The 140,853-nt window shown below is 49.0% G+C and overlaps 4 protein-coding genes across 17 annotated transcripts; 1 reads left to right on the forward strand and 3 right to left on the reverse strand.

The window, feature by feature from the left end:
* Positions 1 to 1,081: 1,081 nt before the first annotated feature.
* On the forward strand, positions 1,082 to 21,699 carry TMBIM6 (transmembrane BAX inhibitor motif containing 6). Of its 2 annotated transcripts, none has more exons than XM_059080371.2 (10): positions 1,082 to 1,189; positions 13,113 to 13,200; positions 13,602 to 13,710; positions 17,140 to 17,260; positions 18,488 to 18,536; positions 18,628 to 18,725; positions 18,929 to 19,008; positions 19,489 to 19,589; positions 20,285 to 20,360; positions 21,501 to 21,699. In XM_059080371.2, exons 2-10 carry the CDS (start codon positions 13,145 to 13,147, stop codon positions 21,522 to 21,524), a joined length of 714 nt encoding a protein of 237 aa, XP_058936354.1. In that variant the 5' UTR covers positions 1,082 to 1,189; positions 13,113 to 13,144; the 3' UTR covers positions 21,525 to 21,699. The 2 variants fall into 2 exon arrangements, with proteins under 2 accessions (XP_058936354.1, XP_058936355.1); XM_059080372.2 differs by lacking the exon at positions 1,082 to 1,189 and adding an exon at positions 10,671 to 10,726.
* A 16,240-nt stretch (positions 21,700 to 37,939) lies between these two features.
* Positions 37,940 to 68,678, reverse strand: NCKAP5L (NCK associated protein 5 like). Of its 12 annotated transcripts, none has more exons than XM_067009254.1 (13): positions 68,577 to 68,678; positions 51,292 to 51,353; positions 50,058 to 50,186; positions 49,265 to 49,333; positions 49,123 to 49,161; positions 48,286 to 48,405; positions 45,240 to 45,353; positions 41,497 to 44,126; positions 40,375 to 40,537; positions 40,033 to 40,114; positions 39,374 to 39,682; positions 39,156 to 39,298; positions 37,940 to 38,851 (listed from the first exon to the last, which is right to left on the reverse strand). In XM_067009254.1, the coding sequence occupies exons 2-13, from the start codon at positions 51,325 to 51,327 to the stop codon at positions 38,633 to 38,635; spliced, it is 4,053 nt and encodes a 1,350-aa protein (XP_066865355.1). In that variant the 5' UTR covers positions 51,328 to 51,353; positions 68,577 to 68,678; the 3' UTR covers positions 37,940 to 38,632. The 12 variants fall into 12 exon arrangements, 11 of the variants coding, with proteins under 11 accessions (XP_066865355.1, XP_066865350.1, XP_066865352.1 ...); XM_067009249.1 differs by having other exon boundaries at positions 50,058 to 50,216; positions 68,577 to 68,664; XM_067009251.1 differs by having other exon boundaries at positions 39,602 to 39,682; positions 50,058 to 50,216; positions 68,577 to 68,660.
* A 12,362-nt stretch (positions 68,679 to 81,040) lies between these two features.
* On the reverse strand, positions 81,041 to 86,380 carry BCDIN3D (BCDIN3 domain containing RNA methyltransferase). The gene is made up of 2 exons (XM_059081157.2): positions 85,964 to 86,380; positions 81,041 to 82,656 (listed from the first exon to the last, which is right to left on the reverse strand). The coding sequence occupies exons 1-2, from the start codon at positions 86,378 to 86,380 to the stop codon at positions 82,012 to 82,014; spliced, it is 1,062 nt and encodes a 353-aa protein (XP_058937140.1). The 3' UTR covers positions 81,041 to 82,011.
* A 6,441-nt stretch (positions 86,381 to 92,821) lies between these two features.
* FAIM2 (Fas apoptotic inhibitory molecule 2) lies at positions 92,822 to 133,232 on the reverse strand. 2 transcript variants are annotated; one of them, XM_067009257.1, is made up of 12 exons: positions 132,700 to 133,034; positions 128,714 to 128,909; positions 126,154 to 126,257; positions 125,677 to 125,741; positions 125,167 to 125,220; positions 119,295 to 119,345; positions 118,921 to 118,960; positions 118,370 to 118,407; positions 117,746 to 117,833; positions 117,358 to 117,453; positions 115,614 to 115,667; positions 92,822 to 92,872 (listed from the first exon to the last, which is right to left on the reverse strand). In XM_067009257.1, the coding sequence occupies exons 1-12, from the start codon at positions 132,712 to 132,714 to the stop codon at positions 92,837 to 92,839; spliced, it is 837 nt and encodes a 278-aa protein (XP_066865358.1). In that variant the 5' UTR covers positions 132,715 to 133,034; the 3' UTR covers positions 92,822 to 92,836. The 2 variants fall into 2 exon arrangements, with proteins under 2 accessions (XP_066865358.1, XP_058937142.1); XM_059081159.2 differs by lacking the exon at positions 92,822 to 92,872 and adding an exon at positions 99,398 to 103,004 and having other exon boundaries at positions 132,700 to 133,232.
* Between the last annotated feature and the right edge of the window lie 7,621 nt (positions 133,233 to 140,853).

Here is a 140,853-nt window from a genome sequence, read left to right on the forward strand (position 1 = left end):
AAAAAGAATACAAAATTATGTAATAAAGTCAATATTTATTTAGAATAAGAAATCATTACAGATTTTAAAATGCTGACAAAACCACAAACATAACACAATTCAAAAAACCCACATTATTATTATTATTAACTTGCTTGTCAACCACTATAAGCTTTTTTATCTTTTTCTACTTTTTTTGGCTGCATACTCTTTGCCCCTTCGTATGACTATGTTGTATTATTTTTATAAGATATTAAGCTATACTAGAATGATAAATTAGCAAAAAAAAGTTTTTGAAAAAAATTGATAGTGCAGAAACTTTTTTTAAAAATCAGTCTCAGAACTCCTTACTATAAGTTCTCGCTCAAGTATTGCTTCTTGTCCTCGGGGAGCTCCAGTCCTTTGATTTTCCTTGGCTTAGTTTCTTCAGGGCTGCCAGAGCTGCTCAGCCAGATAGCCACACTCGTTCCCCTCCCACCAACTGCACTAATACCCACCTCCCCAAGCAAGGTGGATGGGGAGGTGGTCCTTGCAACCCGCTGGCCCCGCCCAAGACCCCAGGACCACCACTTAGGCTTAGAGGGTGATCTCCAGGGTGGGGTCCGTGCGTCCGATGCAGGAGTGGGGCTGCTAATTCCTCCTCAAGTTCCTGGAGAATTCGCTGAGCCTTCTAAGCTTCATTAGATTCACGGTAATTTGTCCCTTGTGAGAGCCCTTTTCTATGTGTTTTCTGAATCTCTTTCCCCCTTTAACATTCCATGACCGGCCTAAAACCAGAATCCCGGGACTTTGCGGTGCTATCCCACCGCGCGTATTGAAGGCTGAATTACTTTTCCTGTGTCTTGGGTGGGGCCTGCCCCTCTTCTTTTTGTCCACTAGAGGTGGCTTTGCACCGCGACCCTTTCTAACTATGAGGGAAGAAGGCGGATATCTTTCGCTACGACGCTGGTTGGCGGCTAGAGTCTTGATCGACACGGGCGTTAAGCAAATGGCTCTGAAGTAAGCAGCCGTTGTTTATCCACGTACAGCCAATGGCAAGGCAGAAGTGCAACCAACGGCCAATGAGGACTTGCCTTAAGAGGAACGAAGGGGGCGGGGCTTCCCTCGAGGGGCGGACGCGCGGTAAAGAGTCCGGAGCGGACCCTGGGAGAGTCAGAAGTACATCCGGTGGTAGGAGAGCAGGCTGGGCTCTTGAGCGGCGGGTCGGAAGGTACGTCTGAAGCTAGGACTGCGCAAGCCGGGAGTGAGAAATGGAGAGAGGATTAGCAGTTATTGCTTGAGCAAGAGTGGGAGTAGTCTCCGTTTTCGTACTGACTGCGTCCTGGGGAAAGTGGGCCCTGGTCGCCAACTGGACTCCGGAAAGCTAGGCGGGGAAGGGAGGAAAACGAGAACTACTACCGCGCATGCGCAACCCTACCGGAGCGGGGGAGGGGCGGGGACGAGTCCAAGGGGTCTCTGGGGGGCGTCGAGGCGCGGATTCTGCACGCTGGCGCTAGCGAAGGTTCCTTCTTGGCCGCCTTTCCTCCCCCATTGCGCTTCCCTCCTCCTCCTCCGCCCAGTGTAGAAGGCCCAGGCTCAGCCTAGATCCCTTGAATTCAGGGCCCGTCCCCCGCACCTTCCTTCCGAGGAGAATGAAAGCGAAACCTTACGGGTTTGTGGTCATCGCCGCCTCACCCGACAGATCCCTGTCCTGCTGGGGGTCCTCTGGCCGGGCTCCATTTGGGTGAGCGGCGGGCGCTGGGACTCAGGAGGGCCTGGTCCGGCAGGTTGCCCTGTCACGGCGGGGCGGGTGATGTCACACTCTGTGACCCGCGAGGCTCCTTAGTTACTTGGAAGCCAACAGCAGAGGCGGGAGGTAAGGAGAGACCCGGGCCAGGCCTGGCCTGCCAGCCCCCCAGGGCAGCCCCGCTCTGGTCTGATTGGTTACCTTTGGACAGGTGAGGTGGCTTTGGCTTTGCTTGGTTCTGGGCCTTGTGGGCGTCTTTCTCAAAGTCCGCTCAGGAAAGACGTCGTTGGGCGGTTGTTTTCCTTTTTTTCTTGGACGTACTTGCTGGAGCTGTGGTATTTTTGTGTGTTTATTAAGTTAGGAATTGCAGCCCGGTGCCAGCCCAGGTTGCATTGCCTGCCGCACGAGCCTTTCATTGACCAAACAACAACAAAAACCTTTCTGAACTCGAGTCTCTGTTCCAGCAATAGTTAACTGGTGAATGTGTAATCACGTAGAAGAGCTGACTGTGCCTGAAACATAGACAAAAATTTCAAGGTTAAAGGTTAATGGCGAATGGGCTTTTCTAGTTACTTATTTATTTCAAGTTTATCTTTTGGTTGTATGTGTAGTTTAAGAATTAAGTTAAAGAAAGATAAAAGTTTCATAACTACATTTCTTACGGCTTCTGCAAACACATTTCTGTAATTATTTGATTTACTCCCTTTGGTGTTTTATTATTCCTCCTTGTCTGATTTTTTTTTGGTCTGGCTTCAAGAGTATGTTGACATTTAGATTCTCTGCCATTTTCCTCCAGTGGGGTCAGAATGGTTGAATCCTTGAGAAATGCAATCTGTAATTGGGATTCAGAGTTTCCTTCTTCCATTATTCATTTTGTTGTGGAAACCTGGCTTAGTACCCTTTCTTCCCTTCTCTCCCTTCCCCACTATTGATTCAGTGAAGTCTCACTCTCCTAAAGAATAGGAAAGGTAAAATTAATCCAGATATTTGGTCAGCATTTCCACATCTTTTCTTGATTTATGCATATGGTTCGTACTTACTGTAGAAATGCTGAAAAATACAGAAGAGTATAATAGGAATCAACATATGTTTGTTGTTGTTGTTTTACAATTTCTCTTGACCTATAGCTGAAACTGCTTTAAGGAAAACTTGCTTTTCTACTGTAGGGTGTAATAGTAGAAAGAGTACCAGGCTTGAGAGGTCAGAAGACCCCAACCTGATTCTGGCTCTACTATTTAAAAAAATAATATTTATTTATTTACTTATTTTGGGCTGCATTAGGGGTGTTCGTTGCTGCGCGCGGGCTTTCTCTAGTCGCGGCGAGCGGGGGCAATTCTTCGTTGAGGTGCGCGGGCTTCTCCTTGCCGTGGCTTCTCGTTGCGGAGCACGGGCTCTAGGCGCGCGGGCTTCAGTAGTTGCTCCGCGGCATGTTGGATCTTCCCGGACCAGGGCTCGAATCCGTGTCCCCTGCATTGGCAGGCGGATTCCTAATTACTGCGCCACCAGGGAAGTCCGTGGCTCTATTTATTTCAACTTTCTGATGTTGGTCAGTACTAATGTCCATTTAATGTCCATTGTAAAGTGTTTAGCACTTTACAATAATTTCACACAGATTTTCTTATTGGCATTCAATGAGCTTAGTAGAGCAGGTGTTAGCTAATCATCCTTCCGGATGAGGAAGCCTAGATGACCTTAGGTAAAATGGTTTCCGCAAAGTTATGTGGTAGAATATGGCAGGACTTGTGACTCCAAATCGAGTGCTTGTGCCACTATTCTGCTGCCTTTTTGAACTTACTTTTTAATCTTTAAAGTGGGACTAATCATTCGTGCCCTTTTTCTTCATGTGTGTGATGATCAAAGGGAATAGTGTATATAATAAAACTCCTTGAGATTTGTTTAATTTCATATAAATGCAGTCAGTGGTATTGTTATAAAAGGTACTATTGCTAACTTGAAGAGTTTCACTTTATTTCATAAACTGCCCAAGGGTATTAGTCTCCTCTGGGAAAACACTGAATATTCTCTTGATGCACTGTCCTGCTAAATTTTCCTTTGCTACTTTGACTTGGCTGTAGAATCTGCTAGAAGTGTCTTTTACTCCACCTTGCTTTCCTCTAGAGTTTCTAACCAAATTTCATGAAGTAGCTTTTATATTATATATACTCATTTTTGTTTTCAAAAACAGTATTCAAACCAAGGAGAGAAAAACTGTAGAGACTGGCTTTTAGGGCCGCTTCAGTGACCCTCTATTAAGGTAGGCTCCTCTCTGAGCCAGCTGGGAAATGTTGATTTGTGGTTGCAACACTTGATTAAATGATGGGGGTCTAGATTTACTCTAGAGACTTAAGTGTGGGGGGTGCTTACAGTGAAAAGTGTGAGGAGAGTTCCTGAACAGTTAACTGGAATCCAAAACACTTGGGAAAAAAAGAGCTTCAAGGATGAGAGCTGAGTGGGTGTGCTGTTTGTCCTAATCTATGTCTGCTCTCATTTGGGCTAAATATGGTTTTATTGGGCAGGGATTGCTGGGTTATACTGGAGGATGATTATGTATTTAGGACATTGGGACTGTTCTGCGATTCAGTGTCTGTCAAAAGGTTGTGCTTATAGAGAGGGAGATTCAGCAGTGTCAGTTTGATGCAAAAAATAATAATAATTTATTGAAGGAAGTAGGCATTCCGTCTCCAGTTACTGGTTTGGTTCTGAGGCAGCCTCCTAGAGATTCAGGGTTACCTAATCCACGGATTTTGGTTCAAGTTAAGGGATGGGCTGGGACATCTAGAGTCCAAATCTAGGACAATCAAAGCCCAGCCCTAGTCAAGACAGAATTTCTTGGATTTCCTGAAATCAAACTGACCTACCTCCTAGGGGTGGCAAGGAAAGCATCAAGCTAATAAACATTTACTTCATCAAATTCTCTACCACATCAGATTATCACTTAGTGGTCATTAGGCTGTCTCAAAACACCTTTGTGGTCCTGGGGGACAGGAGGTACAGTGTAAATGTGCCAGGGGAGAGGCATGCCATTTAAACAAAAGTCATTTTAATCAGTAGTAAGATTTACCAAGTTCCTTCAAATTCCAGTTTATAATTTTCTTAGACTCCCCCTTCCCCCCCATTTAATTTTACTCTCTCATTTGGGTAAATATTATGCCTTCAGGATGTAGCTAGCTGTGAGTTAGTGATTCAATTATATATGTATATATATTAACATCTTTATTGGAGTATAATTGTTTTACAATGGTGTGTTAGTTTCTGTTTTATAACAAAATGAATCAGCTATATACATACATATATATCCCCATATCTCCTCCCTTTTGCATCTCCCACCCGCCCTACCACCCCTCTAGGTGGTCACAAAGCACTGAGCTGATCTCCCTCTGCTATGTGGCTGCTTCGCAGTAGCTATCTGTTTTACATTTGGTAGTGTATATATGTCCATGCCACTCTCTCAATTTGTTCCAGCTTACCCTTCCCCCTCCCTGTGTCCTCAAAGTCCCTTTTCTACGTCTGCGTCTTTATTCCTGTCTTGCCCCTAGGTTCTTCAGAACTAATTTTTAAAAATTCTGTATACATGTGTTAGCATACAGTATTTGTTTTTCTCTTTCTGACTTACTTCACTCTGTATGACAGACTCTAGGCCCATCCAGCTCACTACAAATAACTCAGTTTCATTTCTTTTTATGGCTGAGTAATATTCCATTGTATAAATGTGCCACAACTTCTTTATCCATTCATCCATCTATGGACACTTAGGTTGCTTCCATGTCCTGGCTATTGTAAATAGTGCTGCAGTGAACATTGTGGTACATGACTCTTTTTTAATTATGGTTTTCTCTGGGTATATGCCCAGTAGTGGGATTGCTGGGTCGTACGGTAGTTCTATTTTTAGTTTTTTAAGGAACCTCCATACTATTTTCCATAGTGGCTGTATCAGTTTACATTTCTACCAACAGTGCAAGAAGGTTCCCTTTTCTCCACACCCTCTCCAGCATTTATTGTCTGTAGATTTTTTGATGGCCATTCTGGCTGGTGTGAGGTGATACCTCATAGTTTTGATTTGCATTACTCTAATGATTAGTGATGTTGCGCATCCTTTCATGTGTTTGTTGGCATTTTGTATATCTTCTTTGGAGAAATGTCTATTTAGGTCTTCTGCCCATTTTTGTATTGGGTTGTTTGTTTTTTTGATATTGAGCTGCATGAGCTGCTTGTAATTTTTGGAGATTAATCCTTTGTCAGTTGCTTCATTTGTAAATATTTTCTCCCATTCTGAGGGTTGTCTTTTCATCTTGTTTATGGTTTCCTTTGCTGTGCAGAAGCTTTTAAGTTTCATTAGGTCCCATTTGTTTTTGTTTTTTTTTTCCATTTCTCTAGGAGGTGGGTCAAAAAGGATCTTGCTGTGATTTATGTCATAGAGCATTCTACCTATGTTTTCCTCTAAGCGTTTTATAATGTCTGGCCTTACATTTAGGTCTTTAATCCATTTTGAGTTTATTTTTGTGTATGGTGTTAGGGAGTGTTCTAATTTCATTCATACATGTGGCTGTCCAGTTTTCCCAGCACCACTTATTGAAGAGGCTGTCTTTTCTCCATTGTATATTCTTGCCTCCTTTATCAAAAATAAGGTGACCATATGTGCTTATCTCTGGGCTTTCTATCCTGTTCCATTGATCTATATTTCTGTTTTTGTGCCAGTGCCATACTGTCTTTTTTTTTTTTTCATACTGTCTTGATTACTGTAGCTTTGTAGTATAGTCTGAAGTCCAGGAGCCTGATTCCTCCAGTTCTGTTTTTCTTTCTCGAGATTGCTTTGGCTATTTGGGGTCTTTTATGTTTCCATACAAATGGTGAAATTTTTTGTTCTACTTCTGTGAAAAATGCCATTGGTAGTTTGATAGGGATTGCATTGAATCTGTAGATTGTTTTGGGTAGTATAGTCATTTTCAGTGTTGATTCTTTCAATCCAAGAACATGGTATGTCTCTCCATCTGTTTGAATCATCTTTAATTTCTTTCATCAGTGTCTTGTAGTTTTCTGCATACAGGTCTTTTGTCTCCTTAGGTAGGTTTATTCCAAGGTATTTTATTCTTTTTGTTGCAGTGGTAAATGGGAGTGTATCCTTAATTTCTCTTTCAGATTTGTCATCATTATTGTACAGGAATGCAAGGGATCTCTGTGCATTAATTTTGTATCCTGCTACTTTGCCCAATTCATTGATTAGCTCTGGTAGTTTTCTGGTAGCATCTTTAGGATTCTCTATGTATAGTATCATGTCATCTGCAAACAGTGACACCGTTACTCCTTCTTTTCTGATTTGGATTCCTTTTATTTCATTTTCTACTCTGATTGCTGTGGCTAAAACTTCCAAAACTATGTTGAATAATAGTGGTGAGAGTTGACAACCTTGTCTCGTTCCTGATCTTAGAGGAAATGGTTTCAGTTTCTCACCATTGAGAACGATGTTGGCTGTGGGTTTGTCATATATAGCCTTTATTATGTTGAGGTAAGTTCCCTCTATGCCTACTTTCTGGAGGGTTTTTATCATAAATGGGTGTTGAATTTTGTTGAAAGCTTTTTCTGCATCTATTGAGATGATCATATGGTTTTTCTCCTTCAATTTCTTAATGTGGTGTATCACATTGATTGATTTGTGTATCCTGAAGAATACTTGCATTCCTGGGATAAACCCCAATTGCTCATGGTGTATGATCCTTTTAATGTGCTGTTGGATTCTGTTTGCTAGTATTTTGTTGAGGATTTTTGCATCTGTGTTCATCAGTGATATTGGCCTGTAGTTTCCTTTCTTTGTGACATCTTTCTCTGGTTTTGGTATCAGGGTGATGGTGGCCTCATAGAATGAGTTTGGGAGTGTTCCTCACTGCTGTATTTTGGAAGAGTTTGAGAAGGATAGGTGTTAGCTCTTTTGTAAATGTTTGTTAGAATTTGCTTGTGAAGCCATCTGGTCCTGGGCTTTTGTTTGTTGGAAGATTTTTAATCAATTTCAGTTTCAGTGCTTGTGATTGGTCTGTTTATATTTTCTGTTTCTTCCTGGTTCAGTCTCAGAGGTTGTGCTTTTCTAAGAATTTGTCCATTTCTTCCAGGTTGTCCATTTTATTGGCATATAGTTGCTTGTAGTAGTCTCTCATGATTCTTTGTATTACTGCAGTGTCAGTTGTTACTTCTCCTTTTTCATTTCTAATTCTTGAATAATACATTTTTAAAATTAAAATACAGAGCGTATGTAAATTAGGCCTATGATAAATGTCTTCTAAAACTAGATTTTTTTTTTTTAACATGGACCATTTTTAAAGTCTTCATTGAATTTGTTATAGTATTGCTTCTGTTTTATGTTTTGGTTTTTTGGCCACTAGGCATGTGGGATCTTAGCTCCTGGACCAGGGATTGAACTCTCACCCCCTGCATTGGAAGGCAAAGTCTTAACCACTGGACTGCCAGGGAAGTCCCTAAAACTAGACTTCTAAAAGGGGAAATCATCACCTGTAGCCTGTGAAGGGTGTGTTTGGAACATTCATTAAATGATTATAAGCAACAACAAAAATTTAAGAAAAGGGGGAAAATTGCCCGCTGAGGACATCAGAGTAATGAATTACACAAGTAAAAACAATGGTTAATATATTGAGCTGGTCTTATGTACAAAGCACTATTCTTAGCACGAAGCACTATTCTCAGCACGTTGTATTATCTCAGTCCTCATCCGTATGAGGTAGGGAATATTAAGTGTTATTATTTTACAAATGAGGAAACTGAAGCACAGTGAGGTTAAGTGCCAGAAACTTGCTCCATCACACAGCTAAGGAAGTAGCCAAGATTCAAACGCAGCAGTCTGTGCTCTTAACCACTATGCTAGGGACATGGTTGTAGAGTCTACAAACTATTCAGGAGAAAGAACTACTAAAAAAATTACAATTCCCCCCCCCCCCCGCACGTGTTTTTTTTTTTTTAAACCACATGTGATTTTTCTTCTCTCAAGTATCAATTTGGTCCCTTTTGGGTGTGTGGGAACAGGATTCAAGATGGTTGAATTACTACAACAGGAATAAAGAACCATATAATTCATGCACTGAATGTTTAATTAAATGTGTGAACAACGTTTCTTTGGTTGGTTTAATGTTGTTAAATTGTATACACTGAGGCAGCTTCTGGGCTGGCTCCAGGAGTCAGCACGCTTTTCTTTGTCAAAGGCAAGGATGTTTTTAAAATGAATACTAAATGCATGATTGTTTTGCATAGCTTTTGGCCACTTGGCCATGTTTCATATGCATTGTACTTAATAGGTGTTGGAATAAGATTGAGGAGAATTTTTTTTTTTTTAATTTAAGGCTTGGCTGTTGATAATAATATTTTGTTTTAGGACATGGGTAAGGAAGATTCTTAGAAAACAACAAGAGCTTTAACAATATGTAAGAAGACAAAGATGTTAATTGATATGAATATTTGTCTCCTCCTATTTGCCCCTGCTACCCTTCCCTCCTCAAACAAAAGCAGACCCCAGGAATACCTAACTCAAAACAATGTGTTTACTTGAGTTTTTCTATCTTGATAAACCTATGCAGTGAGGGTTTGTTTGTTCGTGTTTTTTTTTTTTTGTGGCACGAGGGCCTCTCACTGTTGTGGCCTCTCCCATTGCAGAGCCGGACACGCAGGCTCAGCGGCCATGGCTCTCTGGGCCCAGCCGCTCAGTGGCATGTGGCATCTTCCCGGACTGGGGCACGAACCCATGTCCCCTGCGTCGGCAGGCGGACTCTCAACCACTGTGCCACCAGGGAAGCCCAATGTAGTGAGGGTTTTTTTGTTTTTGTTTTTTTTGGCAGCATTGGGTCTTCGTTGCTTCACACGGGCTTTCTCTAGTTGTGGCTAGCTGGGGCTACTCTTTGTTGCGGTGTGTTTGCTTCTTGTGGTGGCTTCTCTTTGTTGCGGAGCACGGGCTCTAGGTGCATGGGCTCCAGTAGTTGTGGCGCATGGGTTCTAGAGCACAGGCTCAATAGTTGTGGTGCATGGGCTTAGTTGCTCCATGGCATGTGGGATCTTCCCAGACCAGGGCTTGAATCCGTGTCCTCTGCATTGACGGGGATTCTTATCCACTTTGCCACCAGGGAAGTCCTATTGTTCAATAAGTTTTTTGTTTTGTTTTTGGGTGGCTCTGGCAGAGAGGCTGGCCTGGGGAACCACAGATGGTGACACTTCCAACAAAGCTTGAGCAATGTATGCATGACATATGTTGACAAGTTTTGGTATCCTGCCTTTCAAAGGCTGAAGGCATAAAATGAGTCTCTAAACGAAATTAAAGGAATTTGGTTATGTAACACCTGACCATTTACTTCTCATTTACAAATGCAGTGCAGGCAAATTTCCCACGAGTCTCTGAGGCCCTGTCCACCTCCCTATTTTAGATTTGAGTATAGAACTCTGTGTGAGTTGGGGTCCAGGGTGAGACAGACCAATGCTGGTATACGTTCCGTAATGGGCTTCAGTATATGTTAGGGGGAGTCCTATAAGGAATAATTTTTGAGTAACTTGTAGTATACGTTTTCTCTTTATTTTGGTAAAATATGTATAACATAAAATTTATCATTTTAATGTGCTTTTACATTTATTTTTATTTTGTTTATTTTTTTGGCCACGCTGCACAGCTTGCAGGATCCTAGTTCCTTGACCAGGGACTGAGCCTGGGCTCTCGGCAGTGAACATGCAGAGTCCCAACCACTGGACTGCCAGGGAATTCCCTGTACTTTTTTTTAAAACCGAGATTTTCGCTTAACTATGGGGGCCTCTCTGGAATGTTAGCCGAGTTACTTGGTTAATGGTTTTGAATACTTCAAGCCCTGTTGAGAGCTGTCTGTCCCTGGGACTAAAAATACTTTTGGTATGGGAGCTGCTATTTTTGAGTTATGAATGCAATTTAATCTTGTTCAGCTGAGTTTGCATATGAACCACTGAAACGTAGATATCTTTTCTCTACAGCTTCTGAGCACAAGTAGTTGAGGCTAAGATAGAAAACTGGTAAGTTTAGTCTATCTGGCAGAAGTTATAAGAACAGTTTTAACTCATTACTTATCTGTATGTTAGTTCTTGTCTGTCTGGAACAGACCGAGAGCAAACTGTCATATATTTCCTTGATTCTAAGACCTAACTTTTTTCCCCTCTAATTTTAACAGTTCTGAAATTATGTCATATATACATCATGTCATATTTATTAAATGTATACTTTATTGCATTTTTCCCCATGAAGCTGCTGCTACTAAAATTGCTGTGTACCTTTGCATCTAGAAAATTTGGTGATTACATATTTCACTTAAATTTTAGAGTTGGTAATAATGTTGGAAAACTGGTTTTAATTACTTTTTTAATGATTTTAAGTTGCAAGGCACGAAATCATGGAGAAATTCATATTTGATACCTCTGTCCCTACCTTCACAACCTTTGATGGTTTTGGTTTTTCCATCAGCAGTGTAAGAGAGACAGTCAGTGCCCCCTGGGAAATGCCAGAGAGCAAACTGCCATTCTCCCCTCCCACAGTTTCCATTCAGTGGGGTCTGGTTAGAGTGTTGCCCCTTTCTAATAATCCCCAGGGTATTTGAGGATTTAACCCCCCCCACACACCCCCCCCACACTTGAACTCTTGAAATTGTAAGCAAGAGGCACTCTAGCTTTGTTGTGAATACTGAGAAACTTGGCTCTGAAGGTTGCTTCAGTGCTGTTTCAAGTTCTGTCTAGGGATGTCATTAAGGCTGTTAGTGGAAGCTTTAAACAAAGACACTTTCCAGGTGCTGGATTCTGCCATCGTGTAAGTGTTTTCTCTAGAGGATGGATTCATTGTGGTTATGGAAGGCTTTGGTTGGCAGTGCAATAGCCTGCAACCATTGCACCATCTAGATCAAGAGGGCCCAGAGCCCCATGACTTAGCGGTGAGAGGAACAGCTTTAGTAGGTTCTGCAGCTTCTCACTGTATCTATCCTTAAGAACAAAACTAACAATACAGTTGAGGTGAGTAGGGATGATGGTGAGAAAGGAAAGAGGAAATCAGAGAAAGCAAGGCAGCCATTGTAATTGTTCCATATATGAGAGAACCTCAGGAAACAAGTGGTAGTGATGCTTGTGAACTCTAAGGATGGCATCTTTCCACTGGCCCAGGATTCCTCCGGAAGTCAGTTTGGGGATTGTAATTTTTATTGCCTGGATTAATTTTGCTGAGTATTGGGCTAGGTGCTGATAGAATGGGTGTGAGTAGGAGGCCTGTCTTTCAAACAACTTAGCTTTAATCCCCTCCTCTCCCCTGTTTTTGGCTGATTTGAAATGAATGGGTATTATGGGTCTAATAAGAATCTGGAGGATTGATATTTAGGAAGGATGAAAGCTCTTGATTAGATTTTTGGTTCTGTAGGTTAAATGTGTTTATTTAGGATTGCATGTGAGATAGGGGAGGGAGCAAAACTTAAGATCCTGACTTTATGGTATTGATGTAATGTAACCTGGCTGTAGTTCCGTTTTAAAATGCCCTTTCTGACAATTGGAGTAGTTGACAAGATCTGAATAAGGTCTGTAGATTAGATAATGGTATTGTATTATTGTTAATTTACTGATTTTGATCATTGTTTTCAGGATATATATACTGAAGTGTTTTAGGTATAAAGAGGCATTGTGTCTTGCATAGTTAGGAAAGGGTCTCCATATATTGCTATATGGGGTGGGATAAAGCAAATATGGTGACATACTAACATTTAGGAAATCTGGGTGAAGTGTGCAGAAATTCCTTGTACTATTCCAACTCTTCTGTAAGAAAGGTTCTGAAATTGTGTTTTAAAAAATTCTCTCTGCACAAATTTCTTTTTCATGGAGGAACTTTCCTTTTTTTTAAATTGTGGCTCCCTTACAGTTAAGTTCTAAATTGCATTGGGTGGAAAGTTTCTAAATGTATATTTAAAAAATGCAAGCCCTAGTGTCCGACCCAGCTTTTCTTTTTTATCTTTAAACTTCTTTGCCTTTGCTGAGGGAATTCTCTGGCATCTTGAAAAAATGACAAGTTGCTTTATGTTCCAGTAAGACTGGGTCCCTTTAACTAGCTTGCTAATAGAGAATTTCTCAGAGAAACAAACTTTTAAAGGGGCAGGTTATCTTCTGAAAGAAGAGAAATCAAATGCTAGTAATGAAACAGTTTGGGGAGAAGAAGATGAGTTCCTCTGTCCCCTTTAAAATGGTTGTGTATGATTGCAAATGTATTCTAGAAGAAAATATATAAAAATGCAAACGGTGGTGTTAGGGCAGGGGGATTTTAGATATAACTTTCATTTTTCCAAACTTGTATGTTGCTGTTTTTCATAAGAAAGTTGTTTGTTATTTTGTGTATCCTTGTGTCTTTAAAATAACTTTTATTTCCTTGATTCCACAGAGTGGAGGCTGTGTCCCACAGACTCTAGCATCATGAACATATTTGATCGGAAGATCAACTTTGATGCACTCCTTAAATTTTCCCACATGTAAGTGCTTTGACCTTGACTGTACTTCCTTATTACATTTCCCTTTATATCTTGTTTCTTTTCCTTTTCCTGGTGTATTAACTTTTGTACGTATAGACTAACATATTAACTTTGCTAGAATCCAGAGGATCTGATAAAAGCACCCAAAGTCTAAGGGCTGCTGTGTGGTCGCTGGAAAGCCATTTAGTTATTACAGTTTGGGTAATGATTGTTCATAGTTTGGGCATTGGGGCTTTCCTCAGCATTTAAGATTTTCTGTTTGTTAACCTAGTTTTCAAAGCATTCTTTTTTTATTGTACCAAAACTTTCACATATTCCCTGGGAAGAAGAAGGAAAATTATTCTTATCTTAGAGATGAGATTGGTCCTGGAGTAATGGCCATTATTAACATTCTTTCCTAGAACCTCCTCGACACAGCAGCACCTGAAGAAGGTCTATGCCAGTTTTGCCCTCTCTATGTTTGTGGCGGCTGCCGGGGCCTATGTCCATGTGGTCACCCATTTCATTCAGGTAAGAGCAGTTTTCTCCTCTAGTTGCTGTGGCCCAAATCTCATTAGGAAGAAACTAGCTTAGCAGGGTGGTACAAGCCTATGTCCTTCCTTAATACTTCTCAGTAGTTCGGGATCTAAACTCAGCCAGAGCCACTTGTAAATCAGGACATGCAGAACCATTTAATTTTTCTGGCAACTCTGCCCTCTCTAGATACTGAAGACAGGATGTTTTGACCCTGACACTGAACGGTGTGCTGCTGACACACAAGACCGCCACCCACTGGGGAGAGGTCTGCATGCTGGGGTGTTTTGTGGTTTTGTTTTGTTTTGTTTTGTTTTTGTTTTTGTTTTTCTCATCAATAGGTTATTGCTTTTTTTTTTTTTTAACATCTTTATTGGAGTATAACTGTTTTACAATAGTGTGTTAGTTTCTCCTTTACAACAAAGTGAATCAGTTATACATATACATATGTTCCCATATCTCTTCCCTCTTGCTCACCCTCTCTCCCACCCCTCTAGGTGGTCACAAAGCACAGAGGTGATCTCCCTGTGATATGCGGCAGCTTCCCACTAGCTATCTAATTTACATTTGGTAGTATATATATGTCCATGCCACTCTCTCACATCGTCACAGCTTACCCTTCCCCATCCCCATATCCTCAAGTCCATGCTCTAGTAGGTCTGTGTTTTATTCCCGTCCTACCACTAATCTCTTCATGACATTTTTTTTTTTCTTAGAGTCCATATATATGTGTTAGCGTATGGTATTTATTTTTCTCCTTCTGACTTACTTTACTCTGTATGACACACTCCAGGTCTGTCCACCTCATTACAAATAACTCAGGTTCATTTCTTTTTATGGCTGAGTAATATTCCATTGTATATATGTGCCACACCTTCTTTATCCATTCGTCTGTTGATGGACACTTAGGTTGCTTTCATGTCCTGGCTATCGTAAATAGAGCTGCAATGAACATTTTGGTACATGACTCCTTTTGAATTATGGTTTTCTCAGGGTATATGCCCAGTAGTGGGATTGCTGGGTCGAATGGTAGTTCTATTTTTAGTTTTTTAAGGAACCCCCATACTGTTCTCCATAGTGGCTGTTTTTGTTTTTGGGTTTTTTTTTTGTGGTATGCGGGCCTCTCACTGTTGTGGCCCCTCCCACTGCAGAGCACAGGCTCCGGAAGCACAGGCTCAGCGGCCATGGCTCACGGGCCCAGCCGCTCCATGGCATGTGGGATCCTCCCGGACTAGGGCATGAACCCATGTCCCCCGCATCGGCAGGTGGACTCGCAACCACTGCGCCACCAGGGAAGCCCACTGGGGTTGTTTTGCACAGTAACCTTTTTATCTTTTCTTCCTCTTTTTTTGCCTGAATGACTGTGTAGTACTTGGATACAAAACACTGATTGTATGATTATCAGGAGAGACAGGGTTGAGACCTTTAAGGATTTGGCCCATTTTATTCTTTGAGAAACTCATTTTCCTTTGTTAAGTGAGAGTTTGAGTTTGGCTAGAAGCAATAAAAGAGATGGTTGAGGAATACTTGAAAAGTTTGAAGCTCACTAACCAAGACTTGTCCCTTTTGGAGTGACCTTTTTAGTGTAAGTACAGGGGTGTACCTGTGTTGACATTTGCCGCTGCTGAGGGGTGGCATGATCGGGTATCCCCACGCTCAGGCACCTCCTGGCAGAGGTTGTGTGAAAAATTACTCTAGACACTCAAAGATAGGGCTTTGATCAAACCTCAAGTTCAGACTAAAACATACTCTACCTTTTAAGCAAAAGTGGCCCTTTTGGTTTCTGGTTTTGTTTTGTTTGTTTTTTAAAGTAATATAGTGAAATATAGTCATCCTCATTATTCATGGATTCTGTATTTGTGATTTACCTGCTCAGCAAAATTCATTTGTAACCCTAAAATCAGTTCTCCTGGTGCTTTTGTGGACCTTTGCAGCCATACACAGAGTGGCAAAAAATTCGAGTTGTCCATTGCACCATGTTCTAGCTGAGGTTGAACAAGGCAACACTGCCTTCTTTCAAGTTCTCATACTGTAAACAAGTGTCTTTTTCATAGTCTATTTAAATAGTGCCACATTTTCTGCGTTTTTATAATTTTACTTGGTGATTTTGATGTTTAAAATGGCCTCAGGCATAGTGCTAAAAAGTGCTGAGTGGTATTGCTAAGTGCAAGACTGTGATGTGCCTTATAGAGAAAATACGTGTGTTAGATAACCTTTGTTCAGGCATGAATTACAGTGCAGCTGGGCACGAGTTCTGTGTTGATGAGTCAACGATATATATCCAAGTGTCTTTAAACAGAAAAGACATATATATACAACAAGGTTTTGTATTGACCAGTTGATAAAAATGTGACAAGAGGCTCGAAAGAGCTTAAACCTTTATTTCCTCCAGGAGCATTTGTTCAGTATCACTGATTCATTGCTTACAGTGGCTGTATAGAGCAGAACTACTGTGAAAACTGAGGATTGACTCTACCTTTAAAAGAAGGAAGGAACTTTGGTGTCTACATACATCCTTGATGATTTTCCTCTCTTTCTAATGCTTGTAACTTTTCCCACTTGCATTAAAACAAAATTTTTTTTTCTTATAAAACTAATGCATGTTCATTGTAGAGAATTTAGAAAACAGACTAGTGATAAGAAGGAAATATAAAACTCCATAATCCCATCATCCTAAATTAACATTTTGGTTCTTACTCTCTGTCTCAGTTCATTCAGGCTGCTATAACAGATACCATAAACTGGGTGGCTGAAACAGCAAATGTTTCTCAGAGTTTAGGAGTCTGGGAAGTCCAAGATCATGATAGGTGCTGGCAGATTTGTTCTGTGGTGAGGACCAGCTTCCTATGTAAACAGCCATCTTCTGTGACGTCACATGGTAGAAGGGGCAAAGGAGCTCTCTGGGATATCTTTTATAAGGTCACTAATCTCCCTTTGTGAAGGCTCCACCCTTATGATCTAATCACATTCCAAAGACCCGACCTCCAAATACCATTAAATTGGGGGTTAGGATTTAAACATGAATTTGAGGGGGGGGCACAATCATTCAGTTTTTTCTGTGTGTGTATATACATTTGTGTGTGTGTGTGTGTTTTAAAGTGATCAAAAAGAGGTCATTTCTACTTGTTCTGCAGATTCGAATATGCTTCAAGCACTTGTCACTTTGATTCATCTTTTCTGTTTCTTGGGTCAGACTCATAATTTGACCTGGGCAGTTACAGTTGATGGACTGCCTCTAGCATCCACCATGGTCCTGACATTGTCCTTCAAGCTTCTGGTTTTTCTCCTCAGCCCTCACTGCCTTTTCTGCTGCCTCCAGGTTAGAAGCAAATATTAGGAAGTCCAGTGAATATTTGAACCCAATAAGGTCTCTTGCAAAATAAATTTGATACTTTCAAGTGTTTAATTATTGACTGGATTTAACAGGCTGGCCTGCTCTCTGCCTTGGGCTCCCTGGGGTTGATGATTTGGCTGATGGCAACACCTCATAGCCATGAAACTGAGCGAAAAAGACTGGGACTTCTTGCTGGATTTGCTTTCCTTACAGGTATGTTAAGGGATTGGTTTAATTTTGAGGGAGGGACACTATTTTTAATATCTCTTTAGATTAAGGCCCAAGATACATATTTATTCTGATGCACCCCAGCTGGCACGCTGTACCATCCAGTCGTGTATTTGAGTGTGTGCCTTGTATTGCTTTCTTATTTCATACAGGTGCATCTTGCTTCCCCATCTAGAGGGCTTTTTGTGACTAGTGTCTGTGACTTCTACTTTTGTATCCAAAAATAAGCATTTGTATGCTTGAATGAATGAGGTTTAAGAGCTTAGGTAACATAACTTGTTAATGGTGGACATGGGACTAAACTAGGCCAAGAATCTGACTTAGTTGAACTCACACTGGCAACTATCATAGGAGCATCTGTTCTGAATCTTGTGGACAGTTAATTAAAGTCATACATTGAGATCCATCCTACAGGGCACTTTGCTGATTCTCAAGAAAATTAAAAGTGCAGATCTTCTAGAATTGTCATTTAAGAAAAACAGGTCTCAAGGTACACAGTAAAAATACTTGCAAAGCAACATTTGAGTTAGTACAGCTCGTTCTGAGTGCGTCTAATCTATACAGTGTTGAAGAAATTGTAGAATGGAAGGGATTTAGAGATTAAGATTTTTAGGTTAGGGAAAACTAGTTTTTGAAGGTATTAAAGGGGTGGGATTATCAGAAGGAGAGAAAAGCCAGAGTAGAGGAGCTGTTGGGGCTGGAACAGGTTGCCACTGCACCCTCCTGTTGGCAAGTGTCCACCTGCAGAACCCGTCTGGCCTTTTCTGCTACGGAGGGAGTCAGCCTGCATGACTACAGGTTGTTGGCCACAAGGCACTGCTTTGCTCTTTATCCTTTTCATCTAATTCCTGATCTGGCCCACATTACAGTCTCACATCACTGCTCTTCAGAGTTTTGCAGCCTTATAATTTAGCTGGAAAATGTTTGACATGCCTGCTTCATTTTTCCTAATGTCTGTTCCTCCTGGGTCATCTATGATTTTCAGCCAAGGGGACAGTTGTGCAGGTCTGTCCATAAATAACTCAGTCAAGTATTTGTTCTCTGGAAAACAGTTGGGGATGGAAGAGAGAAAGATTTAATTACGTTAGTCCACTTGTTTTGTTGTTTTCTAGGACTGTGGGCATGCTCGTGCTATTGCTGATCAGCTTTTGGATGAGAATCCTCTTCAGAAATTGGTGTTAATGCTGTGTTCTGGGGCTTTTTGTTTTCTAGGAGTTGGCCTGGGCCCTGCTCTGGACTTGTGCATTGCCATCAACCCCAGGTAACTATGTTCTTAGTGTCTTGTGAATATACCTTCTAAATATAGGTTATATACCTGTAGCCCTTGATACAATGGTCTTTTCCCTTAACAGCATCCTTCCCACCGCCTTCCTGGGCACAGCAATGATCTTTACCTGCTTCACCCTGAGTGCACTCTATGCCAGGCGCCGTAGCTACCTCTTTCTGGGAGGTATGTGTGGACTGGAAAATAGGGAGAGGGTCTCCACTTTAGCCAGAATTCTCACTAGGACCTTTCCCCTCACCTCCAACTTGTGACTGTTGGGTTGAAATTGAAAGCCTTCATTTTGGGGGGAAAGTAAAGAATGGCCTTAATGGAATTGCTTTGCTTTTTCTTTGGCTTTTCTCAAGATGGCTTTTTGTCTTCTCTTACAGGTGTCTTGATGTCAGCCATGAGCCTGATGCTCTTGTCTTCCCTGGGGAATCTTTTCTTCGGATCCATTTGGCTTTTCCAGGTGAGATTTGCATATAACTTTGCAGCAGCCATTTACCTTGCATTTCTTTTTCTTGCTTAACCCCCTATAGCCAAGATAGACTAAGAATTCTCATCTTTGTGGGGCAGTGCTCTTGAAGCCTCGCCACTCACCCTCCCAGGACAGAGCCTTCTGCTACAGGTGAACGTACAAGCTGAACAGGGGTTGGACATTGCAGTGGAGAAGATGATTTGCTCAGAGATCATTTTTGTAAAGCCAGTCCAGCAGTGGCTCCTTGTTAAAAGGATTGAAGCTCTTCCAGTGACCTGAAAAAATAAGTGCAGAATTGTGCCTAGGGAAGTAATATCATCTTCACTGTGGGCTTCAGTTCCCACGAATGTTAACGTCAGTAGGGTTAGCGTTCGATGTACTTTCAAGTGGCCAAGGGCCGGAAAGAGGTATGGCTGTTTTTTCTCTACAATGTCTACCACACGGTAACCCATCTCATTCTTCTTTTGTTAGGCAAACCTATATGTGGGGCTGGTGGTCATGTGTGGCTTTGTCCTTTTTGATACTCAGCTCATTATTGAAAAGGCTGAAAATGGAGATAAAGATTATATCTGGTGAGTGTGAAACCTGGTCTTTAATGAGTATGAAGCGGGGAGGCATACCTTTCCATTCGACAACTGTTTTCTGATTCTCTGGGATGATCTTTTGCTCGACTCCCCTTGCTTTCCACATCAGTAGGAATAAGAGTGGACCAGATGGCACTGGCTGACTTATGTGGCCAGCTTTCAGGGGCATACATGATGGGATATCCATGGTTTTGGAGCTGTGCACCAAAAGCATCGTTTCCCTCAATTCCTGAAAGACATCAGATTTTTAAACGTTGGACTAATAATATGTATTTAATTATCTATACTTTGAATAGTGGTTACCTCTAGGCAGAGGAGCGGGAAAGGGATCTTTCACCTTTTACCCTTAATACTATTGTATTCTTTAAACCTTTAACAATGAGAAGAAGATATGCATATAATTTTTTTAATGTAGGAATCCTCTCAAAGTTTCAGCTAGTTAATGGTAGTTCCAGGGTTTAGACTTAGGCCTCTGCAGAGTCTGAATTTTCTTTTCTCTATGCTCCATGGGTTCGCTGAGTTGAAGAGGATCTCAGGCACTAGAGTTTTACTTAGTTGGTGGTGGAGTGCTGGTGAAGTTGACTCTTGGGGTTGGGGCTGGGTTTCTATGTTCTGCACCTTTGTGGGCTTGTGGATAAAGGAAAGTGGGAAGTGCAGTTTGTGACCTGGTTCTTCTCTTCCAGGCACTGCGTTGACCTCTTCTTAGATTTCGTTACTCTCTTCAGAAAACTCATGATGATCCTGGCTATGAATGAGAAGGTTAGCACCACCCAAAGATGAAAGACTGGCTCCTGAGCTCAGCATCTGTGTGCACTTAAAGCTTGAGAACTTGCTCACACTGTGTGGGTCCGGGGTAACTGTAAGGCAGGCCACTGAGAAAGAGTTCAATTAGAAGTCTTCAGCTGTTGGAGAAAAAGGAACAAGTAAAAATCATCCTTTTTTTTTTCTTCTTTTTAAAATGAATCCCTGAGATTAGTATCAGAAGGAAAAGAGCTTTAGTGGCAACAAGAAACAATCTACTATATGAAGAATTTAAAGGCTGTAAAGATAGTTGTGACTCAAAAAGATATCCTAGAGGATTTATATAATACCACCAGCTTTTGTATATATATTTTAGAAATAAGCCAATTTTACCCATTTGTTAGTCTTAATTTTTTTCAAGAGAGGCATTCTCTATAGGGTTAGTGAGTGGCAAACATCCTCCACTCCAGTAGTAGGGGAACAAATGAAAGCACAGGCCTTTCTTTACAGAACTTAAGGTGGAATGTGAGTCGGTGCAGTGGTGATGGAAGCAGTTGACCAGATGGGATTGGTGGTCCTCTGTCTGGTCTGTACCGTGATTGGACTGAGGACCAAGCAGGTTCTCCAGTTTCAGTCAAAACAACATCCCTTTCATCCATGTAATGATACCCTGGGCTTCCCCCCAGTACAATGAAGAGTTCAGCTGGACTATATTATTTCGAATGTTGATTTATGCCGAGGATTTATGCTTTCTTCTCAGGCCTAATGGAAAGTTGATCTTGGCTTGGTCTTGGCCTCTCTTTTAGTTATTTTAGGGTAGACCTGCTGGTCTGCAGCCTTCAGTGGTTGGGATCTGAGCTGTCGTGGTTGTGAGTAGCCAGGAGTGGTTAGGCAGCCCACCTAGCTACTCATGGGGCAGCAACAGGAACAACTGCTTAACCTTTATTGTTTTCAAGTCTGTAGCAACTTGGGAGACCACCAACAGAAGACGGTTAGATTTAGTTCCTCCTATACTGAAGGGGAGCATCTCTCCTCCCTTTTTACTGTCCAAATCCCTTCCAGTCACTAACCAAAGGCAGTGAGGTATCGGCTGACTCAAGCGTTTTAGCTTAAATGTCAATGCCAGAAGTTAATGGGGTAATTTTCCTCCATTTCTAGGATAAGAAGAAGGAGAAGAAGTGAAATGACCACGCGGCCTTCCCCAATTTGACTTCCTCTCCCTCCGCCCCTCATTTCCTCTTTGCACACATTACAGGTTGCGTGTTCTGTGATAATGAAAAGCATCAGAAAAGCTTTTGTACTTTGTGGTTTTCTCTATTTTGAATTTTTTGATCAAAAAACTGATTAGCAAAATATAGTTTGGAGTTTGGCTTCATATTTTTGGGTTCTTCCCCGCTCCCTTTTCTGTCACCCCCCATCCCTAGCCTCTTCCTCTGCTCAGGCAGCCAGTCCGCCGTGACGAGGAGTGGGATCTGGAGAGGAAGCAAACTCGAGGAGTCCGCTTTGCGACTGAGCTTCACCGAGTGGACCTGAACTGTTTGATAGAGACGCCTTGCTCGGCCCTTCTTCCCTCAGCGTTGTTTGCTTTATGCGCATTTCCTATGGGACTAGGCAGTGTGTTTTCCATTGGAAAGACGTTTGCTGGTCCCATTGTTACTCGGGCTTATTATGTCTGAGCTGCCAACCCCTACAGAGTACATGAAAAGCCTCTTCTGGTGGATGCTTTGCTTCCCCTGAGCTGCCCGAGTCACTGCTGGTCTGGCAGACATGCCTTTCTGCCTTGCTGTCACGAAAGGAGTGTGAATTTGTGTGGGTTCCCTTTCCAATCCCTTGTCTGGCCCTCGGAATCTGCCTGCTTTCCATCCGTGGGGTGGGAGGGTTTCAGCACAAAGGGAAATTCTTGTCAGGCATCTATGAAATAGCTGATTATGTATGGCAAAATATAATGTAGAGTTCCCAGACTTCCCCTTTTTTTTGTTAAATTGATCGCTGCCTTAGTTACTGAGTGGCCTCTACCAGGTGGCTGTGATTAAGGGTATCGGGAGAGGAAGGATAGAGAAGGGGCATGGCTGAGCCTCTGAGGCAATTGTGACTAATCCTGCCAGACAGACCCAGATGAGGACCTGTTTGGGGCAGCGGAGAGTAGTATCTCCACCATTAACTGAGTGGGTCTTTGTTCACACCAGTGGCATGGGCCGTGATGGCTTGGGAGGTAGCATTCATAACAGTCCTTAGGTGCGTTTTTGTCTTATCTTGGGCACTAATAGGTAGTGTCAGGCAGAGAATTTGGGGCAATAGATAAATGTCCATTTTACGGATGGCACTTCAGGTTTTGGTCTGTTCACCTGTTTCTAGAAATCTGCAGCCTTCTTTAGGCAGGGGCTGGGCGACCAAACCTGCAAGACTTCTGCTTTCCTACAGCTCTGTGTTTGCAAGTGTAGGGGGCGAAGTACTAATGGGGTCACCAGCTCCTTCCCTGTGAGCTGCCACAGCCAGCTGGCACAGAAGGTCAGGCAGCCTTGGGGGCATTTGTGGCTCTGGCTACTCACAGGGCTTCAACGTAAGGGGAACTGAGCCATCGAAAACTCATTGCTAGTAGGACACCATTTTTGGCTTTCCCTGTTCACAACCAGTACACAGTTTGACCCAGTGGCTACTGGTTCACAGCGCACCGCATCACTGTGCCATCCCATGAAACAGTTTTGTTCCCAGGCTGTGTGATTCCTGGAGGGGCGTGCCGCTCGGAATGGCTCGCTTCTGCAGAGGATGCTGCCCTCTGATTTAGCTGCTGTCTCCAGCCTGTGGCTTGAGAATTTACTAAAAGGGATTTCCTTCCCATTCAGCCCCCAGTAGCAACTCTCCATACATTTGTTGATTCTCTGCTAGGCCTGAGAATCTGAGTTACATCTCCTGAAGCCAAACTCCACCTCTTGTGCTTTTTTTGCTTGGGATGAAGGAGTTTTTCTTTAGAAACAGTGCCAAGAATGACAAGATATAAAAAATCTACTTCTAAAGAATATGCCTAACAGGTTTTTAACACAGTAATCACTGTAATTATCACTTTCTTTTCTAGTTCCTTGGTTTTCAGCTCAGGCTGCATTCTCTAACTCATACTGTGAAGACAAAGGTGTTTTTGATTCAGAAATATATGGAATCTACATAGTCTTAATTTGTAAAAAATAAAATTCCTTAACCTTTCCTTGTGTAAATGTGTGTGAAATTCAAGGCCACAGCTGAACAGGAGGTTTGGGGTGCTGTCTGACTTCTTGTTCTTGGGGCTGGGAGTAGGACAGGATTAAGTTTGCTCTAGGTATGAATAGAAATAAAGAGACCCCCCCCCCAGAACCCCCACTTGGGCCTCTCAGTCTGTAGCCCCAGCTTGCCACAGATGTTGGGGATATTCTCTGTTCCATACACAGCCCAGGCCTTTTTCTGGTCCTCCTCCTACCCATCCTTTATCATAGGGGGTTCATGGTAGCGGCACGTGTAGTTGGTTCCAATATATAGCCAAGCTTTGACATTTGCGGATGCATAATGGAAAAAGCATGACAATTCACTCATTTTGCAAGTATCGTGGTCTGCAATATCTGTGGTCACCTACTGGGCCCAGCTCTATTCTCGACGGTAGAAATCAGTGAAAATATAAAAATCCTTGTCCTCATAGAGTTTATATATGTGATTATAAACCAAAATTTGCATTACAGTCAGGTTACTCCATTTTGTCACGCTTTCCCTCTGGTTGTCACCCTCATTGTAAACAGCTTCCTGTCACTCTGACTCCTGGCTGAGGCCCCAGCTGAGGTGGAGCAGGAAATGTGAGGTGATTCAGGTACTCTCTTCGTTCGCACCCTCAATCTTTGTAACCAGAGCAGGGCAGTGAGCTCCCTTTTAGTCTTCTCCCAGCCAGCCCACCAGTCACAAGTTAAATAGAAGAGGTGAACACACAGCTCGTGTCACGCCTAGCTGGCCTGCAGGCTGAGCTAGAGGGGGCGAGGCATCGGTGGGCAGCAGCAGTGGAAGGATGTCTGTGCTGAGAGAATAGATGGTCTGTTCTGTGGAGCAGGGATCAGATCGGGGCGTCCACTTGGTGCCAGGTAATGTGCTCCATGCTGGGGCTAGAGGTGGATATAGTTACTGCTTTTCAGTCGTCTTGGCGGAGCAGTGCAGGAGAGCCACGTGCAGACATTAAGTTCTTACAGGTAAACACAGGGCCATGGACAACAGAGACAGCCCTGCTCCTGGTTCAGGGAAAAGTGTGTTGGAGATGATAACCTGAACTAAGGTGAAATCTCCAAGATTGAGTCAAGTGAGACAAGGGATGAGGTTAGAAAGGCAATGGTAGGAGTGGGTGTTTTCAGGTCAAGGGATTAGTATGAGAAAAGGCACAGGAGCGTGATTCAGCATGGGCAGTGCTGGGAATACAATTTGCTGGGTTGTAAATTTTACGGAGAGGACCAGTAGGAAATGAGGAGGAGGGGGTAAACAATAACTGAGGGTCTGCCGTTTGGTGCTAAGGATCTGGCCTTGTCTTGACGGCAGCAGAGAGCATTGAAGGGCTTCTTGAGCAAGGGAATGGTCAGATTTATGTCCTCACATCTCAGGTGACTAGAGAGTAGACTGGGGGAAGGGGGCTAGTTGAAATGCAATTAGACACTAATGCCCAGATGTGGTCTCTCTCCTGTCTCACTAAAAGGAAGCAGAGCTCCTTGGAGAAATGGCCCAGGAAATGTACAAGATGAACCTGGAACATGATGTTATGCCAGAAAGCAAAGGAGCTGTCAAAGATGACTACTGTAGTATCATTCAAAAGGACTCAGGGCCTAATCTAAAGAGGCTCCTCCTGGCCTCTGGGATAATTTGAGCATCAATAAACTCAAAAGTTCATGATATTTTAAAAATATTGGTCAGCTTTGGTGGATGCTAGAAACCAGTCACTTCCTCAATAAACAGCAGCATTTATCCTTTTCTGTATGAACTGTACTTCAGGGTAATCAAAAAGTAAGTAAAAGTTTCTCTCTAGAGAAGTACTCCAGCTATTACATGAAGGAATTATAGGATTAGTATCACTATTTTAAAACCTCTGACGAAATAATGAAGCTAGGAGATGATGATCAATAGCCACCAACATCATATTAAGACAACCTGACATGTGCCTCCTGATGGAAGTAAGCAACACTTCCAAAAAAAAAGTTGAATCTCAGGCATATTACATTCTAGATCAAGTACCAGTTTACAGGGAAGATGGGTCAGAGGACTATGTTAAATGACATAATGGGGATGCAAGCAGCAAAATCTAGTAAAACAGGACAAACAACCTAGATTCTTTTTTAAGAAAAAGAAAAGGCGAAGAAGGAAGAACGAAAAAAAAAACCAAAAACACAATGGAAAGGAACCTAGAGGTTAAGACTTACGAGCCATATCAAGAAAATGCAATGTGTAAACCGGAATTGGATCCTGATTCAAATAAACCAACTGTGAATGAGAGAGAGGGAGAACTGGGGCAATTTGAACCTGTGGTAACCATTCTCCAGGATGCCCACCCACCCCTCAAAAATCCTGGCCTCCTGGTATTCATACCCTCTACGTGGAAGCAGGCTGGTACATACAATGGGACGGATACTGCAGAACTGTGTGTGTGATTTATGAAGCTTGGTCATAAGGGGCATTGCAGCTTCCTCCTTGGCTTTCTGGTGCACTTGCTCTGAGGGAAACCAGGCATGGGTTCTGAGGCCATTCAAGCTGCCCGGTTGAGAGTGCTTGCAGAGAGGACCCAAGCCACAGCCAGCACTGGATTGCCAGCCAGTGTGATTGAGCCACCTGGAAAGCAGATCCTCCAGGAACTGTCAAGCTTTCAAGGGACTGCAGGAGACACTGAGCTGGAACTAGCTAAGCTGCTCCTGAATTCCTGACCCACAGAAACTGAGTGACAATAAATGTTTATTGTTATTTTAAACCACTAAGTTACACAGCAATAGATAACTAATACCAACACGGACTAGATAGTTGAGGATTTAAAGTATTGCTAAGTATATAATATAATTAATACTGCTTATCATGTAATCGTGATGATGTTCTTTAAAAGTTATCTTTTAGAGGTGCATGCTGAAATATCTATAGATGTATTAATATGCTGTCTGAGATTCGCTTCAAAATAACGCAGTTAGGGACTTCCCTGGTGGCACAGTGGTTAAGAATCCGCCTGCCAATGCAGGGGACACGGGTTCGAGCCCTGGTCCCGGAAGATCCCACATGCTGTGGAGCAACTAAGCCCATGCGCCACAACTACTGAGGCCTCGTGCCGCAACTGCTGAAGCCCGCGCACCTAGAGCCTGGTCTCCGCAAAAAGAGAAGACACTGCAATGAGAAGCCCGTGCACCGCAACAAAGAGTAGCGCCTGCTCGCCTGCGTGCAGCAATGAAGACCCAACACAGCCATAAATAAATAAATAAATAATGAGGTAGGGTGGCAGCAGGGAGTGGAGGGTATAGGTGAAGTGAATGGTCATGAATTTATATTGGTCGTAGCTGGGCAATGGACATATTCGCTGTACTATTTTACTTTTTTGTTCAGTTGAAATTTTCTATAATAGAAAGTTAAAAGGAAAAGGTACTTAGCAATGGTCCAGGCAAGAGAAAAGATGGTCTGAAATAGAGCAGTAGTTATAAGGATAGGAAGGTGGACAATGAAATGAAATATTCAGGAGGTGAAATGTCCAGGCTTTAGTGAATGAGTAGTTGCAGAGAGGAGAGAGAGAAGAATCTAGGGTAACTCTCAGGAGTCTGGATGGTCCTACCAGCCACTTGCCAGCTCTGCAAACTTGGGAGAGTCAGTCAGCCTTTCTGTGTCCCATTTTCCCATGTGTAAAGTGGAGGTAAAAACAGACTTACCTCATAGGATGATTGTGAGGATTAAGTTAATTAAAACATGTAAAGAAAGCACTTAGTACGGTGTTTGGCACATAGTAAATCCTCCAAGCGTTAGCTCTTCCATTGGGGAAGCCCAGGACTGGGGATGAGACGGCACTTCTGGTTTTGAACATGCTGAGAAGGCCACCATCAGGGATTTCCACAAAGGTGCCAGGAGGCCTTTGCATATAAATCTGAAGCTCAGGGGAGAAGTCAGGGATAGACATGTGGATGATTTGACACATTTTAAACCCATACAAACGAGTCAGCTCCTTGAACAGACACTTCACCAAAAAAGATACACAAATAGCAAATAAGCACATGAAAAGCTCTTAAACCTCATTAGGTATTAGGCAAATGCAAATGAAGTCAACCATGAAATACCACTATACACTGATGAGAATGGCTAAAATTTTTTTTGTTAATTGTGATAAAACCAAGTACTGATGAGAATGTGGAGCAACTGGATCCCTCACACTGCTAAGTGGTGAGGTAAAATGGTACATCCTCTGGAAAACAATTGACAGTTTCTTATAAAATTAAACATGTATTAACCATACAACGTAGCAATTGCACTACTGGGTATTTATCCTAGAGAAATAAAAATTTGTATCCACGCAAAAATCTGGACAGAATGTTCAGAAAAGCTTTATTTGTGATAGCCAAAAACTGGAAACGATCCAAACATCCTTCAACAGGGGAATGTACAAACTAACAGTAATACATGCATGTAAATACATGCAGAGTAGGGATGGAATGCTACTCTGCAATAAAAAGGAAAAGCTATAGATACATACAACTCAGGTGCATCTCAAAGGCATTATTTTATGAAGATTGAGTGAGCTTCGTGGAACTCCAGGAACCTCACCATTTAAGGAGCATACGGAAATCTTTTAAATCTGTGCACTACCCTCAAACCCAACTCCTGCTGCCTAGGTGCAGGCCCTACTGAATCTTGCCTGGAATATTGCTCCAGCCTCCTCACCGGCCTCCCATTCCCCAGCCTTGGGTCTCTCCCGTGCCCTCTGCACACTATTTCTAGACGAATCTTTCTGACGGCGAGCACTGAACTTTTCAATGACTCATTTTTGCTGTCAGGATAAAGTCCAAACTTCCCATCATACATTCAAGTCTCCTGCTTACCTCTGTCCTCTTATCTTTTAGTCCTCCAGCCATAATAAACTCATATTTGTGCTAGAATGTTCCATGTGATCCCTCACCGCTAGGCCTTGGTATTTTTATTTTTCTGCCTAGAACTCTCACCCACACCCACTTGGCCTGACTCATCATACCCACCCTGCAGTTCTTAGTTTTGATACCACCTCATCTAGGAAGCCTTCTCTGAGCCCCCAAGACTGGGTTTTAGCCCCTTCTGGGGCCTCCACAGCATCCGGGCACCCTCCATCAGAGCACTACCCACGCTCTCCTACGATCCATCACCCAGTGACTGGCATCACCCACTACAACTGTGAATTCCAAGGGCTGGGACATGCCACATTTACCCCTGGGTCCCTGGATTAGTCAGCTCAGTGTTCACACCTACTAGGTGCCCAATGAATGTTCCTTGTGTGAACAACAGTGTGGGTGCATGAGGAAATGAAGGAATGAAAGGGGAGGCCCGGCATGGGGCGGAAGGGCCCCTGCAGAGCGTCCTGACTTCAGAAGAGGCAGGAAGAGAGAGGCAAACCAGGCCCAGAGTCCCTTCTGCTCCCTTGCCAACGCTGCCTGCCTTGGGACTGGCTGTGGGAAAAGTGCCCACCCTGAGGTCCAGCTGGGGCTGAACTGGCAAGGGAGGTTCCAGGTGAAACAGACTCTGACAGGGACAGTTTATCTCCGTCCAAGTCCACATATTCACGTTCTCTGTACTTTGTGCAACGCGTGTATTGGGTGTGGGGAGAGAGTAGCCAGGATGCGGTGTGATGGTCACCAGTGGTGAAGGGAGGGCACCCTGCATCTCGTCTTCTCGCCACAGAGTGGCACTTCAGGCCTGCAAACCTCTTAGATGGGCGCTGCCGCTATTGCGCCACCTGGTGGCCATGTATTTTCCGACTGTTCCGTAGGAAATGATTTTTTCTTTCAAGTTGAAGAAGCTCAAACAAAGAACATAGGCGGCATACTTGAATTTGAGGCTTTAAAATAACTCCTTGGATTGCTTCTGCCTTAGAGAAGGCCCCCAGTGCTACCCTGTTAGCTACCCTACAAGTTAACGACGGAAACCCGATTTTCTGGTGGCTTCTGCCACCTTAGGTCCCAGCTGCCCTCCGCTCAGACTCTTCCCTGCCCACTCCCTCTCCCGCAGGAATCATCCGCGGCACTTATCAGAGACCTATGTTCAACTGTGCTCCTGTGGATGGTCCTCCACCACCCACTCCCCGGTTCCTCGATCCTTCATCCCTCCCAGGTCTTTCACTTCTGGCTCATTTCAGCTAGCCAAGTCTACTCTCCCACTATCAGCCCAGAGCCCACATCGTCCCAGCTCTCGCATGCTCTCTCCCTTGCATTCTGGGTGCATTGAAACTCCAGTCCTGCCCCTTAACCCCTCCACTTTATCCTGCTCCTTTCAAGGCCCCTCAGGCATCACCTCTGTCTTTGTTTAATGCAGACTCTGGAGCTGGACTGCCTGGGTTTGAATCACAGGTCTTCCACAGACAAGCTTTGACCTTGGGCAGCTTACGTAAGCTCTCTGAGCCTCACTCTCATATTAAAATGGGGATAGGGCTTCACTGGTGGCGCAGTGGTTGAGAATCTGCCTGCCAATGCAAGGGACAGGGGTTCGAGCCCTGGTCTGGGAAGATCCCACATGCCGCGGAGCGGCTAGGCCCGTGAGCCACAGCTACCGAGCCTGCACATCTGGAGCCTGTGCTCCGCAACAAGAGAGGCCACGACAGTGAGAGGCCCGTGCACCGCGATGAAGAGTGGCCCCCCGCTCGCCGCAACTAGAGAAAGCCCGCGCACAGCAACGAAGACCCAACACAGCCCAAAATAAATAAATAAATTAAATTAAAAAAAGAAAAAAATGGGGATAAAAATAATACCTACCTAAAAAGGTTGTGGTGAGGATGAACTGAATATGTGTGAGCACTTAGAACAGTGCCTGGCACACTGTAAATGCTGTGTATGTGTTTGCTCTTGTATGTTACTATTATTGCTCAAGCTGGAGCCTATGCTGGATGACATCACCAGCCACCTCAACAAAGCCCATCCTTGCACAAAGCCCCCAATCTTCCTTTTCTAGTCCTAGAACCAGGCCTCTGCACCCTGCTAAGAGAAGAAACAGGAACCACAAAAATCCCACTTTCCTGCAGATTGTGCCACTGGACATTTCTGCTTCTCAACCTCCATTGGGATCCAGCCTCCTTTGAAAAATCCTTGACTTGTCCTTACCCTGGTCCCTCTCCTCTGTCTGCAGTGACCATTCCACATCGTTACCACTTTCCCCATGCACATGGTATGAAATTCAAAAGGTATAAAAGGTTACAGTGAAAAAAGAGTCCCTCTGTGGTAACTTGATAAACATGCCACCATGCTTTGTAGTCTATCCTCTTGATGTGGGATGTGACCCTTTGTCTCCCACACTCTGATCCTCACAGACCTGCACATTCCCTGCTCTGTTCCCGTCTCCTGAAACCCTTCCACTGGGCCCTCTCAAGCTCATGGCTCTTCATCAGCAAACTTTTCATGGACACAGCCTGTTCGAATATTCCCTTTGACCTCCTGGCTCTCCCTGAGGATGTCCTCCCTGCAGACCTCTCAAGTGGGCACTGCTTTCTCCCCCTCAGCCCCTGTGCCATGAGGCCAGAGGGTGTGTAGGGACCCCCTGTACTACTTAGCACTTTCAGACTGTTCTTCTTCCCTAAAGTCCCTCAGCTTTGAATCGCATGTCAATGGACTATTCCACCCACCGTGCCCCCTTTTCCACTTGTCTATCAATCTCTGGGTTACTTCCTCTTCTTTCTTGAGGTTTTGGCTCCTGCCTCACTGTCACCCCCTCTGATGCTAATTCTGTCCTAATTCTGAGAGCTCTCAATATCTACAGAGGTAATCCTCCCAATACCTTGGCCTCTGCATTCCATGACCTCTTTTCCAATGACCTTGCCCTCTACCCTATCTGAGCCACTCACTCCCATGGTCATCCCCTGGTCCTTCTCATTACCCATAACTGCAACCCTTCTGTAGTAGTGTCCCAGGGCTTCCGTAACAATGTGTCACAGACTGGGTTGCTCAAAAAACAGAAATTAACTTGCTCACAGTTCTGGAGGCTAGAAATCGGATCAAGATGTTAGCAGGGTTGCTTCCTTCTGAGGGTTGTGGAAGGAGAATCTGTTCCTCTCAGACCTCTCCCCTAGCTTCTGGTGGTTTGCTGGCAATCACTGGCATTCCTTGGCTTGCAGATGCATCACCCTGATCTCTGCCGTCATGTTCATGTGGCATTCTCCCTGTGTCCAATTTTCCACTTTTTATAAGGACATCAGTCATTTTGGATTAGGACCCACCCAAATGACCTCATTTTAACTTGATTACTTCTGTAAGGTTATTTCCCAAGGTACTGGGGTTTAGGACTTCAATACTTTTTTTTTTTTTTTTTTTTTTTTTTTTTTTGCGGTACGCGGGCCTCTCACTGTTGTGGCCTCTCCCTTTGAGGAGCACAAGCTCCGGACGCGCAGGCTCAGCGGCCACGGCTCACGGGCCCAGCCGCTCCGCAGCATGTGGGATCCTCCCAGACCGGGGCACGAACCCGCGTCCCCTGCATTGGCAGGCGGACTCTCAACCACTGCGCCACCAGGGAAGCCCGACTTCAATACTTTTTAAGGAGGGAGGGACAATTCAACCCATAACATCTCCCATTCTCCCATAATCTCAGTTTCATGCATCCCACACCTCTTTTCTTCCCAACATCTTTCCAACTCATTCCCCCCAGTACTTTATCTCCAAAAGTCTTTTGATTCCACCAGGATCTTCAATCTACTGATTCTACCTCCCTTCATGCCTCTCTCCTTTATTGCTCTCTCTTCCCTCTTTAACCAGTGTTAAAGCCCACAACCAGTTAATAGAATCGCTTCCATGCATGTATCTTCGATTCCCTTGCCTCTCTCTCTTTGTTGCTCTTATTTGGCAAATTAGCAGCCCTGGCTAATCCAACTTGCTCCCTATTCTGTACCTAATATGGCAGGAGAAAACCCCCCAACACATTCATATTAGTAAGTCTCACTTTTAATTCCTAATCACCTAAAGTGGACCCTTCATGCTGCCTGGTAATCCTACTACATTCTCTAGCCTATTCACTAACTTTTAAAAAAAAATTAATTTACTTATTTGTTTATTTATTTATTTATTTATTGGCTGGCTGTGTTGTTAGTGAATAGGGAAGCCCCTATTCACTAACTTTTGAGCTCCTAGATGACTATTCATTCTATCTCCTCTCTTCTCAAACCTCCAACAACTCTTTCTCCCATCCTTCCTCTTGGCCAATGACCGTGATTATTGCCTTGAGAAAATAAAAGCAATCAGAAAAGTTCTTCTGGTACTTCCCTGGTGGCGCAGTGGCTAAGAATCCACCTGCCAATGCAGGGGACATGGGTTCGAGCTCTGGTCCTGGAAGATTCCACTTGCTGTGGAGCAACTAAGCCCGTGCGCTGCAACTACTGAGCCCATGCGCCACAGCTACTGAAGCCTGCGTGCCTAAAGCCGGTGCTCCGCAACAAGGGAAGCCACTGCAATGAGAAGCATGCGCACCGCAACGAAGAGTAGCCCCCACTCGCCGCAACTAGAGAAAGCCCGCGCGCAGCAACGAAGACCCAACGCAGCCAAAAAATAATAAATAAATAAAGTTTTTCTAAAAGTCGACACCACCACATACACTCACCTACCTGCCTTCCTGTACCAGTGGATACTGCTTAAGTCCACTTGTGCACTGAAGCCCAACAATTTCCTCTTTTCTCTCCTGCAACATCAAATTTTCTCTATTTTGTCATCCCCATAAGTATAAGAAAATGCTTTAACTTCTATCTTTAAGAAACCCTCTCTTAGAGCCTGGGAACAGCAACTCCCCCATAATAATGAGCACACCCAGCCCCCAGATCTTGGTTTCTAGAGATTGTTCCCCACTCAAAGAAACCAGGGCTCTTTGAAAAAATGGCTGATTTCAGGGCTGGGTTTGGGAAGATGAATCTTGAACATGTTACACCAGAATGTATTCAAAAAGAATGAAGGAGATTTGTCAAAAGACAAAACAAAACAAAAGCTAGTTTTAAAGGGATCCTACTGGCCAAATCCATGGACAATTTGAGCAGCAAAGTAAATAATGGTAGTAATGCATTATAAACCATTGAATAAAATAGGACACCATGAGTCCATACTGATATAAATAAGTGCATAAATAGAAAGTTTGATGAAAGTGAAATATTTACATAGTTTCAAAGTACCTTCCCACTATGTTCTGTGCTGTTTCTGCTTCATTTCCTCTGACCTCTAAAGAGATGGAGTATCCCAGGGCTTAGGACTCAGACCTTTCCTCTTCTGACTCTCTTGGTGATCTCATACAGTCCCCTGGTTTTAAATAACATCCATATGCTGATGACTTACCAATTTATATCTCCAGCCCGGGCTTCTTTTCTGAACTCTAGACTTCTATAACCCACTGCTTACTCCACATTTTCCATTGGATATTGTCCAATAGACATCTCAAACTTAACACATCCAGTACTTAACTCCTGATCTTCCCTCCCTCAAGTCTGCTCTATCCACAGTCTTTTCCATATCAGTTAATGGCAACTTCTTCCTACCAATTGCTCCAAAAACCTTAGAGTTATCCTTTTTTAAAAAAATATATATTTATTTATTCATTTATTTTTGGCTGTTTTGGGTCTTCATTGCTGTGAGCAGGCTTTCTACAGTTGTGGCGAGCCGGGGGCTACTCTTCGTTGCTCTGCAGCATGTGGCATCTTCCCGGACCAGGGCTCAAACCCATGTCTCCTGCATTGGCAGGCAGATTCTTAACCACCGTGCCACCAGGGAAGCCCCCCTCAATGTCGTTTTGATTTGCATTTCTCTAATAATTAGGGATCTTGAGCATCTTTTCACGTGCCTATTGGCCATCTGTATGTCAGAGTTATCCTTGACTCTCCTCTCTTCCCCACATCAATTACATTAGCAAATCTTGTTGTTTATAGTGCCTCTGCCCTGGAACAGGCCACCATCTCTCACTGGAATTGCCCAAGAGGCTTTCTTACTGGTCTGCTTCCATACTTGCTCTCTACGGTTTATTCTCATCACCCTCCAATTGCTCCCCATTTCACTCTGAGTAAAAGCCAAAGTCCCTACACTGGGCTCCAAGACTCCAAGACATGATCACTAAATCCTACCAAATTGGCTAAGAATAAAAAGTTTGATACTACTCAGTGATGTAGAAGATAGTCTCACTTATACATTGTTGACGAAGCGCAATTTGTTAATGCCTATAAAAGTTTAAAAATTAAACAGACTCTATAATGCGGCAATTCCACTTATAGGAATTTATCTTATGGAAATACACAAGAGTGGCCAAAGACACATACGCAACGTTCACTGCAGCATTGTTTGTCATGGGAAAACACATAAACATTGCACACCCATACAATGGAAGACCGTGTAGGATAATGGATATTCATGGGCTTTGGAAAGATCTCCAAGATACATTAATAAGTGCTAAAAGAAGCAGATCAGTAATTATAGAATAATCTCATTGTCTAATAAAAGGTCAACATAAACATGCTCTGTGTGTTTGCGTGAGTGTGCACTTAAAAAGCAATTTGAGGGAGCTGTCCCTTAGGGCTATCTGAGAGACTGTCTCCTGGGCTTGAAGTCCTCAGAATGTCCGCCGAATAAAACATAATTCTCAAAGAAAAAAAAAAGTGATTTGAAAGGAATTCCAATCAACTTGGGTTATGTCTGGGGAGTAAGACTGGGAGTTGGAATATGAGAGACTCTTCCTCTTCCTTATATGAATATTCAATCTCAATTATTTTTTAAACCATGAACATGTACTTTTATAATCTATGTCTTTAATAATTACAAAAGGTTTTTAAAAAAGGTCTTCCTTACCCCAAGATCAAAGAAATGCTCACCTATACTTACTTTAAATTCATATGTCTTAAAAAAAATTACTTATATGTCTTAAAAATAATTACTTATATACTTATAACTCACCCAGGACTATAGAAGGGGATATATACCTAGAATTTGCTGCAGAGAATGATTGTTTCCTTTAAAAACTTTTTGATAAAGGAAGCAAAACACTATTTGTAGAAAATCTAGAAGAGAGTGAAGAAGAAAATAAAAACTACTGGCAACCCACAGAAAACCTCAGTTAACATTTTAGGACATTTCCTGCAAGAGACAGGGTACTCATTAAGGTGGAATCTGGAATGTTTTTATAGTCTTTTATAAAGACTGAGCTTTTTCTCAGGTGGCCCATGTTGCCCTGGGGCCTAAGAGGCCACCTTGCATTTGCAAACACTGCAGGACAGAGCCCAGCAGCAGACTGAGCAGACCCTGGTGACAGAAACATGCACGGATCCTTGGTCTCAGCTTGTAGGAGGTGGAGTCCAGAGTCGAACCCACCATGCCAAGCTCCTTCCCGGAAAGGAAGTAGGATAAATATCCTGTAGGCGAACAATTCTGTTTTAACAAGGAAATGAGGTAATCCATCAGGTTCAAACAGAATAAAGGGCTTAAGAAACCAAGAAATAAAAAGTTAAGGGAAGGATGTAGACTTCTCTGAGCCCGCCTGGCAAGAGGCAGAGATCAGCAGCTTGGTAATAACATCCTTAAGCCCCTAAAAGCAGAAGGGACAGTGGGGTAGCTACCTGGAAGCAGAAGATAGAAGAAAATGCGATCCTGACATTTGAAGAAAATCCAGACGTCTGACTCGACCCTTCTCTAAGCCGTGTTAACTTCCTCAATGATGACATCAACTAAGGGAAACAGGAGGGAGAATGGCCAGGTTGGGAGAGGGGTGGGAAGAGCAGAGAGCTGAGGAGAAAGCTGGTCTGGTCCAATTTCCCAATCGTCCATAGATAAGGAAAACCAAGGCCCAGAGAAGGGATGTAACTTTCCCCAAGGAACCAGACTCAGTGGCTAAGAAAGACTCTTGACTCCCAGTCTATTGCTCTCCAGCCCTGCCCTTCAGAAGTGATCCAAGGCCAAAAAGGGAGGAAGAGATTAAAGTCCTGGCAGAAGACAGCAAAGTTACACACCCAAAAAGAATCACTCCCACCAGGCTCCATCACTTCTCAGCCTTGGAAAACCACTGAATGTTTTTTTTGTTTGTTTTGGCTGCGCCATGTGGCATGCAGGATCTTAGTTCCCCCACCAGGTATCGAACCCATGCCCCTGCACTGGGAGCACAGAGCCTTAACCACTGGACCACCAGGAAATTCCCCCATTGAATGTTTTTGAGCTTCAATGTCTTCATCTATGAAATGAATCAGGAGGCTGGCAATACGGTAGGTAGGTATTTAACGGGGAGTTCTTTCACTGCTCTCTGGACCATTCAGGGCTGGAGAGACACTGCTGGAAGGAGCTAGTATAAAGGCAGGTGTTAACAACCTCCCCGCCCCTGACCTTCTGTGGGCTGGTCAGAGCACAGGACAGCATCCAGTGGTATAACCGAGTTGTGAACAGGCCCAGCACTACTCCCTTTCCAGGCACCCCTGACCCCAGCTTGGCAAGCCTGTGATGTCAACAAAGACCATGTATTCAGTACAGGGCCCCCTACCTCCATGATGAACTGTCCAGAGTCCCAGTCACAAGGCCAGGGGTGTTAAGCATGCATGATGCCCAGGTGGCCTCCAGACGGTATATCATGGGGAGGCGGTGAGTGCAGACAACGGCAGGGGGGTGCTCTGGACGAGTCACCCCACATCTTGCAGCCTGGGCCGGAAGGAGGCCTTCCTAGGCCCAACTTGACTGGCCAACGTGAGATGGGCTGGGGCCACCTGGGTCACCTTCAGGTCATTGTCCAACTCCACGCCTAACAGGAAATCCAAGGGTTGGAGGGCGACAACCACCCACCCCATGGCCTTCTCACGTCACACGGAGAGTCTGGAACAACTCCTAGAAGCCTAGACCCTTCCACACAGCCTCATTCCTGGCCTCCCCATCCTAAAGTGAGAATTTGAGAGCCAGGGGAACTTCTGGCTGAAATCTGAGGTAGAAATAGGGGCAAGAAGCTCTGAAGAAAGCCCAAAGTCTGTGGAGAGACTAGAAGGCGGCAAGTTGGAGGCCCAGTTGCGCCTCATTTCATGACAACGGGAGGCTGTGGACACTTAACTCTGTCTACCCCTGGGCCCCTGAAGCTCAGAGTCTGCACGTCCCACCTGACCTGGTATGTCCAAGGTTTGAGCGCATGCCCATAGCCGCCCTCCCTATCTTCTTCTCTCTGAGGGGCAGCCCAGCCTTCTGCCCTGCCCAAGCCCTGGGCTAGGGGAATTTCCCCACCCCCAGGCACCGTTCCAGGTCTAAACAGACCCCACTTCCCCAACCCTTAGTTACCTTCTAGGGCGACTCCAGCCAGTGGCCCTGGTGGAGGGAGCTGCCTCACAAGGGAGCCGGGAGCAGAGTCCAGGGCCCTGGAGTCCTGCACCCCGGTGCCCACGCAGTCTCCACCTGCCTGTCCATCCCTGAGTCCTCCCATAGAATGAGCTGAGTCAGGGGCAGGGAGGGGCCTCCACGTTTTATTAGGGATACGGCAGAAGCAGAGGCTGGAAGCAGAGCAGCCGCGTTTTTAACAACGGATAAATTAACCGCAGTGCGGGGATGGGGGCGGGGCGCGGGCGGGTGGAGATTGGGCCAGGTGCTTTAATATTAAAAAAAAAAAAAAAAAAAAAAAAAAGACAGACAAATGGGCCCCAAAGACATGAGGCAGGAGAGGGCAGCACCATCCAGACAGCGGGGAGGGCCAGGGCAGACAGAGAGAAGGCAACTTGACCCCTCGCCCCTGAACTCCACCAGCACGGGGCTTCTGAGGCAGGGGAGCTGCCAGGGTGGGTGGAGATGGCACGGCTGGTGGGCAGGAAGCCCAGCACCACAAGATGGCTCAGCCTGAAGTGGGAGCTGGGGGCCGGGACACAGCGGCCTTGAACCCCCAGCCCCGCAGAGGAAGAGCCTTACTCTGGGTGAGAGAAGGGACCAAGGGTGGGGTCTCTCCCTGAGCTGAGAGCGGTCATCTCCTCCACAGCAGCGGCGGGCAGTGGGGTGTGCCGGGGACCCCCTTCACCTTCTTGTCCATCTACCTCCTTGGTCCCTTCAGGGAGGGGGCCCCACGGGCCCAGAGGGGGCGGGGCGTGAGGCAAGCCGGCCCAGTCCGCGGTCTCCGACGCCAGAGCGGGGCGTGCCCGCTGCAACCGCTCAGCCCTGACTCCCGCAGGAGGACAGCGAGTCATAGAGTGAGTCACTGAGAGACTCTGAGGTCTCCAGCCCCGGGGGACCCCCACTGGCCACTCTCCCTTCCTCGCCCACGTCCGATGTGCTGGGGGTGCGGCTACCCCCAAACGCTGGGCCCTGGGGCGCAGGGGCTGGGTGACTGGGCTCCAGGCTCCGCTTTCCGTCCACGTCCACGGGCAGGGCCTGGGGAAGGAGGGAAGGCTCGGGAGGAAGCTCCTCTCACCCCTCCCCGCCTGAGAGGCTCTGCCCACCTGAAGGGGGCGCTGCAGAGGAAGCAGGCTGGAGGCGTGACTGAGCAGTCCTACAGTCCCACCAAGGTTCCGGAAGGGAGAGAAGCCCTTTCCCCAAGAGGGGTGTGAGAAGGCAGTGGGGGGGCAGTGGGGGGGCTGCCCACACAGTCCTCCTCCCGGACAGGGCTGTACCTCACCCCATGTCATTCCCTCCTGCCCTCCAGTGCTGTTCCCTTTTCCCCTTCGGCCATGCTCACCATGGGGGTCCTGGGCAGCCCCTCCAGTTGTCGGGGTGGGCATAGGAAAGGGTCAGAGGAGCCGCTGGCTGCCCTCGCGTTGGGGAAGGTCCAGTTCTTGGCCAGCTGGACAGGAGCAGGAGGGCCTGGGTCTTCACAAGGCTCTATCCGGGGACAAGGGGAAGGTGGGTGGTGGGTGGAGCTCCCAGAGAGGCCCACCCCCCTGCCCAGGCACTCACCGTGGGGACAGGTCTGATGGCCCCGGTGGCCCGGAGCAGCGGTGAGCAGGGCGGGGAAGGCCGGCATGCTGGGGTGCCGCCCGCTCACCAGCAGCTCCTCTATGCCAGGCACCTCACGCTCCAGTGTGTGGGCACGGCGGGGGACTTTGGTAAGGGGTGGGGGCCGAGCTGGGGGCACCCCGGCCGGGGGCTCCAGCCGTGGTGGCTTGGTCTTGGGAAGATTCTTACTGGGGGTCCCACTGCTGCCATGGTCTGGGGGCGGGAAGGTCCCAATGCCACTGTCCAGAGTTCGAGTCAAAGAGCCACAGGCTGGGGAGGGGAGGGGAAGTCAGGGATGTGAAGCTGCAGGCGGCTCAGCCCCTCTGCTTTCTTCTGGCTTTCTGCCCCTGCCCAGGTTCCACCCTTGGTCAGGGCCCCTCCTGGCCCCACCGACTCAGTCATCCCTGCCTGCCCTGCCCCACCTCCCCTGGTCCTGGGGAAGAGGGCAGGGCAGGTCCCCTATGAGGCAGGGAGGGATTTATTCCTGTGCAGCCCCAGTGCCCACTGATGCTTGGCACCAAGATGCTATAGGGCCTGGCACCTGCTGTGGTGACAGGAAGGAGTAAAGCGAGCAGGGGGGTAAGGGGCAGGTCCCAGCCTTGGCCCTTGACCCTGCTGACCTGTGAAATGTGAGGTGGGCACTGGCTCAGCCAGACTGTCCTCTGAGGGCATCTCTTCCCGCCTCCCCGGCTCGCTGCTTGTCTGTACAGGGTACAGGAGACCTCAGAGCCCATTCCTCCTCCACCCTAATCCCCTCCATCAGGATCCTTGGAGTATAGGTCTGAGAGTCCTGGCAACCTGCCAGCCCTCAGGAGGCCCTCTCCCCTCCCCATTCTCCTCAGGGACGAGAAAGGCATCCAGCAGCTTCCAGGCCCCAGGGAAGGGGAGCCCTCCAGGCGGTAAGAGACTTGGCAGGACCATGGAGCCAGGCCCTCCACCCAGCCCCCGCCCCAGGAACTTACCTTCCCAGGAGGTTTCCCGCAGCCCTGAAGAGCGCCCACCAGGCCATTTCGGGGCCCACAGGCTGGCCAGGGGTTCTTGGGGTCAGAGGACACTGGCTGGAAATCGCCATACTCAGGTTTGGGCTCCCGCCAGCTCTTGGGGGGCAGCTCCTTGCCATCCACCCTAGGGGCGGCAGTGCAGATTGCCATGAGGGAGGCCCGGGCCCACTCACACATTCTGGCCTCCCTCCCTCCAATGGCGCTGGGCCTAGTGAGGCACCCACTGCCCCCTGCCCCTGGGGAAGAGGACATATCCCTGGTGGCTTCCCACATCAACCTCAGGACCTCATGACCTGAGACCTCAAGACCCCAGGGAAAACTCCAGAGGATCAGCAGGGGCAGGGAATATGGGAGAACTCCTCCAAAGCTACCCAGGGTCAAGCCTAGAGACCTCTCCGACAATGTCTACCGATAGAGAGCAGGCATGGTCACATCCTGGTCCACATGCGACACACCCTGCCTACCCCAGCTGACACTGAGCGCACCTGCTGTCCAAACCACACCCTACCTGGAGCCCGATTCCTGAGGACATTCTGCCTTACCTGGCCCAGGCACAGCAACCCCAAGATGGGGTAGCCCCTTCTCTAAACCAGAGCTCCCTTTGCTAAGTCTGTGGCAGGTGCCAAAGGGCAAGATGGGAAGGGAGCCCTCCTTTTTCTACAGGATAGAAAACCCGGGAGGGAGAAGACCTGCATCAGCTGTTAGGTACTAGCACTCCCTTAACTACTGCATGCTGCACCTCAGACAGGTTGCCTCATCTGACTCAAGACAATCTAAGAAAATGTGGACTGTTAACTCTTCTCAAATGAGAAACTGGGTCTCAGCAAGTTGAATGTCAGCCAGCCAGAGATGAGGGGAGCTGGGGCACAAACCCCTGGCTCGTTGTTCGAGGCCCCAGTCTCTCCTCTGGGCCAGGCCATTAACCCTCAAGGTGCTCTGGTGCCATTTCATTTGACCTCCTACACCCTTTGACCTCTGGGAAGCCCCAGTTCCCGGGAAAGGCAGTCCCAACCCCAGGGATGCCCGTGTAGGGAAAAGGGCCCCCAGCCACCAAACCCCTGCCAGCTGGTCCCAGGCTCTCACCTGTTGAGCAGCTGCTGCATGAAGGTGTCCGCACCCTGGTACATGCCGGCCAGCTGGCCCTGCACCTGCCCCAGGCCTGCACTGGGCCCCGGCGCTGGCCCCCCGGGCCGTGGCCGGGCCCTGCTGCTCAGGTAGGCCTTCTCCTCCTCCAGTGCCCGGCGCAGGTCTTCTGCCTTGGCCATCAGCTTGGAGATGTTGAGGCTCTCGGCCTCCAGCTTCCGGGCTTCCATCTTGACCTCCTTCCGGAGTGGGGAGCCCCCGCCAGCCCCTTCCTTGCCCTTGGCGGCCTCTGTGCGGCGGTTCAGTGCTGGCAGCTTGCTCTTCTTAAGGCCGAACCAGCTGGCGATGCTGCTAGCGTTGCGGTGCTTGGCCTCGGTGCCAGGCGCCCGCTCCTGGCCCTGGAGCCGCAGCATGTTCTCCTCGATGCCCTTCATCACCTTCTCCTCGATGGCCGAGTGTGGGGCCCGCCCCTCAGGGCCTGGGCCTGGGTCTGCAGGGCCAGGTGCTGGGGGTGTGGGCTGGGCCGTAGTGCCGCCGCAGTCTGCCCAGGGTGGGCCCTTCCCCTTGTCAGGCTTGGGGGGCTCCTTGGTGGCTGGTGGGGCTGCAGGTCGGGTCACCACCTTGGTGGGCGACTTAGAAGGCAGCTTTGTCGGGCTGCCATGGGGACTCTTATTGGGCTTGCTGAGGCTGGGGGCCGAGGTTGGCACTTTGGCAGGGGTGCGGGGTACCTGGGGGCACAGGGCCCCTGCCAGCCGGCTCTTGGCCAGCTCCACTTTGGTGAGGCAGCTCCTTGGTGAGACAGGCTCCAGGTCCACCCGGGCCCCCATGGAGTGGGAAGAGTAGACTCGGGACCCAGGGTCCCCCAGGAGCCCAGATTCCTGTTGCTTCAGGCTGCTTGTGCCTAAGGCCACGGCCCCCCGTAGGGCCCCCTTGGCTTCTGGCTGCTCTGGGGGCCTGGAGGCAGAGGGCGCTGTGTCTCCAGTGCTCTCCCCTGACTTCCCTCCTCCCCGGGCCTTCTCGGTGCCAGGCCTAGCTGGCACCCCATTCTTTTCTGGGCCCTGGGGCCCCTCGGGGCCAGTCTTCAGTTTCCCCAGGGCTGCTAGTCTGTCCCGCAGAGGTGTGTAGCCAGGATCCCCAGGTCGCCGGCCCGGCCCCTGGCCAGGTTTCTTGGACGAGCTGCCGGGGGTCCTGCGGCCAGGGTGGGGAGACTCCGAGCCTGCCTTGTCCAAACTCTTCTCCTGGGCACTCTCATAGGGGCAGGATTCTGGGTGGCAAGGGCTGGAGGGGACTCCAGGGCTTCTGAGGACCTCAGGGGCCCGTGGCACCTCCAGAGTTAGTTGTGGGTAGGTGGGCACCTGCAGCGGGGATGGAGGTGGCTCTGGGGAAGGCCCCCTAAAGGTGCTCCGGGAAAGGTCCAGAATGTTCTCGTAGCAAGGAGACACCACTGGTCCCGGGGAAAGCGTAGTGGACAAGGCTGGCTGGGGAGGTCTGAGCTGTGCAGAATCTGGGGTTGTAGGGCAGGGTGACGGGCTGGTGGGCAGGCCCTGCGCCCCCTCTGGGGACAGCTCTCCTCCGCCCAGACCCCTGCGGGCCGGCAGCGGGGAGGGGCTGCCATCTGAGCCACTGTTCCGACAGGGGATTCGGGAGTTCCGGGGGAGCTGTGGGCTGAGCTGGGGGCCCCCTGGGCTGGGTACCTTCTCTGAGGCTGGAGGCAGCTTTAGAAACTTGAGACCTCTGGCTGGAGAGGGCAGAAGGGGTCCTTGGGCTTCCCCGGGAGAAGGGGGGCCAATTTGGAGCTTGCTTTTCACCTGAGATGAGGAGTGGGGGTGGCCAGACCGTGAGCCCAGGGGGGCGTCCCCCGCACCCATGAACATGCTGAGGAAGGGGAGGGGCCCCTGGCCCTCTGAGGTAGCACCAAAGCCCGGCCTGTGGGCCTCCGGGGTACCCCCTCCCCAAGCTGACTTGGGGAGGCCTTTGGACTTGGACAGCTGTGGGGGCCCCTGGTCTGGGGAGGATGGCTGCCTGGGACCCAGCTGGTCCCCGCCGACTGGGCAAGCAGCCCCGGCCAAGAAGGCCTGTAGGTAAGACTCCGTGTCCTCAAGGAGCTGGCCCAAGTTCAGCTGTTTACAGGCCAGGGCCCCGAGCAGGGTGTCAGGGCTGGATGCCTCGTTGGGGTCACCTGCCTCATCAGAAGAGGAGGAGGAGCTGCTGCCTGGGGCGCAGGGTGGCCCAGAACTGGTGCCCTGGGCCTGTGGGGAGCCCCTACTAGGGCCCCAGGGCCGCCCAGCACTCTCTTCCTCCCCTGGGCCCCCTAAGAGGCGCTCCCAGTGCAGCAGGCCTCCCAGGCTACCAGGACCTAGTAGCAGGTAGGAGGCCCAGGGAGAGGGTTCAGGCTGAGATGGGCCACATAGCTCGCCATTGATGGGCTCTGGGGAGCCGGAACCCTCGCCTGGAGGCGGCCAGGGGGTGGCAGGTGAGCACAGAAGCAAGGGGTCAGTCTCTTCCAGGGCTCTCAGCACCTCCAGGATCTGGGCTTTCTTTCGAAGGAACGGGGATAGGGCCTCCAGCGCTGGGGGTGGGGCAGCCGGGGGTCCTGGGCCTCCTGGCCGCAGCTGCTGCTCCCAACACACCTTGGGGGAGAAATGGCATGAGGAGACCACGTGCAGGCCGGGAACCCGAGCTGGCATAACTGAGTATGCCAGGAACAGAGCTGGCCTGGTTTGTCTGTGTCCCCAAAAGGAACTGATAGCTTCTGGGATATGCTGGAAAGCTTCCTCAAGAGTCTCTGAGTCCGGGTTACCCCATCTGTCCTTCCTGCCACACCTGGGGTTGTGTGGGCACCCACCTCCCTTTCTGGTTATCTCAGCACCACTTGCTACCAGCATTTGAGGGTCAGCAGGGCTGACCACCTACAACCCTGGTATCTATGTTTGCCCCAGGGGAGGGAGGCCTGTCCATTTCTCAGTCTCCAGAAAGAACACAGACTCAAGAAAGGGATGTGATGTGGCCAAGTCCTAAGTCAGTTGCTGCAGGCAAGCCCGGGCCTCCTCAGGTCAGGCAGCTGTCCTGCTGAGCTGATCCCCGTGGAGAAGCAGACTGGGAATGAATCCATTGCAAACCCTTTCCTGCTTCTCCCAGGCCCCTTCTTAGGCCCCGTCTAATCTGGTACAGTGGTTAACTACATGGGCTCTGGAGCCAGAGTGTAGGAGTTCAAGACCCAGGTCCACTGCTTAACTAGTTATATGACTTTCAGCAAGTTATTTAATCTCTAAGCTTCATTGTATCACCTGTAAAATACGATGGTGATTATGTTTAATCTCACAAAATAAGATGAATGAAACCAGATATGCAAAAGAAAGAATGAATAATAGTTCTGGACTGGGATAAATAAATATGTGTATGATTATAAATGTATGCCAAAAATTACCAAAAAAAAAAAAAAAAGATAAATGAGATCCAGATGTCCAGCACAGTGCCTGGCACAGACTAAGAGCTCAGGAAGTATTAACTGTGAGTCTGACTGCTGTACTAGAACGCCTTTGCTCGCGAGACCAGTGGCTGGGGGTGGGGATCTGTTTTTCTTGGTACAAGCTGACAGCTGAGGGTTCACACCCAGCCTGGACAAGAATCTGTGTGCCCGGAAGCAGCCCTTCCCCTGGGACTCATTAGGAAACAGCCGTGGAGCACCGGCTGACAAGCCCGGAGCCAGTGGAGCCACAGACCACAGTGCCCAGCGCTCCTACCTCTCTCTGCCCAGCACAGCGCCCCAGAGGCAGCGAGGTGGCCGGTCCCTCAGCGGAGCTCAGGGTGGGGGAGGCTGGTGGCTCTGAAGGCAGCTGGAGTGGGGCGAGTGGGATCTGTAGGGGAGAGGCGAGGTTAGCACAGGTGCTGTCCGTCCCAGGTCCCTACTCCCACAGGAAGCTATGGCTTCCCATCCAGGGGCAGGGAAACGTTCTTCCAAGTCTGCTCCTTGGGTGATGTCTCCCGGCCCAAGGTGTGGCTCTCACCACTTCGTCAGAGGAGCCTTGGGAGACCACAGCACAGGTAGATTGAAGAAGTGCAAGCCCAGGTGGCCGGGAGGTGGGACAGGGTAGGGAGATCTGGAGAAAGAGGAGTGCCCCTGGGCCAGCAGGCAGTGGCAGGCCTAACCCAGGTGTCCAGCGAGCCTCCAGGACCCTCTGCTTTCCTGAGGGGCCTCCTCCCTGATTACAGAGGGTGAGCCTCGAGGCTCCTTCTTGTTCTGACTACCCGTGACCCAGCATCCACAGGGTTGGCTGAGACTAACGGAAGAGGCATTTGTTACTGGGTCCTGGAAAAGAGATGGTGGGAGTTATCACTTCTGTCTCCCCTGAATGGACTCATGTGAAATCTCTGCTCTGAGGATTACAAAAGTAGTATTGTTTTTGGCTGCACCACATGGCATGTGGGATCTTAGTTCCCCAACCAGGGATCAAACCTACGCCCCCTGCAGTGGAAGAGCGGAGTCCTAACCACTGGACCACCAGGGAATTCCCACAAAAGTAGTACTTAATCATGGATCATTTCTCTCTCATTCCCCTACTGCTAGGCATCTTGACTAGATACAAGTCAGCTTTAATTCTCCCCGTCTCATTCTCCATGGCTGTTAAATCCTGTCTCTGTGGTGTCTCTGCCTCCCCTCCAGTCTGGCCAGCTGCAGCCGCTCCTGCGGCCCACGATCCTTACACCTCTGGCCTGGACGCTGCTCAGCATTTCAGTTTTTCTGACCTGGCTGGGTGGCTTTTCAATCTCCTGTGCACAAGGCAGCCTAAAGCATCTTTTTCTTCTTTGCCTAAAGAATCTCTGTGCTCATAGCCTCCTCTGCCTGCCCACTGCCTCCAGAGACAAGTCTGAACCCCTCTGCCGGCATTCCGGCCGGGCCTGCTGGTTCTTCCGTGACGCCATCCCCAGCTCTCTCTCACTCACTCTTTATACATCCTTTGCTCAAGTCCAGGTAAACAACTCTCGGCTCCCTAGGATTCCCTGCTCTGTTCCTTCCACAGGGAACCCCTTCTCCCAGACCCCTACTGCAGTCTTTTAAAATATCCCATCCATCAGGGTCCAGGTCTGACGTCACCTCCTTCAAGGAACCCTCCCCAGCCCATCTCTGATGGCCTCTGTGCCCCTTGGGCTCTTGGTCAGCAGTGTCACACTCTGTAGCCCTGCCTTAGTGTCCAGCAGCCCCAAGTCTCAGCGGTTACGTTCGCACTGCACGGGCCACAGCTCTGTCCAATTCCATACCTGTTGGCAAAGGCACTGCTCACAGTAAGAGCTTAATTAGCATTTGCTCAATGGAGCTTCCATCCTAGCAAAGCACAACTTGGAAATAACATTAATAATGACAACTAGCCACCAGTCACTGACTATCTACTACGGGCCAAGCACTAGATATTATCTCATTTAATCCTCACAACAACCTGCAATATAGGTATTTTTATCCCCATTTATAAGGGAAAAAACCTGTGGTTTGTGTGGTTAAATAATTTACCCAAGGTCCCACAGCTAAGAATCAGATAAGTTAGGGACCCAACCCAAGTTTTTCTGAGGCCAAGGTTCATGCTCTTTCCATTATGTCATGTTACTTCTGGGGAAGATAAATCTACGGTCCCAAACCCCAAAATTCATTTAAAAATTCCCAATTCAAATCCCAGAATTCATTTAAGTAAAAAACAATTTCAGGATGATCTACACCTCTGTTATCATCAGTCACTGAGAAGGGTATGGACAACAGGGTAAGCTTGGCTGGTGTGGGTCAGGCCTCTGGGGATTCCTGGGTCAACCCTACAGCAGGGACAGACCCAGGGCAGGGGGAGCTGCAGAGTCACTGACGCTGATTCACCCAGGTCTGCACCGGCCTGGTGAGACGGGCTGCAGAAAGGCCATGGTAGTGAGACGCTTCTCTGCCAGGGGTCAGGTTACCCAGAGAGCTGAGGGCATCCTGCTCAGGATATGGGGGCCAAGAGCTGCCTGGTTTGCATCACAGACACACAAATTCAGACATACACACAAGGTGTTTCTCTTCTTGTCAAGGTCGGGGTGGGCTGGCGGTGTGCTGGTTGACCTCAGAACCCACCGTTCACCTCAGGTACCTGGAGCTGTTCCTGATCCACCCAGGTCTCACCCCATCCTTGGGGCTTCCCGACAGAGTGGACCCCAAGTGCCATCTTAACTGAGCCCAGGACTCATTCCCAGTAGCCTCCTGCTTCTCCTGGGTAAGGCAGGTTTCAGGGCTAGAACAGGGACAGCGTCCACAGCCATGCTTGGATCAGTGGGTGAGCACATGCAGCTAGGCATGCACAGAGTCATCCGGGTGAAGTGCCTTTCCTGACCTCTCTGTGACACCAAGCACTGGGTGCCTTACACCCGGCCCCACCCCTGCCCCTGGCCAAGAAGAAGGCAACGCAGAGGCCAAAGGGGCCCCTTGGGAGCTCGAAATAATTGCATTTTCAGCCTCCACCCGTCTGAAGGCAGAGGAAGCAAGGATCTTCTCTGTCAACAAGAAGGGATACCATCCAGCTGGGCAGGGAGCACCTGGGAGGTGGGGGAGAGCCAAGCTTAAGGGAACTCAGGAAGCTTCCCCCTTACCTAAGGCTTAGATCTATCAGGCTAGGTCGGCCTGCCCTGGATGGCCACAGCCCCCAGAATGGAGGGCAACGGCTGAGGGCCTACTTCTGTAGGTGTCTGGGAGAAGAGAGGGTGATGATATTGACAGGGCTCGTGGGAGGCAGGAAGCTGAGATGTGAGGCAGGAAGGAGAATCTCTTGTGCTCACCTGAGGGAGGGAGCCTGCTGTGAGCTGAAGTTTCTGCTGAAACAGGGCACTCAGCATCTGGTTCTGCCGTTCCAGGTCAAATACCCTCTTCTTCAGCTTGATGCACTCCTCCCGCAGGTCCTGCCACCCCCAGGAGGTGGAGGAAGACAAAGAGAAGATGGTGGGGAGGGGGAGAGTGGTATGAGCACAGTTGCCTTCATCAGGGCAGCGGGCACTCCTGCTGGGCTTGCCCTTCTCTTGCAGCCTCCTTCTATGAGGGAGCTGACCCTGCCTGTTTATGGTTATCACATCTTCTGGAGACGGTAAATTTTCTAATGTTTACCACCCCTGGTCAGAGGTAATTCCGTTCCCTTTGGCAACTTTCACAATCCTGTAGCCAATCCCCTGCCTCTTAGAAAGCACACGTCAAAGAAGGGCCCATATAAGGCAGAGGAAGACCTGGGGGTCAGAGTGGCCCATGTGTCAAGAAATTACCCACAGTACTTGAGTAAATATTTAGATGTCACCTTATGCTTACAACATCAACATTGCTATCAGGGCTATCGCAACCTGGAGAAACTAGCTGGGGCCAGGATAACAGAAGGATTCAAGCCCAAATCAAAGTTACCATAGCTCAGAGACTTGGCCTTACCTAGCCAGGTAGAACAGTATGGACTGTCCAAGACAGAGAAAGGGGACTTCACTGGAGGGCCAAGATGCCATTTCCACCCTCCTCTATTCCCTATCTAAGCAGGTACAGGGGTCCACAGGAAGGACCTCCCCTGCTGTACCCAGGGCCTCCTCCCAGGGCGTCTGGGCTCAGGGCAGAGGGTGAGAACGCCTCTTGTGGCCTTTTACCTTTTGGTTCAGTAGCGCCTGCACCACGTGGTTGGCAACCTGGGGACAGAAAGGCAGAGCTGAGGAAGAGCTGTCAGCCAACCCAGCCTCTGCCTGGAATCGACAAGCTATCCACCCTGCGGGGAGCATCAGTTCCACAGACCTCATCCAGACAGCGCTCGTAGGTCTCCCGCTGGTTTTCATTGGCCTGGGCGAGTGCCGAGTTCTCTGCCTGCAGGAAGGAGGAGGAGGGCAAATAGGAGGCTAAGGGATCATTCTTCCCCCAGGGCAAGTTCCTCTTGGGGAAGGGGAGGCAAGGAGTCTACTAGCTCTACATCTGCCCCAGCTCTTGGCTCTGGTCTGATTCTGCCAGGGGGGGAGGCCTGCAGACCCAGAGCATGAAGAAGGCAGAGCTGAGATGGCTGGTTTTTTTGTTACCCCAACTTCAGTCAGTGAGGCTGCAGGGGCTGGGGAGACACAGCAACCAGGAGGACCGAAGGTGGGAGGTGCCAAAAGTAACCCTTATTTCCCTGGGGAGAGGGCAGAGGAGCCTGGAGGGAGGAGGGCAGGGTCTTAGGAATGTGGAAAAAGGCCTAGTTTAAGGATCCATGTCTTTGTCCCTCAACTCCTGAGACCCTTCTTTCTGTGGTCTCTGCGGCCACCCCTTTCCTAGAGCAGGGGCATGAAAGCAGGGGAGAAGAGGGGTAAAGAAGGGAGACATTCTGGGGGTTAGGATGGCCCCACCCTTGCGCACGCCTCTTGTCCTGAGCTGGCGCGCAGGCTGCAGAGTGAAGAGCAAGGAAAGGGGTTCTCAGAGGGGCTCTGCTAAAGAAACGTTCAGCTCTGCTCCAGCCTGGCACAGCGGGCTGAGAGGAAGGTCGCCCGCATCCCAGAACCCACCCAAGCTCCCCAGGGCTCTGGCCAGCACTGCTGCCCCCCGCTGCCCCGTGCCCCACCTCCAGCTCCCGCAGCCGGTGCAGGAGCTCCTGGCAGGTGCCTGGCTCCATGCTGCCCTCACCACCCTCTCCTGGCTTCGGGTTTCCAGGGCTCCCAGCTGGCTGGTCCATGGCCTCCGACATCAGGCCCTGGGGACAAGTGAGAGAAGCCCTGGCAGGCTACTCCAGGGCACGGGAGGTGAGCGGAGGAGGAGGAGGACAGAGACGAAAGTTGTCAGTATTCTCGGAGTTTGGATCAGTGTGACCCCCGTGCCATGGACACTGTAACAACTCAAGGTCAGGCTAAGACTCCTGCTCACGGGACAGATACATAGACACACTCTTCCCATCTCAAGAACAGAGACCATTGTTTTATAAAACCCATAATTGCTCTCGCCCTCTCACAGGTCACACAGACACTGGCCAGGAGCCAAGAAACCTGAATTCTCCGCTGACGCTGCCTCAGACTGGCGCCCTGGCGCCCGTATCCTCTCGGGCAGAGTGGGAGGTGGCCTGCAGGCCTCCAAGACTCCCTGCAGCGAGGCCCCAGGGGACCAGCCTCTGTGCACGCTGGGCCCTCCGCAGGGGTCTCGACACCTACCCCCCTACCGTTTGGCCAGCTCCTTCCTATTCATTCTCCAGGGCCCCCACTCCAAGGCCGGGTCACGTACTGCTCCTGCACGGCTGTGACTGTCCCCCAAGGCTGTCAACTCTGCGAGGGCAGGGACACTGTCTTCACTTCACTGTCCACACTCACACTTCTTGGTGTGATACGTGGCGTATAAGAGACGGACTGACAGCTGTACAGACTAGTGTGTCATTGCCTGAGCACACAGAGCCAGGGTTCTGACCTGTATTGCATTATGTGATCCCCACCCCCAAAGTGTTGCCATAGTGACTGGCTTTACCTGACTAGTCTTCACCTTCCATTTGAGTTTCAATTTCTCAGCTAGAGGAAAGTACTCATTTCTTTCCTCTGCACAAATACTGTAGAAATTTCCAGTAGATGGGAAACCTTTCCTAACGTAAAAGGTTGGAGGCCCCCAGTCTACCACCAACTACTTGCCTCCCTGACCCACTGCAGCTACCACAAAAGGGGCTTAGCACTTTTGGGCCAAGGAAGAGAGGAGCTCTCGGCAGCTATCAGGCATCTGAATGCTCTTCCCTCCCGTGGGGCACAGGGGCTGCCTCTCCCACCCCAGCCCTCCTCCTCCAGTCCCCACCACCAGCACGCACAGGCTCCACAGCCTCTCACCTGTCTCTGCCTTCTCACCCAGGCTGGCACACTCATGCAGGCAGCCAGAATGGTCACCTTGCCTGTGGAGACACAGAGGGAGACGATGTCAGCCATGCATTTACTGGGTTCCTGCTGCCTGGCATCCTGGGCCATAGGGATAAACAAGCCAGAGAAAGCCCTGCCTTTATGAGGCTCCCATTCTATTGGGGGAGGCAGGTAATACCAGATAAGCCAATGAACAGACATCAGGTTCCAAAAAGGCTCTGGAGGTGACAGCAAGGCAGAGACCTGAATGAAGGCTGGATGAAATCCTGGAATGGGAAAAGCATTCCAGGCAGAGGAAAGAGCCAGTGCAAACGTCCCCAGCTCTCAGCCAGAGGGGAATGAACAGCCACACAGCCCTTCCAAAATTCTTCTTTAATCCTCATAACCACAAAGGGAATTAAGTGCTATTATCAACACCTATACGTGAGATGAGGAAACTGAGACACAGGAAGCTACACCACATACCCAGAGTGCATCCTGTGTGCTGGCACTTTCTCATGCATCATCAGTCGCATCTGATTCTCCTATTGACATTGTAAAAGAAGGGCAAGGCAGGGGTGCCAGCCTGGTCTGAAGCAGGCTCCAGAGGCAAAGGATGCTGCCCACATCATATGGCAGGTTCACAAAGCACAATGGACGGGCCTGGGTCCCCGCTTCCTACGCAGCCTCTCTGTACACACACGTTGTACTGTGTGCTCTGTGGAGTTAGTCCCAGTGCTCTCAGAGCTTTGTAGTTAGAGAGATCTGGGTTAGAATCTGACTCTGCAAAATCTGTTCCTCAGCTGTATAATGGGGATAAGAATACTTAGTCCAAAGGGTTGTTGGAGCATGAAGTGAGATAATGTATGTAGAGTGTCTTGCACGGACTCAATAAATGGAGGCTTTTCACGTTTTGGCGCCCACTGCTACTTCAGCGGTTCACCTGCAAGGGGACTCTGAGTCCCAGGCCCGTCACCCAGGGGGTCTGAGCCAGGAGGGTCTCCTGAAGATGTGAGGTGCTGCCCCTCTGCCCTGCCCTCAGGGGCCTCCTCCTCTTCAACCCCGTCCCTGCCAGCCCTCCAGCTGCAGAGTCAGCCCAGTCCTCATTCTTCTCTGCCTGATACCCTAGAAAGAGAAAGGGTAACAGCAGAAAAGGAGAATGCTCCTTTCTGGATGGGATGGGGGAGGGAGAGAGAACAAGCATGTGTGCACAATAATGGGAAGGGGGCTTCTGAAAACCAGAATAAAAGGAAAAACTGTGTAATGCTTTTTTTTTTTTTTTTTTTTTTTTTTCCTGTACGCAGGCCTCTCACTGTTGTGGCCTCTCCCGTTGCGGAGCACAGGCTCCGGATGCGCAGGCTCAGTGGCCATGGCTCACGGGCCCAGCCGCTCCACGGCATGTGGGATCTTCCCAGACCGGGGCACGAACCCGCGTCCCCTGCATCGGCAGGCGGACTCTCAACCACTGTGCCACCAGGGAAGCCCTGTGTAATGCTTATTTTTAACACTCTGCCACAATCTAAAGTCCTTTGTTATTTTAACGTCATAAAAATGTATCAAGTATAACTTCATTTTGCTCACAACATTATCATGCTTGATATATTTAGAAATGGACAGTCCTCGAAAGAAACGAAAAAAATTCAGGAAAAATCCTCCTTCCCACATACGCAAATAGGGGTTAAAACCAAAAAAGTCCTCGGGTTATCTCCACCATTGGACCAGGTCCAGGCCACCCCACATCACCCATCTCTGGGCCAGCATCCTCTTGCCAGGCAGAGGCTCCCACTGCTCTAGGAGAGGCCTGTTCCCACAGATCACCAGCGTCCCCTCAGCCCCCTCACCACTTAGTTCCCCAGTGGACACCTCCAGGAATAGAGGGGCTGGGGTGGGGAGTGTGAAAAAACAACAGGGTGATGAAGGAGGGGAGTAGGATGAACAGGGCAGAGTCTGGAAGCCAGATAAGGGAAAGATAAAACAGTAGAAACCTCGAGTCTTTGTTTTCTTCACGCAACAAAAACCAAACCAAGGGTGAAGATGGTTTAGGAGGGTTATCTTCTCCTAAAAAAAAATAAAAATAAAAATAAAAAAAAGCATCCAGCTTAGGCATGAGGCCTAGACTGCGAGGGCTGGCTGTGCAGTAGGTATATGTGGCTTTGCATGTTGAGGAGGGCAGGGACCCAACACACCCCACAAAGCCAACTACTGCCACCCTCCTGATCTGAGCCCCTGGGTATCCCAGGGCAGGGAGGCCTGAGTGCCACTGTGACCTAGGGGAGACCCTCCAAGGGACAAGCCCCCTAAGCGCAACAGCTCTGTCATGGGGGTCGGTCTCTGTATCCTGAGCAGGGCCTGGGAGAGGCTCTGGAAATGTCGGCTGAAGGCAGGCTGTGACTCAGACCCACCTTGGGGAGAAGTTTTCTGCCCTATGCCAAAGTGGTCCAGCCAACTCAGGGCGACGGGTTTTCTCTGTGTCTGCAGGGCCACAAGCAGAGGGCAGGCAGGAAGCTGTCAGCCTGGGTTGCTGAGTCACTCCGAAGAGGCCTGCATTTAAACTTGGCGCTGGGGAGACACGTACGCTGTGAGCAAGATGAGTTTGAGCTCAAGATTTCTGTGGTGAAAGAAAACTTCCTGCATCTTTACCCTCCTCTAGGGAACATCAAGATAGAGAGAGATAATACCACCTCTAGCTCCCAATCTGAGCCCAGTTAGGAATTTGGTCCTTCAGAGTCTGGGATTTCAACCCAAATCTCATGAGAAAAACAAAAACAAAAAAAACCTCAGGTCGGTTCCCCAATGGCTGTCCCTGCAGGGTCAGTGGGACCCACCTCCCCAGGGCCGAGCACCCTCGTACTCCCTCAGGCCCCACAACTGCTACTCACAGCTTCTGTGCTCAGCCCACCTGGGGCGCAGGAAAAGCCCTGGCCTGGGTTTTTCGGGATGGCCCTGGTTTCAGGCATTCCTCTGGTAGTCCCACACCATATCCCAGATGGTGGATGTGGGTCTGGAACACATGATGCTGGCCAGGATGGGTAGGGATGGAGCTGCAGTGGGTGGGAGCTCGAGCTTGAATGGGAGGCTTCTCCCGCCAGAACTGCCAACTGGCAACCCCGCCCCCGCAAAAGCCTGATTCAGAGGGAGGTGACCTCAGTGCCGAAGGGAGGGAGGGGAGGAAGGGAGGAAAAGCAGAGCCTCTCTGGCCCTCCTTCAGAGACAGGGAAGGGGGAACAGCTTTTCAGGGGGTTTCTGGGTAACCCGGGGATGAGGTGGGTGCAGCCCCATCCCTGAGTGAATCTGGGTGACCACTATCTCTTCAGCCTAGTCACTCATGTAAGACCCCCCAGCCCCAAAAGATGGGACTGTCCTGACCTTTCAGTCAGCCAGATCCAAGGAGTAGAGTCTGCAGCTCCCACCCCCTCCCCAGCCAGGGCACCGGCAAGACCCCCTCCCTAAACTCAGAGTCCAGGCCTGGGAGGAAGGGGCCAGAGAGATGGCAGCAAGCCTGTCCTCCAGACTCCCTTACCCTGGCCCTTAGCCAAGGCCTTTGGGCCCTGATGAGCCCCTCACTCACCAGCTGTTCCCCCCGGGGGTCCTCTAGGGAAAAAAGCAAGGGGCCAGGAGGTGGGGGAGGGGTAGGCAGCTGTGGGAAGGCAGAGATGGAGCTCACTTTAATAACAGAATCATCCGTAACACAACCATTTCCCCTCTGCTCCCCCCATCCCCCAGCTGCTTTCTGAAATCCCAGTCACACCCAAAAGTCTACTTGTAAACAGCAACTTCTTCACCCACAGCAAACACTCCTTTCCAGACAAGATCAGCCCTGCACTGCCCTGGGATGTGGGGAGGAAAATGAGGACTGAGGCCCCAGGGCATTCCTAGCCTGAAAGTGGCTACCTTAATCTGGCCTAAAGCATCTTTTAGCCCTAAGTATTCCAACTGGTCTCCTCCCCCCTCAGGGAAAGAGGCAGACAAGAATTTCCTTTCCTCCTCCTGACAACGGGCCCCAAGACACAATAGCCCTTCTGAGAGGCAAGTGTCCATGGGGAAGAGGCCCACTGCACCCCTCCTCCAACTTCCTCTTCACAGGCACTCCAAGAACCTCCAGACCATGGTATAGGTTCTTTCAAACTGACCATAGGCCAGTCCCCTGCCTTTCCAGGCAGGGCAGGAGGAAGGGCAGTAGTGTTATGAGCTCAAAAGGCTTATAGATTTCAATACCATTTATCTCTCCTCCCCCAGATCCTCAACATCCCCTGTTCACAGCATAAGCCAACAATAAAAGCAACTGCTAAGGGTGGGGAGAGGGAAAGGGCTCGGACAGACACAATGGGTTTATTTATAGGGGCACACACCAGGGGTTCTGCCGCCAAGAAGCCCAGGTCCCACTCCCAAAAGCCCTGCAGGCCCATCCTAGCCCGGCCAAGGGTACTGGAAAAAGCCTCAGACCAGAATGCAGAGGCTTATAGTCCCAACAATGCAATTTATTTGCTGTGTGACTTTAGGCAAATCACTCAGTTTCTCAAGGATAAGTTCTTCATGCCAAGTGGAGGTTGTTCTAGAACAGTGGTTCTCAAAGTGTGGTCCAAGGACCCCGAGGCCCTTTCAAGGAATCTACAGGGTCAAAACTATTTTCACAATATCACTGAGACATTATTTACCTTTTAACTCTCATTCTCTCATGAGTATATAGTGGCATTTTCCAGAGACTACATGATATGTGATTAACACGACAGATTGAATACAGAAGCCGATATGAGAATCCAGCTGCCTTCTATTAAGTCAGACATGACAGATTTGCAAAAATGAAGAACAATGCCATTCTTTTCACTATTTTTTGTTTTGGAAAATATATGATTATTTTTCATAAAATATGTTAACGGGTTTATTGTTACTTTTAAATGAATTAAGTAAATGTTTAAAACTCTCAGTTCTAATTTGTATGACAAGTAAATGTCAATAGGTACAATCTATATGAATCAAAGTTCTTTGGGGTCTTCAATTTTTATATTGTAGAGGGGTCCTTAGACTCAGCAGTTTGAAAAGAATCACTTTTCTTAGAACAGTGTGGTCCAGTAGACCTTTCTGTGATGATGAAAATGTTTATTCCATGCTGTTCAATACGGCAGCCACCAGCCACACATGGCTACTGAGCATTTGAAATGTGGCTAGTCCAACTGAGGAACTGAATTTTAAATTTAAATAGCCATATGCAGCTGGTGGCAACTATACTGGACAGCAAAGTTAGAAGATCCCTGGGATTCCTTGACTTGAGCATTCGAGGTCAATGCTTCTTTCCAGTCTAGAGTAGGGAAGGGAAGGGAAGGACAGGACTTAACACTCCTGTCCCCAGGGCTTTTGCTCACACTATTTCTCACTCTCTCTTCACCAAAGGAAGGCTATCTCAGCCACATGGGCAGTCCTGCTGGCACTCTTACCAAGGCTTAGAGTTATTCTCTCGTTCTCTGCAACGACTCACACCCTCTCCAGTCACCTCAAACTTCTGGTCTACCACCTCCCCTCGCTTCCCCAGCAGATTGAAGCCAGCAGAGGGGAAACCCCTCAAACCTCCCGCCACCATAGTCCCAGCCCCATCGGAATCCTTTGTACTTCCTTCTCTCCTCCTGTTACAGCAGAGGGGCTGCCCTTTTCCCAGGCAAGGCCAGTCCTTCCTACCCCAGACCCTCCCCATTTATGTCGCACGGTCTACTTCCTGAAGGGATCTTTCCCATCTACCTTTACAACTTCTCAGGTACCTTTCATCTTAAAAATAATTTCCCCCTGACATTTCTCCAGATACTGCCCTCTTTTGCCTTTCACAGCCAAACTTCTCAAAAAAAGCCACCCTCACTTCTCACTCCTTCCTCAACCTGGTCCAACTTCAGCAGTAGCTGCCACAATGCTAAATCGTACAATATTTTTCAGTCCCCATTGCCTTCTCAAGCACAAATGCCTCTGGTGGCCACTTCCTGCTGGACTATGTTTTTTAAAGCTTCGAGACATAGTTCAACTCCCACACAACTCACCCATTTAAAGTGTACAATTCAGTGGTTTGTAGTATATTCACCAATATATACCATCATGGCCATTGTCAATTTTAGAACATTTTCATTACTCCTGAGTTACCAGCCCCTCACACCCAAACCAAGGCAACCACTAATCTATTTTCTGTCTCTATAGATTTCCCCATTCTGGACATTTCATATGAATGGAATCATACAATAGGTGGTCTTCTGTGACTGGCTTCTTTCACTCTGCATAATGTTTCCAAGGTTCATCTCTGTTGAAGCATGCATCAGTACTACATTCCTTTTTATGGCCACAGAATATTCCATTGTATGGCTATGTCACAATTTGTTTATCCATTCAGCTATTGATGGACATTTGAACTGTTTCCACTTTTTGGCTATTATGCATAATGCTGCTCTAAGCAGTGTACACACCAGTGTACAAATGGTCTGGATGGATGTTTTCATTTCCTCTTGGGTATACACCTAGCAGTGGGATTGCTGGGTTGTATGGTGACTTTAGGTTTAACCTTTTGAGGAACTGCCAAACTGTTTCCCAAAGTGGATGCACCATTTTGGAGTTCCATCAACAATGTGTGAGGGCTGCAATTTCTCCACATCTTCACCACTTGTTATTGTCTGATTTTCTGATTCTAAGTCACCTTAGTAAATGTGAAGTGATTTTTTTTTTTTTTTTGGCTGTGTTGGGTCTTTGTTGTTGTGCACGGGCCTTCTCTAGTTGTGGCAAGTGGGGGCTACTCTTTGTTACAGCATGCGGGCTTCTCATTGCGGTGGCTTCTCTTGTTGTGGAACACGGACTGTGCCACCAGGGAAGTCCTGAAGGGATTTTTATGGTTTTGATTTATATTTCTCTGATTGATGATGTTGAACATCTTTTCATTGGCTTATTGGCAATTTGTATATCTTCCCTGGAGACAAGTCTATTCAGATCCCTTTGCCCATTGTTTAGTTGGGTTATGTGTCTTTTTACTGTCGAGTTGTAAGAATTCTTTATATATTCTGAACACAGGTCCCTTACCAGATATATGATTTGCAAAAGTTTTCTCCTATTCTGTGGTTGTCTTTTCTCTGTCTTGATAGTGACCACTTCCTCCTGGACAACGTTTCCCTTGTCTACCACTCTCTGCAGCTATCTTCCACCTCTTCTTCTGTGTTATTTATTTGTGAGTGTATGTGTGTATACCTTAAAAAAAAAAAAACAGACATAGCAGCATGTTCTCACTGTTCTACATCATTCATTAGCAAAACAGTTAAAAAAACCCACACGTGGTCCAGTGGGTAAGACTCCAAGCTCCCAATGCAGGGGGCCCGGGTTCAATCCCTGGTCAGGGAACTAGATCCCGCATGCATGCTGCAACTAAGAGTCCACATGCCACAACTAAGAAGTCCACATGCCACAACTAAAAATCCCGCATGCTGCAACTAAGACCTGGTGCAGCCAAAATAAATAAATAAACAAATAAATAAATATTAAAAAAAAAAACCCACAGACTTTATTTGGATCTTAACCAGTTTTTCCACTGATGTCCTTTCCACTGGTATTCTATCCCAAGATCCGATCCAGGATCCCACATTGTACTTAGTCACCATGACTCCTTAGTCTCCTGTGATCCATGACAGTTCCTCGGTCTGTTTGTTTTGGCCGCTCCAAGCGGCTTGCAGGAGCTTAGCTCCCCAACCAGGGATCAAACCCAAGCCTTTTGTGGTTAAAGTGCAGAGTCCTAACCACTGAACCGCCAGGGAATTCCCAGTCTTTGTCTTTTATGACCTCGACACTTTGGAAGGTAACTGGTCAGTACTTTGGAGAATACTTCCTAATATGAGTTTGTTTGATGTTTTCTCCAATGAGATTGAGGTTATGGATTTTGGGAAAGAATATCACAGAGGTGATGTGCCCTTCTCAGTGCATTCTATCAGGGGGGTGTGTATACATGATGCTGAGATATCTTATTACTGGTGATGTTAACCTTGATCACTTGGTTAGGTGGAGTCTACTAGTGGGTTTCTGTACTGTAAAATGAAAACATACTTTTTCTTTTGTAATAATAAATATTTGGGGGGAGGGCAATACTTTGTGACCATGCAAAATCCTGTTTCTGCATAAATTTTCACCCACTCATTTTAGGATTCATCAGTGGATCTTGATTGCAGCAATTACTATGGTGCCCTAACAATAATTTTCGATTTCCCTCATTCCTTGTAATTTATTAATTGGAAGTTTTCTGTAAGAAAAAGCTGTCTCTTCACTCCCATTTACTTAATTCCATATTTGTATGAGTATGGACTCACAGGCATTATTTTATTCTTTGGATTTTAATCCAATATTATCATCACCACTTATTTTACTGCTTAAATTCCAGCTTTGGCCATGCTTTCAGATTGGCTCCTGTGTCCTTTCAACATGCCTCCATTAAAAAAAAAATGTTTATTTATTTAACATTTGCTTACTTTCTGGCACGAGAAGATGTTCCAGGCTGATCTTGTATTTTCCCTGCCACAATCTCTTTTCCAAGGGAGCTCTTGCAGAGCAATCTTCTTTCTAAAACTGTAAATCTGATTGCGTCCTTCCTGCTTCAAATCTTCCCATGACCTCCTACTGCTTTGGGGACAGATGAAAGCCCTCAACATGGCCCTGGAAGCCCTGCCCTGGGCTGGCCGCAGAGCAACATTCTTCTGAAAAGCTGTCCTGGACTGACAGTGGCGGCCCATGTTGATCTCTCTTCTTCAAGTGCCTCCTGCAGGATCAGTATTTCAAACTGTAATGTGTCCTGTTCTCTAGCACTCCCTGAGAGAAGCAACTTCCATGATGTTAGAAGGGGAGCTCCCTGAAGAGGGGCCCTGCTTATATTTCCTTGCCCCCCCTCCACTTCCTGCCAGGGCACTGCTCCTGCCAATGAGGTCCTGAACTTGGTGATCTCCTTTCATTCCAGACAGAAAAAGATCAGAAAGACAGGACAGGTGAGAAGGTACAGTGGACTCATCAGGTTCCCTTAAAGATCCCCAGTGACGGCCCCCAACCCAAGTGGCTCTGAAGGTCCATATGAAAAGCCACACTGAGAAGTGAGCAAGGACATTTTCAGATTTGTCCTGAACATTGATATGAACTTTTCCAAGCTCTCAACCTTCTCCCAGGTCTCAGTGATGCCCTCTGGCAAAGGGACTAATCTATTCATTCTGCAAATATTCTGGACAGATCACTCAGTGGGAGGTACAGTGCTGGGTATTGGGAGGCAATTTAGAGATGGGTCAGTTCTTTTCAGACTTCTTGGAGCTTTCAGACTAGTAGGGGATGTAAGACATGTAGGTAAATAGCTGTACTGTGAAGGAGGTTCCACAAGAGAAGTCTTTGGAGAACTTTAAAAATCAGGAGAGAAATATTAAGCTGGAACAGTTTCTCAGAATTTGAGCATCTAGGGAACTCAGCCTTTATAGACAGATAGGGTTTAGCTACAAGGAAAAGGGAAGGGGGTCATTCCAGGCAGCAGGAGGCAGAAGTCTCTGGGTGTGTATGGAAACAGAATGACTCAGTGCAGCTGGACTGAAGGGCATTTGAAGGTGAGTGTTTCTTGGTCCCCTGGCCCAGGCCAGTTACCAACTCATCTCCTATCCCCTGACCGAACAGGAGAGTCAGCATCTTTTCAACATCCTGGGTGTAACCGGAGACATATGCTGGGTCCCACAGGAGGAACAGAGGCAGAGAGGCTCCTGGAGACAATACCAGAGCTGACAACTGGAACTTCAGCTATCTGCTCTCTGATCCAAGAGAAAAAGGGCCTGGGAGGCTGCACAGCCTATTGGCTCTCAGGCTGCACATGCAGGCCCCAAGGAGCTGGGCATATACTCAGCCAGCCCCCCATGCTCAGTCCCTAGTGCTCACTCCCCCAGGCTTCATATCCTGGCCTCTTTCTTCAAAGGGAATGGGCTCTGGCCAACCAAGTGTCTTCCTGTCCAGGCAGCTTTAGTGTTGACTCAGTGGGTGCCATTTGGCCAGAGCCCATAGGTGACCTCTTAAGCTGCCAGCTCTGCTCTGGGAGGAGAAAGTAGCTCTGGTTCACCCACAATTCCGACTAGGCTCTGCTCATTTGTGCCCATAAATGGGAGTCAGGTTTCCTTGATTCCAGTCTGGCTCAGTGATACTGAATGCCCCTAGGTGAAGCCTAGAAACTCCTGACTCAGTTTTCTTATCTGTCAAATGGGGTGAGCTCTCTCTCTGACTCCTCTCTTCCCAGAGGGCATGGAAGGATGAGATCACGTCTGGAAATGGACTGCATCTGAGAAGACAGGTCCCCTTGTGTGGGGTGGGGGACGTGGGGGTGAGGAGTCCGGCAGGGCCTTTAGGGAGAAGCCCTTGGATTTGATGCTGCCTTCCTCCTATGGGCCCCACAGGCTTCCCAGGAAAGCAAGGCAGGTAGAGAGGAAGGGACAGCAAAGCCAGGAGCTTTAGCCTTCTTCTAGCCCTGGGGACAGGAAGTGAGGTGCTGTCTACAGAGGAAGTGAGAAGCAAACACCCCCCAACTTCCCTTCAGCCTGCAGTGGAAAGGAAGGCTCTAGCTTCAGGAGCCCACAGGCCCAGAGCTGGGGAAACAGAAGGCAATGGGGTGGAGGCAGGGGAGTAGGCATTTTCAGCATCATCTGGCAGAGAAGGGGGCCTCTTGTCTTGGACACAGTAAAACTCAAGGGGTCCAAGACATCCCACAGACTGGGGTTAGTGGGGATAAGAGACACCACTGAAGTCAAGTTGAGAAACCCAGCTTCCCAGGTTACGTGGCACCATTTCTGCAGCCCTGTCCCCAGACTCCTGCCCCAGCTCTGTGCTGTGTCATGTGCCTGCCCCTAACACATGCACATCCCTCACACACCAAGGCGGGTAGGGCCTCTGATTACCTGGTCTCATGGTACTTGACCTTTTTTTGCAGCCTCCATCACAGCTGTAACTTTATAACTGTTTAATTATTTGATTAACATGGACTTCTGGGATCACCACTGTACCCCCAGAGTCTGGCACCACACCTAGTACTTAGTAAGAGCAGGCCACAGCTTGAGAATTCCTTGGTTTTGGCATCTGAATGAAGTTTGGTATATGAAGGTAAATGAACCCTGCTCCTGGCCTGGGGTCGACTGGGGGACACTGAGGTGGGTGGTGAAGGTCAGAAACCAGAGTCCCGACATGGTGACAGAAGAAATCTCTGTACACGCAGATACTGCCAACTGGTGACAGATGAAGACAGTATATTCTATATGCTATCTTTTGGGCAAGGGGGGGAAAAAGAATATATACTTGTGTTTATTTTTGTATTAAAAAACAAGGGATATTTAAGAAATTAATAAGTGATTATCTATGGAGGGAGAAGGGGTGGAGGGGGGACTGAGATTCTTAATGTATGCCTTTTTGTATCATTTTGATCTTTGGGCTATGTAAAAAAAAATCTAGTGAAAAAATAAAAGAATATAAAACAAAAAACAAATGTTAGAAGGAATAACCACTTGACCAGGTGATTTCTAAAGCCCCTCCCAGATGGGGCCATCTACTCTCTTCTTCCCACGTTAGGAAGTAAGGACCCGGCCCCAGGACAAGGGAGGTGTGAGGAGGTCTAGACAGATGAGTATGGGGTCTGGCCAAGGAACACCAGTGTCTTCACTTTCTTTCTTCCCAGCAATCTCTCCCCAACGTGGGGGAGAGGCCCCCCAGCCCCCGCTGTGGTGGGCATTGGCAGCAACAAGACTATTCAGAAGTTAGGGGACTTCCCTGGTGGCACAGTGGTTAAGAACCCGCCTGCCAATGCAAGGGGACACGGGTTCGATCCCTGGTCTGGGAAGATTCCACATGCCACGGAGCAACTAAGCCCATGCACCACAACTACTGAGCCTGCACTCTAGAGCCTGCTAAGCCACAACTACTGAGCCCACGTGCCACAACTACTACTGAAGCCCGCGCGCCTAGAGCCTCTGCTCCACAATGAGAAGCCACCGCAATGAGAAGCCCGTGCACCACAATGAAGAGTGGCCCCCAGTCGCTGCAACTAGAGAAAGCCCGCGTGCAGCAACGAAGACCCAACGCAGCCAAAAAAATAAAATAAATAAATCTCAAAAAAAAAAAAAAAGTTAGGGCTACTTCCGCCTGGATAAGAGGTAGGTTCATTCTTACCCCTGAGAAGGGGGTAAGTCTGGCCAAGGGCAGAGGCAGAGGTGGGAGCTTGGGCAAGGGGAAGGTTTGGGACAGGTAGGGGTAAGGTAGGGTAAAGGACTCCTTTAGTGCCTGGGGCTTCCGCGGGCAGGTTCTGAGGGTGCCTCAACAGATCCTCACACAAAAGGGCCAATTACAGCCCTCACATCAAGCCAGCTGGGAGTGAAATGAATCAGCCCCTGTAACAGCAGCTGCTGAGAACCCCAGGGCCACACCCCAGGAATTCCAGGGCCTCTCACATTCCCCTCCAGGAAAGACCTCATCATTCTCCTACCCAGAGGGTCTTCAGGGAAGGACAGTTTCAAGCCCTGCATTATAGTGAGAACTGCAGACCAACACCCCAAGCAGCACTCACCACTCAAGTCTTGCAGGCAACAGCATGAGCAGCAGAATGAAGCGTCTCTCCTTGTAAAATACCTATACTTTTTTTTTTTTTTTTTTTTTTTTTAAAGCTTAGCAAGTCCTGGAGAACTCCCAGAGCTTAAGGACCAGCATAAGGTTCAGGGAGCTGTGCCTGACTGGGCTCTTCCCAGCAGCTGCTGGATTTTTAGAAATCAGGAATAGCAGCAATGATAATTCACCTTAATAACAACCTGGCCTCCTCAGGCCTCTTTCATCTGTGTAACTCCCAGAGTAGGGAAAATGTTAATTATCAAGCAGGTGCCACACCCCAGTGATGATGCCTCGTTAATCCATCAGCACAGACTGGGAAACTGAGGCCCAGGGAGAAAGATCTGGCTCACACGGAGCTAAGGATATAGGTGCCAATGGCCACTGGGCAGTGAACTAGACGTGCTAGCTCCATATCTGTCGTGCTTTGGGAAGGTGCTGAAGACAAGGGCACTTCTTTCAGAGTCAGCCAGACCTGGGTTTGGGGTGAAGGTGAGGAAGACACCAAATATGTGCCCCAAGCCCCCTCCCCAGGCTGCCAGGGCCTGGTGGAAGCCTTGGCAGGGAGTCCAGGGTTCTGATCTTGAGCCAAAACACTACTCTCCCAAAGCACTGTAAAGCAGGCCAACAGCTGCTTTGAGCATCTCCGCCATCTCTGCAACATGCACAGGCACTACAGGCTAAGTGAGGGCTCAGCTCTCCAAATAGCCCCATGTGACAGGCGCAGTCCATGAAGTGGGAGCAGGGGGCACCTGGCAGCCAGGTGGGTAGATCAGATCAAATCATGTCAAGTGGGGAGATTGCTTCTTTGGGACACAACCCCATCTCGGCAGCCCCCACCCCCCTTTGGCACTGACCTTAAGATAATGAGATCTTTTCTACAGCAAGGCCTGCCTAGTCGGTCACTGCTTTAGAAACCAGCAGAGGAGGCGCAGCTGGTCTGTGCCTCCTCCAGGACAGGAGGGGAGGGTGGTCACAGAAGACCAAAGATCTTTTCCCATTGTGGCCGTGGAGGCAAGCAGCACACACTTGAATGTGGATGAAGTGTAAACATGGAGGCACTGCTTGTGCAGATCCATCTGCAGCCTACTACGTGCTTGGTACTGTGAGAGATGCTGGGAACAGACACAATCTCAGTTTTGGGGAACCATAAGTGCCAAGCCAGGGAGCAACCAAAGACCTTGTTTTCCAACCCTCCAGGGCAGGGCCTGGGGAAAAATATTAAGGGTGTTATTCTAAGGGATTTGAAGTTGTTTTTTTTCAGCACGTTAAGAGAGCTGACCAGAGCCCATGGGGGACCCTGAGATAACACTCTGACCCCTAAGGGCTTAGCTCTCCACAATATCAGGTTCAAGAACTGCCCTCTCTGCCTTAAATCTGCCCAGGCCCCCTCATGCACAAGAAATTAAGGCAGAATGGTACAATGTAAAACACTAGACCAGAGTCAGGAGCCCCGCCTCTGACACTCATCATTGTACAAATCACTTCCCCCTCTAGACTTCAGTGTACTCCCCACCTTTTTTTTCAGTTTCCCCATTTTTAACATGAGGGCATTGGACTATACTGTCTCTAGAATTCCTTCCAGCCTGACTCTATGTTGTTATGACGTAGTGGCAGATCCCAGATTGATTTACATAAATTTGCATGTTCAATCAGAAATCCCAAACTCCAAGTATAGAAAATCCAATCAGTCCATTAGTGCAGCCAGACTGAGGCAGGAGGAGTCTGCTAGGTTTGGGTGAGGATTGTCAAAGCAGACAGTGGTAGAGGTGGTGAATTAGGGGAGGAGCTGGGGAAGCAGGGGCAGAAGCAGCATTTGTTCTGAGAGATGTGCTTCTGGTGACCCAAGGCTGATGGGGCCAGGGACCCCTCTTTCGTTATCAGGCAAGAGTCCTTTCTCCTCCTGCTTCTAACAGGGCCTCTGGCTGGCTGGCCTCAGAGCCACACCCCAAGAGGAAACGGCAGCCTCTGCCTAGCAACAGCCACATCCTTCACTCTGACAGGGACTCCACTGTTAACCACTTTCTGGGAAACTGACCTTCCTGGGAGCTTCCATTCTCCACCCCAGGGGTTTCTAGCACTGAGGAAGGTTTCCTTGGGCTCTAACCTAAATACCTCCTGCTGTAGCTTCACTCTCATGGGCAGCAGGGCCCAGGGAAGAGGGCTCCTGGGAAGCTAGCAGAGGGAAAAGCAATGCAGGAGAATGTGCTCCACATCCAACCAATCCCACGGCCTTTTAAACCACCACCTCTCTTTTGACATCTCCCTCAGCACCTGGGAGACCAAGGATAAAAACAAACAAGGAGAAAGTGAAGGCCTTTGGTTCTTGGGCTAGAGAGCAAGTATCAGCCTGGAGAGTCTGACTCCTGAGAAAGCTCTACCCCCCAGGAGGGAGGGAGTCTGGGAAAGGTGGGGTTGCGGCAGCCTCTCCCTGCTGCTGCCTGGCTGGCGTGGCAGGGTCTGGTAGGCTGGCTGGGTGAGGGTAGCAGGGAAGATTCCTTACGCCCCTTGCCTGGGAGCTGGGGGTGTGAGTACAGAGGTGAGGTGAGTAGGGCCAGCGGGTGGGATGGGCAACAGCAGCGGGGCTCTCCTTGTCCTCTTTCCATAACAGGGTGGATGAGTGTGCTGTACTCCCTGGCCCAGATCCTAAAACAAGTCCCAACAGCTGAGATGCAAACTGTCTCCTGGGAATCTGCTTCCCGTGCTGGCCCTTGGCTGCCTCCTCCTCTCTCAACCCCTCCCCAAAGGCACAGCTCAAAGACTGGCCTGCCAGGATGTCTCACCGGAGGCCTTGATGGGTGGGCCAAATCCCAGCCAACAGGAGTTCATAATCCAAGGCACTGGCACCAGGGGTGAGCAGCACAGTGGCTATTCTTAGGCAGGATAAGGGAGTCTGCGTCCCTCCACCCAAGGTTCTACTCCTAAGCAACTTACCTCTTCAAACTTAGCCACCCTGCTGGAGGACCTTACTCCCCTCCAATTTCACTCATCAGTGGAGCCATACAACGTCAAAAAGTGGAAAGGAATAGTAGAGCTTTCTAATCCAACTGCTGAACTTTACAGATGGTGGAAAAGAGCACCAGAGAGGCAAACTACCTTGGCTGAGGTCACACAGCAACCTATGAAGAGCAGGGACCAGAACTTCTGACTCCCAGTCCTCAGTGATAACAGCTCATACACACTGGTTTCCACTTGCCTATTGTAGAAGGGCCTTTTTCCCTGCAGTCCAGGGCATCTGCCTCTCCAGGTTCTCACTCTCTTCCAAAGGCCTGAGCTGGAGAGAGATGCTGGAGGGTTCACACCACCTCATGTACAGACCATAGACTGAAAACAAAGTTGAACCAAGTGGAGATATCTCCCTAGACAGGGATGCAAGTGTTTCTCTGAGGTAAGAAACTCACTAACCCCACGTTGTTCTTAGAAAGACAGGCACCCAATAAATATGAGCAGTGAATTTTGTGCCTCCGTTCTTGAAAGACAAGGAGTGAGTCTCTGAGTCAGCTGGCATATCTTGCAAGAGGGTCTGCAACAAGGCAACTGGGCTAGGTTCACTTTCCCCAAAGTACTGCCCACTGAACCATTAGACACTGACCCTTAGCTACTGTCCTCCAGGACCACACCTGTCCCAGGCATTTGTTTCCACCACTATCTCTGGCAGACAACTGTGCTTAAGCAGGAGGACCTGTGGGGGAGGGAGAGCAGTGGTAGGGAGGGCATAGAAGCACTGCCTTTACAGCCAGACAACCGGGCAGCCTAAGACCCCTAGCTACTCAGGAAGGCAGGCATTTAAGAAGTAGCAGCTGGACAGGCTGGTGGATAGCGCTGAGACACCTGGAAAACCAGGCCTGTGGGAGGTAAGGGTCCTCCGTGCCCTTGGGGCAGTCCCAGGGCTGGAGAGACCACGGGGGCTGGGGTTCAGACAGCCGCACTCCTAGTAGACCTAGGCCAGTGGAGTGTCGGGCACAGATAAATTCTCTGCATTCTTCTGGCACCGCAGCCAGGACCCAGAGAGCCTTTCCTGCAAGAGCTGTCCTGGCTTCACTCCCTGCCCAGCCCTTCTCCCTTCCTCTGCCTCTCTTCAGTGTTCAGCCCGCCCGGCTACCCTCCTCCTCCCCGCAGTCCCTCTGAGCCACTGAAGGGTCGTTCCGGGAGACCCCGATCTCTCCGCCTCCCCCCACGTCTCCTATACCCTACCGCCCCAGGCCACGGAGACAGCAAGGAGTGCGAAGAGAAGCCCGAGGCTCGTCTCCGCGCCTGCGCTTTGGAGAGAGCCTCCCCCGCGCAACAACCCGGCACCGCTAAGCGGCACCCGTACGATGGGATGCGGGTGGGGTGGGGTGCGCAGCTGGGGCAAGGTCAGTGCTTTCAAAGGGGGCGGTAGACCGGCCCCCGGAACATCCCCCTCTCCGGAAAGTTTCCCTTCCGGGGCCACGGAGTGTGCGCGAGGATGGCGCGAGGGGCGGGAGGGGGTGGGGTGGGGGTGGACAGAGTCGCGGCCGGACCCCTCGGCGTGAGTGAGGCGGGAGGGAGGGGAGGCCAGCGAGGTCCGGCAGGAAGCCGCGCCGTCCTCTCCGACACAAGGCTGCCACGAGAGCCTTACCCTCCATATCTCTCACCCCCAGCCCGGGCTTACAGACCCCCCACTCGCCGCCCTTTAAATCGCAAGTGGGCCCAGAACTCACCGAAATCAGGTGTTGAGCTGGGCCAGGGCAGGCCGAATCCGCCAGGTCCATGGCCGCGGCTCGAGGGAGGGGGGCAGAGAAAAAGGGGGGTGCTGGGGCCGCCTCTTGATGTCAAGGCTTTAAAGGGGCCAGTGAGCCCCGCCCCTCGCTCAGACCCCGCCTCCCCGCCGCGCAGCCAATCCACGTTCATCCTGGATGCGCGCCCCTCCCAGCCCCCTCCAGATGTTCCCAGGACGAGAACTAGGTCCGCCCGGCCCGAGTGCGCCGCTTCCGCCCTGGAGGAAAGGACCTCCCCTCCCCCTTATAGCGAAACATACTTCCCAGACCTGGCCGGGTCGGACCCGGTAAACCTCCCCAGTGCCGGGGTAGGAGAAGCCGGGCTGGGCCGAGCGGGGGTGGAATGAGGGCATCTATAGCAGAGAAAACTAAGTAGGTGCACGCGGACCCGTGGGCATGCGCATCTGTTTCTGTAGGGCTGGGCGTGCACGTGTATATGTGATTGTGAGCGTCGGTGTTTGTAATTTGCCTTCCTGCATACGTGTTGGGTGTAAATCTAAGGGAAGAGGCTTGAGTGACTGTTTGGCTTTAAATGCTCCCATCTCCCTTTTCTTCCTCCCAGATCGGGTCCTTCCAGCAATATGGAAACCTGGGCGCTGGGAACAGGCTCTGCGCCTTTCAGAGCAGTGCTGGCCTTTTCCTCACTGGTTGAGGAGGAAGGAAGGCTGACCAGAAAAAGGATACAATCTTGCTCTCAGCCACTTGCTGTCTCAGTGGGGGCGAGTTCCTTCCCTGCTGAACTAACTGCGTGCTTGAAGGAGGAAAAGCAAACAGCCCACCTAGGCCCCAGCAGGGCCTCAGAGCTCCCTTCGATATCAGTCTCACAGGTCCTTGGTTAAACAATTATTTGCCCTTGTTTGGATACCATATAATCTTCACAATCTGGCCCCTTAGTGCAGGTTCTGAAAGGGTTCTGCGGAGAAATACAAAGGGACCCCTAGCCACAGGCTCTGCCCATTTTATTAAAATTGCTTCTATTGCGGGTATACACAGGATGTATTAAAGCACCATATTATCCAATAAATGAACATAAAAGATCAGGGAACATAGAGTGCTCAAATTGGCTAGAACTGACCAAGAGTGCCTCTCTGAAGGAGGATCCTTAATTTAAAATGGGATTTGAAGGGCAGAGAGAACTTGAATAGGATCCAGGTGAAGTAAGGACACAAGGAGATTCACGTACGGAAAAGCAGATTATCTGCATGGGACAGTGAGCAGATAACGTTGGTAGGGTGGGAAGTCAGAGAAGTTAACAGAGGAAGTTTTGTAGGGAGGAGATCAGAATGAGAATATGGATTTGACAGGACAGGTGACTTTTAAAAGTCATTTTGGATTCTTGAGTATAGAGGTATCTTGGAGTGCCTGAGGATAGTGATTATTGGAGCCTAGAAGATTTCGTGGAGGTTACTCCCACCAGCTCTCTCACCTTTGCTTTAAAACAATTTTTGAAACTGATTTATCCTTAACATAGAAGAAAATGCACAGATCTTGGGTGTTTTGTTTGGTGAATTTCAACAATAATATATACACCTATGTAACCCCCCCAAACAAGATACCGAACCATCAACCCAAAGAATTCCTTCATTCCCCTGTATAGTCAATTACCCTGCACCTACCAACACCCACCCCCTGCAACTTCCTGAATTTTATCACCATGGTTTTGTCTGTCCTTAAATTTCACATAAGTGGAATCATACAGTATGTACTCTTTTGTGTCTATATTCTTTAGCTTAGTAACGTTTTTGAGATTCAACCATGTGTAGTCTATTCTTTTATATTGTTGAGTAATAGTCCATTGTATGAATATATTGTAATTTGTTTGTCCATTCTCCAATTGATGGATATTTGGGTGTTTCCAGTTTGGGACTATCATGAATAAGGCTGCTCTAACTATCTTGTGCAAATCTTTTTGTGAATGTGTTTTCATTTTGAGAAAGCTCACCTTATTTCTTGATTATAGCTAGTGGCATCTTTGGAATCCTGCAGCACTGATTAATTCTATTCATTCAATCATCTAACATTTATTGAATAGGAATCCATGTCCCAGTCCTGGGTTTACAACAAAAATTAGACATGATCGTTTCCTCCAAGGGCTTAAAAGTCCAGTAAAAGTCCACTAATCTGTTGCATTCCAAAACCATGGGGTAGAAAAACCTTAAGAGTCTGTCAGGCATTTCTAACTATTTTTGGATGTTTCCAAATAACTAAATTTTGGGAAGCAAACAAACCATGTAGATGATTTTTTACTTTACATTCAGATGTTCGCCCCTGTTTAATAAACACAGCTGGAACATCTGCACTTGTCAGAACAAGCACCTATTCTCCTTAATTTAAAGGCTCTTGCACACTTGAAAGTTTAGACATTCAGATTTGGGCAGATTCTCTATGCTTCACAGACCTTTATCTTCACTGACAGGAGGTGAAAGAAGTATAGCTACCATTGCTCCATGCTTTCTACCACACTTAGTGGTATTATTCACTTATTAAAAATTACACTGAAGTTCCAATGTTGGTTTTCCACCTTGTTATATACCACTAATCATAAATTGTTCTCTACTTGAGTTATCTATGTTACAAAACAAGCTAGGCCTTTTAGGTCTCTGGTTGCTGCAAGCTGTTGGTAACAAACCAGTTTGGTGGCATGCTCTAACGGTGCAGATAGTGCTGATGAATGACTGGTAGATGGCATCTCAGAGAACCATGCCCTCACTGCTCACATCAGTACTTTGAATGGGGTCCTCTGCTTCAATACTAAGTGTTCCTTCATTCAGTGTTGGAGCATCTTCATTCCTCAGTTTGGCATTGTAGCCATTTGGCTACTGTGTTACATTGGTTGATGAACTGACCCCAGTTTAGAATTCCTGACATCAGGAGATGGTCAGGTTGGTAACTGACCTCTCAAAAGATTTTAATAATCTGACTATTCTCCAGGTTGGATTGACTCTGAGGGCATTCTCTTTTTTTTTGGCTGTACCACGCAGCATGTGGGATCTTAGTTCCCTGACTAGGGAGTCTTAACCACTGAACCACCAGGGAAGTCCTCTGAGTGCATTCTTGATGTCTTTCCTGCTCACTAAGAGGAAGAAAGGAGCTGGGAAGAGGCTACTATTTGGTCCATTTGCTGAATAGGAATAGATCTTTGCTGGTGCTGCTTACTTCTACATAGGACAACATGTTCCTTGGGTTCTGACAGCATTGTCAGTATGTGCTTTGAAACCTCATACCTGGTACAGATATGATGGATCTGCTTAGGTCCTTGAACCCCTTTCTCCTCATTTTCATTATTCGAAAATTCTTATTGAGTCTTTACTGTATCCCAGGCACTGTGCCTATAATATTAGCTACCTAATAAAGAATTCATGTGGGGTATGATAAGCAATAAGATTGAAAAGATAAGTAGTGGGATGATCATACTTTATCCTAAAAACAATGCAGAGCCTTTGAATGGTATTAAGCAAGGGGGTGTCATTATTAGAACTGCATTTTAAAAAGATTGCTGTGGTTTCAGTGTAGAGAACAGATAAGACAGAGCAAAATGGAAGTCAGGGAGACCAGACAGAAAGTTTTTGTAGTAATTGGGAAAAATGAGAAACAATGTGCTCTGGACTAGGAAAATGATAGTGATGATGGAGAGGAGCTGACTTCAAGAAATAAATAGTATTAAAGTCAGGAGGTCTTGGGTTTGGAAGTGGAGGGAAGCAGAGTGCTAAGCCAAGACCTCTGGGCCAATCACTGAAATATCAAACACCTGAAGAAGAACAGGTTTGGCAGATGATATACTCTCTTCCAAACATGTTGACAATGAAATGCCTGGGAGACGTCCAAGTGGAAATGTCTGTCCAAGAGGTCAGAGCTTCCCAACTGTTGTGCCTCAGGAAGAGGTTACAGATGTGCTGCATGTTGATCTTCTCAACCCTCAAAGCAGCACAAGCTCCCTCCAACAGACAGCAGTCTCAGTAAGGTGGACTGCCACGAAAACACCATCATTTTCTATGCGTGCCATGATGTGGGAAATGTTGGGAAGTACTAATATATGATGATGTTGGATAAATAATTCTGAAGCTCAGAAGAGATATCTGGACTAAGACATTTGTGAGTCATCGGAACATCAGATCATAGGTGGTAACTGAAGCCAGGGAGTATGGGACTTCCCTGTTGGCACAGTGGTTATGAATCCGCCTGCCAGTGCAGAGGACACGGGTTCGAGCCTTTGTCTGGGAAGATCCCACGTGCTGTGAAGCAACTAAGCCCCTGTGCCACAACTACTGAGCCTGAGTTCTGGAGCTCACGAGCCAAAACTACTGAGCCTGAGAGCCACAATTACTGAAGCCTATGCGCCTAGAGTCCACGCTCTGCAACAAGAGAAGCCACCGCAATGAGAAGCCCGCGCACCGCAAGGAAGACACAACGCAGACAAAAAAAACAAAAAAGAACCCCGAGAGATTAAACAAATTTTCAGGTGTTATCTGCCATTATCATTTTCTGTGAATGTCTTTTTCTAACAGATATATGAGTTGGTTGTATTATAATGAAATTTGCCCTTTGTCACATGTATTGCCAATAGTGTTCCTAGTTGGGAGTTTGTCATGTGAGTTTATTGGAATTTTTTTTTCCCTTTGCCTTAGGTAGTCAAATTTATTGATCTTTTTCTTTATGGCTTTTTGTGTGTGTGTGTTTAAGACGTACTCTAATTTTTTAAATTACCTTTTTTCTCTAGTATGCTTATGGTTTTCTTTTTACTTTAAATATTCCATCCAGCAGAGACATGGATGGACCTAGAGACTGTCATACAGAGTGAAGTAAGTCAGAAAGAGAAAAACAAATATCGTATAATATCACTTATATGTGGAATCTAGAAAAATGATACAGATGAACTTATTTGCAAAGCAGAAATCAAGACACAGATGTAGAGAATGGACATATGGCTTACCGGTGGGGGGAAGGGGGTGGGATGAATTGGGAAATTGGGATTGACACATATATACTACTATATATAAAATAGATAACTGGACTTCCCTGGTGGTCCAGTGGGTAAGACTCCACACTCCCAATGCAAGGGGCCTGGGGTTCAATCCCTGGCGGGGGAACTAGATCCTGCATGGCGAAGCCTAAATAAATTTTTTTTTTTTTAAAAAAAGCACAAATGCCTTAACAGGAAGGGTTTCTCTTTTTAAAAAATAAATAGGGCTTCCCTGGTGGCGCAGTGGTTGAGAGTCCGCCTGCCGATGCAGGGGACGCGGGTTTGTGCCCCGGTCCGGGAAGATCCCACATGCCGCGGACCGCTGGGCCCGTGAGCCATGGCCGCTGAGCCTGCGTGTCCGGAGCCTGCGCTCCGCAGCGGGAGAGGCCACAACAGTGAGAGGCCCGCGTACCACAATAAATAAATAAATAAATAAATAAATAAATAAAATAGATAATAAATGAGAACCTAACTGTATAGCACAGGGAACTCTACCCAATGCTCTGTGGTGACCTAAATGGGAAGGAAATCCAAAAAAGAGGGGATATATGTATATGTATAGACGACTCATTTTGCTGTATAGCGGAAACTAACACAACACTGTAAAGCAACTATACCCTAATAAAAATTAATTTTAAAATATTTAAAATAATAAACATTCCATCCAGAATCTATTTAAATGGCAAAGACCACTGTTATTTCTCACTGCTGCTCAGAATGACACCTCCATTCTATAGCAGCCAGTCCTTTCTGTTTTCAATGTACAAAACACATTCCTGTGTACCTTTGCAGAGAGGTTCCTCTCTACATGGCTCACAGGCCATGCTCCTGTCCCTCTTGTTATCATTGCAAAAGCTATACAGCTGTCCCTTGGAAGCCATAGGCAGTGGTTCCAAGACCCCAATTGATACCAAAATCCATGGATGCTCAAGTCCCTCATATAAAATGTACTATTTGCATATAACCTATGCACATCCTCCCCTATACTTTAAATCATCTCTAGATTACATATAATAACTAATATAATGTAAATGCTACATAAATAGTTGTAAGTACGATGTAAATGCTATGCTGGAGGTGCACAGCAAATTCAAGTTTTGCTTTTTGGAACTTTCTGGCATTTTTTTCCCCAAATATTTTTGATCCATGGTTGGTTAAATCTGTGGATGCGGAACCTGCAGATATGACTTTCAGGGACAGCTCAAATCCCATACGCTCCAGAAATTCTTCCATGTCCATTGTAGTCCACAAAGATTTTTCCTTTTCTGAAGCTCACATGATCACATGCTACCATGTATGAGCCTCTCCTTTTCTCCTCAACTTTAACATAGTTGCTAAAAGAATCAAATCTAACCTTTAGAAGTCCCGGTTTGTTTAACTGATTTTTCTTTACCCTCCACAGCAGCTAAAAGCATGCTGGGTATATAGAAGGAACTTGATAAATTACTTTTTGATTTGCCATAAATGTGTAGCATTAGCCACATGTGGCTAATAAGCATCTGAAATGTGGCTAGTCCAGATTGAGATGAGCTGTAAGTATAAAATACACACTAGATTTTGAAGATGGTATTAAAAAATACTACATCTCATTAGTATTTATATTGACTGCATGTTGACATACTAATTTTTTTAATATACTGGATTACATATCTATATATTTAAAGTATATCCAGGACCATTCTTCATTCTTGTCCCTCAGTAAGTCTCTTGTCATGTTTGGTGTTGGTTCCTAAATTAGGCTGTTCTGAGGATAGATAAAGATGATCTTTTCTTGAAGCCAAAGATATTCTTACCATCTCCAAGGGCTCTCCTAGGCCATTATACAATCATTACCTTCTTGGTACCGAGACCTCATGGTTATAAGCACTATTTACACATCTTTTTTGAAACTAACAGCTACGGACTTCAAATACAACAGTTCCTCCCAACACGTCAGGTAACTAACTGCTCAGCCAATAGAAATGTTGGAGGGAAGAGGTCAGGTTCAGATGCTGAAGGATCTCCCAAAGCTTTTACTGAGCGAAGATTCCTCAGTTACCCATGTAGATGGAGCCCCAGCCTATTCCTTTGGTCACTGTGGCTGTTTTCTGCCATCAGGAGTTATTTGGGACCGCTGCTGCTTGGCTTGTAGCCTAGTCTCATTGTAGTCAGAGTCCCTGTGTTAGTTTCCTGTTCCTGCTGTAACAAATCATCACAAACTTAGTAGTTTAAAACAACACAAATTTATTCTCTTACAGATCAGAAGTCTAAAATCAAGGTATTGGCAGGGCTGCATTCCTTCTGGAGGCTTCTGGAGAGAATCCATTTCCTTGCCTTTTCTAACTGCATTTCTTGGCTTGTAGCCCTTACTTACATTACCCCAACCTCTTGCTTCTGTCATGACATCTACTGTGGTCAAATCTCCCTTTGCCTTCCTCTTCTAAGGACATTTGTGATTACATTTAGGGCCAACCCTGATAATCCAGATTAATCTCTTGATCTCAAAATCCTTAATCCTTAATCAAGATCCTTAATCTACACAACTGTACACATCTACAAAGTCCGTTTTGCTATCTAAGGTAGGATTCACAGGTTCCAGGGATTAGGATGTGGACATTTTGGAGGACCAGTATTCAGCCTGCCACAGAACCATATATATTTCTTTGCACTGCCTTGGTGAAGGGAGAGAGCACCAGCAGGGTCACAAGGTTTCAAAAATGTTCTTAAGATCTACAGAGAAGTAGGTAAATTCACGTCTACAATCACTGTTATCACTCTGCGACCATCATAAACCTCATTTCCACTAGCAACGATCACTCTCCCTCCCAGCACTGCTTCCTTTAAAATGCTCTGTAGGCTGAAGTTGAACTACTTATTACTCCCTCATCTTAAAAAATAAATTATTTGAAATAGGAAGATGCATGTTTTCTACAGAGATGAGATTTTTTTCTCATAAGTCTTTGATCTAACAGGCATGATTGTGGTCTGTAGCATGCTTAGAATGTAACAGCACTTTAACAATCCATATTCTGCAAATTACCGTCATATCCTTTAGCACATTTGGCATAAGAAAAGGAAGGTCTTGTTATTTCAGTTGTACAGATAAGTAAACTGAGGCTCAGAAAGGTTAAACGAATTGAATAGGGTAGTCATACAATGAGTTACTGGCAGATCCTGATTCTAAACCTGATGTTCTTTCCACTGCTCTGTTCCCAGGCCAAACTCAATCCCAGAAGGCTGAGGAGGATCTAATAGATCTTGGGATCTTAATACATCCTAGAGTTGGCCTTGGAATCCCTACCTCCTGAGCATGAAACCCACTTTTTTTGAGGTCCTACACAGAAGTCAAAGCTAGGGGCAGATTGGGAATTCAGGGTAAGGTCAGGGTTGCTGGCAAGTCAAGGGTACAGTAAGAAGGTAGTTAGGACTTATGGAGACATAAGAGTGTCTATGTTTGCTGTATGTGCCTATTTAACTGGTAGGCAGTAACAGGGGTGCTACTAGGTACTCAACCTAGAATTAGGCCTGATTTCTGCAAGGGGAATTCTAAGAACATCAGGGATAGCTAATAGTGGCCTGGCTGGGTCTCTTATTCCCAGGTCTGAACACATAATTTGAGGAAGCACAGTTAACTCCAAAGCCCATGCTCTTTTACACTGGCTCTCTGGAGTCTCTTCTGTCTTGATTTCCATGACATTTCAAGGCATTGCAGACAAGGCCCAGTCTCTGCAGCCACACTGCCTAAGTAAGCCCAGCTCTGCCACTTACAAGGTATGTGACCTTGGGAGAGTCACTTAACCTGTGTGTGCTTCAGTTCCAACATCTGCAAAATGAGGATGATAATAGTATCTACCCCGTAGGGTTAAGGATTTTAAAAGTTATGTTGTCTGGCACACGGTGCTATATTATTATCTTTTTCTGTTTTCTTTTTTTCCTGTTTCTAACCAGACCTCTTTTTTTCTTTTTAATGCATTTATTTATTTATTTATTTATTTATTTTTGGCTGCATTGGGTCTTCATTGTTGCACACGGCATTTCTCTAGTTGTGGCAAGCGGGGGCTACTCTTTGTTGTGGTGCACAGGCTTCTCAATGCAGTGGCTTCTCTTATGGAGCACAGGCTCTAGGCACATGGGCTTCAGTAGTTGTGGCACAGGGGCTCAGTAGTTGTGGCTCACAGGCTCTAGAGTGCAGGCTCAGTAGTTGTGGCACACAGGCTTAGCTGCTCCATGGCATGTGGGATCTTCCCAGCCCAGGGCTCGAACCCATGTCCCCTGCATTGGCAGGCAGATTCCTAACCACTGTGCCACCAGGGAAGCCCTAGCCAGACCTCTTTTGGTTCTTCCTTTCTTCCTCACTCAAGAAGTATTAGCAGCCCCCAAACCTAGGATCTTGTCCCCTCGTATTATATCCACTTATTGTTTGAATTTACTACTCATTAAATCTTAATCATTCTATGTAAATGACTTCCAAATTTTTATATCTAGTCTTTATCCACTGTCCTCTCCCAAACTATCAATAATGAAGGCCTTGAAGTGGACGTCTTATATCAAAGATGTTTGGGAAACATAACTCAAAAATCCATGCCAAAGGCTAACCTTATGCTCCTCTCAACTTTCTAATTTCTCCCCATTTTTACAGTATCCTGGGCCGTCTTTTGCCCAATCATATATCTCCCTTTTCTTCTCAGTACTTGAATTTGGGTGCATTTCTTTTTTGTTCACTCATATATTCATTCAACAAGTAATTCTCAGCTGCCTGCCATGTGTCAGACATTGAGCTAGGCTTAGGTATACAAAAATAAGTTGGGCTTGAGGAGCTCAGTCTCCTGGTGGTGGGGAAGAGGCACAGAAGCAATTATAATATGATGAGGTAAACACTGTGATAACACTTTGCCTCTATGCAAAGTCCTCACTAGAATATAGTAACAAATGCAAACTGCTATAGGAGTTGGGGAAGATTTTTGAGAAAATATAACATCTGAGCCATTTTTAGGACAAACAGTTGAACCACGTTGCGGAGTGGGAGAGTTGGGGGAGAGAGAAGGGAAACAGGAGTTTGTGCTAAGAAGTTCAGTGTGGCTGATGTGTAGAGAAAAGGCGTGAAGACTAGCACTGTCCTATACAACTTTCTGCAACAATGGAAATTTTCTGTATCTGTGCTGTCCAATAAGGTACTCACTAGTCACACAGGGCCACTGAACACGTGAAATGTGGCTAGTAGGACTGAGGAGCTGAATTTTAAATTTTATTTCATTTTCCTTAATTTAAATTTAAATAGCAAGTGGCTACCTTATTGAACAATATTGGTCTAGGCACTGGATAAAGGACAGGACTCTAGGCACTAGGAAACCACTGAAGGTTTTTAAGCATAATACTAGCATAGCTAGATATTTGAGAAAGGGAACACTAGCAGCAAGACAGAATGGATTGGAGGGTAGAGGACTTAACATAGAGACCTTTGGTAGGCATCAGAGACATGGATGAAATAAGTAGAACTTACATGTTATTGGTAGAATTCACTGGCCTTTGTGACTATTTCAATGTGGGAAGTATAAATGAGAATTAACTGAAGTTTGTAGCTTGAGCAATGGGTGGATGCCAACAATTGAGATAGGATTAGGTTTGGAATGAGGGTAATGAGTTTGCTTTTGGGTTATGTTGAATTTGAGGTGCCAAAGAACTATCTAGGGGAATATGACTAAAAAACAGGAAAAATATTAATCTGGAATTGTGAAAGTGGGGCTTATAACTATTGGGGGTTATTAGCATATAGGTAGTTGTTAAAGGTATGGGAGTGGAGGAACTCACCCCAGGAAAAAAATGTAGAAGAGGACTGGATGGACCCTAAGGAACCCTAAGCATCAAAGTACGGTCTGTTTCGATTTGCATCATAATCATATGGCATGCCTGTTAAAAAGATTCCTCATTGTGAATGTATTTAATGCCACAGAATATACACTTAAAAAGTTAAAACTGTACATTTTATGTTACATATATTTTTCCACAATAAAAATTGCAAAAAAACCCAAATCAAACCAAACCAGAATCCTAAGCCCTATTTCTGACCTGAATCACAGTTTCTAGAGATGAATCCAGGACTCCCCAGGTAATGCTTATGCAAATTAAAATGTGAACCAATTGCTTAAGGTGTAGAGAGAAACTAAGAGATTGGAAGAGAAAAATGGCAGAGAATGGCAGAGAATCAAAGGGAGCGTGATTCAATAAGGAAGGAGTCAATAGTGTTGAATGGTTTCATGGCCCAGGAGGAAGATTGAAAAGAGGTCTCAAAATACGGCATTCAGGTGGCCACTGATGAATGGAAGATGAGGGAGCAGAGGCGGTGGCATGTATTCTTTCAAGGGCTTTGCTCATGTATGGTGGTGAAGAGATGGAGATTGCATAAGGCTGAGGGAGACAGGACACAGGAAAAGTTGGTGGTTTTGAAGGTGAGAGAGAACTAAGCATGTTGGTAGGTGGACAGGAAGATTCAATGAGGCCAAGGAGACACCAAGGGGATCCTTAGTAAAATACAATTTGGGAGAGGTAGTAGAGGTTGGGATCTGGAACTTAGGCAGAGGTTATTTGGGTAAAAGCTCACTGGGTAAGTTTAGAAGTGAAAACAAGGAAAGATGAAGGGGTTCAAGACTGAGGGCAAGAAAAGACTTCCTGACACAGTAAACAAAAATGGCACTAGTTGGTGGTTAGGTCACCTGCTTAGATTAATGGAGCAGGAATAGGGTCAAGAACCTGCCTGCAGAAGGGTAAAAGTCTGGAAGAGTCACTAGGATAAAAGTGATCAGGAGCAGCAATATAAAAAGACTGAGAAGTGGTATTAGAGTCCAATTGAGACTGGAAATGGCACAAACCATACAATTATCCTGCACAAAATAGAAAAATTGGTTTTCCTAAATGAAGGTTTTGGTTCCATCCTCCTATTATTTAGGAACTGCTCTGGCTTCTGCTCTCTCTACATAAAGTTCAAATTCCTTAGTAGGAACTTTTACTAACTTCTTCAAGAAGTCCAACCTCTAATTGGTGGTTCAGACTCTCTTGTTCCCTGTTCCTCCTTCTATAACATCAACTCAGAAAATAACAGGATCTTAGAGATTGTGAAGCTCATCAATCCAATCTCCCTTCTTAGCTAGGTATGTTTTGTTTTTCCATCTTCTCTCCACCAAATCTTCTCTATCTTCCACTCTCCCTTGAAGTGGACTCATGGGTGTTTTAAAAATCAACACCTGGGCTTCGCTGGTGGCGCAGTGGTTGAGAGTCCGCCTGCCGATGCAGGGGACGCGGGTTCGTGCCCCGATCCGGGAGGATCCCGCATGCCGCAGAGCGGCTGGGCTCGTGAGCCATGGCCGCTGAGCCTGCGCGTCCGGAGCCTGTGCTCCGCAACGGGAGAGGCCGCAACAGTGAGAGGCCCGCATACCGCAAAAAAAAAAAAAAAAAAAAAAAAAATCAACACCTGCCAGACATTAGTGACACCTATCCCACAGCACTGAGGCTGTAGCCATCCAACTGTAGGCTGCATTTTGTGTAGGCTTCTCTGCACGTATTCCCACCTCCATACTGGTGTATGCCCCCCACCTCTATACTGGTGTGCTTTGACAGAGGACACTGACAAAAAAAGTCCTGAATTAACTTACTCGCTGGCATGTTTTCTGTTTTGAGCTTGGGTGAGGTTCTTTTTCTTGAGTTGAAACCTCCATGGGTAGAGAGGTTAAAGGCAGAAATTTCTTTTCTACTCCAGATTCACAGGACATTCTCAACCATACTCAAGTCACTTTTATTATATATAAAATATAATTGTATATATTGTATACAATCCCACTTCATTCATTTTATTTGTACCGGTTGGATTTTGAGTTCATAATTTAATCTTTTAAACATCTTTTAAATGCTAGTCAATGCATCTTGGTTAGTACTGTATCTGTAACTGCTGTGCTCAGCCTGGGCATGTTGGAAACTTGACCTGCTCTGGAAAGATGTTCTTCCTACCAAAGCTTCTCCTTTAGCCAGGCCAGTGACTTTTCATTCCAGATTGTATTGTGAGGTTTTTTTCTCATAGACAGGATGAGTAAGTCTAGAAGAAGACTGAAGAAGTCAGATCAGATTTAAGGAGCCCAGGGAAGGAACAATCTAAGGCTAACCTGGTCTAAGTCTTCCTAAATAACCACCAAAAGCAGCCCCTTGCATATCCCAGAACCAGGATCACTTTCTCTAGGTCATTCCAGATAGGACAGATCATTGCCCCACAGGTATATTCTCCTCAGGGATCTTCCCCCCAGATGAGGAAGATACTGATTCTTTTAATTGCATGTCCTGGACATTTAAAAAGCTTCTGCCAAGTTTTAAAGCTGCCTAACTATCAGGAGTTAAGGAGAATGAACTTAATTCTTTGTATGAAACCCTTTCAATATCTCTATCCTCCCTGCCATCTCATTGTCTCCAGAATCTTATTCTGTTCCTTTCTTTTCCTTCTTCTATCAGTGATTCAGGGATCGGATGAGTCTCTGTGGCTTGTTTTGCCCTGAAGAGCAGAAGGCTTCGGTCCCAACTGGTGTTGCCGAAGCAGCACACTAATTCCATGCCATGGTCCTGGGTCAAGATCTGCACAATCTGATTAGCCATATCACCTCGGATAGCTAGGGAGCGGAAGTGATCAAAATCATGAAGGCCCAGCTTCCGGAGACGCCTTGCAGCTGCCCGATAACACTTCCAGGGCTGTGGTTCCACAAGGAGGTAGCAGCACAGGGAAGAAAGGTGGGCCAGGAACTCCCAAAGGCCTTGGTCCCCATGGTTCAGATGAATCCACATGGTTATTGACATGCAGAAGCCAATATCAAAAACTGAGCGTCCAAACTGGCTTAAGAAAGAGCTCAAGAGAACTTTCCGGGTCCTGTGATTCATGAAGTCCAGGGTGATAAAGGTCAAGCCATCAGGAAAAGGGCATTCTTTTTCAGCTCGTTCCACCAGGACTGGATCTATGTCGCAGCAGAGGAGATGGAGTTCTCTTGAGGCATCTGAGCAGGTCTCCCCATCATGTAGGGAAAGGAAATGTTTGTATAGAGCCACACTCAGATCCTAGAGGAATCCAAAAGAGCTTTGTCATTGCAGCTCTCAACCAGTGAATGGAAGAGAAACCTATATCTCTTATCTTCCCATTGAGACTGTCACTTACTCCTGGTTTCATAGGATGTAAGGTTGTTAAACTATAGCCTAAGCAGTTTGTCCCCCAAAAGTTTTCCACAAAGCAGGCTCTCAGCGCCCTCCAGGAGTCTCAGGCTGTAATGCATCATCTCCATACTTTCCTGACACTGATGGGTTGTGTGGTTGAAAGTTACAGCCCAATGGATGCAGCAAAGGAGTCCAGAGCAGTATTTTCCAGCTTAAGTAATATGCTGGGAAGCTCACTATCTTTTTCTTTTTTTGAGTATCTCAGACCCCAGGGAGGAGGAAAATATTTCAGGGGCATAACCAGTGCTCCTTGCCAGGAAGGTGAGGAACAGAGCAAGCACCATCTTATAAAAATCTACTTCTCAGACCTGTGGTTGGGAAAGTCTGCATTCCAAAGTCTTCATTCAGCCTTCACTCTACAGCTTCAATTTTGCTACATGTGTTATGTTTCACCACCCCCTTCTGAGACTTATTCTGCTTTTGCATCCCTTACCTGCTGACCTCCTTCTAGCCAAAGCCAATGATTTGTGATTTTCACCACCTTAGCACCTTTTTGACTCTTAAACAAGTCACTTTTTCCTTTCTCTAACTTTGACTTCTATACCCATTATAACTAACTCAAATTTATGTTCTAATCTGTTTTTTTAAAGGCATTTTTCTATTCACTACCTCATTTGCTCTGTGCAACAATCCTGTGAGGAAAATATTTATGCCCTTTGTGCAGGTGAAGAAAGTGTGGCTGGAAACAATCCAGATGTCCAACAACAGTAGCATGGATTAAGATGGAATACCAGATGGCAATTAAAAATGAAGGAATTCAGCTCAGTGCAGCAACATGGATGACTCTCACAAATACATAATGCTGAGTAAAAAAGCAAGACACAAAAGAAAATACATGGCAAGCTTCCATTTATATGAAGTTAGAAAATGGGCAAAATTAAACTACACTGTTTACAGATACAAAAATAGCAAACTATAAAGAAAATCAAGGAAACAATAATAATAAAAGTTGGGTTCTCTGGGTGGAGAGGGGCATTTATGAGCAGGGAAAGGCATATGGGAGACTTCTTGGGGTGCTGACAATGTTTTATTCTTGATATAGACAGTAGTCATAAAGGTGTCTGCTTTATAATAATTCATAAAGTGTGAATTTATGTTTTGTGCACTTTTCTCTATGTGTGGCATGGTTCATAAAAAAACCTGTATTTTAAAAATTATGGTTCAGAGGCTAGTAACTTGTCCAATGTCACATGGTTACTACATGGCAGGATTTAGGCAACATTAAGTTCTTTCCTCCATACCAGGCTTCTCATACTTCAATAGGCATACACATCACCTCGGGATCTTATTAAAATAAAGATGTTGATTTAGTAGATCTGGGTTGGGGGCGGAGATTCTGTATTTCTAATAAACTTCCAAGTCATGCTGATGCTGTAGTTCAAGGACCACATTTTGAGTAGGAAGATTATGCTGCTTAAAAATTTCTCCCCATCTTTCTACTTATTTCTTTGCTGTCTTCCTCCTCCTATCTGATCTTGGGTGTGCCCCATGTTTGACCAGTCATTTCACCACATCAGTCCCTCCTCTACCACATCTCAATCCTCTCCATCCTCAATTCCCCAATCCTAGAGACCCCTGGAAGCTTAAAAAAGAAAATACAGACTCAAGGGCTCAATCCCCAAGATCCTGATTCAGTAGGTCTAGAGTAGGGCCTAGGAGTTTCTAAAATCTAAAATTCTAAAAACAAAGCACCCCCCAAATTATCGCACATCTATATTATGAAGCTGCTAAAAAAGACTGTAGTGACATGAGTGACCTCCAAATTATTGAAAAGCAAGGTGCAAAAGAGTGTGCTATTATTTGTAAAACTAGAAGAGGTGAGATATTTATACATACATAAATGTTTGTGTACACATAAGGTGTATACTCAAGAAATTATAAACAGCAGTTGCCACTGTGTAGGAGAATAAGATTTAGGGTCAGGAGTAGAGACTAGCTTTTTACTATATGCCCCTTTGTATTGTGAATTTTTTTTTTTTTTTTTTTGTCTTATCAAGTGCAAGCATCTTTCCTTAAGTGCAAAATAAAAAACTCCCTAAATGTACAGCCAGGTTTGGGAACCACTGCCCTAGTTAACTGCAACTATGTCCTGGCCCCTAACGTATACGTATACTATTTTCAACTTTAAAATCTCCTGTAGTTTCCTAATGCCTTTCATGAAATCCCAAGTCTTAAACCCAGTCTCTTTTCCCCTTTGATTTGCTATATCATCACAGTAGAGAAATGTTTGCAAGGGACAGCCCGACACCCACCCATCTGCTCATTCCAGCTTTTTAGCCTGTGTCCAAATGTCTCCCTCCCATTTACCAGTCGTGTGCCTACAGTCCTCAACCCTCTACCAAATTCTCTTCTGACTAAGGCCAGAAACACGATAAAATTCTCCTCATCCCCTCCCACTCCTGGTCTGGAATGGAGTGAGAGTACTAACTTTTTGAAGCATTTGTAATCATAGGGTCAGAATGCCTGCTCCTCTAGGATATCCTAGTGGCTACAAATAGGTGTCAGACAGACATTTCGCTATTTTGCTTGTGGTTTGACTATAATCATTCTTATGCCTAAAAATATTTTGCGGTAAGAAAATGTGGCAATGCCTTCCTCCCGCAGGATGCTTTATTTTTCTTTCTCGATCTTCTTCACTGTACTCAGCCAACTGATTGCTTTTAAAATAAATATCCACTTGGCTCCAGGGTCCATTCTGCACCGTTTCACACTAATCTTAATTCCAGGCATGATTCTGTCACCCTTGGCTCCCAGTAAACCAATCCCAACCCCACGCTCCCAAACTTGGGTCTCGGGAAGTCCCCTCTCCCCCAGCCAGGTCGCCAGCCACGCTGGACAGGAGGCAAGCGCTGTTAGCCCAGGCACAGTGGCCCTTCCCACCCGGCGTTCTGCCAGGAGGCCGCAAGCGCGGAGGCGGGGCCGCAAGAATTCAGAACGTAGTTGAAAACGATTCCTCCCCAAGATTCCTAAAAGAGATGGCGCTGGGACCCTAGAGGTGAGGTAGCAGCAGCACGGGGTCGAACACTACGCCTTTAAACTCATTTTGGGAAAGTTGTGAGGGGTCTGGTGCCACGCCCAGGCCGGAACCCCAGTGGATGTGAAGGCTGCCAACCTCTCGGCTCGACCGACGTCCGATCCCTCCCCCGTCACTCACCCCGGAGTTACACCCCACGTCGAGCCCCAGGATCGGCCTTGTCTCGGGACTCTGAGGGAAAAGCCGGCGAAGCAGCTCTGGAGGCAGGAGGCGGAGCCGTTGCTCTGGAGGGTGGAAGCGGGAATAATGAGGGAAATTTCCGAATGGGGCGGCCCCGGGTTCCAGAACTCGCGGTTCCTCTTCCGCCGCGGTCTCTTCAACGCCCCCGGTGGCTTGCTTCATGGACGCCGCCATTAGTCTCAGTCTGGCCTCGGGGTCCCCTCGGAACCGGAAGTCGGGAACGGGCAGGCTCGGCGAGCGCGGTCCGGGCTCCAGCGCGCCTGCGCTGCGTGGCAAGGGCGAGTGACTATAAAGGCGGCCTCCCCTGAGCCATCGCAGAAGCTTGGGGTTTGCGTTGGCGTGCGGAACCCTCGCCATAACCTGGAGGTGGTTAGTAATATTATCCCGCTTTTCTGGTGAAACAAGCTCAGAGAGGTTGAGTGACTTGCTCAAGCTGACATAGTTTCAACTTGGGCTACCCAGAACAAGGAGTTTGTTGGGATTTGGAAGTCACTTTTTTTTTTTTTTTTTTTTTGTGGTATGCGGGCCCTCACTGTTGTGGCCTCTCCCGTTGCGGAGCCCAGGCTCCGGACGCGCAGGCTCAGCGGCCATGGCTCACGGGCCCAGCCGCTCCGCCATGTGGGATCTTCCCAGACCGGGGCACGAACCCGTGTCCCCTGCATCGGCAGGCGGATTCTCAACCACTGCGCCACCAGGGAAGCCCTGGAAGTCACTTTTGGTCCACCTTCCTTCCTTTACAAATGCAAGTGAGATCCAGAGAGTAGGAATTACTTGTCCAGGGTCACACGCGAATCTGTGACGCTGGAACTTCACCCGGTTAATCCTGTGGTGCCAGGAACTATGGGTCACTCGAGGTGCCAGAAGACCCAGATGCCCCTGCCTGCCACGTGGGTCAGGTGGACAGGGGCAACTGTATAGACTGTGAGCTCTTGAGAGGCAAGGACTATGCCTTAAGAGCCGGTACTTAAGAGTGCTTACCAGGCGCTAGACACCTTTCTAAGCCCTTTACATGTATTTATTTAATTCTCACACCAACCCTGTGAGGAAAGAACGGTAACTAGTGTCCCTTTTATATAGATGAGGACATTGGGGCACAGCGAAGTTAGTAACTTGCCCAAGGTGTTGCAGTTAGAAATGATAGTACCAGGATTTGACCCAGGCACTTTGGCTCCAGAGGATGTACTTGCAACCATTATGTTATTCTCAGCCTGAATCCCTTATACCTGCCATAATGCCTGACCCAAGGATGCTTAATAAGTATATGCTGAATGAAAACTCAATATCTACAAATGGTATTGGGAAAACTGGATATTCATATGCAAAAGAATGAGAGTAGACCCTTACACAAAAATCAACTCAAAATGGATTAAATGTAAGACCTGAAACTGTATATCTCCTAGAAAAAACAACATAGGGGAAAGGCTTCAAGACTGATCTTGGCAATGATTTCATGGATGTGATGCGAAAAACAGACAACAAAAGCAAAAATAGACAAGTGGGACTACATCAAACTAAAAAGCTTCCACACAGCAACAGAAACCACTGACAGTAAAAAGGCAACCTATGGAATGGGAGAAAATATTTGCAAGCCATTTATCTGATAAGGGATTAATTTCCAAAATATATAAGGAACTCCTACAACTCAAAAGCACAAAAACCAATACCTTGATTTTTTTTTAATGGGCAAAGGACTTGAATAGACAGTTTTCCGAAGGAAGATATACAAATGACCAACAGGTATATGAAAAGATGTTCAGTGTTACTAATCATCAGGGAAATGCAAATCAAAACCACAATGAGATATCATCTCACACCTGTTAGGGTGACTATTACGAAAACAAAAACAAAAGACAAGAAGTATTGGCAAGGATGTGGAGAAAGTGGAACGCTTGTGTGTTGTTGGTGGAAATGTAAAATGGTGCAGCCTCTATGACAAACAGTATGGATGTTCCTCAAAAAATTAAAAATAGAACTACTACATGATCCAGCAATCCCATTTCTGGGTATTTATCCAAAAGAATGGAAATCAGGATCTTGGAGAGATATTAGTGCTCACATGTTCATTGTGACACTGTTCACAATAGTCAACATGTGGAAATGACTTAAATGTCCATCTGCAGATGAATAGATAAAAGAAACGTGGTATATACATACAGTAGAATATTATTCATCTTAAAAAAGAAGGAAACCCTACCATATGTGACAAAATGGATGAACCTTGAGGACATTATGCTAAGTGAAATAAGCCAGTTACAGAAGGACAATTACTGCGTGATTCCACTTATATAAGGTACTTAAAATAGTCAAACTCACAGAAGCAAAGACTAGAATGGTAGTTACCAGTGGCTGGGGTGAGGGGAAGGGGGACTTGCTAGTCAACTGGTAATAAAGTTTCAGTTATGCAAGATGGATACGTTCTAGAGATCTGCTGTACAACATTGTGTCTATAGATAACAATACTGTACTGTACACTTAAAAACTGGTTAAGAGGGTAGATCTCATGTTAAGTATTCTTGTTGCAATGAAATAAAATTTTAAAAAACCCCAAACTCCATACAGGATGCAGGTAGGCAACTAAAGCCAGGTCTGATTTAGGAAAACTGAAAAGGAAGAAAGAAGGGAGCTGAACAGAAAGAGACCTGGTGGAATGGAACTAGGCAAAATGTGGGCTGAGCCAGAGATAAGAAAAAAAAACTGAGCTGGTAAGAAACTGCGCTGAGGGGGCAGGATGGGGCACGGCATCGGCCTAGGTAGCAGGTTCAAGTCAGCAGCCAGGATGGGCCAGAATATCCAGCAGGTTCAGCCAGGGGTCTGCAGAGTTGTGCTGACCTCTCCCCACCTGGTCAGCCATCTTCAAGGGGCCTCCAGCTTCATGAGGCCAGCGATTTGCTGAACTTCTTTCAAGGACTGAAGCATGACTTCTGCAGACAGTACCAACAGAAGTTAAAATAGGCCCTGTTCCTTTTCCTCTCAGTTTTTACTTCATACTTTCATCTCTGATCTATCAGACAGAGAGGACATAAGTTAATGACCAAAAGTCACAGTGGGACTGAATTAACCACAAAATTCTGCACAACTTCTAGAAAAAGGGGGGCAAGCGAGGGTGGGGGAACAGCAGCACCACCATTTCTCTCCCTAGTGTTTGACAGATTTTGGTGAGCTGAACTTACCCCTTTTTGTCACTAGATGATGCTAGCACAAACACTTGGCAACCCTTAATTTCCAAAGAGCAGGAATCACCTTGCTTTTGTAGGCAGTTTTTTCTTTGCCTGTTTAAACACAGTATATATATATTTGCCAGTAAAGAGTTTAATTTTATCAAGGACATGGGCATGGTTTTTGAGTTCTTAAAACACTTTTCACCCAAAAATAGATAGGCAACAGTCCTAGGTGGTGAATGGCAGGCTCCTCCTGATCCTGGGAGCCTCAAGAAGTAAAGATAGGAGTGGGCCTGATAATGTTATTGGGGACCTGAAATGCCTTAGAGGTGAGCCCATAAAGAGACGTTAGAGTTTGACTCACTCCGGGGACTTTTTGAACCTGTGCCCATTTTTCAGAGCCTGATCAGCCCAAGTGACCTGACAATGCTCAACTGGAGCCTGGGGCCTGAGTAACCATCCTCAATACCTCAAATAGCTGTAAAAACACCTAAGAGCATGCTCTGCACTGCAGTTGGCTAGAATTTGTGGAGCCTGATGCTTATACAATTGTGCGGGTGGGCAGTGCTTTAAAGAAAAAAATTACAAACAAAGATAAGTATGAAAGTGAATATTTACAATGAGAAAATAAATCACAACAAATGACAATTTTTAAAAAGCTGACAAATACCACAAACATCACAAAAAATCCCATAATAGTTTGATGAATCAAATGCCAGTCACACTTGAATATTACTATTTTCTTACATTTTTTGGCTGCATACGCTTTGATTGCTTCTTCACATGGTAATGACTTGAAAATACCATTTTACTAAGAGGACTAGAAAGATGATTCAATCTTATCAAATTTGTCTTTTTATTATTTGACCATTTAGAAAAGTTTCTTTCAAGTTCAAAATTTGCTGTTGGCAATGTCATGTAAATGTTTAGGTTTGTTATCAAATTGGGGAAAAACCTTGATCAAGTTTCTTTCATCTAGGAGCTATACAATCTCAGAGCATTTCAAATTTTCTTGTGCAGGGACTATGCTCTTCAAATTGACTATGTTTACTAGCCAATTTGTCTTTGAAAACCTCATTATAAATGGTGAATTATGAGTTTTTTATTATTTGCATTGATATCAGTAATTTGTGTCAAGTCATCAAAAGGTGTAAAGATAGGAGTTTTGATAATTTGTATTTTGAACAGTTCTTATCAAAAGAGAAAAGAATGCATATATAGTGATATTTGCTGTGTTATTGAGTATATTGCTTACACAACAAAACTTGTTTTGACTGGATATCAATAAGGACAGGATCCTCTGCTTATATTTTTGTACAGCTGACAAGTGGAAGAGTTTTCTTCAGGCTAGCTTCCGGCCTCATACACTTCTTTTCTTTTCTTTTTTTTTTTTAAAAAGAAAATGTGTTTATTTTTTCAATATATATTCTTTTTTTAAAATTAATTTTTATTGGAGTATAGTTGATTTACAATGCTATTTTCTGGTGTACAGCAAAGTGAATCAGTTATACAAATACATATATCCACTCTTTTTTAGAATCTATTCCCATATAGGTCATTACAGAGTACTGAGTAGAGTTCCCTGTTATACAGTAGGTTCTTATTAGTTATCTATTATATATATAGTAGTGTGTATATGTCAATCCCAATCTCCCAATTTATCCCTCCCCCCGCCTTTCCCTCTTGGTAACCATAACTTTGTTTGTTTTCTACACCTGTGACTCCATTTCTGTTTTGTTTAGATTCATTTGTACCATTTTTTTAGATTCCATGTATAAGCAATATATGATATTTGCCTTTCTCTGTCTGACTTTGGCTTCATATATTTTCAAAACTTGATTTTCTTCTACTCCCACACACTTCTGGTTCCAGGTGCAGTAGGACACATTTAGACCTTGATTTGAACTCTGGCCTTGCACCTTCAGGTCACAACTTCAGGTGAGTTAGCCCGGTGGGCAGGTAAGAGATTCCTGGAGCTATTCCTTCATTTGGGTGTCAGGTAATAGTTGTAATAGGTCAACTATGCATGGAAGTGACTGTAAACCATCTGAATAGATCCCAAGCAGAGCATATCCCCAACTAAACTTCCCCTTAGCTGGATTCCAAGAATGCCTGTGGCCATTCCAGTGCCATCTAACACAAGGGGAAATGTGAAGGAGGGTAAGTCAAAGTGGAAACAGCAGTCTTAATCAACTGCAATTAAAATATCTTAACTTGGGCTTCCCTGGTGGCGCAGTGGTTGAGAGTCCGCCTGCCGATGCGGGGGACGCGGGTTCGTGCCCCGGTCCGGGAGGATCCCACATGCTGCAGTAGCGGCTGGGCCCGTGAGCCATGGCCGCTGAGCCTGCGCATCCGGAGCCTGGGCTTCGCGACGGGAGAGGCCACAACAGTGAGAGGCCCGCGTACCGGAAAAAAATCTTAACTTTTTCAAATTTTGTAAAATCAAATGACCTTGTAAACACTTAGAAAAATTTCTAAGGCCTTGGAAGGGTCCTGGGTATGAGAGAGGACCCTGAAGGTTGAGTTTCATTAGCTCCATGGTAAATCCATCTCTGTCTTGCACAGAACATGTATCCGAGCACAGTTAAAATGCAGAAGTTTATGTAGAATTTGAAATAACCAAGTTAGGAACTATTCACATGCATAATGGCATCTATGGCCTCCCAAGGAACCTTGGGCAGCTGACATCCTGGCCCATGGTCCAGCCCAAGCCCATCCTACCCTCCCATCCTGTCCCTCTCTAATCACACCCCAGAGCCTCCGCTCAGTTCCTGCTCTCCCACCTCACTCACTACCTCCAGCTGGGGTTTGGGGGGCCTCAGAACTGATGGTCAAGCAGGAATTTATGCATATTTTTAAATATTAAATATCTTTTCTCCCAGAAACAATGTTCCAATAAGGGACTCATACCTGGACTTTTGGAACATAAACCATCTATAAATGGAGAATTTACTTTTTATTATGGTTGAGAAATTCTGCAATTAATCCTTGTAGATTTTTTAAGCACTTGGAAATAATATCCATACAATTTATAAATGTATGGGTATGTAAACCTCTCATTTTCAGATGAGGAAACTGAGACCCAGGAGGTAAAGGCAATTTCTCCAAAGCTGGAACCGAATTAGTGAGGGTAGGTTAAGTGCTGTAACAAACAACCCCCAAATCTCAGTGGCTTACCACAATAAAGGTTTATTTCTCCCTCATGTCTCAATTCAATGTGAGTCAAGGGTAAGGTGGAGGGGGCCTCTGCTTCTCAGAGACTTCATGGATCCATCTAGAAGCTTTAAAAAACATCTGGAAACATTAAAAAAAAATCTGGAAACATTTCACTGGAGGCAAATAAACCCATGAAGAGATGTTAAACATCACTAGCCATTAAGGAAATACAAACTAAAGCCACCATGAGCTATCCCTATACATCTATTAGAACAGTGAAAATAAAAACATATTGACAACACCAAATGCTTGAATTCTTGGATGCAGAGAAATTAGATCTGTCATGTATTGTTGGTGAGAATGTCAAGTGGCACAGGCATTCTGGCTCTGGACGTGCAGGCTCCACAGCCATGGCTCACGGGCCTAGCCGCTCCGTGGCATGTGGGATCTTCCCAGATCAGGGCACGAACCCGTGTCCTCTGCATCGGCAGGCGGACTCTCAACCACTGCGCCACCAGGGAAGCCCTGGCAGATTCTTAAAAGGAAACAAACAAACAACAACTGGAATTGGGAGGAATGAGGATTAACTGTTAATGGATATAGAGTTTCTTTTGGGGGGACAAAATGTTCTAAAATTAGATTGTAGTGATGGTTTATTCATACCTTCTAAATATACGAAAAAAAATTAAATTGTACCCTTTATTTATTTATGTTTAAATATTTATTTATTTATTGGCTGCGTTGGGTCTTATTTGTGGTACGCCGGGTCCAGAGCATGTGGGCTCAGTAGTTGCGGCATGCGAGATCTTAGTTTCCCGACCAGGGATTGACTGGTGTCCCCTGCGTTGCAAGATGGACTCTTAACCACTGGACCACCAGGGAAGTCCCTAAATTGTACACTTTGAATAGGTGATTTATATGGTATGTGAATTATATCTCAATACATCTGTTCTTAAAAGAATGAACATACACTTACCATATGACCCAGCAATTACACTCCTGGGCATTTATCCTAGAGAAATGAAAACTTATATCCACACAAAACCTTTATGTGACTGTTCATAGTGGCTTTATTTGTAGTAGCTAAAAATTGGAAAGAACCAGTATGTCCTTCAGTAAGTGAATAGTTAAACAAACTGTGGTACATCTATAGCATGGACTATTACTCAGTGATAATAAGGAATGAACTACTGATACCTGCAACAATTTGGATGGATGTTAAAGCATTATGCTGAGTGAAAAAAATCTCAAAAAATACAAACTATATGGTTACATTTATGTAACATTTTCAAAATGAAAAAATTATAGAAAATGGAAAACAGATCAGTGGTTTGCTAGGGTTAGGGGGGTGGATGGACCATAACATGGTGGCTTAATAGAGATGTTTGTGGTGGTGGAATGGTTCTGTATCTTGATTATAGCGGTGGCTACATGAATCTATGTGATAAAATGTCACAGAACTATTTTTTTTGTGTGTGTGTGTGTGTGTGCTAGGGCGGGCCTCTCACTGTTGTGGCCTCTCCCGTTGCGGAGCACAGGCTCTGGACGCGCAGGCTCAGCGGCCATGGCTCACGGGCCCAGCCGCTCCGCGGCATGTGGGATCTTCCCAGACCGGGGCACGAACCCGTGTCCCCTGCATCGGCAGGCGGGCTCTCAACCACTGCGCCACCAGGGAAGCCCATGTCACAGAACTATTTACACACGTTGTACCAATGTTAATTTCTCAGTTTAGGTAGTGTGGTATAATTATATAAGATGTAATCATTGAGGGAATCAGTGAAGGGTACAGGGGACCTCACCATACCTTTTTGTGACTTCCTGTACATCTATAATTGTTTCAAAATAAACAGTTAAAAAAATAAGAGGAATTGTTAGAGAATCAATATAGGAAGCAGTTACACCCTCACCCTCTCCACCACCCAATGTAGCCATCTATGCCCTCACCTGCCTCTAACCCTGGCAGCAAAGTGGACAGGGTAAAATAGAGAATCTCTGGTCTGGGGGACACCAGCCCACTGGAGGCAAGGATAACCTGCTGCAGGCTTAAGTGAAAGTTTACACAGTGAATATTGAAATCCACAGATTTCTCGCCCTACCACTTTCCAGATAACTGGCAGCCAGGGTTACACCCTTCAAGTGGGAGGTCTGGAGGGCCTGCTTGGGGAAACTTTTTCCTTTTTTAAAAAAAATTTATTTATTTTTTGGCTGTGTTGGGTCTTTGTTGCTGCGCGTGGGCTTTCTCTAGTTGTGGGGAGCGGGGGCTCCTCTTCATTGTGGTGCACAGGCTTCTCATTGTGGTGGCTTCTCTTGTTGCGGAGCATGGGCTCTAGGCACACGGGCTTCAGTAGTTGTGGTGCATGGGCTCAGTAGTTGTGGCTCGTGGGCTCTAGAGCACAGGCTCAGTAGTTGTGGCACAAGGACTTAGTTGCTCCACAGCATGTGTGATTTTCCTGGACCAGGGCTTGGACCCTTGTCCCCTGCACTGACAGGCAGATTCTTAGCTACTGTGCCACCAGGGAAGCCCTGCTTGGGGAAACTTACTGACATCTGGGGTTTCTGTAGGGAAATGGCCCAGCCAGAACTAGTGAAGTTCACAGAGACAACCCCACCACCAGCTCAGAACTTTTTAGTGCCCCAGTCATTCTTTTTTTAAAAAAATATTTAGGGGGCTTCCCTGGTGGCGCAGTGGTTGAGAGTCCGCCTGCCGATGCAGGGGACGCGGGTTCGTGCCCCGGTCCGGGAAGATCCCACGTGCCGCGGAGTGGCTGGGCCCGTGAGCCGTGGCCCCAGCGCCTGCGTGTCCGGAGCCTGTGCTCCGCAACGTGAGAGGCCCACGTACCAAAAAAAAAAAAAAAAAAAAAAAAATTATTTATTTATCTATTTATTTGGCTGTGTTGGATCTTACTTGTGGCACATGGGATCTTCATTTAAGCATGCGGGACCTTTCACCATGGTGCACGGGCTTCTCTCTAGTTGTGGCGTGTGGGTTTTTCTCTCTCTAATTGTGGCACACGGGCTCCAGAGTGAATGGGCTCTGTAGTTTGCAGCTCACGGGCTCTCTTGTTGAGGTGCGTGAGCTCAGTAGTTGTGGTGTGCGGACTCAGTAGTTGTAGCGCGTGGGCTTAGTTGCCCCATGGCATGTGGGATCTTAGTTTTCTGACAGGGATCAAACCCCCATTCCCTCCATTGGAAGGCAGATTCTTTACCACTGGACCGCCAGGGAAGTCCCCATTCTTTTAAAAATAGATTCCAAGTGTATGTGAAAGTAGAGAGAATGGTATGATTTCCATGTACCTGCTACTCAGCTCCAACAATTATCAAACATACAGCCAATCTTATTTCTTCCATACCTCTATACTTTCAATCTGTTGGTGCCCACCCTCTTTAAAAAACAAAACAAAACAAAACAAAACAAAACAAAAACCAATAACCTTACAGCTTATTTGTTGAAGAAATTAGATATTTTGTCCTGTAATATTTCCCATATTCTGGATTGTAGAAGTCATGTAATAATTTTCTCAACTTTTGTATTCTATATAAACTCTTGGTTATCTCTAGAATCTTGTTCAGATTGAGATTTGATTTTTGGTAGGACCCCCAGTGAGGCTGCTGAAGGATAATATCTTTAAGATCCTTAGTAGCCCTATTGTTTATCAGAGCCGGTTTGCAACAAATGTGTTTAAGATCCTTAGGGGTGCTTCTGTCTATTGGAAAGATTCTATGAGGCACCATCTTAGATCTTTCTAAGGTCTTAACAAAGGGTTGTACAGTCACACCTTTGGCTTCATCTTTGCTAGCAGATCATGTTTTCCTGACAGTGCCTTAGATTCGATCTTTGTCCTGAGGCCATTATTACTTTGAGAGTTCTTTGCTGGCTGGAAAGACTGTCCTAGGCTTTTTATATCTCCTCCAAATTTTGTTTAACAGAATAATTCCTTCTTTAGGTTTTCTCTCACTATCTGTTTCTTGTGATAAAAAGCCAAAACAAGCCAACTGACACTTTCAGCATTCTGCCTGGAAATCATCTTAGCCAGATCCATCAGTTCATTAGGTATTTTTTTCTATTTTTCACATGAGTGTAGATAAAAGTTTTGCTAAACTTTCTACCATGACATAACAAGGGTCTGTGTCCCTCCGGGTTTCAATTCTATTTTCCTCAATTTCCTTTGAACCTTCATATGCAGTCTCCTGGAAGCCCTTCAAGCTTTCCTTAACAGTCTCACTGAGACTTGTCAGGCATCTCCTACCATCTAGTCCCAAAATCAATGCTGTGTGTTTGAAGTTTTGTTATGGCAGTGCCTTACTTCCAGGGAACAGATTCTGTTCCAGTTATCTGTGGCTGCATAGCGAACTACTTCAAACTTAGTGTCATAACACAACAACAATTTTGTTGTACTCACAGATTCCGTAGATTAGGAATTTGAACAGGGGACATAGGGGATGGTTTGTCTCTGCTCCATGATGTCTTGGGCCTCAACTGGGAAGACTCAAATGTCTGGGGGCTGGAGTGAGAGACTCTACTTCCAAAATGGCTTCCTCCCTCACATGGCTGCCACTTGGTGAGCATGGCTGGAAGACCGGGCTCAGCCTGGTCTCTTGGCTAGAGCACCCGCACATGCCTCCCTAGCGAGCACCTACTGTGTACAAAGCACTTCCATAGCCGGCAGAAGATAGGAGAGGGAGAAAATCACCACGAGTGTTGCAGAAGAGAAACCATACCCAACAGCTCCAGACCATTTAGCTGAGAGTCCCAAGTAAATGTGCTTTAAAGTGGCCCCAGCAGGAAAGCAAGCGCTGAGGAGATGTGGAGCTGTGGAAACGGGAGTCCTCTGAGTCGGGGTGGGGCCTCTGAATTGTTTTCTCAGCTTCCTGTCCAACAGAAGTTCAGGAGTCCAAAGTCCTCTTCATTTTGAGACAGGGTGAGGTTTGCTCCTTTTGGCAGAGTTTTCCCAGAAAAGAAAGCAGAGACCCCAGAAGGGGTTGTGGGGAGGGTGTGCTGGGAAGAAAGGATCTTAGCCATCTGTGTGTGGGGATGGGGGTAGGGGACAATCAGTGAGTGGGCAAACACAGGTTTGCTGAGAGTAGCCAGACTTAAGTGAAGACAGATGGCAGGTGTAAGCCAGATCAGGTCAGCTCAGCTCTGGAATTTCTCCAGCCTAGCTTGGGAGCCTGGGAATGGGAATGAAGAACCTCAGTGTGAAGACCATTCCTGGGGTGGGGAGAATGTACACGAAAGGTCACCCCTCGAGGCAGCAGCTGCCAGAAGGGTGTGGATGGTTTAGTGGGTTGAATAGTGACCCCACCCCCTCCAAAGAGAAGTCCAAGTCCTAACGTCTGGTACCTGTGACTATGACCTTTTTTGGCAATAGGGTCTCTGTAGATATAATTAAGGATCTCAAGAAGAGATCATCATCCTAGATTTAGGGTGGGCCTAAATCCAATGACAAGTATCCTTATAAGAGAAAGGAGAGATGGATTCAAGACACAGAGACACAGAGGAAAAGGCCAGGTGAAGACAGAGGTATAAAGATTGGAGGGCAACCGCAAGCCAAGGAACACCAAGCATTGCCTGCAGCCACCAGATGCTAGGAGAGAGACACGGAATGAACCCTCCCTCAGAGCCGCCACAAGGAACCAACACTACCAACATCTTGATTTCAGGCTTCGAGCCTCCACAGCTGGGGGAGAATAACTTAGTTCCGTTGTTTTAAGCCACCCAGTTTGTGGTAATTTGTTACAGCAGCCCTAGGAACTAGTGAAGACAGAACGGGTAAATAGATATGATGAGGCTGAAGGGCTGGTTGAAAGCAGGCGGTGGCTAGGGAGCCCAGTGTTGCCAGCTTGGGCTGCCATCCCTCCTTTTGTACCAGTCCAGGCCCCTCAGCCTTCATTCACTTCCAGCCCCGACTCAGAGGCCTCCCCTTTCCACAGCTCCACATCTCCTCAGCACTTGCTTTCCTGCTGGGGCCACTTTAGAGCACATTTATTAATACTTGGGACTCTCAGCTCAGTGGTCTGGAGCTGTCGGGTATGTTTTCTCCCCTGTAATCACCGTTGGTGATTTCTCCCTCTCTTATCTCCTGCCGGCTATGGAAGTGCTTTGTACTCAGGAGGTGCTTAATAAATGCTACTTATTCTTTCTTCAGAGTCCCCCAACTATTGCCCTGCTCCTTTCCCTGCTCCAGTTGAACTGATACCAAAACCTTGTCAGAGGCGAGATAAGGTCTGCCACTGCCCCAGTGTGATGTGTCCCCTCCCACATGCCGCGCTGAGCCCTGAGGTCCTCAGAGGAACTTGGTAATGTAATCATCACCCCATGTGCCCTGTAACCCCACTCCCAGTCACTCACTCGTGTATAAACTTGGACAAGTCACTGCACCCTCTGCTCCGGAGTTTCCTCTTAGGTAAAATAAAAGGGTTGGAGGGGGTCCATTCATTCATTCCTCCATTCATTCAAAGGCTGGATGCCATTTGCCATAAGACCTATGAATTCAAGGGTGAACAAGACACAGTTCATGGCTTCAAGCAGCTCAGGTCTTATACGAGGAGACAGAAGGAGAGGTTAAAACACAGCTAGAGTGGTACAGAGCAGGGGGGCTCCAAGGAGGGAGTGGCCAGGGCACCTGGGGGAAGGACTGAGAAAGGCTTCATAGGAGAGGCAACTCTAAAAGCTGCTGTTCTTGGGGACCCTTCCAGGTACAACATAGGCTTTCCTTCTAGGGAACCAGACTGTGGGTCAAAATACGGAAGAATCTTCTGACAGAACTGCGCACAAAAGAACAGGCTTCCATGGAAGCCTTCCTGTTGGGAGGAGCCTCTGTCAGGGCTGTCACAGGTGCAAGGATGCAAAGGGCCTCCACCAAGGGTCTATATATATCGACAGGAGGGCCAGTGTGGAACGTGGAGATTTAATTCTCACTTAGCTATACTAGGAGCAGCAGCTCTGGCGTGAACCCCTCACGCTGCCCACCCCCCCCACGCGTGCGCGCACACACACACACACACACACACACTCCCTGAGCCATCCGAGGGGACGAGCAAAAGGCAGGCAAAGGAGAAGTTTCGCGTGTCATTATTACTTTTATTCGTATCTCCTGTCAGTCATGGACCAGGAAGGTGAGGCCAGGGAAAGAAACAGTGCAGATCCTAGGAAACTTGGAGGAGCTGAGGCCTGAAGAGCTTGTTTCTGGGGGTGTGTCTCTGCCCTCAGACACTCGAGAGAAAGCTCAGGGCCTGGATGGCACAGGGGTGTTTCCAACAGACAGGTAAACAATGTCTGAGATACGACAGTGTCTGGACTTAAGGGAACAGCAGGAGGCTGAGGCAGAGGGTGGTCTGGGGTGATCCGCGAAGAGAGGGGATGAAGGCCGGTGGCCAGATCCTGCCGGCAAACCTCAGGCCACACATGCTTCTGCTTCTCGCCTGCAGAGCCAGGCCCTGCTGTTCCTCAGGCAGCCACTGAGGGGCAGCAAAGTGCTTGAGTGAAATCCCAGGTGGGCCAGGGAGGGAGAGGCGGAGCCTTTTGGAACAAGGGTGTCTGTCTGATCCTGATGCCCCCAGGAGCAAAAGATGAGGATGGCAGAACCAAGATTCCAGGGGCTTCCCCAGGCGATACAGGAGCCACACCTGAGCCTGGGAATCGGTGCTAGAGGCCAGGGACTTGTGTGTACCTCCCTGGCCCCCCATCTACAATCCCCAGGAGAGGATCTTTTGCTCTGTTTTCCCCTCAGTAAGAGACCTCTGACCTGCATCACAGATGGTCAGATTCTTGGCTGCCTGCAGTTTTATAAAATCCAAGCCACCCTTTCCTGGGCAGGGAAGCAGGCTCCCCTCCTCCTCTGCGGCTTGTGGCACCTGCCCAGCTTCGGTTTCTCTGTTTCTTGTAATCCTGCATTCCTGTTCCCCACCCTTCCTCCTTCCAAGACCCATCCAGGTGTCCCTGGGGTGCCTCATGGCTTCAGTGCAGGTGGAACACAGGAGCCTCAGCCCTGGCTCCACTGCCAGCTCAGCATGTCCTGGACCCCTCTCAGGACCCAGAATAGGAGACTCCACAGCATACTCTGCTGTGCGATGGCCCTGAGTTGCCCCGTCACATTGTCTATTGCTGAGTGCTTGCCTCCCCCTTCACGCTTTTGGAGCTCAGCCTTGGAAAAGCTTCTCAATCCCCAACTTCTGCATAAACTGTCCTAGGAAGAGGAGGGCTTTGACAAGTGGATTCTGGGAAGCATGACCAAGGCCCAGGCTGAGAATTATAGGGCAAGGGGTGGGGGAAGTAAGCCCTCTAGCACTGGAACTGGAGATTAGGAGAGGAATCGAGGGGACCTCGGAGGAGAGGTGACAACTGGATAAGGAAGTCAGTGCAAGTAAGTGTTCTGGTGCCTGTCCCTGTGGCACTCTGGCCATGGTCTTCCATCTTGCTGATAGGAAAACTGAATCACAGTCAGTAAGAAACACTTGCTTAATACCATGATCCCGTTGGCAATGAGGGTGGAAATCAGACACCAAAATCCTGCTTCCCAGCTTGTGTTTAGATGGTGGAAACTACAGAGTACAAAATCTGGTGGTGGTAGCTGGGGTGGGGTGGGGATGGAAGGCCAGGGGTGGTAACGAGAACAACGAATCCCCCGAGCTGTCAGGGTCTGACCATCCAGTCTCATTCCAGCCCCCATCCAGTCTATTAGCTGTATGACCTTGCACCAAGTCTCTCCATCACCTCAGCTTTCCTCTCTGCAACGGGGATGTGCTGAGTACTACCTTTGTAGGGTTGCCGTAATGGATTAATTTAGACCAGCACGCAGGGCGCGTCCCTCCTGTGCTCCCAGTTGCCTTTATCTCACACACCAACACCGCCATCCATTCTTGGTTCCCTCTCTCCTCATACCCAAGATGGAACAAAACTTCAAATGCTTCTGCAATATTTCTTAAAAGTTGGAAATAGGAAGGGCGGAGAGGGAGGGATCAGGAATACGTAGATAACATACCTAGTTATCCCCCCACCCCCAGGGGCAGACAGAGCCACCGGCATATGGGGAGAGAGGCAACCCTGGAGGGAGAGGCCAAGGAAGGGTCCAGGTAATCACTCTGAACCTCCCTGACTCCACACAGTAACTTTCCACTGGCCCAGTTAGCCGCTAGCAAGGGCAGGCTGAACGCTTCCCCCAGGTGTGGCCCCCTGGTCCACTCCCCAGCAGACTTGCAGGGGGCTGGGTGGCTGACGCACACCCTGCCTGAGATCTCAGCCGCCCAGAGGCTGATAAGGAGACCCAACCCCATCACATGGGGGCCAGTTGGAGGGACTTGCCCTGGTTGTTAACATCAGCTGGATGGCTTCCAAATTGGAGAGATGAGATGATAAGGAGTGAAACGGCCTAGACCTCTGGCCTGAGTGGCCAGAGAAGCTAGGAGAAGGGACACGGGCACTGCCAATGGAGGCCTCAGGAGGCCTGACTGGGGATAAGCCAGCAACTGGTGGAGGATGGGGGAGGTTTTAGGAAGTGAGATGGGTAGAAAGACCACGGTGAAGGGCTGGAGGCAGGGCCGGATTCCCTCCTGATGGGGCTGGCTCCGTTGCTAGATAAGCCTCCCTTCCCTAGAACATCCAGTCCTCCAGGGCCCAAGCCCTCACTCAGCCTCAGGCCTGTGGGAGAAGCCTGGGAATTTAAGAGAAGAGGTGAGCGGATGTTGGTTTCAGTCCTGCCACGCCTCCCAGGAGGATGCAGGTCTGGGTGAGTCAGTGGTGCTGCAGAGCCCAGGCCTCCCAGTTGGTTGGCTGCCTGCTCCCACCTCCCTTGGAGTCTCAGGACAGGTCCCCACTCAGTAGCAGTGCCCCTGCCCCCACCTCCTGCCCCAACAGCTCTGTGTCATGACCCAGGAGGGTAAACCAAGGCAAGCACAGATGGCACTGGCTTCCTGCCCCTCTTTCTGCTGCAGGGCTCAGGTGCCTAGAACAAGCCGCTGGTGCCAGAGCTGACTATCTCCGTCCCCCCACTGCAGAGCACACACACCTTGTCTCCCAGTTGTCCTCCCCACCCCTTTCTTACCGAAGGTCAAAGCCTAACCTGGAAGGAGGGAGAGGAGGCAGGGGGTGGGCACAGGACAGTGTGCCCCATAGTCCCACAGCTGTGGCAGCCTCAGGAGGAATCATGGTGGGGTTGCAGGCCTCGGCCAGGCTTCCTGGGATCTTTTTCCCACCTCTGAAATCCTGCTGGGCTTCTCCCACTCATCCCTTGGGTCCTCAAACCCAGAGGAACCTCCAGCCTCGACTGTCTCAGTTTGGGAGATATAACTGGGGGGAAGGGGCGGCACAGGGGATGGTGTGACCTGGGTACTGCAGGGCCCCTGATGGCATGGGTACAAGCTGCAGAGGGTGAGGATGAGGGCTGGCTGAGGGAAGTGAGCAGGCTGGCCAAAGGCTGGGCTGGCAGCTAGCTTTATATCTGGGCTGGCAGGAGCACAGGGAGGGTCAGAGGACCAGCAAGGGGGCATTCTCTGAAGAAAGGGGGGGTGGGAAGGGCTCCTCATTCCCGGTTGGTGCCAAAAAGCTGCAGGAAGAAGGTGAAGATATAGATGATGTCTAGGTAAATGTTGAGGGCTCCAAAAATATACTCCTCAGGGCTCAGCGAGTGGCGTCGGCTACCCATCAGCAACTGGGTGTCAAATGCCAGGAACTGAGGGAAGGGGGAAGAGAGAGAGAGAAGTCAGAAGGTCTGGTCACTGTGACACTGACCAAGGGAGCCCAGTGTCCCAGCCCAGGCCCACCCCCAATTTTGTTATCACGGGCTGCCTGGCTGCTCAGTGACCCTCCTGTGACAGCCCGGAATATGGCACTTTCCCAACACCTTCCATCCCTAATTCAACACTTATTTACTGAGCACCTACTATGTGCCAGCCATGGATACAAGAACAAGACAGACAAGATCCCCGACTTCGTAGAGCTTAGAGTCTAGCGGGAAAGTAATTGTTAGTATGGTGAGTAACAAAGAGAAACACAAAGTGCCACAGGGGGCTGATAACAGGAACCTGACCGATGTGAGTGTGTCAGGGGTCAGGGAAGGCTTCCTGGATGAGGGGACCTTCAAGCGGAGGCATAGTCTTCTTGTCATTCCCTCCAGGGCCCTACTCTTAGAGGATGAACGAATGCTCCATGTAACAGTGAGCAGGGAGCAGGCACTTGTTAGGTGCTTTACAGACATTAGCCTATTTTGTCCTAATAACGTCCCTATTGAGTAGGGATTCTGCCTTTCTTAGAGGAAACCAAGGCCCAGAGATGTTCAGTACTTAACCAAGGTTACACAGCTGGGAAGTGGCAAAGCCAGGATCTGCACCCAAGCAGGCTGGCTCCAGAGCCCCCTCATTTAACCATTCTGCTCTGCAGCTTATGGGCAGCACCCAGGGTTAATGTGTTTCCTGCCAGGAAAACAGGCTCCCCCGAGAGCCCCAGTGACTTGCTCAGAGCTGCAGAGACAACGAGGAATACCACGCCATGCCTGCTTTCGGGGACTCACCACTTAGTGGGGGACACTTACAGATGATTACAATAAAACCTGGTAAATGCCATAATGAGGGCTGATTGGGCAGGAGGAAGGTGGCCCGGGAGAGATGACACTTTCCCTGGGGCTTGAAGTATGAGTAGGAGTTTGCTAGACTAAGCAGGCCTGGGGAAGCCCTGGAGGTGAGGGCGGTGGTGTGCAGAGTGAGGAATTCACTGTGGCAGGAGCAGTGGGGCAAAGGGATGGATGGACAGAGGCTGGAGCCCAGGGGCCAGAGGATCCAACAGGGAGAAGCTCCAGCATGTGGGACATCAAGGCCTGTCACCCTTGAGGGCAGGGAGGTGGGGGTGATTACAAGTATGGGCTTGAAAGTCAGACTGACCTGGATTCCAGTCTCAGCTCTGCTACTCAGTAGCTCTGGGATCCTGGGCCAGGTTATTTAGTCGTTCTGAGCCCGTGAGTCCACCTTGGCAGAAGGGAAATGAGTGTGCTTGCCTCCTGAGGATGTTGTGAGAGTGAGATAATGCGTGCAAGGTGCCTGGCAAGGTGCCTGACACGTGGTAAGCACTTAATGAATGGTGGCTATTAGTGCAGTTTTTTTGTTATATCTGTAGGAGCAGAGGTGCCCTCTTGAGAACTTGTGTGTGCTGCTGCTGAGACTCAGGTCTCCTGCCACTCAGCAAGGAGGCAGAAATGTCACTAGGGAAGCTGTGTAGCCTTAACAGCAGCCAAATGGAGACCCATAGCCAGGGCTGAGGGGGCCCTGCTCAGGGCATGAGAACACAGGACTGGAGTCGGAACGCCTGGGTTTGGCCTTCTATACCTTGGAGCCATCACCCATTTGACGTCAGTGTCCTCACCTGCAAAATGGGACAGTAATGACGACCACACCATGGTGTGGTTTTGAGGGTAAATGTATCACAGCGTATGTGTCATCAACTATTGTTATTCTTTAGTGTGGTTTTACTCCACTCTACTCTGCTCCTTCTCAATTTGATTTGGATTGCCAGGTAAAGTTTCCTTCTGTAGCAAGAACGGGCAAGGAGAGGGGCTGACTCAATGCTACAGGCTGCTTAGCAGTCACGGCTGCCAGCATAAGTTAATAAACTGCTGATCTGGCTTACCAATCAGTCGCTTGCTTGGTTGATTTCCCAGAGCCCGGTCACCCCTGGGTGAGCTAATGAAACTGAATCTCTCAACTAGAAGGCTTGGACCTGACCCGGTCTGGGGGTGGCCTCTCCAAGGAGCCTCCTAGAACAGCCAGCTGGCTTTTCTCTTGGAGAAAAGAGGAATGAAATGGTTTCTGCCCCTGTCCTTGGCCAATGGCCATGGATGCTTATCTACATGGGCTATCTGCGAGAGCCTGCCACAAATTTCAACCCCGCTGCCCAGTAACACCCATCACTGCAACCTCATGCCTGTAAGCCAGCTGAAGGCTTTCCATTCATTTATTCCCAGCAGCATTTGTTGAGCATCTACTATGTTGCAGGGAACATGAAAGCAAGAGACATGATCAGAGATTACATTACGAGCATGCACTCACATAGGGGAAAGTAACTTGATAATCTCCCTGGGTGATGAGCACTGTTCCCTAACATGTTGGCTGAGAGCAGATATCTTGGTCATAGTTAACATCATAGTTGGCAGCTAAGATCTCAGTTGAGAACTAACAACCAGATTGACCACTGACACCTGAAAGGACAGCAGGGGACTTCCCTGGTGGCGCAGTGGTTAAGAATCCGCCTGCCAATGCAGGGGACACGGGTTCGAGCCCTGGTCCGGGAAGATCCCACATGCCAAGGAGCAACTGAGTCCGTGTGCCACAACTACTGAGCCCACACGCCTAGAGCCCGTGCTCCGCAACAAGAGAAGCCACCATGATGAGAGGCCCGCACACCGCAACCAGGAGTAGCCCCCGGTTGCCGCAACTAGAGAAAGCCCGCGCGCAGCAACGAAGACCCAATGTAGCCAAAAATAAATAAGTAAAATAAATAAATTTATATTAAAAAAATTCTCCAATCCTGCCAAAGTCATTAAAAAAAAAAAAAAAAAAAAAGAGGACAGCAGGTACTTGAGTTGCGAGGCAACTGGATATAAGACCCTGCAGGAGGGGCATGCGGGTCAGGGGCTAGAGGCAGGAGCTGGACGAGGATGCTACTAACTTACATCTGAACCGTCTTTTCACACGCTAGTCCTTTATCTCACTTGCCCAATTCACTCTAGGAGGTGGCTATTCACCCTTATTATTTTAAATATGAGGAAAGGAGTCTCAGAGCAGGTGAGTGACTTGCTGATGGTAATTTATCTAGCTGGAACCAGATTACCTGTCTCCTACGTTCCGACAGAGAAGGGGGGAGGGTGGTCTTGAAGGGGAGGGAGGAAGCACGCACAGAGGGCAGAGGAGACAAAGGCAAACTTTTCTGGTTCACCCTATTGGCTAGGGCTGCACCTGGTCAGGGTGCCACGGCCATACACTCGGCCTGACCCTGCCTCGTCCAGGCTTATGTCTGCTGTCCTCCCAGAGATAAGGCTGAGAGGCTCTGGGGGAGCCATGCCATGGAAAGGGTAGCTCAGAGCCACCGACAAACAGGCACTGAATACAAAAAGCTGGGGTTGCAATGTGTTGAATCAGCATAAAAAATATACGTGGATCATGAAATGCCAGCATAAGGGCTCAAAGCAGCACACCCAAGGCTGTTCACGGCAGCCTTGGTTCTAACAGTGAAACCTTGGAAACAAACCCAACCTCTATCAACCAGGGGATTGTTAAGTAAACTGTGGGCAGCAATGCTGAAGCAGAAACATCTCTGATATATACTCTTATGAGAAAAGTACAACTTGCAGAAAAATCCAAATCACATGAGCCCCTTTATGTAACAAAAAAACCTCACAAAACTATATGTTATAGGGGCCTACATAGCATATACCTATAAAATGCATATAGAAAGGTCTGGAAGGAGAAACAACTGACCACAGCTGTTACACGGCCAAATGACATTTGCTTTATCTATATTATTTAATATTTAAAAAAATGAAATATATGAATAAATGTATTCATATATTATATTAGAAAAAATTAAGAGAAGGGTGAAAGTAACATAACAGAAGAGTTTGTGATCTCTTTCATTTAACTGTCCCCATAATCCCCTGGGACAGGTATTGCATGATCATCTCCATCATGGAGCTGGGGAGACTGAGGCCCAGAGAGTATAAATGACTCACCCACTTCACACAGCTGAGAGGACAGACAATCCCATTCTGTTTCCATCATGTGACTGACACTGCTTTGGGGATGTGGTGTGTGTGTGTGTGTATGTGTGTGTGTCTGTGCAGAAGGATGAAAGAGGTGAGAAGTGTAAACAAAGCTCATGGCCAAGAGCCTAGCAGGCTATCTGCGGGGATACAGGGAGCGCTGGGCCCACCTGGCCCTGCCCCCACTTTCTGGGCTAGAAGATGAGCGTGGGCTTTGAGGATTACAGAGAAAAGAGACTACCAGCTTTGAGCCCTTGTGCCCTCGGTTGGGATGCAGGACAAGGAGAGGGGAGCTGAGTGGAGACCCACCTGGGGCCCATAGAAGATACTTCTCTTGTCTTCAGCGACCTGGGTGTCAAAAGTTTAAATGGCACAGACGACCTCTGTGTGCAGCCCTGGGTCCTGGGGAGCACTCCCAGGTGGGTCACCACCACCAAAGGAACAGGGTCTGGCAGCCATGTGAGCCAGAAAGTCGGCCCAAGATAAAAGGGGAGCAGTGTGAAAAGGTATGTGAAAGAGGAAGGGCGTGCATGTAATACAGTGCTTCAGAGCACAGACTGGGAAGTTGCAGAGACCTGGGTTCAAAGCTTGCCTATGACCTTAGGCAACTGACTACTACTAACAGGTAATATTATTGATCACTGATGACACGCCAGGCACTTTCTAACTGCTTTGCACATATTAATTCACTGAAAAGTCACAACCTACGAAGTGGGTACTATTATTATCTGCATTTTACGGATAAGGAAACAGAAGCACAGAGAGGTGACATGACTTGATCAGTCCACACAGCTCAAATGTGGCAGAGAATGGATTTGAACCCAGCTACTGTGCTCCAGAATCTGGTGTTCTGAATTATAAGGTTAACATTTACAATAAGAGTGAAAGCTACCATGGTAGTTGAGAGACTACCATGTTCCAGGTGCTAGGCTGTTTTCTTTTTCCTGTTCGTATATTATCTTATTAAGCATTACCACAGCCTTGTGAGATGGTTAATATTAGCTTCATTTTAAGATGTGGCACAGAGAGATCAAGTAACTTGCCCAAAAGTCACCGTGGTGAGAGGATGAGCTAGGCCTTGACTGTGGTTTGGGTGGGGTGCACGCGGCCACCTGAAGAGCCCTCCCTGGCCCTCCTGATAGCACCTTTCCCGGCTCTGCCCCTGTATGCCTGTGTAGATGCTCCCCTGCCCTGCTCCCTACAGGGACTCTCAATCACCCCTCCCTCAGTCTACCAGCACTGGGGCTGGGGGGCTTCTTTCACCTTCTCCAGGTCAGGGTGTTGGTTTGAAAGGCTTGGTTTGAGCAGGGCATTGGTTTTAGAGGATTAGTGTCTCAGGAACTGAGACTGAGGTGAGGTCCAAGAGGGGGACACGAGTGCACTTTCCCCCCGAAGGAGCAATTACTGGTCAATCCACCCTCCCTCCTGCCACCCTGAGAGGAATCCACTCAATCTCGAGTGGGTTCAGATGAGGCCTCGGGTGGGCATCAGGGCTGTTGTGGTGGCAGAGGGTGGGTGGCAGGACAGAGCAGGTTCTCACTGGATCTTTCAGGCTCATGTAAACCACTGAGGCAAAAGAGTCTCTAAACTCTGAATGAAATAAAGATGAGTCTAAAATAAAGTGATACCCCTTCCTTGGGTTTGTGTAGCATTTTTACTTTTCAAAGTGTTTCTCTAACTGTGAAGAAGGCAGGGCATCTATCACAGCCTCCACTAGAAAAGCAGGGTAAGGCGTGGGGTGGGGGCAGACTGGAGTCTCTTCCCCAAATCCCTCACAATTTGTGGGAAGATTCACAGGACACAAGGATTCCCTGTTGGGGCTGGATGGAAGTAACTGCCCAAAGCCTAGCCTCAGGGTGACAGAGGCTGAGAAGGCTTCTCTGGGCCCTCCTGCTTGGGGGGACCTCTCTAGGCCTCTATCTTCCCATCTGTGAAATGGACAGGGAAACAGAGTAGAAAGAATGCTGGGCTGAGAGTCAGGAAAATGGGGCTTTCATCCAGCTTGGTGGCCAACAGTGCATGCATGTGTGGTGTGTGTGTGTGTGTGTGTGTGGTGTGTATGTAGTGTGTTTGTGATGTGTATATGGTGTGCATGTGTATGTGTGTGAGATGTATGCATGTGTGGTGTGTATGTGTGTGTAGTGTGTGTGTATGTAGTGTATATGTGATGTGTATATGGTGTGCACGTGTATGTGTGTGTGGTGTGTATGTGTGATGTGTATGTGTGTGTGGTGTGTGTATGTGGGTGTGGTGTGTATGTGTGATGTGTGTAGGTATGTATGTGTGTGTGGTGTGTATGTGTGACGTGTGTATGAAATGTGTGTGTGGTGTGTATGTGTGATGTGTGTGTGGTCTGTATGGTGTGTGTGTTGTGTGCGAGTGTGTAGTATGTATGTGTGTGTACATGTGTGTGGTGTGTGTGACATGTATATGGTATGCATATGTGTGGTGTGTGTGAGTGTGTAGTATGTATGTGGTGTGTATGTGTGTGTGGTATGTGTATGTGTGTGGTGTATGTGTATGTGTGTGTGATGTGTATGGTATGCATGTGTGTGTGGTGTGTGTGTGGTATGTATGTGTGTGATGTGTGTATGGTGTGTATGTGTGTATGGTGTGTATGTGTGTGTGTGATATGTATGTGTGTGGTGTGTACATGTGTGTGTGGTGTGTGTGTCTGGGTGTGCTCTCTCTGGGTCTCAGTGCAGGGAGGTCCCTGTCACTCTGAGGGCTCACAGTCTCAGTGTTCCTTTTCTTCTAGGAACTGAGAGCAGACGGTTGTGTGTGTCCCCTCAATGGTCAGAAGTCAATACCCAGCACTGGAGGCCCAGCACCTCTACAAACAAAGCATCTTCCTATCCAAGCTTCACTCATCCAAACACCATCAGGCCCTGACGCATCCAGTACTGACCACACAGGCTCTCCGTGCCACCCCATCCCTGACTCTGGGACACTGCAGGGGCCTCCTAACTAATCATCTCTCAGCTTCTCTCCTATTCATTAATCTGGCTTCTCACTAATCTTCCTTAAAGCATAGAGAATGATGTTTCCTGAGGTTTTCAAACTGGCCAGATGGGGCAGGCAGGAGAGAGTTCTGTTCCCATTAGGCCCGTCACCTAATTTCTAAACTTCTATTCCTGGTTTCTTCCCTAGGTATCCAGGCTTGGCTTCCTGATTTAAGTAGCTGGGAGACTTAGCTTCCCCAAAGAAGGACCAACTCTGAGGCAGAGCAACCTGCCCAGAGTCATGTAGGCAAAGAGGCTCAGTCACTGCATGAAACCAGCTGGCCAGGTCCCGGGCGCCACCTGTGCTCGCTCTCTCTCTCTCTCTCTCTCTCTCTCCCCCTGCCTCAACACTCCTGCTCTGTCCAAACCCCTCCACCTTGCCTCATCACCCCAGCCTCTGTTCCTCTGCCTCACTTTCCATGAGCTCCTACAGAAAAGCACTCCAGGAGAGGGCACTAGAGGGGAGAGGAGGATGGCGCCAGCCTGAGGCCAGTACCTTTCAGCTGACTCACCCACTTCCATTGGCATTTGCGTCTAGTGCCTACAGGGGGGTTACGTGGTAGGGTGAGGGAGAAAACGCAAGCCTCTTGAGAACGTGCCAAGGCTAGTCGGGGTGAGGCCCAGGAGGGGCCCGTTCCTGCAGGCAGGACCACGGCCCTCAGAGGCCTCGGCTCCCCACCTCCCCAGTCTCAGCCTAGTCCATCTGGATGGCCCTGCTCTCAAAGATGGCAGAGTCCCTCAGGGGAGGGGCTGAGATCTCTAGGAGAAAATCTTTTGCTGCTCACAGCCCTTCCAAGGCCCAGGCTGCTGGGGGTTGGGGTGGGTCTCACTGGGATCTGGGCCCTCCTCTGACACTTCTCTTCCCCCTTTTCTCACACATCCTCCTCGAGGCAGCAAGGAGGATAGGGATCGCTGAGTGAAATTCTTGCTTAGCTGCAGCGCTGGAACGGCCCCTCATGGTGCTGAGAATTCCCCATCGGCTAGGGTAGGAGATGCCAGGATGGGCTGATGGAGAGACCAGGGGTGCTGGGCACTGGTTCTGGGGATGGGTTGAAGCTACAGGACCACAGATTCCAAAGGACAGGAGTGATGCTGGAAGCAGGATCAGATTGAGGTCAAGGACCTTCTGAGTTGAGGTTAATGGGGAGGAATGGGGACCTTAGTTCTTATGGGGCTGGGCCTCTGTGGGTCTCCATCCACCTGACACTGAGAGGAGGGAGGGGAATGAGTCTAGCAGCCCCTCCTCAACTCTCCCCACGCCATGGGACCCAGGGGACGGGCTGCAGGTCGTCCCTCCTTTGAGCCAGGTGGCAGAGGGTAGGAGATGGGACTGGGGCATTGACACCATGTGCTCCTAACCATTGTTTACATAACCTGCGGGCTGAGCCCAAAACTGTCAGAGTGCTGCTCTCCTAATGAGACATTAACAGGTAATTAGGCGCAATGGTTCGTCCCCCCTGTGACTCACAGGAGACTGATGCTTAAGTCAGCTATGCACCCGTGCTTCCTTTGCGTCACTCTGACAACGCCTCAGCCGGACCTGGCCTCTCAGGCGTCTGTTCATTCTGCAAACATCTAGGGGTGCCTGCTGTGCGCCATGCACTGTTCTAGGCACCATGGATGCAGCGATGAGCAAGCCAGACCCAAATCCCTGCCTTCAAGGAACTTCAATTCTGCTGGACAGAGACAAACAATAAATAAACCAGAAAAATAAGTAGTATGTCAGAGGATAAGATGTGCTATGGAGGAACCGGGGTGTAGGGAGCAACATGTGTGCATGCCTGCATGCGCGTGTGTACACACTCAGCACAAGAGATTGTAAATAAAGCAAACACTTGAAGGAGGGGAGAGAGGGAGCTGTGAGCAGATGGGAAGGAACAGACAGAGGCAACCTCGGATGCAGGGGCCCCGGGCTGGGAGTGAGCCTGCCGTCCTCAGGAGCAGCAAGGATGCCAGCGTGGCTGCAGCAGAGTGGGTGACGGGGAGCAGGAGGCCGTGAGGTCAGGGAGGGACCGCAGGCAGTGGAGAGCGATTGCTGGAGGCGAAGCGGAGGAATGACCTGACCTCATTAATGTTTAACAGGATCACTCTAGCTGCTGTGGTGTGGGACACAGACTGTCGGGGCAGCACCCGTGGGAGGCCATTTCAAGAATCCAGGTGGAAGGGGATGGCGACATGGACCAGGAAGTAGCCGTGAAGGTGGAGAGAAGCAATCAGATTCTAGATAGAAGGTGAGGCCAACCGGATTTGCTGCTGGGCCAGTTGTGGGGTGTGGGGAGAGTGAGGAGTTGAGGTATCATCAAGGCATTTGGCCTGAGTGACTGAAAGGATGGAGCTGCCACTTACGGCAGCAAGGAAGGCTGTGGGAGGAGCAGGGGTTCAGGGGAAGAGCAGGAGCTCAACTCTGTGCACATTAAGTTTGAGGTGCCCGTTAGATTTCCAAATGTGGACACAGAGTAGGCAATTGGAAGTCTAGTGTGGGATTCCAGGCTAGTGATGTAAAATTTAGGGTCATCATCATAAAAGATGGTATTCAAAGTCTTGAGACAGTCTGAGATCTCCTAGGGAGTGAGCGTGGACAGTCCACGGCCCCAGAGCCCTCCAGTGTGACCCGGTAAGCAGGAGGAAAACCAGGAGAGCTGGTGCCTGGATAGCAAGTGAAGAAGATGCTTCTGGGGGGAGGGAATGAGCAATTTTATCAAATGCTGCTGAGATGGGCTTCCCTGGTGGCGCAGTGGTTGAGAGTCTGCCTGCCGATGCAGAGGACATGGGTTCGTGCCCCGGTCCGGGAAGATCTCACATGCCGTGGAGCGGCTGGGCCCGTGAGCCATGGCCGCTGAGCCTGTGCGTCCGGAGCCTGTGCTCCGCAGCGGGAGAGGCCACAACAGTGAGAGGCCCGCATACCGCAAAAAAAAAAAAAAAAAAAAAAAAAAAAAAAAAAAAAAAAATGCTGCTGAGAGTTGAGCAAGATAAGGACTGAGAAATGATCGCTGGATTCAGTCACAGGGAGGCCATTGTGGACCTCGGAGAGAGCATTTTTAAGAGGGTAAGAGAGAATGGGAGAAGGACTGAGTAGAGAGAAGGGAGGAAGGGAAGAGAGGAATTGGAGAGAGTGTAGATTCCATTTTAAGGAGCTTTGCTCTAACTGGTGGGGCTAGAGGGAGATGTGGGTTGAGTGTTTTGTGTGTTGCTGTTTTTTCAGTTGAGAGAAATTACAGCCTGTTTCTATGCAGATGGAAATAATCCAGTAGAGAGGGCAATACTGATGGTGCGAGAGAGGGAGGGGGAACATTGCTGGAGAGATCACCCCAGCTTCTCCCCACTTCAAGCTAATAGAAGTTGTCCTCTTTGAGGGGGACGATGGGGGTTCTGGCAATGGCACCAGGCTGGGCACAGGACACCTGGGTCCTGTCCTAAATCTGCCCCTTACTGGAGGTGGGACCCTGTGCCAGCCCCTTAACACCCGGGACTTCGGATGGGGAAAGTGGGTCTTCACATGTAGAAAGCAGGTCTAACAGCAGCACTACCTCCCTCCCTGGGTTGTGAGGGAGATCCAGTGAGGTAATAGGTGTGAAAGTGCTTTGTAAAATGTAAAGCGTGGAACAGATGGTTGGGATTATTTTTATTATTCTAATAATGCAAGGGATTATTAAACAAATTTAAAGGATTACTGTTCATCCAACCCGACTTGTACACACAGCCTCCCCGCATAGCTGACGCACATGCTGTGTCCTGATCAACGCGAAGCCAAGTAAACTCCCTGACCCTCCATCAGCGCTTGCCCTCCTCCCACTCTGCCCGGCACAGACCCCTCTTCTTCCATTTGTCCCTGGCAAACGCTGTCCTCTGAGGCCTCCCCAGTCTCCCTCCCCTCAGTCTGACCCTCCTTCCTTTCCTCCTAGCCGACACCCCCCCACCCCAACCTTTTCATCAAAATTTGTCTTTAGCGGGTACTGTGTGGAGGAAAGAGTGCTGATCTGGAGCCAGAGAGGTTAGTGTCGTAGGATAATCAACCATCCTGGTTTGCCCAACCTTGGAGTTTCTAGGGGGTTCCCCCAAGAAGTGAGAATTTCAGTGCTAAAACTGAGAAAGTTCTGGGTAAACTGGGATAAGTTGGTCACCCTAGTCTTGACCAAGGCCAATCACACTTAGTTGATTTACCATTCGGAAACCTTAGAAAAATCACTTAACTTCTTTGAGGTTAAGTTTTCTCATCTCTAAAATGAGAGGCTTGAAGTTTCACTAGACCCCTTTTTCAGTCCCGTCCAGCCCTCAGCTTCTGAGCCAGGAGGCCATTTACTCCACAGATATCTACTGAGTGTCACTGTGTGCCAGACAGTGTGCTCTTCCTGCTGACTGTGGCATCCTGGGCACACAGCACACACCTCACACATCGTACGTGCTCAATAAAGACCTGTGGAAATGAATGAATGAATCTACCACACCCCCATTCCTGGCTCGATCCCTATCCACACCCCCAAAGTCTCTGCTCAGAGCTCTGACCCCCTATTTCCCCCCCGTCTCTGCTCCCCCACTCTGTCAGCCATAAGCCTCTGGAAACTGTGATTAAGCCCAGAACTCTGACCAGACTGAGTTGAGCTGAGAACACCAGTGAGGGAGAGGAGAGTCTGGTCACTGCTCCCGCTGGCAGTGGATGTTTACCTTGGATGCCACCCCACCCCACAAGAAGACGTCACCAACACACGCTTGCCCTGGAGCACCATCACATTCAGGTGCTGGGAGCCCACTCAGCAAAGGGCCTGTGTTGGGCTGCTCTAGTCAGACATCTGCCCCTGGTCACCTTCCATCTCCTGGGCATCTGCCTCCAGCCACCCCACTCCCTTCCCCACCTAGCCTCAGACCCTGAGTGGGGCTCTGGGGCCATCTGTGCAGATTCCCAGTCTAACCCTCCACTTCCTAGGATGCTGTATGCTGTCTGCAAGTCATTTAAAGTCTCTGAGCTTTAGACTCCTCATCTTAATCTGAGAACAATAGAACCTAGTTTATAGAGTTATGGTGAGGATTCAGTATATGAGCAGAGCTTGCTGTGGGAGAAGCAAGTGCTCAATAAATACCAGCTATCATTGTTATCATCATTAACACTCTCAGTTTGGTGAGGACAGCCAAGGACAAGCTCAATCTAAGTGCATCTGTCACAGGGTTCCTGGACTCTCCCTTGCTCCAAGAAGCCTTCCCAGATCACTCCCAGCAGAGCAAGGACTGACTTAGTCCATGGGGCTGGGACACCCTCACTCTCCCACTCCCACAAGCAGCACTGAACCTCCCCAGGAGCCAGGGGTACCTCTTCCCAGCTCTGTCTAAAGCATCAGTCCTGTTGTTACGACCTTCCTTGCCTCTCTGCCCAGGTCAGCTGGTCTGTCTTAGAGACCTGAGCAGCACTGAGTCCCTCTGCACCCACTGGTACTTCACAAGGGTTCAGAGAAGAGGACTATGAGGAAGATAGGGATGGTGGAGGGGCCTGAGGAGATGGTGGGAAGCTGAGAAGGCAGGGCCCCCAGGAGGCCGCACTCACCAACGAAAACACGCCTGCTCCCAGCACGGCATACACTGCGTGGAGCCAGGGCACCTGCAGGGCAGACAAAAAATGGGCTCAAGGATGGCGAGATGGGCAGTGCGGCAGAGGGGCAGGGAGAAGGGATCAGTCCGAGAATGGAGGGTGTGGCACAGACCTCCCCAGAAGGGGCCCTCTCTCACCCCCCCAAACCCAGCCCCAGACTGACAGGTCCTTAATCCTCTGCTTGCTCACAGTGGATGGGGGAGTCCCAGGGTAACAGTGATCATGGAGGGCTGGCAGGGGAGGTCCAGACGGGCCAGCACTTCTTTCCTCCACACACAGCCCCAGGCTCAGGCTGGCCCAGGGTGGCTCATCCTATGGGGTCCCTGCCATCCTCCCAGCCTGGGTCTGGCCTGAGGCTGCACCCTTCTCCCAGTGCGGACTCATCTCTGTGCTGTCTGTCCCCATGTCGGGAGCTTCCTGGCTCTGCCTGTGTGGGTAAAGGGGCTCAGGTAGAAGGGGACAAAGACTTAGGCCCAGGGGTTGGGGGGGCATCTGGCATCCCTGCCAGCTGTGCTTGATGGGATTGCCTGCAGAGGCCGGAACAGCACCCCTTCCCAACCTCTGCTCCTCTCAGGCCTCAGAGGCACCCAGCTGAGTGCGGAAACCTTGCAAGAGGTGCCAAACCAACGGTGCCCTCTGAAGAGCCTTCCCCCAGAAGATTCCTGGAAACATAGGCATTCCATCAGCCTGACCCGGGTCAATAAAGGGTTCTTTGAAGCTCTGGGGCCCCTTCCTGTACCCCGCCCCCACCCCCGCCCCCATCCTAGATACACAGAGGGCCCCCAGGCCAGCTCCGACTCCTCCCTTTGTCAACAGCATCCCAGGAAGAGCCAAGGAAATGCCAGAACCAATCCTGACTTTCTGGACTGGGAGGCAATAACCTGGGGCTGGGCAGGATGGGGTAGGGAGGGGAGTGAGGAATACTGCTCTCAGCCTGGCAGAAAAGGGGCAGTGGGGGACCCCCGTACTAGAGGTAGCTAAGAGGAGCCCGCGGCAGGTACAAGCCCTGATCCCTCAGCAGGGGTCCAACAGCTGCTCTCTTGGGTTCGCAGGGTTCAAACCCCCTCCTGTGATGCCCTCAGTCTGCCCCTTCTCCACATGCAGCAGCCTGAGTGCCTGGAATGGGTCACTGAGCCCTGAGCAGTCTTAGTGGGATTTCCCAGGCAGGCCGGACACTTCTTAAAGAGCTGAGATTCAGCTGTCCCCATGGACACCCTCATGGGGCAGCGGTATGCTCGGAGCCCCACTGTCCCATTTCCCGCCTGCCTGGACAGCCAGATCCCGCCTCTCTGGACTTGACTGATCCTCCAAGAGTCCCAGGAAGCCCTTCCTCAGGGCCCCTCTGGGCCTGGTGGCCCCATGGAGCTCCGGAGCCCCCTCCCCAGCCTAGGGTTTAAATGATCTGAGCCCTCCCCCTCAGCCTCACCTCCCCCCTAGTGGAGAGGATGGGAAAGGTGAAGCGGATGTGGCTTGTGGAGTGGGCAGGTGCCCAGACCTGTCAAGAAAAGCCTCACTTTGTTGTTTGCTTACACTGCCAACCAGCCCAGGGCAGGTGCCAGGAGGGGCAGGACAGGATGGCAGGCTGTGAGCCCTTGGCTCCCGGCCTTCCCTGGAGGGTGTAGGAGGAAACAGCACCCTCAGGCTAGCAGTCCCACCCCCTCCATCCCCATGGGGCCGGCTGGGAGCCCTGGAGACTCACATATTGGAAGGGCAGGAGGATGGCCAGGATGAGCCCACTGAAGAAGAGAGTCATGAGCAGCACGAAGAGCACACCCTGGCAGGAGGTGAAGTCAAACTGCAGGGACGGGACGGGCGTCAGCTGTCGGGCCCTCAGGCCTGCACAGAGCAGCTTGGCGTTCCTGGGGGCCCCGGCTGGGCAGTGTGCTGGCCAGAAGGCCGAGGCCTCGGCAGCAGGCCACCTTCCTGTGCTCACCCCAGAACCTGGCGTTCCTCCCCCTCCCATCCCAGGTGGCCTCCCCAGACACTACTCATGCCTTTTACCTCCCCCAGCTGGGGAATCCTAGCTTGGGCCCCCCCCACCGCCCCCCGCCAACCTTCCTCAGCCCGAAGGCCCCAGGGCTGCTGACCTTGGTCTGGAAGCTAAAGACGGTGACCGAGAGGCAGACGAGGGCCGTGATGCCCAGGCACAGCAGAACAGATGTGGTGTTGTAGTAGCTGCAGGATGGGCAGGCCAGGGGGTCGGCTTCGGGGCAGGGCTTCTGGTCTCCGCTTGCCCTCCTCCCAGGTCCTCCCCTTCTGCCAGGACCTGATCCCACGACTTCTGGCCCCCAGCCTCTCCCCTCTCCCAGGATCCTTCTCTCTGCTTCCTCATCCTTTCTACTGGGACCCACCCTCCCCAACATGCTCACACTCAAAATCCTGTTGAAAGGATCTTGAAGAGGTGGACATGGGGGTGGGGAGAGGGTGTGTGCTGGTGCCTGGAGGTGGCCTATAGGGAACTGTGTGATCATGAACCTGGGGTCTTTTCAGCTGCAGCTTGAGAGGTGTCACCTTGCTCTCCTCCATCTCCCACCCCCACCCACCAGCCTGGCCAGGTCCTGGAGGCAGAGTGCAGGAGGAGCGGGCTCTAAGCCAACATCTCCTGCCTGCCTGAACGGCCCCCCCCACCGTCCAAACACTCCCTGGAAGGACTGTGCTTGGGGCAGCTCCCCTCAGGGTTTGGCCAGCCCCCTTCCGCCTGGCCCCTTTACCTGGATAACATCCCAGTGAGGTAGGCCATGGACAGGGTCTGAAAGGAGAAGCAGGATGAGGGAATGCTGGGGGCCCAGACACCTTCACGGGCCAGCCTGGGTCTCCACCCCTTGTGCGTACCCCTCAACTCTGAGTCTGCTTTGCTCACACACACATTTACCTCCAGGATTTCTCCAGGTGAAGGAGGTCCCAGCTGTCCCTTTCTTTTTTCTGCAGCCCTGCTCATCCCCCTTTCTAAGATTCACACCCTCCCCTCCAACCCCCCCCCCCCCCCCGCTCTTGTTATCCATAGCTCTAGGAGTCCCCATACAAACTTCTTAAAAACAAAATCACAATGGAAAGAGAGAGCGGATGGAGTAGGGGAGAGAAAGGCCATTTGGAAAGAGAGGGTGAGCTGTCTTTGCAAAAGGATTGGGGCGAAAATACCCCTGCCACCCCCAGTGACCTCACATCGGCTATCTCCAACTCCTAGCCCTCGAAGCTCACCCTTCAACCCTCCTCCCTCCATCCCCACTCAGCATCTGTCCCCAGACACTCCCACATCACTTACAAAGATGGTCAGGAGGATCAGGTTCCAGGGGAAATGCCTCCTGTAAGGCAAGCCACCGAGTTCAGAGGAGAGTGGGGGGGTGCCTGCAGCACAGGCTGGGTCATGCTGTACCAGGGCTCTCCGACAAACTCAATCCCACTCCTCGGAGCTTCTTCCTTCAGCCACATCCCCATGTGCCCCCATCTGTGCCTTCACCCTCCCCCCACCTCTGAGGTGCCAAGTAAAGGAGGGAGGGGCAGGCCTGCTTGATGGAGCCCAGAGAAGGATGGGGCCCTCTTAGGGGTACATTGGTGGCAAGCAGGCCTGGGGCCAGAACTTCCAAGACCCTGCTCATGTTCCCACAAACCATGTTGCTCCTCAAGCCACCATCATACCTGGGTCCAGAACAGCAGGCCAGGGTCAGGTAGGTCGCAAAGAAGACAGCGCTGTGAGAGACAGGTGGATGGGAGAACTGGCCCTCCCTGAAGGCCCTCCCCCCAGTCCCCTGCTCGTTCCACTCTCTGCCACCCCTGCCCACAGGGCATCAAGCAGGGTGTCACGGGCCAGGGGCAGGGGTTGGTTAAGCACATGATCATCTTAGAACCTTGCAATGGGCAGCGTGATGGTATAATTCCAAAAGAAAGGAAGGGGAATAAGATGAGCCTGCTTCTAGAAACCCTGAATCTTGGGTGCCACGTGACAGCTAACAACCCAATGCAAAGTGGTTCCCCCCAGACAATATCTTCTTACTTATATATATTTTGAAAAGCTCATATACAGTGTTCTCTATATGCCAGGCAGAGAGCTACATGCTTTATGAGTATTAGCTAATATAATCCTCATATCTTCTCTATGAAGCACGTTCTTCACTTTATAACTGAGGCACAGGGAGGCCAGGTGAGTTGTCCAAGGTCATACAGCTACCACATGGCAGAGGCAGGGTTAGAACACAGGCATTCTCCTCCAGCGTCCTAGCTTATAACCACTACCCCACACTGCCTCCTTTAGGCCTTTCCCTGGCCCTGTCACTACCTACAATGCTCTTGTCTGTCCTGCCAGCACCTGGCACAGCAAGAAGTACCTGTGGCATGAATTTCTGGATCAGGTGGCCGTATCCATTGGGAGACTGGCAGGAAGCTCAGGTGGAACCCAGAGATAGGGGTTGAGGACTGAGGATTTTCTGGAGAGCAGTGGAGGTGGAGGCCAGTCCAGGAGGTGAGACATGAGGGCTGAAGACCCAAGGGTGGGGTGTGCTCATGTCTACCTAGATTGGTGCCAACACCAATGCATGGCCTCCAGCTCTCAGTATGCCCTCAACACATGGCACCTGTCATCCTTCCCCATCTCCCTCCTCGGTTCTCTCACCCATGCCCTACAGCAACAATGCCAACCATCCTCCTTCATCTGCAAACCTCCCAGGCTGCCTCACTCTCCTGCCTGGTCTGGCCTGATGTGTCCCAGAAAGATTCGAGATGAGGTGGGGCTCCACTGGCTCCCTGCCTGCCGCCCGCAAACATCGTGTCATGCATCTATGTGTCCTTCCTCCTGTCCCTCCTCCCGTCCCAGGTGAATCCGCCCAAGCCTCCGGGTCCCACACCCTCAACTGCCCTGCCATCGACTGCTACATCTTCTCCCTCACAAACCTCCTCAGATGTTCTCCATCTTTAACCAACATCTTTCCCGGCTCCAGCTACTGCCACTTTATCCACCCTCACAGCCAAGCTTCTTGAAAAAGTTGTCTCCACTCACGGCACCTTCTCCATCTCACAATTACTCCTCAACTTAACAAACCAGCCCCTGTCCCACTTAATGGGAGCTGGCTTTGCCACATCACTATGACCTTGTTGAGTCCAACTGACACTTGTCCATCCTTATCTGACCTGGACATGTTGACATCTGATCTCTCTCGTTGTTTCCCTGTTTCCACAATGACACAGCCTTGGGTCCCCTCCTACCTCCCTGGTTACTCCTTCTCCATCTCCTTCAGCACAGGGTCTCTCCCATCAGACTGTCTCCCTTCATGATCCTCTTGGGTGGGCTCACTCATTCCTAGGACTCCCTTTATCAGGCAGATGCTCATGACTCACACACCATACTTCTGATCTAGAATTTCCTTCTCAACCTCAGACCTGAATAACCAACTGCCTACTGGGCAAACACGGCTGTTCAGGAACATGCCAAATGCAGCAGGTTAGAGCCGAACTTGCCCTCTTCCTTGCCCCTTCTCCTGCATCCCCTATTGCAGAGGATGTCATGCAGCCTCCGAGTCACCCAACCAGCGACCTCAGTCAGCCTTGACTCTCACCCTGCCATGCCCAACTAATCACTTGGACCTGTTGATCCTCTACCCAGACAGTTCTCACATCTGTCCCCTTCTCTCCATCCCCACGACCACCCTTTTAGTTTGGGTCATCTCTGTCTATCTGGTCCTTCTGCCTCCAGCCCTGCCTTCCACTCTCCAAGCCATAGGCAGATCCCATCATGTGACTCTCCTGTTTAAAATTCCAAAAACCTGGTGGTGCCCTGCGTGATCTGCCCCCGCCTACCTCTCCAGCCCATCCCACACTGCACTCCGCCCCTCCTTCTACCCTCTCATTGCCCTCTGCACCCTCACGGTGTGCCCACCTCTCTCTGCCCCTGCTGGAAAGGACCGACTGACGAGGATACCTGGGGCTGAGGTTGGAGGGGCTTCCTCTGTGCACCACGGACGTAACTCAACCAAAGCCCGCATCCCACACCCCACGAGTCTGCTCATCTGATCCCCACCCAGATGTAGCATCTGGAACAACCTATCGTCCAACCCAGGGCCCGGCACGGGTCAGGCGATCTTTAAATATTTCTGGATGAAATGTGAAAGCACAGGGAATGTAGGGGTCTCAACCTATTGGATTTGGTACATAGGAGCCCTCCGTCTTCACCCTCTCCTATTCTTCAGTGGTTCTCATATGATGCATCACTGCTGTCACGTGATGGAGGGGTTCTCAGTGCCAGGGCCAGGGCTGCAGGCCATCCTGCTCTATGAGAAACAGTGGAGTCGTCCTGCCCCAGTTGTTAAGAAACACCCCAGCATCTGCTCTCTTTTGGTCTCCCTTGAGTAACCAGTCACTTTGACAACAATAACAATAATAATAATACCCTTGTCTATGTGTACCCTGGGTGTGGGGCCTGTCTCCCTGGCCAGACTGGAAGCGTCCTGAGGGCAGGGCCCAGCCTCCTTTTCTCCCTGGTCCAGAGCTCCTCAACCCTCAAAACAAGTGGTCAGGAGGAACGGCAGAGGGACGGATGACCTGGAGCGTATGGGGCAGTTTGGGAGCCTGACCCTCGCATTTCACAGCCCAGCTCTGCCACTGCTATCGTGTGACCTTGAACAGCTACTTAACTTCAGAGCTCCAGCTTCCTGCTTTGTAAAACGGGAATACTGGTACCAACTCACTGGGCTGTAGCGAGGACTGAATGAGAGCATGCAGTCCAGCCTTGAGCACAGAGCCTGGCACACTGGGTAGGGACCCGAAGATGGAGTTGTTATTATTATAACTAGAACCTGGCTAACTGACAGCTTCCTGGAGAGGCTCGGACCCACCTCTCCCAAGTCTGGTCTCACACTTTTCCTCCTCTGTAGGGTCCCCCCCACCTCCACTCCACAGCCCTTACTCCTCCCCCGCACGGTAGGGAGGCCCGCAGTTGCCCTGCCAAGGCTCAGAGGGAGCAATCAGACAATAAGGCGAGAGCCCACTGAGGGAGATGATTGGGGCCTGGAGAAAGCGTGGGCTGGGGGGAGGGGGGTGGTGCTGGAAGGCTGCCATCCCAGGGAGCGAAGAATAAGCCACAGAAGAAGTGAAAGACAGACTTGCTTGTCAGAGCCTGGGCCCCAGGGCCTGAGCTAGAGCTGTGGTCTGTTTACAGAACGTCAAGACCGAGGCACGAGGCTCAGGTGGAGGCCAGGGTCCAAACCCAGCGTCCTCCCCTAATTTATGATGCTCCAGGACGAGTCCCAGGCTGTGGGGAGGAAGTGCACGAGCTTCTCAATCAGAAAGACAGGGTTCAATCCTGGCTCTGCTGCTTAGGAAACAACATCTCTCTGAGCCTCAATTTCCTCATGTATAAAATGGGGATAATAACAGTATCTGTCTCGTAGGATTGTTGTTAAGGATCAAATGAAGAATATCTGCAAATCACATGGCACAGTGCTTCATACATAGAAAAAGACCTGTTTTATTCTTACTGCTATTAAGGGCTTGGTATTTGGAGGACGTGAGACCCACTAGGTGTCAGACCTGCTAGGTCTCAGACCCAGAGGCAGACTCAGCACTGGATAGCCACGTGGGGAGGGGGCAGGGTGGGGCAGAGCAACAGGCTGGCTTTCTAGAGAACAGGGCAGCATCTTGATGGTGAATTCCCAAGCACTTTTAAGGCTTTACGACGCTCCATGGAAAGCACACGGTCCATGCCCACTTCCGACTTCTCTCCACACCCACCCACCCCTGAGTCTGAGACAGCATCTGTTTTCTGCCTGGAGATGTTGAGGAGGAAGGACGTCTCGACCATTCAGAGGTCAAATTCTCACACCATCCTCAGTGGGGTGGACTCTGCCCTCAATTCTAGAGCCTGCTTATTCTTGGACTGTCCCCCTGCCACCATCTGCTTAGGGCACAGAGTCCCAAAGACCCTCCCGCAGGAGGCCTGACGAGGGGCCCGGGGACCGCATTCCCGACGTGGTAGGGGGCAGAGGCTGCCAGGCGGTGCTGACGTGCTGGGAGCCATGCCAACCTGCCATGGGGGCTAGCCTGGGTGGCAGCCCCTGGGACCTCATGAGCTTTAGCCTACGGTGCCCCCTGTTCCCCAAGACGCCCACCTCCCTGCCTGGTCTGCAGACAGGTCCTCTGTCCTGTGCCCTAAAAAAAGGCTCTGGGCATGAATGTCTCCTCCCCTGGGACCCCCAACTTGGCTGAGCTTCTCCTCCACTCCTCCACTCCTCTGGGGAGCCCCAGAGGCCAGGATATCTCCTTCCTGTCAGCCTTTGGCTGGCTTCTGGGACTGTTCTGGGCTCGGGTGGTCCAGGAGGCTCTGGGCTGAGCTTACGTTCTCACCAGATCCCCATCCAGGAACAGGTCTGGGACAGCTGTAGTGTGCAAGCTCCTTGGGTGGACATTCAGAGCCTCCACCCCAGAAGGCCTCGCTGCTCTCTGGGATGTCCCGATTCCCCTCACGGAGCCTTGCAGTGCTCCGCCAGCCTGGTCCCTAATTTACCCAATGTACCGTGTACGCTCCCACTCCCATGCTTTTGCTTAAGTCACCCCAGTCCCCAGGCCTCTTGGCTCATCCTTTGACGCGCACCCGCTGACATGGACTGAGGGATCCCCCTCCTCTGAACTCTGCTGTTTCACCGGCTGCCTTGTATGCCCACTACCTTTCCCTGCAGAGGCCTCCTCCCCACCAGCTCCAGTTCTGGCCTGGGCTCACAGTGGGTGCTGAAGGAGACTTTGCTGACAGTAGTTCTGCTTTGAACAGGGTGGTCCGGCCTGGAAGTATCCAGAATGACTCCTTAATTGCCCACATAGGAGGGTCAGAATAACCTCTCAAGTTACCTGCCATGCTCCTTAAAGAGTATAGGACAAGCAGGAGCCAACCGCTCGAGGGGAAGGGAGTCTGCCAAGCAGAGGGATTAAGAACACAACGGGAGAGGCCACAACAGGGAGAGGCCCCGCATAGCGCAGAAAAAAAAAAAAAAAAAACAGTACAAGCCTCAACCTGAATCTTGGGTTTGAATCCCAGCTCTACCACTGCCTACCTGTGTGACCTTGGGCAAATTACTCAACCTCTCTGAGACTTAGTTTTCTGAGGAGTGAATGCAACACTGCACATCAAGCACGTAGAACAATGCCCAGCCCTTATTAGGCACTTTATAAATGGTAGCTCTTATGATTAATAATTCACAAGCATTAATAACAATTATGTTAATATTGAGGAGCAACATTATCATTAGTGTGGGCCAAGGTGTCCCAGCCCCCCTTCTCCTCCAGGCCAGGGTCTGGGTCTCCCTAGCCATGACCCCAGTTCCACCCTTCCCTCCTTGTGCAGGCACCAGAACCAATGCCCATCTCTTCCCCTCCCCCTCAGCTCTAAACACCCCAGAAGGCCCCTTCTGGCCATGCTCTTGTGGGGCAGTTCCTATGGGATGGGGAGAGGTCACGGGCTGGGATTCTGTCAGCGGAGATTTCCCACCTTAGCTGTGGAGGGTGTTCTGGGAAGGGGCCTGGGTATACTTACTAGGATGCCCAGTACCAGCCTGGGTTAGCCTGGACATAGTCCTTAACGGGGTCACTGCAGAGAAGGGAGAGAGAGAGAATCAGAATTTACCCTCTGTTTCCATTTCTGATTCAACATCTGCACCTGCCCCGCTGCCCCACCAGCCAGTTCGCAGGACTCAGAGGAAGAAAGGAGAGACCACACCCCTGGAGGGGGATGGAGCTCCAGCCACAATCTCCCAGTCTCGGGCTGAGACTTGGATGCGCCCAGGTGTAGGGCTGCTGCATCTGAGAGGAACGACTGCTTCACAGACACCTGCAGGCCCAGAAAGCACGGGGCCACCCCCTGCTGGACGGAGGACCCCTCCCTGTGCACGGTCTAAGGTTCTTCCCAGCATGAGGCGGGCCGCTGCCCTGCACCAACGTCTTCAGGCAGACGGTTCTAAGAACAGTCTGACTCTGGACCCTCCTCCCGAGGTCGAGACCTGGTGCCACCACCCGTGGAACGTGCTGGTCCACACGGCCAACTCACCAGAAGGTAAAGAGAGCCACGACACTCAAGGTCACCAGCAGCTGGATCAGCAGAATGGTATAGACCTGGGGGTGGGAGGGGGTTCTGCTCAGCTTGGGGGGCCCTGTTGGAGGCTCAGGCCCCCAGCAAGGCTCAGGGAGACCCCAACTTCCTGGCGACTCAATCTACCCTCCAGGCCCGCATCCTGGGCCTTCCGCCCTCCTTCTTAGGGGGCACTGGAATGAATCCAGGACAAGGCGAAAGAACAGCAAAGATGCTCCAGAGCCCACACCCATGGGATCTGGAGAGAAGAGACCACGTGTTCAGTCGCAGCAGGGGGCAGTGGGCACCCCGACCTCCCAGTAGGTGTCATCAGCTGGGATCACAAGGTTGGGGAGAGGGATGGCCTCTGGGCAGCAGACGGGGCCAGCGGCTTCTAGAGAGGCTCTCCACACACAGCTTGCCAGTCCTGGAGCGTCGGGGGAGGCAGTTAGTTACCTTTCTGATGAAGACTCTGCGAACGTTCTGGTCGTCCCAGCTGAAGGTGGTGAAGAGCTCACGGTCTCCAGTGGGGAAACCACTCTCATAGCTAGAGCTGCTGCCTGGGTGGGTGTATGGGGAGGGCCATGAGCACCCCCCCACACATAACACCACCCCCAAGGGCTCAGAGCGACCTTTGGTCAGACTGCCTTTCTGGACCAGGCAAAGCCCTTCTCTCCAGCCCCATTGTCAAACCTCCTCCTGCCCCACCCCATCCCATCCCACAGGGACCCCAGATCTCTCCCAGGTTGCCCCTCACCTTTCCTGTTCCGAGTCTGAGAAGGAACTGTCATCTCCCCTTCCCCCCCCAAGCAGGGGCTCCCTGGGGCCCAAGCTCTGCCATACCAATGTGGCCCTTCCCTCTTGTGCCCCCCACCCCCCTTCCTGGACATTCTGGCTCCCTTGTGGCTGAGAATCAGAGAAGGACAGCCACTTCCCCGGGGCTACTTCACACATCCCAGAGTCAGAGGTCCTACCCAGGCTTGCTCTGAGCCCCCGGGGGGTGGGAACTGGGGACTCGAAGGTGGGGTGGACCTGCTGGTGCTCCAGCTGGGAACCAGAGCTGGGGGGGAGGCTGGAGGGGAAATAGAGCCAGGACAAGGGCAAGAAGTGGCATGTGGGTGTGGGTGAAGTGTGGGGGCCTGGTCCCAGAACTCAGGCTTTCGGAAGAGCATGGGCTCTGTAAGCAAACACGTGGATCCCTCCCCAAGACTGACTAGTTGTGTGACCTCAAGCAAGTCACCAGCCTTCTTTGTCTCTTTTGTGCTATGGGTTGGGTGATACCCACCTCATGGGGATGAAACGAGATAAAAGTGAAAGCTCTGTGCCTGATGCTGATGGCACCACCCTCTCTCTTTCATCCCTCGTCTGAGTCATTCCTAAGGCCTCAGACGTGTCCACTCTGCTCTCCACCATCCCTGCCAGTTCTCCATGACCTTCCCCTCCACAGCAATAGACTGCCTTGGTCTTTCAAATCTGACCTCGGCACTGTCCCGCTTCAAACTCTTTGATGGCTCCTCACTGCCTTTTACTCAAGTTCAAGTTCCTTAACAAAGCCTCCTCAGCCTCCCATGAGCCCTCCAAACTGCCAAGGCCTCCATCACTGCCTTTCACCATGTGGTAATCATCCATTTACTTGTCTACACTGTCAGCTCTGTGAGGGAAGGGCTTGCAAATCAATGCATCCCCAGAAATTAGCTCAGTGCCAGACACGGTGCCTGGTGCATGCTTAGTAAATGTTTGTCACATGCTGACTGAAATGAGCTGCCTTCCTCTGCCCTGACAGTTCGTTGGAAAACATTCCTTAAGGCAGCCAGTCCCGGCAACCAGGATATGGGAAATGAGGAAGGGGGAGGGAGGTGGACCCACTGCCAACCTGGGGCTTGGAGACCCTAAACCTCTTATCCTTCACTCCTTCATGTTCTGTCCACGTTCTCCACCAAAGCCCAAATGGCCAGGCCACAGAGGGGGAGAAAAGGAGAGAAAAAGCAGTCCTGTGGGTGTCAGGGGCAGGAGGGAGGGCTCCCATGAACACCAGACCTTCAGAGGCCCTCCAGTAGGTCACGGTGGAGTGGGTCTGCTTGGGTCTGGGCTGAGGGGCTTTGTTGTGGGAGGTGTGGACCATGGTGGCCGCTCCTTGTGAGTAGAGGCTGCCTGAGGCATTGTCCCCGGGATCCCTTCTAGAATTCTGCTGGGGGTGGGGGTGGGGTGACAAGGTGGGGGAGGGGGTCGAGGGGGCTGAGGGAGACTTCCTTGCAGCTTGCGGGAGCTGTACGTTCCCAGCCCTGAGGCAAAGCTCCCACAGGCTGCCACACCGAACAGAGGGCCCCCCACCAGCCGCGATTCTTAGTCTGCAAGGAGCTGGCGTCAGCCCCGGTGGGTCGGCCTAGGAATTGTGCCTGGCCGTGAGGGACGACGCTATGGCTGGCATCCACACACTTTCCCCACATCGTGCTCTCCCACCCCCAGTTAAGGCCTGGGGGAGGGTAGAGAGACAAGGAGAGTGATGAGTGAAGTGGATCCTCAGGCCCCCGACCTAAACAAGCCTGGGGCCTCCACGGGGACAGGTTTCAGATCAGCCAGCATGTCAGCAAACTGCACCCACGCTCACAGGGAGCCAGCCCCAGCTGAGGCCACAGTTAGCTGTAGCCTCGTACTGCTCCTTCCTGTGTCCACTCTGACCTCTCTCACTCCCTCTCTGCATCCCTTTCTTCTAGACCAGCCCCTGGTTTTTCTCCCCCATCTGTCCCCTCTTTTTGCCCTAGCCTGGTGACTTGAAAAAGCCCCTCTTCCCCATCCAAGAGAACTATGACTGCAGAAACTGTATCACTCCTTCTTCGTGGAGTTCTCCCTGACCTGCCCTCGGAACAGTCCTCCAAATCCCAAACCTTTGACATCAGAGCCTCATACAACAACCACACAGTGCGTCTATTTCTGGGCAACTTCTTCCTCTGCAGGTTTTCCATCTGGGCCCACCACTCCCCCTGATGCTCCAGCCTCCAGGAGCTGAGAGACTTACTAGGGTCCACATAGGCCCAGCTGGGGTGGAGAGGCACAGCCGAGGGGGCTGGCGGGAAGACTCCTGCCTTCAGCCCCTCCCCAGAGGTGGCCTCCTCATAGGAGGGTGGGGCCGAAGGCACTGCTGGAGCCTCCTTCTTCTCACCATTCGCCTGCTGCTGCCCCTCTGTCCCGGGGGCCTTGTTAGCCACAGAGAGCTGTGGAGTAGAGGCAGAGAGAGACAGTCACCAGGGAGAGGGCACCTTCTAAGTCCTCTTCCCCAGCCCCTCAATTTCTGGAACTTCCATGGGTGCTTTCTCACCCGCACTAGGAACGGCAGTGGTGCAGACAAGAACCTCCCTATTTTATGTGGGGTATATATACAATGGAATATTATTCAGCCTTAAAAAAGAAGGAATTCCTGTCATTTGCAACAATATGGATGAACCTGGAGGACATCACGCTAAGTGAAATAAGCCGGACACAGAAAGACAAAAACTGCAGGATCTCACCTATATGCGGAATCTAAAATTGTCGAACTCGTAGAAGCACAGAGTAGAATGGTGGTTGCCAGGGTCTGGGGGGTGGCGGGAATGGGGAGATACTGGTCAAAGGGCACAAAGTTTCAGTTATGCACAATGAAAAAGTTCTGGAGATCTAATTACAGCCTGGTGACTATAGTTAACAATACTGTATCGTGTACTTGAAATTTGCTGAGAGGGTAGATCATAAGTGTTCCTGCCACACACACACACACACACACACACACACACACACACACACACAGAAGGTAACTGTGAAGTGATGGATGTGTTAACTAGCTTGATTGTGGTAATCATTCCGCAAGTTATATGTATATCAAAATATCACACACCTTAGATATATACAATTTCTATTTGTCAATTATACCCCAATAAATCTGGAAAAAAAAGAATCTCCTTATTTTACAGATGGGAGAACTGAGCTCCAGGGGGGTCAGGGCTGGCCAGGGGCACACACTGGAGCTGGGATAAGAACTGAGGAACGGGCTTCCCTGGTGGCACAGTGGTTGAGAATCTGCCTGCCGATGCAGGGGACATGGGTTCGTGCCCCGGTCTGGGAAGATCCCACATGCTGCGGAGCGGCTGGGCCCGTGAACCATGGCCACTGAGCCTGCGTGTCCAGAGCCTGTGCTCCGCAATGGGAGAGGCCACAACAGTGAGAGGCCCGCATACCGGAAAAAAAAAAAAAAAAAAAAGAACTGAGGAAGGAGAAAATTCTTAGGAGAGCCCACCATTGGTGGTCACTGTCCCCGGGCCAGGGACTGGTGCTATATGGTTTCACCGTTTCCCTGGGGTCCAGGGAAGGGCCTGGCACAGAGTAGTAGGCCCTTAAAAGTATTACTGAATGAAAGGTCCTCTCATTGAATCTCCCTGCTACCTTGCTCTTTGTATTTTGACCCCTGTTTTTATTTTAATTTAATTTAATTTTATTTTATTTTTTTGTGGTATGCGGGCCTCACTGCTGTGGCCTCTCCCGTTGCGGAGCACAGGCTCCAGACGCGCAGGCTCAGCGGCCATGGCTCACGGGCCCAGCAGCTCCGCGGCATGTGGGATCTCCCCAGACCGGGGCACGAACCCGTGTCCCCTGCATCGGCAGGCGGATTCTCAACCACTGCGCCACCAGGGAAGCCCCTGACCCCTGTTTTTAAATGAAGGAACTGAGGATCAGAGAGGAAGAATGACTCAGAGCCACACATGGCCCACCGGGCTGCAGAGCCCAGGCACCGTCCACTGGGGCTGGCCTCCTTCTGCTGGGCTGGAGATGACCAAGGGGTGTGGGGATGGGAGAGCAGGGAAACAGAAAGGGGAGAAGAGAGGGAAAAAGGAGGAAGAGGGGGACTCCCCTGGCAGTCCAGTGGCGAAGACTCCATGCTTCTACTGCAGGGGGCACGGGTTCAATCCCTGGTGAGGGAACTAAGATCCCTCATGCTGTGGGCGGTGCAGACAAAAAAAAAAAAAAAAAAAAAAAAAAAAGAGGAAGAGGAATGGGGGCTGCAGGGGAGCGGAGAAGCAAGAGGCCCCTGGCTAAGAGTCCATTTTGGCCTCATGCTATTGGAACCTCAGCCTCTCCCTCAAACCAGAACAGAATCAGACTGTCACTGATGGAAGGGAAACACATCCTCATTCAGCCCCTTCCTTCATCTTACAGATGAGGAAACGGAGGCCCAGTGGGAAATATCCCATGGCAGGTTGAAAATTCAAGTCTATTTACACTCAGATATGGCCCCGGTTCCACAATGTGCAAGTTTAGCTTTGGTGAGGAGATAGGGGCTGGGAGGGCCTGAATGATGCCGCCAGGGAAGGGAAGATTGGGGAGGCGGGGATGGTATGAAAACTGAAACGTCGCCAAAAGGACTGAACCTCAGAGAACAAACGGGATTTAGGTCTGGTTCCAAAAAGAATGAGTTAAACCTGCGGGGCCACTGAGGAAGGCTGCAAAGTTCCTCCTTTGCGGGCAGCCCAGAGATGGACAAGCACCGGAAGGTTTCTGCTTCCATCCAGCCCTGAGGATGACTGAACTGGAGGGGTCTTTTCCATCATCGGAAAGCCTCAAGCTGGGGGTGAGGGACAGAGGAAGCAGGGGCAATACATTCACCTCAGGACAGGAAGCAGCATCAGCAAAGTGACTGGTGGAGGTGGAGGTGGGAAATGGAGGGAGAGAATCCGCAGGGCGGGGAGCGCTTCATTTTCACCATGGTGAACCCCACCCCTGCGTCCTTAGGGAAGGGCCTCAGAACCCAGGCTTGTGGGAGTAGGGCCCGGGCTCATCCCTCCCGCTCCCCAACCCCCTTCATTACCCAGATTAGAAGGGTCATGCCCGGGAGAATCCATTTCAGCCCACCAGAACCAAGGTTCTCTGAGCCCAGACCCAGAGCTTGTGCCTGGGAGAAGGATCATCACCTCTGACTCCAGCCCGGTCCAGATTGGTCCTCCTCACCGACAACCACCTTGCTGACCCTAGGCCCTGGCCCCCCAACATCCAGCATTACCAAGTGAAGTCTGTCCAAATGGCACGAGGTGGTATCACCCAATGACATCATTTTGAGGCCTGATGAGCTTAAAAAACAGTGAAAGGAGGGTCTGAGAGCCCAGGAAAGATGCCATTGGCTCTGAGGCTCATCTCTGAGAAAAGAAGGGGGAGTGGAGGGGAGGCCCTTCTTCTGTTTTCTCTGCCCAATCCTTAGCACCCCCAAGCAGAGGGCCAGAGGACCCTCCTTCTTTGCCCCAGGCCCTGGTGGTTGTATAATTCCACAGGCTATTGATGTTACATAACCCTACTAGGCCAGCCAAGTCTCTGCCCCAGCCCCTCCTCTACACTTCAGGCCTAAAACAGGAACAAAAAGAGAAGATGTTTTATCCGGTCCCATTCAGTCCTATGTCTGGCCAAAGCCAAAATAAAAATTAGAACATCCTGAAGCAGGGTTGCCATAGTAACCCCCCAACCACAGGGGCTGTATCCAGATATGGAATAATGACAGGGAGTTGGGTGGAGGGGGTTCTGTGGAGGGTGTAAAAGATGAGTATAATATGGTTGGGGTTGGGATTGGACAGAGTGGGGGTGCCCTATAGGGACTGCCCCTCAGGGCTCACCCTGGGGATGCATGTGCGCATGCACACACACACACACACACACACACACACGCACACACACACGCACACACACTCACACCAGACGCCTAAGCTGACTCCTTAAGGGGACATGGGAGTCTGTGAAGGCTCCTGTGATGCCAAAGCAATTGGTGGAATGTAGATGGGAGGAGAGGTGAGCCTGGTGGGCAGGAAGAGGCCACAACCCATTCCTCGAAACAGGCCTTTTGGGCCTCTGACTTCAGCAAGGACCACGCAGGACCTTCGCATAAGAGCCAAGGGAGGATGCTTACAGTGGTCCTGAGAGTTTGCTTAGGATGACAGGGAGATGGGGGAACCAGAGGATGGAGGATGATGCAGGTGGGGGAGATGCCGGTACCTTTCCCTGTGTCATGGTGCCGTCTCTCCGGTAAGGGGTCCCTGAGGCAGGGGCGGCCGCTTGGGTCACCGCAGCCTGTCTGCGTCTCTTCCTTCCTCCCCGTGGGTTCTAGCAACATCCACTGCAGCCGGGGCAGGAGGACCGGAGCGTACCATCCAGGCGCGGGGAGGGGGGCGGGAGATGGGGGGAGGAGGGGGCCAGGGCGGGCCTGGAGGCTGCGGCGGAGGCCTCTGCGGATTTGCAAGCGAAGAGGAGGAGGCGGCGCACAGCCCTTTCCTCCCGCCCCCTCCTCCCTGGTATCCTCACCCCTCAGGGACCAGGCAGCTCTGCGCTGCGGAACTGCCCAAGTGGATGGGTCCAAGCGGGCGGGAGGAGGCGCCGGGAGTCCGTGACACCCGACCAGCTGATGCTGCCTGCCTGTAACTGGAGCTGGGTGTCAGGGCCTTATCTCTACACCATCTTTGCCGCTGACAGGCTCCGTTGTACCTCTGCCTGTTTCCCCTCCCTCTTTGGATGCGGCCCTGGTTTCTCCATCACCACCTCCCCTCTCATCATCTCTGTTTCGTCATTCACGCTGGAGTGGGAAAAGTCTCCGATGTCTTGTCTACCCTACCGGCTTCTAAAAGGCCCCCTGGGCCCTAAGTTCCTGTGGGCCTTTGGGCAAGCCATGTGGGCACGTCTCCTTGCCTCCCTTTTCTCACCTGTGAGATGGGAGCAAGAGGCCCCTCCCTACCTTGTCATAGAGACATGGGACTGGGAGGACGCAGCTTGTATTTTTGTTTTTCAACCCTGCTTGCACATTTTACCAGATCTTTCTGGAGAGGCCTCTAGGTCTGTCTCAAAACCTCTCCAACCCCCTACATTGCTCCCTTTTTGCCTCCATTCTCAGCCTCCACCACCCCTGTATCTGTCTCCTCCCCCATTCCAGAGCCTGTCCCACCCCCTTTCCCAGTCTTATCCTTGGGACTTGGCCATCACCGGGACTTGTTTTCTGCAGTTGCTGCAGTGTTACCGTGGCATTTGCAATCGCAAGAGCTGGGCTCGAGTCCCAGTTTAGTCACCCACTGGCCGTGTGACTTTGACAAAGCCTTAACCTCTCTGAGCTGCAGCATCTCCTATGGAAAGGAGGATAACAGCAGAGCTCTGTCCATCCTAGACTTACTGTGAGACACAGGGGTTATAATGGTGGAAGCACACTGAAGACCACAAAGGGTTGTGAGTATGTGAGTTATTATTATTTGAGGAATCTCCTGGAGCTGCCCCAGGGTGAGGACACAGAGATCTGCCTAAAAGAAGGATCTGAACCTTGTAGGATGGGATCAGAAACCAAGATCTGGTGCAGGTGGGGGTGGCCCCCTACCTTCTGCTTCCCTGTCATCTCCCAGGTGGACCCACCTAATGGCCAGTGAGATAACAGGGTCCTGGGCCAGCAGGTAAATTGCTGAAGTCTTTTTATCACTTCTACTCACGTGGTATCTCCCACTCCATAACCACCAACTTCCAACACACTTGCTTAAACCTGGGCGTCCCTGTGCAGATGCTCTGTCAGTCCCCACACACCCAAGCCCTTCCCCACCCCCTTCCCCACCCCATCACTTTCCTCCCCAAGCCCTTCTCCTTGACCCCTTTCTCCCACAAGCTGCTCCCTGGCCCTGGCTCTGCTGCTGAAGCTCTGCCCAGCATTCCAGGTTCTGGTCTTCCCCTCCCTCTCCGCATCTGTGATTCTGGAGCATTTTCCTTCTCCTGCTTGGCAGCTCAAGTGCCGTCTCCTCCAGGAAGCCTCCTTGGTCCCTAGTGTGGGTTAGATGCGCTCTTCTGTACTTTCATAGTGCCCTGTCATAGCACCTGTCACGTGGCACTGCGGAGTTTGTCTGTTTTCCCGTTAGACTCTAAGAGATCCTGTCTGTAGCAGTTTTTGTGTTGGCAGGACTGAGGACAGTGCCAGGCTTGTGGAATGAATGAATCCTATTACTGTTACCCAGAAGTGCAGTGTTACACAGAGCCTGAATTTACGTAGGCCTTGGCATTTTCCTGTGTTTGTGACTCTTGCTTACTCCTTCTGTCCCCATTCCCTCTGCTCCAGCCACGCAGGCTTCTCGGCTGTTCCTAGACTGGGCCAGGCATAGCTTAAAGCCTTTGCACTTGCTGGTCCTCTGCCTGAGATATCTACACGTCGCTGCATGGCTTGCTCTCCCACTTACTTCACTGCTCTGCTCAGACTTCACCTTATTGGGGGTGGGGGGGGGCCTTCCTGATCCTATACAAGTAGCAGTGCCACCAATGTAACCCCACCCAGCTCACTGGACAGTCCCTTTTTCCTGACTCAGCTTTATTTTTTTCCATGGCAATTGTCACCTCTGACATATAATTTTTTTAAAACATCTTTATTGGAGTATAATCGCTTTACAATGGTGTGTTAGTTTCTGCTTTATAACAGACTGAATCAGCTATACATATACATATGTCCCCATATCTCCTCCCTCTTGCGTCTCCCTCCCACCCTCCCTATCCCACCCCTCTAGGTGGTCACAAAGCACCGAGCTTATCTCCCTGTGCTATGCAGCTGCTTCCCACTAGCTATCTATTTTACATTTGGTAGTGTATGTATCTGACATATAATTTTTGTTTAGTTTTTTGGTCTCTCTCTCTCTCTCTCTCTCCCCCCATCAACTATATGAGAGGATGCATTTTTGCACTACACCCTTGGGTTAAAATAGTGCCTGGCATGGATGTAGTGGGTGCTTGGTAAATGTTTGACTGAGTAAAGGGCAACATTATATACAATCCCTATATTCCTCAGACATTTTGACATTGTCAGTGCTATGATGTTTCTCAGATGTTGGACTCTATGACTTTGACATCACTTATATGTCCTGTTATGTGGTCTTCAGACATCACCCAGATGTTGGAATGTTTGTCTATCACTTTGCTGGCATCTGGAGGCAATGAGGTCTGGTGATCAAGAGCACGGACTTCAGAGTCAGGTAGCTTCAGTTCTGATTCCAGCTTCTCTACTTGAAGGCTGTATGACTCCAGACAAGTTAGTTGCCCTCTCAGAGCCTCAGTTTCCTCATTTATAAAATGGGGGATAGTGATAGTACTGACTTCACAAGGCTGCAGAGAGGTTTAAATGATAATATATGTGAAGGGCTTCACACAGTGACCAGCACATAATAAGCTCTCAGCGTAAGTGAGCTATTAGCCTTAGGGGTTCCACAAATGTTTAATGAAATAATTAATTTCCACCCTCATAAAGCAGCTTGGCTCCACTGTTATTCATTCATCATGTGTGTTGCGCCTATCTCTGTGTGACACACTGTGGCAGATGCTCTGGTGGTTCAAAGAGGAATCAGTCCTGCAGCCTTTCCTCAAGGAAGAACGATCCATCACACATTCAGAACTCACCCCCGTGCAGTGCTGGTGCCGTCAGAGAGGTTAGAAGACAGGGTGCCTGAGGGGAACCAGGAACAGTGAGGGGCTCCCCAGGGGAGTTGGGAGCTTGTTGGGGTCACATCCTTGAATCCCTAGCCCAGGGAATGGGCTTTATTCTGTTAGCATGAAGTAGGGAAATGGGGCTGGGGGAGAAGGGGCAGGTCTCAAGGTTTTTTGAGCAGGGCATGCTCCAGAAAGACCACACTGCTGGAGTTATTTTTGCCATTAAAGCATTTTCTTAAACGAGAAGGATAGAAGGATGCATCTGTGAGCAACACGTGGGAGGGACTGAATGAGGAAGAGGCTGGAGGTGCAGAGACAAACAAGGAGACTTCGGGAGAGGTCCCGTGCGGGGCGCTCAGAGCCCAGACTTGAGAGCAGGCTGCCCGGGCTCAAGTCCAGGCACTGGGTAAAATGCTTCACTTCTCTGTGCCTCCGTTTCCTCTTCTGTGAAAGGAAGGTTATGAGTTAGTATTGGTAAAGCACTCAGAACAGGACTAGGCATATAACAAGTGCTCCATATGTGTTTGGTAATTTTAAAGTGAGACAAACAATCCAAAGGCAGAAAAGATGGAGAGAGGCAATCGGCTTGGGGCAGGATTGACAGGACTTGAGAAGAGGCTGGACATAGATAAGGGGTGAAGGGACATCAGAAGAGATGGGGGCTTGGGGGCTGAGTCTCTGGGCGAATGGTGCCATTATGAGAAGGGAGGAAGGTGCTGATGTGCTCAGATGGGGTCAGGTTGAGTTTGTGGTGCCCGTGGGACATCCAGGTGGAGAAGTCCCGTAGGCAGTAGGCAAGAGGTCCAGGCAGGGCCTTACACAGCTCAGGGGGCAGCATGCACTGGATTCTAGGGGAACACCACTGCCCCTTCTGCCCAGGAGCCAGCCCTGGGACCTCACGGAGTCGAGCAATGGGGGTGCCGGGGACTGAGCGGTCACTGGCCATTATTAGAATGTGGGCAGTGAGGCTTCCCTGGTGGCGCAGTGGTTGAGAGTCCACCTGCCGATGCAGGGGACACGGGTTCGTGCCCCGGTCTGGGAAGATCCCACATGCCGTGGAAAGGATAGGCCCGTGAGCCACGGCCGCTGAGCCTGTGCGTCCGGAGCCTGTGCTCCGCAACGGGAGAGGCCGCAACAGTGAGAGGCCCGCATACCGCAAAAAAAAAAAAAAAAATCTTAGAATGTGGGCAGTGGCTGAATCACAGAGTATGTGAGGACATCCCCGGAGAGCAAGGCCAAGGAGGTAAGGGGGGTCGAGCAGGCCTGGAGCAGCACCTGGGGGGTGGGGGAGATGGAAGGAAGTTCTTTCCTGCCTCCAGAATTCCCATCACCGTCTTCAACCACCAAGCTGAGGTGGGAGTGGAGAGATTCGAAGACCATGACTCAGTGTCTTCAAGGCTGCTCCTCGGGCATGGGAGCATATGGGCTCCAGCTGTTTCCTTTCCTTCCCTTCAGGCTCACACTGTGGCGGCCCATCCCAAACCTTGTTCTGCTGTGGTTGCCAGCTAGCTCCTTTTGGGGCAAGTGCCAGGGGAGGAAGCCGATGGCGTGGACAGAGGCGTCACTTCTCATTTTACAGCCGTAGAAGCGAAAGGCTAAAGAGGGTGAGTGACTAACCCAAAGTTACATGGCATGTTGGGGGCCAAGCCAAGGTAAGAGGAATGAATGTACCCCAGCAGGGGACCATCAGCCCAAGAGTGATTCAGTGGCAACACTTAGACTGGGTGAGGGGGAGGAATTGGGCGTTCCCAGGCTTCCTAGGTGGGCAGAATCAGAGCTAGCCAGTCACCTCTCCCCAGACCCTCCCCCGAATCCCCCATACACTCAAGCCTGCACACCCAGCTTGCAGCAGCTCCTGCACCCAAGGGTGAAGAGAGAACCGCAGAGGCAAGGTCTAGAGCCTGGGTGGCTCGCCGTAGGCAGATTTCAGGCTGGGCTGCAAGAGGTGGTGGTCCGGGCCAGCTCTGGTGTACCAATGCACCCCCTGTGTATACCTGGGCCTCAGCCGTGGTTGCCTCCCACAGATTTCGAAACCTGTTACTGCCCTGCAGGTCCCTGGCCCCCGACCCCTCTCACTGGTATCCTAACAGGCCCTTTCTACCTCCCCTCCCCCCTCCCCATCCCTCCTCAGCCCTACAGCAAAGAGCCCGACATCCTGTCCGTGGCCAGTCGTAACCTGGTTGCACAACCCCTCTGTGCTGGGGTGTCCATTCCTGCCTTCCCCTCCCCTCACCCCAGGACACAATGCCTCCCCAGATATGGTCTCCAAAGCTCAGGGACATGAAATCTTTGGCAAGCACCGACACCCTGAATCACCCTTCTTCCCAGCTGCAAGGGTGGCTTATGGAGTGAAACCGCATTCTTGCTGCTCTTGGCAGTGTTGAGTGCCTTGAGAAGTCATTCTTCCCCTGGGTCTTGGTGTGGGCGCCTGCCCTCCCTGATTCCTAGGATTTTCACAGGTTGTACAATCACTTGTTGTGTTCCGTGTGCTGCGCGTGTGCATTTCTGCTTCTCCAACAGATGGAAAGCTCCTTAAAGGTAGGACTGTGTTATCTTGATCCTTTCAGCACCCACCCCGTCTCTTCCACCTGCTAGAGTTCAGTGGTGAAGAATACAGGTCTTGGATCCAGGTCCATCTGGGTGCAAATTCTGACCTTGCCACTTATCACATAAGTCACCTTAGGCAAGTCATTAAACCTCTCGGAGCTTAGTTATGGACATCCATTAATTAATTCACTCATCCAACCAATATTTACTGAGGGCCTACTACATCTCAAGCACTCATGTATATATAGCAGTGAACACAAAAGATGCAATTCTCAGCCCTGCGGGGTTTATTTCTTAGTGGGGAATATTAGTGCTTATCTCATAGGGTGATTGTGAGGACTCGATGAGCCGCCATATGTCAGCACAGTGCCTGACACAGTAGGCATGACACGCAGGAGCTGTTGTTGTGAACATGCCTTCAGGACGATTTACCGAGAACTTACTGTGAGCCAGCTCCACGCTGGGTGTCAGGGAGACATAGGTGCAGAACACCCATCCGTGCCCTCGAGGAACTCACAGTCTAACACACCTACTATGTAACAATGGGCAACATCTCCATCATTGTTCACAAGCCTGTAACCAACACCAGCTTATATTGCATACCACAAAGAACCATAAAGTTCTAGAATGTCAAGTATAGCAGAGACTGCTGTTTGTCCCCCAGTATCCTTCAGACAAAGCCATGCATGATTGATGGTTATTAACGCTATGGTTTGGGGAGGTTCAAACTCATAGAAGCAGAGTGTCAAATGGCGGCTTCCAGGAGCTGGAGGAAGGGGGCAGTGGAGAGTTGCTATTTAATGAGTACCAAGTTTCAGTTATGCAAGAAGAATAAGTTCTAGACATCCCCTATATAATATTGTACCTACAGCTAACAACACTGGATTGTGCCCTTAAAAATTGGCTAAGAAGGTAGATCTCATGTTAAGTGTTCTTACCACAACAAAGTTTCTTTTTTTTTTTTTTTTTAAGAAGTCAAAGTGCTCCAGAGGCACTGACCCAGGTCAACTTGCCCTCAATTCTAGCTCCCACCCCTGCTGTAGGGGCACCACCTGTGCCCCTTTTCTTTTCTGGGCTTGCTGCAGCCCTTCCCCCAAGTGTGACAGAGCGCTCGGCACAGTGTCCGGGTTGGAAGGAGGGGCCCACGGATGGCTGTCGGGCTTGGCAGCCAGACAGCCTGGGAAATGGGACCCTGCTTGGGAAATGGGACCCTGGGCCGGCTCATGCTCTGGACTCTCTCCAGAAAAAGTCTGCAGATCTCTCTTGTGCTAGTGACTATCATCTCTGTCAGCTGTTCCAAGAAAAGGTCTTTTTTTTTTTTTTTTTCCTTCTTTTAACTGAGGCTGATCAAATACTTGCAGCAGGCCTGGGACATCTCCCAGACCTCACTATCATAGTGCCACAGAGAACAGGCTGCCCAGCCTCGACCACACAGACACCACTGAAATATTTACGAGGCTCCTGGCTCATGAAACAGAGCTTTCCACTCAGGAGAAAGGGAAGGGACACGGCACATGTGAAGACCTACAGCATGTTGCACCACTCAGGGAGTTTTACTTTTGGCTCAGTGGAGGAGCTGCCACTAACCCCATCTAACTGGTTAGAAAACCAGTATCTGAGGCCGGACCCCATGTGGCTGAGAGCTGGTCTCTGGGGTCTGGCTGCTGACTGCCAGCTGTGGGAGACCTTGGGCAAGTCACTTCACCTCGCCAAGTCTCAGTTTCCTCATCTGTAAAATGGAGATAAGAGGACCTACTTCTGTTGTCAAGGTCTAAATGAAACAATCCACGTAGCACACTTAGCTCAGTGCCTAGCATTTAAGTGCTCAATAAGAGTTAGCTATTATTATTATTCCCGCAGTCATATCACCCTGTTCTCCACTGTTCCTAGGTCTCTTTGCCCCACCATTCCTCTCATGGCCCAGAACCATCTTTCTATGTTATTCCTGTGGGAATGATTTGCCCCCTGCTAGCAACCTCCTGGAGGCTGAATGCTTACCAAAAGAAATGAATTTCTAATGGTGGAATCTTGAGCCTGGTGTTCTCTTGGCCAAGGGCAGGCTGGGACGGGGGTCCGTCAAACCCCACCTCTTGGGCAGTTGTCCCTGTGCCTGTGAATGAATACAGCTGCCTTCCCTAGATCAGCCTCCAACCTTACCCTAGGCTAGGCCAT

This window comes from Kogia breviceps, chromosome 12 (assembly GCF_026419965.1).
Source record: "Kogia breviceps isolate mKogBre1 chromosome 12, mKogBre1 haplotype 1, whole genome shotgun sequence".
Taxonomy (NCBI): domain Eukaryota; kingdom Metazoa; phylum Chordata; class Mammalia; order Artiodactyla; family Physeteridae; genus Kogia; species Kogia breviceps.

Coding starts and splice junctions, on each gene's coding strand:
- TMBIM6 (XM_059080371.2), top strand. CDS start 13,145: ATGAACATATTTGATCGGAAGATCAACTTTGATGCACTCCTTAAATTT. Junction 18,537..18,627: donor TGCATTGCCATCAACCCCAG/GTAACTATGTTC, acceptor TTCCCTTAACAG/CATCCTTCCCACCGCCTTCC. Junction 19,009..19,488: donor GATCCATTTGGCTTTTCCAG/GTGAGATTTGCA, acceptor TTCTTTTGTTAG/GCAAACCTATATGTGGGGCT.
- FAIM2 (XM_059081159.2), bottom strand. Junction 118,961..119,294: donor GCCTGCTGTTCTGGACCCAG/GTATGATGGTGG, acceptor CTTGCCTTACAG/GAGGCATTTCCCCTGGAACC. Junction 117,834..118,369: donor CTCACTGGGATGTTATCCAG/GTAAAGGGGCCA, acceptor CCCATCCTGCAG/CTACTACAACACCACATCTG.
- NCKAP5L (XM_059080367.2), bottom strand. CDS start 51,327: ATGAGTGTGCCAGCCTGGGTGAGAAGGCAGAGACAG. Junction 45,354..48,285: donor CAGCAGGCTCCCTCCCTCAG/GTGAGCACAAGA, acceptor TCTCCCCTACAG/ATCCCACTCGCCCCACTCCA. Junction 44,127..45,239: donor GCTGTGCTGGGCAGAGAGAG/GTAGGAGCGCTG, acceptor TTCTCCCCCAAG/GTGTGTTGGGAGCAGCAGCT.
- BCDIN3D (XM_059081157.2), bottom strand. CDS start 86,380: ATGGCGAGGGTTCCGCACGCCAACGCAAACCCCAAGCTTCTGCGATGG. Junction 82,657..85,963: donor ACGTGGGGTGTAACTCCGGG/GTGAGTGACGGG, acceptor GGATTCCTCTAG/GATCTGAGTGTGGCTCTATA.